This window comes from Argentina silus, assembly GCF_951799395.1.
Source record: "Argentina silus genome assembly, chromosome: 1".
Taxonomy (NCBI): domain Eukaryota; kingdom Metazoa; phylum Chordata; class Actinopteri; order Argentiniformes; family Argentinidae; genus Argentina; species Argentina silus.
The window spans coordinates 3,548,855-3,688,878 of NC_139655.1; the positions used below are offsets into that span (position 1 = coordinate 3,548,855).

Below are 140,024 nucleotides of genomic sequence, written 5' to 3' on the forward strand. Positions count from 1 at the left end.
AGTATGTGAATTGGACCCATCATCTGTGTCAAATGAAAAATCCACCTAATGTGTTCTGCAGCCACGCAGTGCTGTGTTTGGTTCGACCCTGAGCACCAGCAACAGAACACATTACATGTTTCTCCTGGCAGAAGAGGATCGGAGCTGTGGCAGTGACTCAGCCTCCTGCCTTCTGCCTGGCTCCAGACTGCTCCTCTTCCCAGAAAGACTAGAATAAAACAGTCATGTGCTGGCTTAATCTCTGGCCCGTCAGAAGTTAGAACCAAGGCAGCTGAGCTGTTCCAAACTGCTGGGGCCTGGGTTTGGATTCCAATCGCCTCAGATCTGAATGGATGGATAGCCCATGGCCATGATGACACATTGAAAGTGGTAGTGAAAACAGGAAATGAGTCATAGTTGTTGGTCGAAAAGTTGACCGATCAGGGAAAAGGATCATGATGTGCTAACCCTAACCAATCTTGGGTTAGGACAATTTATGATCATGATCAGCTTGGTCAACTCCTAATTGTTTGTTTCTTTGGTACCATACGGCTATCAATAGCATTTAATTCAGTAGGTACCAGAAAGTTCCCGTTGTTGCTATTTACCATATTAAATACCATATGCTATTTATAGTTTGATACATTAGATATGGAGACTAGATAACAGATGTAATAGTGTTATTGATTAGTTAAAATCCCCACAGATTCCATCTGACCCGATATAATATTAAAGCAGGTTTAATAGTGCTTAGACAAGCTTATACGTATGTTGAATGAGTAGTCCGGTAATAGCTGAGTGACCAAGGCCAGTGTGTGTGTGTATGTGTGTGTGTGTGTGTGTGTGTGTGTGTGTGTGTGTGTGTGTGTGTGTGTGTGCGTGCGTGCGTGCGTGCGTGCGTGCGTGCGTGCGTGTGTGTGTGTCTGTGTGTGGAGGGGGGCTTCCAGGCTATTCTGAGAAGAGCAGGTGGGTTCTGGCTGTTTATCCATTCACACAGGACAGGATACACTTTAGTATCTTAGTCATCCATGTCCTCCATCTCAGCTATTAACCTATCAGCAGACTCTCAATGTGACCTCCTAACTTCAATTACGCCATAGCAGCAGCTGTTTCTCCCCATGTCACCTCACTTGTGGTCCTCTGTGGCCCAGTTGGTAGAGCATGGCGCTAACAACGCTTAGGTTGTGGGTTCGATTCCCGCTGGGACCATATATACTGAAATGTATGCACTCACTGCAATGTAAGTCGCTTTGGATAAAAGCATCAGCTAAATGGCATATGTTATATATTATTATATGACCTCACTAAGGACATTGCTGGTCTGACAGACAAGCTAAGCATACAGAGTAACCATAACATAGAAGAAGCCAGCTAAAGGTGTGTTCATGGATGTCCTGTTCATCCATGGGAGGGTAATGTACATTTCCAAAATAACTACATTCTCTTTCTCCACACACCTCACACTGTTCTGTCTACAGATAACCATCCGTTGAAATGTTCCTGTTAATTACAGCGCGTTCCACTTGAACAAAGCCAAGCCTTTGTTGTGAGGAACAGGTTGAAGTGTGAATGTCCTTTCGTGAGAGCAGAGGCAGGAGATTATATCAATTCATGTGAAAGTCCTTCCAAACAGACTGGCCTCTATTGTGTGTGTCGAATAACTTTGGAGGACATACAGGTTTACAGGTTCGCCTTCGGTCCCTCGACACAAAAGATCTGAGGGTTCCATGCCAACTCTCTGTACCCATGAGCCTCTTTTCTACTGTGATTGGCCGGTTCTGCGCTGGCAGGTTTTTTGTGCTTTTTGCTTTGTGTTGGTTCCAGTGGGAACGGGCAAGAGGAGAGGAGGAGAACAAGTGTGTTTGTGAGGAGGAATGTCGATTGTTGAATTTCAGACTGCAGCGAGACAGACCGTACCTGAGACCTTTTCTTCACAGAGACCGGACAGAGGGTGAATCTTTAACCAAGAGGGGGGAACTACTATCCTGCTACAATGGCTAACCAATTTGTACATCAAAACTGACCAAATAACTCACCGCAGACAACGATACCGTACATCTTTGAGGGAAATACCCCATTGGTGTTTAGCCTGTTCTTCATATGCCTTGTGTCCTCTGTTCTGTCCACCACAGTACGTTCTACGACAGCACTAGTGTCATTCATGAGATTTCCCAACATCAAAACACACTCCAGCCGCTCTGGGCTAACAACATTTTAGTCAGTAAGTGTCTCCCCTCCTCCTCTATGGTCCAGTGTTTTCCCAAGGGAAACACAATGCCCTGGGGTTATTATTATGGGTAGCCCTGGGGTTGTTAAGGGAGACCAGCAGAGTGCCTTGGCGGTGGCCCAGCTGAAAGTGGATAGGCCTTTCCTGCGTTGCCTCCGCTGCTCTCTCCTCTCCTCTCCTCTCCTCTTGTTTCATCTCATCTTATCTCCAATCTCCTCTCCTCTTCTCACTCTCTATAACCCTCGCCTCTTCTCTGCCATCTCCTCCTCGTCTCTCCTCTCCCCTGTTCTCAGATCGCAGGCCTTGTGTGTGTGTGTGTGTTTGTGTGTTTGTGTGTGTGTGTGTGTGTGTGTGTGTGTGTTTGTGTGTGTGTGTGTGTGTGTGTGTGTAGGTGTGTGTGTGTGTGTGTGTGTGTGTGTGTGTGTGTGTGTGTGTGTGTGTGTGTGTGTGTGTGCGTAGGTGTGTAGGTGTGTGTGGTGTGTGTGTGGTGTGTGTGCTTCCTGTAGGTGATGAGATTGAGAAAGACAGACACATAGGAGTTCATTACAGGTCATTGGCTGGACCCCACAGTTTGTGCAATCACATGTGTCACCATGCATTGTGGCCCATTGTACAGTAGAAAGGTAATAGGATCCACTCTAATTCCTCCTGCCAACTCAGACAAAAGACTGCCAGTGAGAGATAAAGCCAAGATATATCTGTGGTCTTTTCCTCTAAAAACATTACCTCTGAAACACAGTCCGACAGGAGCACAAGTTAAGACTTGGCCTGGGCAGGTTCCAGCTATATTATTTAACATCATTAAACTAACGATAGACATCCGCTTAGCTGTAATGGCTCCAATAGTCATTACTGTCTATATTAAAGTGCAATAGACACTCCTGTGAAGTGACAACCCTATGAGGCTTAAACTCACACACATGCACATGCATACACACACACACATGCATACACACACACACGCGCACACACACACACTCCCCCAGGCCAACTGCGGAAGTTGAGGATTAGCAGTAAAATAGAGATAATGCTCCTCTCTTTCGCAATAAGTCTGTCATGAGAAAGCGCTGAACTGGGAAGTTGTGACCTGATGTAACTGACAGTCTGTAACATTTCCTCCTAAATGTCGGTAAACCAGTAGTTTCTGCCTTCTCTCTATTAACTAATCCCTCATTCAAACCTATGAAGGACACCAGACATCCAGCTTTCCCAGTCTCCCTCTCTCTCTGGCCTAGACCTGTCCAGGCAAAGCCTAAAGACCTAAAGACCGCTTCACCCTCACTACCCCCCCTATACTAACCCTAACCCCAACCCCGAGACCTCTTCTCCCCTGCTACCCCCTGTACAAGTTCTCTCCTGCTAATAAAATAAAAAAAAATTTAAATAATAATAATTAAAAAAAATTAGCCTACTGGCATTACGATTGTCGATGGCCCCTGGTGTGAGCATTGATTACTTTGTCTTATGACTGTTGGAAAGATGATTCTCTTACTTAAACAAATGCATTGTTGTAAGTCGCTTTGGATAATGGAGTCTGCTAAATGCCACAAATGTAAATGTAAAAAGCTGTGAGTGGCCAACACGCTGTTGTGTCCTCCTGGTCACCCAGCTGAGCTTGGCCTGAGCAGAAACACCTGCACTAAGAGGGCAGAAATAGCCTCGTTGTTCGTTAGTTTGTTTGTCTTTGTTTCATGTTTGTTCCCTGTTTATTTTTGTGTCCCTCATCTTATCTCTCATTCCAGACACTTCACTGCTTGCCCTTGTGTGTTTCCCGCCTGTGTGACCGTCTACCCCGCCCTGACTGGATTCACCTGTTCCTCATCATCATTCCCTGTGTGTTTACTCTGTGTGTTTCCCCCCTGTCTCGTTGCCAGTTCGTCTTTGTGCCTTAGTGTCAAAACGTCCCAGCGATTTGCCTAATGATTTCTTGTCTACCTGGTTTTTGATCTTTGTCAGTTCTTCCGAGTTTGTCTTTTGCCTATTTCCTGTTGGATTATCCGCCTCCTATTTGACTGACTACCCGTGTACCATGCCCTGCCTTGCCTACCCCCTTTTTGGATGTCTGCCTCCCTGCTAATTGTCTACCTGTGTACCAAACTCTTTTCTGGAATTAAAGGACTATTCTTTTGGATTAAGCTTTTGTCCCGAGTTGTGTGATTGAGTCCTCTGCCTTGGTCCACGGCCATTACACCTGGCCCAGGGCCCGATCCATGGAGAGGTGTCATATGTAACAAGATAAGGGGTATAAGAACAGGGGTCAAAGTTTAAACCCTCACACAAAGCCTGTGAGCCCGTGAACACATGATGTCATCGTTTCAGCACTGCTGGGGTAGCGTAGCCGCTAGGCAGGGTGTTTGCTGCAGTTTTCCCTTTCACAGCCTTGAGGGCTGTTGTCAATGGAAGGGGCACCAGGGGGTTTTCAAGAAGCTTTTCGACCGTCACTCACAGGGTGGTGGCCTCACACTGAACACACGGTAGCACATGGGCTAATGCTACATGCGAAGCAGATAGGGGCAGGCTACAGAAGTAAAATGGAGCTTGACCTGATGGTGTTTTTGTTTTGCAAGCGGTTAGCAGTGTCTTATAAGCCATCAAAGCATCAAGATTAAGAGTGTGTGTGTGTGTGTGTGTGTGTGTGTGTGTGTGTGTGTGTGTGTGTGTGTGTGTGTGTGTGTGTGTGTGTGTGTGTATGTGCGTGAAGGCATGTGGTAACCTATGGCACTGTGTTGTTGCTCTCTTGTGAAATACGGGACCTGGTCAGACCTTGAAGCGTGAGAAAACCACTCAAAAAAATCCAGCCTTCCTCTTCTTCTCTTCCTTCCTTCTTTGGAGAGAAACAAAGCCATGGTCTTTTCTCTTTGGACGAGAGGAACCTCTTCAGCCCTCCAGGAGAGGAGAGAGGAGCTAGGAGAGGCTGACTTCACTCACTGAAAGCCTGGATAGAGGATGTTTTTCCTCCCTGTATCCAGTGAGCGCCCATCCGTCTAATCACTTAATGGAGCTAATTACAACTATCCATCAACTACCACTAACATCAGTGATGTCCACCAAGCTCTGGACAGAGTCACATCCCGTCAGGCTGTCTCCCTGCTGTTATTCTGCTCATGTCTCGTGCAAGAGTATATCGGATGGCCGGTTCAGTTTACATACTGACATACTTGCAGACATAAACACAAACTCACGCACACACACACAAATATACACACACACAAAATATACACACACACACACACACACACACACACACACACACACACACACACACACAAACACACATATGTTCATGGGCCATGTGCTGGTCCACTGTCTCATGTAACCACATGTTGACAGTAAAACCACGTTATCTGAAATGTAACACTGTGTGTACACTTAGAAGACATAACAAACGGAGTAGCAAGCACTCTCTAATGTGGAAACTTTTCTGGTGTTATGTACAGTTAACATGTTTTTACAGGCAAGACAGCTCCACACAGTCTGACTATTAAAGCCAGAGGGCGGAACCCTTTCATTGATGGTTTATTTCATCTTGGATGTGAAAAGGATCGCTGTGATTCACAGGGTTAGTTGGGGGGTCTAGATGAACAGGAGGAGAGAGAGTTAACTCACAACCACCCTGGAGAGAGTGAGAATGCTCTCACTCTCTCCCTCTCCATCTCTCTCTTTCCTTCTCACTCTCCCTCGATCTCCTTTCGTTCTCTCAGCTCCCTGAAAGGCCTCGGCCCTCTGCATCTCCACAGTAACCCATGGTAACGGTGGGGGACAATCTTGCATATCCGCTCCTTCATTTGCATCACAAGCGGGTGGGGGGGGGGGGGGGGGGCCTGCCTACATGTGAACCTTCTAAAGCATGAACGCTTATGTAAAGATACAAAGAGCCCCCCCATCCGACCACCCTTCTACCCCTTCTTCCCCTTCTACCCCTTCAACCCTTCCATCCTTCCGCTCTCCAAGCACCCACTCAACACTGCTCTTTGTCTCTAGAAGGGAATAATTGATTGGAGAGACATGCTATTGAACTGGCTGGTGCTTCCAGAGTTTGATAAGGAAGACAGGGCTTCATAGGGACACCATGAACCGGCCTCCCCACTTAGGCCCTGTTGGCAGCATGTAGAGGAAGCACTAGCGAGACTCATTGAGATGCTTAGTTAAATGTGGCTGAAGGACATGGAGGTAGAATGTGGCTAATGCTAATGCTAATGCTAATGCTGTTCTCTCTCTTTTTGCGTGTGGTGCGTCTGTGTGGTCCTATATGTGGAGCACTAACGACGGTGACTGGGAATGCTGATTGGTTCATTACTCTACCGTTGTTGGATCCAAAGAAGCATGGCCACCCACACACACACACACACACACACACACACACACACACACACACACACACACACACACACACACACACACACACACACACACTATTTTCACTTATGGTCTGGAAGGTTGTGTTGGAAGTCAGTGGAGCACAGCTCATTACTGTGTAACGCCAGGCCTTCCCAAGACAATGAGAAATTAGTGGCATTCCTCCCATTCACTGGACTCAATGGACAAGAGCATCCTGAAAAGAGGCCTGTCACTCCAAAAATAGGTGTTTGTTCATCACTGTAAGGGTGTGGATACTGCTGAACTGTGTGTGTGTGTGTGTGTGTGTGTGTGTGTGTGTGTGTGTGTGTGTAACCTGTTTTTTTTTCATTCTATTCCTTTCTGTCTTTCTTTCTCTCTCTCTCTCTCTCTCAAACACACACACACACACACACACACACACACACACACATACACACACACACACGTACACACACAGACATTCAACATGGCCTTAACTGGGAGGCCAGAGAAACTTAATGACCAGTCACAGAAACCACAGACCCAGAAAAAGAAAAGAAAGAAAAGAAAGAGGAGTCACTCATTCATTACTACCATCCCTCCATTTCCCTCTCTTTGCCTGGTGCTCAGCCCTCCTGTGTAAGGAACACTTTCCAGAGGAATTTTCTTTGGCCTCCTCCTCAGCCTTTGGCCGGACTAGCGGGAACATCAAGGAAGAACGTTGGACACTGAGAACTTGGAATGTTTTTCTCCCTGTATTTCTACCTCTCCATTCCATCCTGTTTCTCCACTGTACCTCTCTATTTCAGCAAGAGTAAGGGGATGTAGGGGACTGTGCCTCTCTATTTCAGCAAGAGTAAGGGGATGGGGGGTAGGGAGGGAAGTCGAGGGGAGAGAGTGAGGTGGGGAAGTGGGGAAGGTAGGTTACACCCTGTTCTGAAGGTGACCCACTCCCCAAACACATGCAACGCACTGTACCTACTAGAGATGCACCGATCGGCATCGGCATCAGGCCGATGTTGGCCTAAAATGCCGGATCGGGAATCGGAGTTAGGGAACGCTATTTATATGCCATGACGCAAACTGTCATGAAAACATGCCAAAAAAACGGGCGTCGTCGACTGACGGCTGCACAGCTGATATAACAAACAAGTGCTGTGACAACAATAGCAACCATGACCAACCGTGTCTCGATCCAAATACATGTAGCTGCCTGCCACCTGTCTGTCTCCAGAGTCACGATACTTCCCAGGTATGGTTTTTATGGCCTAAAGGTAGCCGAAAAGGAATGAGTTGCTAGCTCCTTACAACCGCACCGACTGTGAACTCACTGGCTAGCTGGCTGTCTGTCTTGCATTACAGTTTAGCAAAAGCCAAGCTGACAAACTCATTAGCTGAACTGTGTTAGCTAGCTATGTTATTTGCTTAATGTCAGACAAAAAGTCTTAGTTTGGTCCGGGTGTGGAATGCAATAGCCAGATCGGTACTCCCTATCGCGATACTCAAAGTTCAGTACTTGGAATCGGTATCGGCAATAAAGCAAATGGTATGGGTGCATCCCACTCACATACATACCTGTTCATCCACTTACATTCCTGACCTAAGGCCCATTCCTCCCTGTTTTTTCTGAGTTGACACAGAGTTCTCCACAAGGTCACAAACAATTCAAGGTCCTGCCATCACTTGCTGGGTAGAGAGAGAGAGATAACGGGGCATGCTCAAAAACACCTGCAAGCGTTACCATGGTGATAACCAACCCCTGTCTCAAACAAGTACAACAACAGGATCAGGTTTACTGAACTCTCTTCAAATTAAATTGGTTTCATTTAACACCCTAACGCTACTCTACCCCCACAGAATGGTTCTCAATCAAATGGGGTTGTAACATCGAGCGAACACCTGTTTCCCCACAAATTCCTCAACAGTTTAAGACAGCACATGTACTATAAATCACAGGTTTGAGAGCCGATTAAGAGACCTGAGGCTGTGTTTGGCACAATGGGAGGATAAACTGTTTATAGAACTCCTTATCTCATTACATGCACATGATGAGGACTGCGGTTTTTGAGTTGGAGAAATGAGGAACACACAGGTGACTGTTTCCTGCAGTCACTATCGTCCGCCCTTCCTCTGGGGGATGGGCTTAATATGCAGTTACGCAAGGCTCATCTGCTCTGCTGCCACACATGAGGCTGGCCTGGGCCCTTGGCTTGGGGAATATGAGCTAACCAGAGGAGTGACAGAGAGAGAGAGAGAGAGAGAGAAAGAGAGAAAGGGGGGGGGGGGGGGGTGATTTATTGTCAGTCAAGAGTCAACTGGAGAAAACAACTCCACACTGTGGAACTGGACAGAAACCATTAGCATAGAGAGAGCTAAAATAGCAGGGAGACAAAATAACAACAAAGGAACGTGAGGGCAGGCCGGGCCCTCACTACGGGCCGCCCAGTCACTGCGGGCTCACTGTGGTCACCTTCTGCCTTAACCTTTGACCTCCGTGGGCTGTTCTAATTGGAGCAGGGGAGGCTTGGCTTGGCCCTGTAGAGAGCTGCTCTGAAATTAGTGGTCGAGCAGAGGGAGGAAACAGAGGAGATTCAGCGCTAGGGCTGACCTGTGGGAACTCGGGTAGTCCATGAATGCGGTGGACACACACTCACACGCACATTCACAGACGCACAAACACACACAGAGAGACAGACTCACACACACACACACACACACATTCAATAAAACAATATGACTTGTCTAGACGCACAATGTCATAGGTGTTCTTTTCTCAATACAATCAATTAGTTGAACCAGCCCAGGCTCAAAGGGACAGCTTGTTCCTCTCTCTAGGCCAACTTCGACCTGTCTCCCACGTCTCAGTTAGAGCATGTAGTTAAGCATGGTGATGATATGTGCCCTTTGTCACTTTGTCTACAATAGGCCTTTTCACCTTTGACCCACACCTGACCTGACCCTGGTGTTTAAGCTCATACAGATCCCCGAAGGTTATTTTGGGCTGTTTGGGTCAAATGCATATGTCATACACTATTCCGCTACACAGAGAGAAACATCACCTCACATTTATACAGACAGAACAGAGACAGGTGTTGGAGAGAGGAGTGCATTAGAACTAACTGAACCCGGATCAGCCCCCTCTATGAGCAACTGCCCCCTATAGCTAGCAGCTCTGACTGCTGAAGGACCCCTGTAGGATGATGTCATACTTGGCTTAGCCGTCCCTGACAGTGCCAGCTCTGTGTGTCCGGCATCCGCACCAGTGACCGCGCACTAAGGGGCTTCACCATTGGACAATCAGAGGGGAACAGACCAGCTCTGCCTCAATGGGGCAGCCCTGGGACTGACAGATTATTCAGTTAACTCTGTCATCGGTTGAAAAATCAGACAGCAATATTGAGCTTCCACTTTTTGCTGCAAATTGCAATAAGCATGATCACGGCACCAATTAGATAAACACGATCTGACCGTATTACATTACTGTACTACTACCGCAGAGCTAATCACGTGTATTAAAACGTACAGAGACACTAACATAGGAGAAAGTGACTTGGATTTGAACCCGGAGCTCTTGACCTTACAAGGCAGTAGTGATAGGAGCAGAGCAAAACACAGCGTGCCTGCACACAGCTTCGACACCAACGAATACTCACCTAAGGACACCATTACAACTCTGCTAACACACACGGGATACACAAACACACACACACACACACACACACACACAGACAGACAGACTCATCACAACTATCAAACTCATCACAGACACCACCGTGCACAGACCAAATGAAAACATTTACAACCCTGCTAACACACACAGGGTCCGTGCCTGAAGATGAGCATGGGAAACAGGCTTCTATCCAATAGTCCATCCAACTATTCCCTTAGCTTAGCTTTGCACCATGTGAAATGAGAACAGTGTGTCAACAGTGTTTTAGAGGCTAGCCAATAGCCCACCCCCTTGACCCTCTTGCATGAGAGGAATGTGAGGGGTTCGCCTCTGGACTCTGATTTAGGGATCACAGGCTGTGTGTGAGTGCACACAGAGTTCTCATAACACCACACATACACACAAACACACACACACACACACACACACACACACACACACTCACACACACATCTCAGGCGTGTTGGAGATGAGAGAGTTGTAACCAACTCTCAACATCATGTGCGCATGCTCTCTGGGTCACAGAATTAACTTAGTGTAGACTCACTTACACAAAAAAGAAACACAGGCTGGTGTCCATCACTCACACATAAACACACACAAATACAAGCAAATCAAACATCACACAAAAGGACCTTGCACACACACACACACACACACACACAGAGAACAAGAATAAACATGTAGAGGGACTTTAGGACATTCTACAAGGAACGGAAAAGGTTCAGACAAACAAAGCCTTAGTATGGTAAATGTTTCCGTACACACAAAACTAACAGCAGTTGTCTTTAGGCTTAGGAAAGGTGTAAGTGTACACTTCCATCTAAATCCCGTCAAGAGTCTCCTCCTGTAATTCAAAACCAGTAACTGACAGAACCCTGAAGCGTGTTTGACTAAAGGAGCACTGGTGTGAACTGCTGCTACAACTCATCACACAAACACAGCACAGTTCAACTATACTGTAGCAGCTATCAACAGCAGCCATTACATAACGCCAGCCCTCGCTGCTCACATAAGCCCCAACTCCTCTCCTTCCATGTCCTACTGTACCACTAAGCCCTTCTCCCTCTGAGATGATTGAACCCATGTTGGAGACTGCTCTCACCTGTGCCATGGTAAGGCTGTGACATCCTCTGTCAGGCTGGGGGACGGAGACGCTAGAGTAGGTGGCAGTCACGGGGGAGGTCGCTCTGGAATCCGAACACAAGTTGCCGTTAACTCCACCAGTTCCTCTCACAGAAGCCGAAACTAACCCAGAGAAACAGACAGACAGCAGCGCTACAGCCTGGGCTGTCTCTGGAGGCAGCCTGCCCAACCCCAGAGAAACACAAGAGGGAAAAAAAAAAGAGGGAGGAAGGGAGGGAACGATGGTGGAAGCGAAGCTGTCCAGCAATTAAGTGTCTGAGAAAGTAGGACCAGCTGGGTAGGTGGGTATGTGTGAGCATGTCTGTGTGTGTGTGTGTGTGTGTGTGTGTGTGTGTGTGGATGTGTGCCAGTGTGTATAACAGTGGGATGGTTGTGATATCCCTCTGGCTACGTTCTCATACAGCAAATTGGTCTAGGTTACACACGCACAGATACACACACACACACACACACACAGATACACACATACACTGTGAGTGTATGTTAGCAGAAGGCTAGCAGCAGGTGAATGGCTCACTAGAGAGCACTGAGGCTAGGTGTAAACATACACACTCAGCCTGTCTGCTAGGCAGCATATGGAAATATATGCCCTCATTAAGCTTAGCATAATAGATGGAAAAACACAGTTCCCTGATGATTTACACAGGCTCCGCCAATTTGGGAAGCAGGGAGGAAAGAGTCATCTCCAGTAAACAGGCTTTATAATGGTCTATTCTTTAAACTTTCAAGGTTGGTTGGCTCTGTACAACCATTGGCTTGATGTGGCTGACACAATGTTGTGCCCCTCAGAGCAGCTTAGACTCTGGCAAAACACTTAGAGCTTGACTTGATGCCATTCCCTAGAGAAGAACAGTGGGGGTACTTCTGGCATTGACAGAGACAGCCTGGCCAATACATCCTAGATGGACACTAACCCTAACCGATCTCCCTACACACACACACACACACAAACACACAAACACAAAAACACACCAACACAAAAACACACACACACACACACACACACACACACACACGCACACACAAAAACACTCCCTGCCCAGACAGGGGGTTATGCTGCCCTGCAGGGAACGTGTGAAAAGTGGCATTTTACTGTGCAGGAAAGGCAGCTCCTGGCACCCACAGCAACTGGCCACCCTTCAGATGACTCGAGCCTTTGAGGTGCCCCCCCCATTAATTCCGATTGCCAACACAAATGCAATGAATTCACCCATGTGAAACAACTACTGTTCAAGCAAAGATGTGTGGCGAACATTAGCCAAGAGATAAAAAGGCTAGTCAGCTCCTACAACGCCGGAGAAGTTTAGAAAGTGAGGGGTTGTCTAGCTGAGGTTACGACTACAAATGCTTTCTCAGCATTAATAGGAACTGAGAGTCAAAGCTAATTGGCTCAGTTAAAAAGAGTGACTTCTCTTGTCAAAAAGTGACGGTTGGTGGTAGGAGATGTTGGTTATTATAGCTGCGGTGTGGTTGTTTCAAAGCAGTGGAGATTATCATGGTGGAATTTAACCCCTTAGCATCCTTAGCTCTTCGCTGGGTCATGACAGTGTCAATTACACAGACTCAATGTCTGGGGCCATTTTTACCCAGAAGGCCCTTTGAAAGCATTGACCAGGGTTTGGTTTGTGTTGGCACGGTGATTCCACCTCCCTGGAAGACCACTAGCTGGCCACTGACGGATACGCTGAAGGATCTGGGGTTTTCAGGTTCATCTCTGGGTCATGGATACTGGAGCCGAATTCACCCCCTCTCACTGCTCCTGGAAGGAGACCCAGCTACAAAGGAAAGGGCGGGGGGATTTTCAGAGCTTATGGAGGCCAGCTCCATTGACTTCTCTTCTTGTGCCTTTGCGTTACGAAACAAGATTTGGCTTTTTCAGATCTCAATGAGGGGTTAAGCCCGTTCAACATTACTGCAAGATCGTAATATAAACCCCCTTCTCTTCTGTATTTACAGGGGGGTTATGTACTATAAACGCCTCTAAGTTTTAAACTACTGTGAAAATGGTAGGATCCAATAATACTGTGAGCATGTGGTTTTAACTATGCGGTGGCTATTTGAAGCCACGTGAGCGTTTGAACACTGCATTTAAAACGCATTAGGAGAGATCCAGCAGACATTACACAGGTAAAAAGAGAACACACACTCCCCCAGCAGCTGAACAGCTAAACAATCCTACAAAGCTGAGTGAGTTGTGACAGGTTTTGACATCTGCTGACAATATGTGAGATGAAATCTTTCAATTAAATGTTCTCTCTCTCTCTCTCAGATGAGGACTGTTGTTCTTGCAAAGCGAGAGAACGGTAAGAAAAAAACAAATTAGGAAACCTGTTATTTTCTTGTCAAAGCAGGTGGGTTGAGAATGAGATCTACTGTAGCATGAAAAGCATGATTCCTTCCTTCCATGTCGATTTGCACTGCACACACTTAATCTAGCACAAAGACATTTCATGACATAAGCTCAAGATAAGCAGACAAGCTCAAACCTGTCCTCATCCCATCCAAGATAGCTAGAGTCACTGGATAGAATCTATAAGTAGCCCAACCCTTCCCTTCCCACTTATTATTTATCACAATACACATGTGCATAACTCACCTTCTCAAAACATTCCCATCAAACAAAAGAATAAGAGATTGTATGAAGGATACGGACCTTATCACTTCAGTGTGCGTGTGTGTTTGTGTGCGTGTGTGCGTGTGTGTGTGTGTGTGTGTGTGTGTGTGTGTGTGTGTGTGTGCGTGTGTGTGTGTGTGCGTGTGCGTGTGCGTGTGTGCGTGTGCGTGTGTGTGGGTGTGGGTGTGCGTGTGTGTTTGTGTGCATGTGCGTGTGTGTGTGCGTGTGTGCATGTGCGTGTGTGTGGGTGTGGGTGTAGTTGGGGGTGTGGGTGTAGTTGGGGGTGTGGGTGTAGTTGGGGGTGTGGGTGTAGTTGGGGGTGTGGGTGTAGTTGGGGGTGTGGGTGTAGTTGGGGGTGGGTGTGGGTGTAGTTGGGGGTGTGGGTGTAGTTGGGGGTGTGGGTGTAGTTGGGGGTGGGTAAAGACAAGAAGAAGAGGTCTGCTCACCTGCTGAGGGCCAACAGGGTGGGATCGTAGTCTCTGAGGGGGAAAGGAGAACACACCATTAATAAACAAAGAGGTTTTGAGTGATGGTCTACGCACGTCCTGTCCGTACAGAAACTTGTACAGATATCTTGTATCAGCTTACCCCCCCCCCAAGTCCTATAATATACACACCATTTAGCTGACGCTTTTACCCAAAGCGACTTACATTGCAGTGACTGCATACATTTTTCAGTATATATGGTCCCAGCGGGAATCAAACCCACAACCTAAGCGCTGTTAGCACCATGCTCTACCAACTGAGCCACAGAGGTCCTAACCTTAATCATTAGTGGGGAAAACACAAAACTGATCCAACACCTGCGTCCAGGGGTGACTTCCCCCTACTCCCTGTTAGGCACTGTTAGGCCAGCTAATGTGTCCAAATCGCTGAGAGAATACATCAGGCTAACTCTGTTCTTTCAATTAGCACCTCTGACATTTCAGAAGCTTTGTTGCCTCATAAAATCCAGTTTATGACTGAACCCACAGACTGCACATAAACCCCATCTCACCTCAGAAGATATGCTACGGTAAACGTAGCATATGGTGTATTTACTGCCACTTTGATGCTCGGGGAAAAACTGCTCACATAAACCAGACTGACTGCAGTATCCTGTTCCTAACACAATTAAACAGCGATGCACTAGTTGGCTCTCTGTGCAACTCAGACATATACTGTAGGCTAAGCCCACAAAAAGATCGTCTGGGCCGCCTAATAAAGATTGTATCAGTCAATATACATGCGGAGTGGATAGCCATGAATGTCACTGGAATTTGATAGTATTTGGTACTTTGATAGTATGGAGCTGAGGTGAGAACTGGTTCTTTCCCCTGGTGGGCGCTTTATCAGAGGGTACCATAGCAGCTGCTACTGTATGTCAAACACTGTGTACCATCTGAAGTAGAGGGCTGAGAGTGGGGGGATTGGGGGGGGGGGGGGGGGGCTGGGTAGGGAGAATAGGAGGGGGGCAAGGGGAGGGCGGAAATGCTTTCCATAAGTACCTCATTATGACTCACAGACCTTTGGAGGTACACATCTACCTCCAACAGGAACAACCCTGAACCATCAAAGTTGACTGAGGCCTTCATTTCCTGACTGGTGGTGAATTCATAAAGCCTAAAGTTCAAGGGTCAAACAAATGAAACAAGATGCACCTGACTAGAAAGTGAATCCATTTGACTAAATCCTGTAATGTAGTGAGGGTTGTTTTTATGGCTACTGCTTGTCTGTTTGGTCACGTGGCTATAAGGTGCACACGTGTGTGTGTTCGTGATCAACCTTACCCTCACACAGACACACACACACACACACACACACACACACTCACTCACTCACTCACTCACTCACACACTCACACCCACACACACACACTCACTCACTCACTCACTCACTCACTCACTCACTCATACCCACACACACACACACACACTCACTCACACACCCACACACACACACACATACATACACACACACACACACACACACACACACACACACACACACACACACACACACACACACACACACACACACACACATACATACACACACAGACAAACAAAACACACACACAGCAGCAACCCGCCTGGAGTTCCTGGTCCAGTACCGTAAATGAGAGCAGCAGACTAGGTCACAAGTCTTTTGACCTTCGACCCCACCCCTCAGTCCAACACATTCCACCACCATCTGGACCTGACTATTCACCAGCCCAAAGGACTGCAGGGGGCAGGGGGACTAACTACTGTTACAACTACTAACTATGGCCCTATCCAGAGACTACCTCTAGACCCTACTACCCAGACACCTCCTTAATTTCCCCCACTGTCAAACACTGCAAGCCACCACTTCAAACTTCATTACTGTTCAAACTCCTAATAGACCATTTATTTTGATACTGCATAATACTGAATTAAGCAACATCATGAACACATGCACTATTACCATATCTCAAAACCATGATAATAAACATTGGAATTCAAAGAGTAAAGCGGTTCAGAGTGAATATGGGATTGGACTAGAGGCGTGCCTAAGTGTGTGTGATTTGACTGGCTGGGACAGGGTCTCTGCGGTAACTTCCCAGCCGCGTGGAATGGAGAGGGAGATGGAACCCTGGAGGGAGAGTCCTGAGACAAGACTTTGCTTGTCCTGACAGTCAGCATTGCGGAGGAGAATCTGGGGTGAGTCCACGGTGCAGTCTTCCCCCGGGGATCTGTGCTACAGTATAACATTAGTCCCCATTGCTGACACACCTTCCTCTTATTATCTGTGTTAATGGTTATGTCAAATTAATGTGCAGTAAATCTGTCCGAATGTTCTATTAACACTAAATACTGTACACTCATAGGCCCAATCATTGGACAGCGTGAACTTAGAACAAACAAGATCAAATCATATGCAGTCATAGAGCTTTTAGATACAGGCATTGAGTATTATTAAACATTATAATAAAGTAAAAAGGCATGTAAGGATGGGGGACAAGCCATGGAGTTACTTTTAGCTATCTGAGGAGGAAGCATATAGTGATGCAAATACGAAAAACCAGACAAACTAGATACGCACTGAGGCCACTCCCTGTGATCTTCACATGCCATTTCATTAGGACAAACAGAGGAAATACCTGGATGTTCCAGACCAAAATAACACCTGCCACACCTTTGTCCTGCTGATAAATATAGACAAATAGAAACGGAAAATTGTGTAAAATGGAAAACCTGGGGGACAGTAAAATGTCACACTGCATTTTGTTCAAATGGGAAAATGTGACTTTATTTGGATGAAATGAGTCAAGTGTAAGTTATGGAGAGTCGGTGAAGTCAGAGTTGAAAACAAGTGACCTCTAATCAACAGGCGCGAGGGTTAACCCTGTCCCCACGTGATAAGAATCGAATGTGGGTTTGCCAACAGTGAGTCTGTGTTTTCCAATATCTTTACCCATGGGTGATTCAGACTGTCGGCTTATAAGGCCCTACATACCCTGCTTGGCTCTGCAGCCATGACAACAGGCATCCTGTCTAAATAGGCTGTTAAGCTGGGGGGCTTGGCAGGCAGGGCTGACCAGGCCACAGAGACACTTTAGTCCGGCTTCACAGCTGTCTGGCATCCCATATAATCCAACAGTATTTCACGCCAACAAAAATAAGGTTCTACTTATGGGGCAACCCAAAGCAACATGTACAAAAGAAAACAAGAATGTCAGAACATTATCTCTCTCATGATCAACTGTGATGATCAACACTTTCTCCTCATATCAAAATGGTGAGGCAAGGCACCAAGCCCTGTTTAAATTCAGCATGTGAAAACTCTTACTAAACATTTGTCGCTCTTCCATGTTTGCCCTGGAGATGCTTAGTACTGGTTACAGTGGGTTAGCAGTGTTAAAGGTGACATGTTCCCAAGCATTCATAATTGAGGCCCACAACAACAGAATGCAGGAGGCTAGCAAAACCAGCCAACAAGAGTTTCTATAGCAACATATTGTATGAGTGTGAGTGAATAAATGTCACTTTAGAGAGAAAGAGAGTCGGACAGGCACACAATACAACATTGCTTGCGATGTTCTTAGATTTTAAGAGGAGATTTTACATCAACATTCTTCATGAGCACTGAAAAAAGTGTCCATTAGACTATTAATGGTGTTCTCACACATGACACGGGTAATCAAATATGTGAGCAAAAACATAAGTTGCTCATATTATGCCTGAGACTTGCGGAGGTTTAAGAAGACTAAAATGTTCAATTTAGTTGCTGAACACACTGTAGGTCTATAAGAAAATGTATTAAAAGGGGTAATACAATCATATGGTGCCATAACCATCTAGAAGTTTAGATTTGGATACATATGAATACATGGGTAAATCACAGTGTTTTGTGATGCATCAATAGACGCTGTTACCTTACTGTGAAAATCTTGTTTTATGGGGAAATATCTGGTTTAGAGACATATTACATATATTTAATAAATATGTAACTTATTCAAAAAGAGCACCTTACCTGGTACAACTTCAGCACGGCCCAGCAAATAACATACGCCGCTAAGGTGAACTTGGCTGTCATGTAGCGCTCCGGTAGACAGGTAAGATGCATCTGTACCTCGTCCAGTCCACTCGCGGCATTGCTCGCCTGGCTGGCCGCTGACGAGGCGCCGTTGTCCACAGCCGACCTGCTGCCAGCGTTTGCATTATTATTACTGTCCATTTTCTCTACCTACCGGTATATGAACTTATGAAGTCTACAGCTCTCTCGAAAACTCGGAGACAACATGATTACGGCTGGTATTCCAACGTTCTAGGAATGCGCACGTTGCCCCAACACATGTCAACATGTTGAGTAGGCTACTTGTGAAAGATCCTACTGTCACCAACTCTAAAAATGTTCGGCAAGTTATATCATATTTGTCTACTTTAATGCAATGTTCTAAATTCTTACGGAACAGACGAGGGCGCTCCGCGAATGTGAGACCGTTGGGCACTCCTCGCTACGTGGGAAACCACTTAACTGGTTGATACCCGTCAAAGACCTTCAGCCGCCTTTTACTTAGGCTGCAGACGTTCAGCTTTGACTACGGTATTTCGGAACAGAGAGGCGCTGTTGTAGAACTTTTAAAAAACTTTCTCTAACTAACAATTGAACACAATTTAAATGCAATTCACCATAAACTGCGCTGTAGCGAAGTTGTCAGTATCCGCGCTCAATTGTTACAGCGTTCAAAATTCAGTGCATGTGTTGTTTCCATCAGGGTTGGAATGGAACGGCACATGCCGAAGTATTTATTGCTTGTGTATTAATAGCAAGTTGGGTGACTTATTCAAAGTTCATACAGTATGACTTCGAACCTAGAATGACAGAGACATCTCTACAGATGATGTGGCCAATGTTAGTGTCATAGTGCCAGTGTTCCGTATGGATCCTCTTAGGTCTGATTGATTTTATCAGTATAAGGCACAATAACAGTCATATATAAATACATTACGTCGACACGTCAGTATACTTTTATAAGCCTCATCAGGATAGGCCTGTGGATGTTATTCAGGATGTTATTTGTACTTAGCCTAATGATGTTTTCAGCCAATTAGTAACATGCATCAGTATGTTTTCCATGTCTTTATCCAATGGGGATCCTCAGTCTATGGACAACCACATCTGTGTTTTTGAGGTTCACTTCCTGAGGAGGCCCTTCCAAGCCTGCTGACAAAAGACAGCTTCAATGGCTCAGTGTCTCAGTAGGTCCCCAGACTTAAAGAGAAGAACACACACACACACACACACACACACACACACACACACACACACACATCAGAGACATGGGAACACAGATGGGAAAACACTCACAGGAGAACACACACACACAAACACACACACACAAACAAACACAAACAGACTAACACTTTCTCTCTTCTATCAGTCGTGTAGTCCTATTCCCGACCCAACATATCTGACAGCCACATAGAGACAGTTTAGCATTATGTTTAGCTGAAAACCCCACTGAGAATTTACAGTATGAGGACAGATGCTGCGGTCTAAACACGCAAGAACTCCACATAGATACAGGCGGAAACAACACATCGTTCCCTCAACATAGCCCCCCCCCCTAGTGGGACAGTTACACAGCAACCGCTGCACAGAATAGCATCGCTGCAACGTGCACTCCTCTTTCTCTCTGATGCTCATCGCAAATAATGAGTGATACGATCATCACAGTCCCCTTTTGACCCAGTTGAATGTTTCTGTTGTGTTCAGGGATGCTCAGGGGGCGTCAGTGAAAACAGTTGTCACTCTGCACTACACTGTATCGTTTAGCTATGTTTTCTAAAACCACGAGAGGGAAGGTCTGACATTGATTTATTGTGTTCTAGCAGCACTTAAGATATTGATGTTGGTATGCTTTAAAGGTCAAACACGTACATTGAATGGTAATGAATAAAGCGTGAAGGGCCATGTAGAGGTCTTTCTACTAACAATATGTAAACTGTAAAGCAAGCTTACTGCCATCTAGTGGATAAGTACAGACATAAGAAAATAGGCCCATTTGTCACAATACATTCTGTTATGCCAAGTATCTTTCACTCATTGAAGTGCAAAACACACACATTCACACTCACACACGTTCATGAGTTCAATAGTGCTATGGTTAGGGTGATATAATGTGCAGTGTGTCCTGTTTGTGTTCTGTGTCTGTTGTGAGGACCAGATCTGTGACGGCTGTGAGAAGGTCAGGAAGAACAACCAGAGCAGCACACTGGCCCTGAATCTCAAATCAGCCCCTAGTCCCTAGTCCCTAGTCCCTAGCCCCTAGCCCCTAGTCCCTAGCCCCTAGCCCCTAGTCCCTAGTCCCTAGTCCCTATCCCCTAGCCCAAGGTCCAGTTCCAGTGCACAGAGCAGGGGCTGAGAAACAATGTACTATTCATCTAGTGTAGTACTTCCTCCTTGTTCATTTAGATCAGAAAGAAGACACAGAATAATACACAGAGACCTCAACATTATAACAAAAGAGGATATGAGGCCAAGCAAGAAGTCAGAGAAAGAGATGAGGTTGAGGTTTAGGTTTCTCTGAATTCTTGCTTGGCCTCGCTGAATTGCACTCCATTCAGTTACTCTCAGTCGAATGAAACAAATTGTGCAAGAGTGGAAAGTTCAGTAAAAATGGGAAATGTTGAGGCATGTTTTGATTAACAGTTGTTGAATATAAAAAAGCATGTAATAAAAGTACTTTTCACTTACATAAAATGTCATTGTTTACAAACATGTAATAAAACAAGCTTATATTTTCGGTTCTAAGGGCGTAAGACAGTTGAACTAAGCGCATGAGTTAATATGAAGTCATATTCTTCAAAAAACAATGTTAATATTAAAGTAAAGATGGCTGACTTTTACCCAATTTTACACATTTTTGGGTTAGGGTTAGGGTTAGTAAATTGTGGGCCCATAATACGTTTTGGGGAAGTATTTTGTGGGTGTCATGTGTCATAGGATATATAACTAAGTTGCAACATTTTATTTTGTCTGACCTTGGGTGTTCTCCTGTGGATAGCGTCTTGGTTGTAAAGTAAGTTTTGATCTTTTTCACTGTTTTATGTATTATATGTTCATGTTAACGCTGTTAAAGTAAATCAAGAATACATTTAATTTAACAAGATACTGCTGTTTAATGTTGAGTATCCCAGTCACCATAGTTCCTGTATTTCTGTAGCTAGTTAGGTTGGCTGGACTTCGTTAAAATCCCGTAGATCTCTTTATTATTAATAATAATAATAATAATAATAATAATAATAAGCTTTTATTTATATAGCACCTTTTATAGAAAAGAATGCAGCTCAAAGTGTTGTACAATACTGCGCAAAAGACATCGGCAAAGTGCTGTACAATACAGTGCAAGAGCAGATTAAAAAATCTAAAACAACTGTAACATAATTAATCAATACAATAAAAGCAGCATCACTCTAGTTGCATAGATATTTGATCAATACTATTAAATCAGCAGTTGGTAGAGCATGGTGCTAAGAGCGCTTAAGTTGTGGGTTTGGTTCCCGCTGTGAGCATATATACTGAAAAATGTATGCACTCACTGCAATGTACAGTAAGTCGCTTTGGATAAAAGCGTCAGCTAAATCGCACATATGATTTTATCGTTGAAGAATTTGGCTCCTCACATTTCGAAGCAGAGGCTTGTGAGAGAAAGTCAGTAGAAGGGGCAGGATTTAGCAGCTGGTTAATAGTTGAGTATTGTGTATAAAGCCTCGCTATGTGGGAAAACTCTTAACTGGTTGATACCCGTCAAAGACCTTCAGCCGCCTTTTACTTTGGCTGCAGACGTTCAGCTTTGACTACGGTATTTCGGAACAAAGAGGTGCTGTTGTAGAACTTTAAAAAAGCTTTCTCTAACTAACAATTGAACACAATTTAAATGCAATTCATCATGCGAAAACTGCGCTGTAGCGAAGTTGTCAGTATCCGCGCTCAATTGTTACAGCATCTTACCTAACCTCAAGGACATAAATTACCTAACCCGTTCTCAGAATTGGTTAACATCTCAAACTCTCCACCAAATTGGCAATTTAGGGTGTTAATTGAGGACCTCCTCGGTTGTGATTGTTTCTCCTAATATTGTGGTTTTACATAATGTATTGATTTCTGTATTGAACTGTGTTGTATTTTGCATGTGTTGTTTTGTTGTTGTGTAAATATTGTGGACAGGGTGCACCTGCAAAAGAAGCGTTGGTATCAGTGTGTTTCCCCAGTATAAATAAAGGTTAAATAAAATAGCAATAACTTTCATATGATTTTTGCAATATAGCTGGTAACCCACATTCCAATACAGTATATTGTAAATTTGTGAGTACTTTCTTCCTTACTTTCTTACTTACTGCGCGCGCGTGTGTGTGTGTGTGTGTGTGTGTGTGTGCGTGTGTGTTACAACTGTCAGAATCGGAATCTGTCTCTACTCAGATGAATTGCCCTAAGAATATGCTCCTCATTTCTTTCTTTCTGTCAGGTGAGTTTTCCATACTGCTCTCATCACATATGTACACGTATCTAATGACATTATCTACGGTATATGGTGCGTGCAATCTATTTTTCTACAGAGTGACAGGTCATTGTGGCCCACTGCATAATAGTAATGATATTAACACATTGTATTTGGGTAGCACTTTTCATTACAAAAACAAATCTAAAAGTGCTTAACAGCGGAGACAGATCCAACTTTTCAAACAAAGCAATTAAAATATGCAATATTGACAAACCCTCACGCTAATGTTGACGTTAATCATGAGGTTGACATTGCAGGTGCTTTTGCCGCTGATTTGACCGCCACGATGCCAAACATGATGAACGCACTGACAGGCTCCTGTGTGCAAATCCCTTGTGTTTTTAACACAAGTGTTGGTAATAGACTTACATTTGACAGTGCAAGACCTACCTCTGGAGTGTGGATTAAACAGAAACCACAATTTGGTAACAATCCCGAAAATGTGGTTTTCAATGGTAGTAAGACAGACTCTTACCAAATTGAGATAATTGGGAACCTGTCTCAGAAAAACTGCACTACGGTCATCTCAAATCTACGTTCAAATTATTCAAATCCATACTACTTCAGAATTGAGAATAGTCCATTCTCCGCAACATCCAGTGATAACCCAATTCAAATAAAAGTCGAAGGTAAGAGAACATTGAACTGTTTATCAATATTATTTACACTTCCTTGTATCAGATTACATGGGAAGAGGAAGGGGCGGGAGAGTGTTTCATATTTGTGTCTTGTATTTGTAGATTTGCCTTGCAAACCTGAGATTAATATCTCGGGTGAGATGACAGAGGGGATGCAGATCAATGTGACCTGCTCTGCTGCTGTCCCCTGTCCCAAACACCCCCCTCACCTGACATGGACTCTCCAAGGGACAGAGAACCAACTCCGTGAGAATCCAGACCAAACCAAAACAGTTCTGAGTACAGTCACCCTCATTCTGTCAGAGAGTAATCACAAGATGGCCATCAATTGCACTGCAGCCTACCCAGTGGAAAACGGGCAAAAACTGATAACTGAGCACAATACGCTTTATGTTTTATGTAAGACAACCAATATCAGTCACTGTCTAACGTAGAAAATCGTATCATTATATTCCATCAATGTTTATTTCATAGAATATCTAATCAGAAAGGTCCAATATATACCTGGTAATAACAAGAGCATTTAGTTTGCACTGTATCCAGATACATTCTAAGTGAGCCCCTGTACCCCAGTCTCTCCCAAGGGCACCGAAATGCAGGTTAGTGTGGCTGGTCCAGTGCCAGAGGGCAGCATTGTGACTCTGACCTGCAGCAGTAGAGCCAACCCTCCTATCAGCAACTTCACCTGGTTCAGGAGGAACAGGGAAGGTGAAGCAATAATGGTAGCATTAGGATGGAACTACACCCTCAATGTGACTGCCAGCAATGAAGGATGGTACCACTGCGATGCCAGGAACGAACGTGGTAATGGAATATCAAAGGAAGTTCTGATAAGTATCAAAGGTAAAAGCAGGGGAGCGTTCAACAAGCCAGATTCGCAACGTTTCAGATATACGTAGATGTAATATGTACTGGACATGATTCTATGATGAGGAAAGATTGTAAAACATGTCAAAGGAACTTGAAGTCCTGCCTCATTATTGACATGTAACAATACATTTTTAAGACAATGTGCAAAAGTATCCTTTGTCATTTTGTCCCAGATGACCATGGTATGTTCTGTATTTAAAGGAAAAGGGCCTGATCTCTCTTTGGTCCTCTGGGTTGTTGGAGGGACTCTGGGGATTCTGTTGCTGATAGGTGTCTTTGCATGGTAACAACTATTACTTAACTCAAAATGTACACAGTACTGTTTATTACTCTGTTTGTGCTTTTGTATGTTAATACCTTTTTTTGTGCAATCAGAAGATTTATTTGTATTATTGTTTTCTCAGGTGGAGAAAATCAAGGCTTCCGAAAGGATCTGAAGGGACGCAGACACAGGTGGGAATAGAACTCTTAATATGCTGTACATTCTGTTCCCTCATCCACTGCCTACTTTATTGACTGGAACCACATAAGATCTTCACATGTTAGAGTTACAAACTGAATAGTGTAACTCTAATTCTACAACTCGTCCTAAACAGTTCATTCAAAATACAAAGATGTGGAAATGACGGGTAAATTGAGGCTATACCACAAATGGTAAAGTTTAAGAGGAAGCTGACGATGATGAAACCAATACCACATCCGACGAATTAAGAACAACTGTGGGATGTAAAATGACTATGCATTTAAGAATAACACAACTGAACAAAACATATATCCTTTCCGTTCAGAATGTGTTTACTAACTTGCTAGAAGGAACTTAGCTATACAAGTCAGTTTAATAGGCAACACATTTGTTTTCCAAAGCATAGTTCCCCACAGCAGCTCTCTGTCTCTATGTTCCATAGAACCCAGCAGTTGGAGTGGAGCACGGTGACCAAGCTCTAGGTGCAGGTGAACCGGCAGCCAAGCCTGAGGAGATCCACTATGGTGAGATAGACTTCTCCAAAATGAGAGAGAAGGGAGTCTCGGCCGTGGACAGGGGACAGACACAGGAGAGCGAGTATGCAGCGGTGAATGTGAGGGAGGCACAGAGACCACCAGCCAACGCACAGAGACCACCAGCCAACGCACAGAGACCACCAGCCAACGCACAGAGACCACCAGCCAACGCACAGAGACCACCAGCCAACGCACAGAGACCACCAGCCAACGCACAGAGACCACCAGCCAACGACCTAGAGGGGCTTTACGCAAAAGTGAATCCCACGAGGAAAGAAAAAGTGGTTTCATGAAGTATGTGTGATTCCACATACTGTGTTATCTATCTACAGAATTATAAATGTGTGTCCTGTAAGAAGATTATTAATGACATTGGACATAAACCACAATTCAACTTTTAGGTTTATAATGTTAAGATGACTGCGTGCCTTATTTGCTGAGAGCACACGATTTCAGATGCATCTCTTTCATAGCTTCAACCAGGGTTCAACTTACATTTACATTTATGGCATTTAGCAGACGCCTTTATCCAAAGCGACTTACAACAATACATTTGTTTAAGTAAGTGAATCATCTATCCAACAGTCATCATAAGACAAAGTAATCAATGCTCACACCAGGGGCCATCGGCAGTCGTAATGCCAGTAGGCACATATATATATTTTTTTTTAATATATTTTATTAGCAGGAGAGAACTTGTACAGGGGGGTAGCAGGGGAGAAGAGGTCTCGGGGTTGGGGTTAGGGTTAGTATAGGGGGGGTAGTGAGGGTGAAGCGGTCTTTAGGAGGGACTGTTAAGATGTAGCTTGAAAAGATGGGTTTTCAATCTACGGCGGAAGATCGGAAGTGACTCTGCAGTCCTGACAGTAGTGGGAAGCTCATTCCACCAGCAGGGCGCCAGGACAGTGAAAAGCCGTGACCGAGTAGCGTGGCCACTGCATCCACGTAGAGGCGGCAGTGCCAGGCAATGGAGAAGTCTTGGAGAGGGCAGGCTTGTCAAGGTTTAGCTTTAGGTGGTGGAGAACAGGCTTTAGGCAGGATAGCCACTGAAAAAAACTCCTCATAGCACACTGACTAGAAACAAGATTAAACTGACTTGCTCAGGCTGGAGAACAGGCTTCACCACTCACTCAATCCCAAATGTATTCAACTGTATAGAGAAGCCACTTGATAGTTCAACTGAATGCTTAAGATCATGGAGAGTGAATGATAAGATGACAGAAGTGTGTTACGATGATAAAAATGTCTGTCCATTGTCCACTGGTCTTTTTCACTTCCTCTTTTGTAGTTCCCAGAATAATCCTATTGACCAAAGGACATGCCTTTGTTGAAGATGTGTATAGAATGTATAATGTGTATAGAATGTTGAGCATGAAGGGACAACACTGTGGCTGAAATTGAGGTTGTTTATTCATTGCACTGTAATAAAAATCTCATTTCCATTCAATGTATGTCTCTTATTGGTCCAACATCACATATTGCTTGTGTAAACATTATATCAAATCATTAATAAGTTTAATTAAACAAATACAAAAGTGGCATAATCATTTTACCCATGGACCTTCTTCTGTAATGAAATACAGGTAAAATGTTTTGGTTTCCCTGAGCCAATCAGATAGCACTTCCTCCTCATTTAACGAACCCCAACAGACAGCAATTCAATAAACCCATTGGCTAATGTGAAGCCAGCTGAGTATTGAAAAAAGCTGTTTTTATTCAGTTAGAATGTTTAAATGAATACAAATATTTAACCATATCAAGATGAGATGATTCCTTTGGGTGTAGCTTGTAAACATCCAGTGCCTTTACACTTTATTGCAAGATACTGTATCAGTAAGGCAATGCTATGTTATGTTGATTCTGCTCCATTACCAACTGTACTCTACTGACTGCTCTAATTTCTATCAGCAATGAATTGTGGCCAACCTGCAATGATGCAATCACATCATATCACAGTGTGTCTTCTTACAACCTTCGGTTTATCTACCAAGTTTCATCTCCAATGAGCTTGTCAGTCACTTAATCTTTCCCTGCGTCCCGTCCCACCTCCCCTCCCCCACCCCAACCCCAACCCTATCCACATGATATTGCAGCATCTGTAGTGTCCAATAGTTAGCTATTGTGATTTGTCGAGCTCTCCTCTACGGTTCTCAATCCCTGACTCTGTCCTCGAGGGCCCTCAGTTCTGCCTCCACCTGCTGGGGGAGGTCGGCCCCCACCTGCTGGGTAAAGTACGCCCGCAGCTCCTGGGTCTCTTTCTGCCAGAAGGCCTTGGGCAGGTCGAAGAGGGCCTCCATATCCACCTTGCCCCCCAGGCCCTGCAGGTCGATGGTGCCCTCCTGTGGCACCCAGCCCACCATGCTCTTCTTGGCGGCTTGGTCATCCCTCTCTCGGCTGCAGCGCTTAAAGATCCATTCCAGGACGCGGGCGTTCTCTCCAAAGCCGGGCCACAGGAAGGAGCCTGACTTGGTGTCCTTCCTGAACCAGTTGACATGGAAGATCTTGGGTAGCTGGGTGGGGCCCTTCCTGGTCTCCATGCTGAGCCAGTGGGACAGGTAGTCCCCGAAGTTGTAGCCGAAGAACGGACGCATGGCGAAGGGGTCGTTCATGATCGTCTTGCCTGGAGAAAGAAAACACATTTTATTCAAAAAAAGGTAATTATTTCATACATTAACTCAGAAGATAAGTAAGGACAACAATCCATTGTTTCCAGCTCACCAGAAAGCAGTTTTTAATACTCTGTCCTATTCTGTTGTATTTAATTGTATTTCATGGACAAGCTTCTTAAAATCAAGGAAATTAACCTTAGAAACAATATGTTTTTACTATTGTATGATGGGCTCCTTACTGAGGTTTATCAACCAGTACCTTTGTGTTCGGCTGCTGCTGTGGACTCAGACCTCATAGCAGCTCCCACGAACACTCCGTGACGCCAGTTAAAGCTCTCATACACCAGAGGGACTCCTAGGAAGCAGAGGGGTCAAGGGTCAGGTCACAATGAGGAACACATCGGACGCAAGAATTACAGAACACCTTGTTAATTCATTACACCCAATCCAACTGGTTCTTCCAGCTACATTAGCAGACTAACCTAATGATCATGACACATGATGACTTGATTATGATCATTGATATGATTATGACTCTTTGAGCGAAAATGTAAGAAAAATGCTTTAAAACAACATATCATTACTGTGATCACTTTAACGGTTGTAACACTACATGCACTGTTGACAAACTGGGTAAGAGTGTCTGCCTAAAAGGCAAAAGCAGTGGGCCAGCTGAGGGCACCCACCCTCTGGCCTCCTGCCCCCGAAGATGATGGCATCAATGGGTACCCCCTCTTCACTCTCCCATTGGGGGTCAATGATGGGGCACTGGGCAGCTGGGGTACAGAACCGGGAGTTGGGGTGAGCACACGCGGCAGAGTCTCCTGTGGAAAGGGGGATAATATTCAGCATGAGCTAAATAATAAAAAGCACCAAAAAAAGAAAGAGTTTAAAATAAATAAATTTAAAAAAAAAACAGTTTCATGGGTACAAAACTTAAAGCTCATTCATTCCCAAAGATATGAACAGAACAGGAACTTAGCTGCAGTATGCTATAAAACATAGTATTACGTTTGTTATGTAGTATTAATATAAAAGTGTCTCAGTGCAAAATTCTATCAAAAGAACAGCACCACTCCATGCCACCAGATGGCGTTATTGCAATTGACACTGTAGTCCATTTTACCTAGCTTCCAAGATTTGCCATGCCAGTCGGTCAGAGAGACGCCCGGGGCGGGGGCATCTAGGCCCTCCCACCACACACCTCCGTCACTGGTCTCCCCCACGTTGGTAAACACAGTGTTTTTGGCAATGGTTGCCATAGCGTGAGGGTTTGTCTTCACAGACGTGCCAGGGGCCACGCCAAAGAAGCCATTCTCTGGGTTGATGGCCCTGAGTTTACCTGAGGGTACAGAGGTGACATAGAAGTGACGTAGAGGTGACACACAGGTGTACGTACAGTATCAGTACTGGCGTATTACACCTTAACTGAAAATAAATCTCAGAGAAGAAACATAAAGTACAAGATGAACAGGGGTGTTATGGTTTAAATAGACCATACAAAATTGTCTGAACAACAAATGAATCCAGTGACTGTGAATGTGAATGCATGTTTAGGGCTGTAGAAAGTGGTTGGTCCAGTCAAAATCGTCAGTTCAACACAATTAAAAAAATGAAACGACCGCGAATCTTGAACCTTGAACCCATCTAATAACAAATGGTCATTTGAAACATAACACATCTAAAAGAAAATCACCACGCGTCTAATAACAAAGGTCCACATGGAATCTTGAAACAACACATCTATAACAAATGATCTAGTTGAATATTGAAAACACACACCTAAGTTACAAATGACTAACTTTAAAAGGCACCCTATGAAGGATTGCGCCCTCTTTTGACTGCAACGGGAATTGCAATGATAATTCAGAATAGTGTCTCCTCCTCTCTCCCTCCCCTTGCTCAATGCAAACTACTTCTAACTGAAACACTGAATCTGTCAATCATTTTGCCATCATTTTCATCCAGCGAATGTCTTCGTTACATGACCGTGAAACTATAGGTGATTAGTTAAATGGTGAGGCAGCGCATCTAGCCTGAAAATGTAGTTTTACGGCGAACTTAAGCCTATAGGGAAATAGCAGAATACGGCTACCCGTGCAGTGGGCTTAATTCTCTCTGTTCAGCTCCGTTCAAAAGGAGGAGGAGGACACATGCACAAATCTCACCACATAAATCTTCACTGGGCAGCAGAGAGGCTGTGAGAATGGACGTTTTTCTTTTGCCCAAGGACATTTCTCCCGCCCTGCCATGTTTCGACCAAACAAAATGTTGCCGACCAAGGGTCTAGTGACCAACCAATCGACTAGTCGACTATTCGGGGGCAGCCCAGGACATGTTACGGTTTAAGTTGAGCTACCGTGGCCTCACCCTGACTGTCGAACTTCATCCAGGCGATGTCGTCTCCCACACACTCCACCTTCCAGCCGGGCAGCGCAGGTTTCATCATGGCGAGGTTGGTTTTACCACAAGCGCTAGGGAACGCCGCCGCAACGTAGCGCTTCACTCCCTGAGGGTTAGTGATCCCCAGGATCTATAGAGAAGAAGAAGGGGAGGGGGAGAGAGGGAGAGGGAGAGGGAGAGGGGGGTCAAATGAGCAGTACATAACTGTCTCATAACAAACCTACAAAGCAAATTTGAGATCTCAGCACTAGAATTCAGCCCGATGCGCGCTTCCTGCTCTTCTGCACAGTAAAAGAGTACGCCCCTGCAGAATCCACCCCTGTTATGTTCTCACCAGCATGTGTTCGGCCAGCCAGCCCTCGTCCTTGGCGATCCGTGAGGCGATCCTCAGAGCGAAGCACTTCTTCCCCAGGAGGGAGTTACCGCCATAGCCACTACCAAAGGACAAGATCTGTCTGGTGTCAGGCAGGTGGGAGATCAGCACCTTCTCTGGGTTACAGGGCCAGGAGTTGACCAGGGGAGCTGGGGGGGAGAGAGGAGAGGAGGGGTGAGTTGACCAGGAGAGCTGGGGGGGGGGGGGGAGAGTTGACAATGCAGCTCTAGACTGAACTTCGTAGAATACAGCAAATCTAATCATCATTTTATGGGATAATATTGGGTCACAGGTTCACAATTTAACTTATTCTGAGCTCTCTGCCAAGCAAGGAGGAAAGAGGCGGCCGTGGTCTTACTGTGCATGCGTGCCTTAGTAACAAAACACTTTGCAGAGAGACGGTGAAAACATTACTCCATAGTTAATCTCTTGGATTTGTTATTTCGATTTGTTATTTCGCTGATGTACCTTTCAGGGGCAGGGGTCGGCCTACAGAGTGTTGACAGCGTACGAACTCTGCCCCCTCTGCCAGCTTGTCCATGACTGGGGTGCCCATGCGCGTCATGATGCCCATACTGGCCACCACGTAGGGCGAGTCCGTCACCTGAACGCCAATCTTGGACAGCGAGGAACCAACCGGGCCCATGCTGAAAGGGATAACATACATGGTCCGACCTGAGGGGAGATATGGAGGGGGGGGGGGGGGGGGGGGGCTGTTAATGCACATTCAGAGATTTATGTAATTCGTTTTCATGAGGATTTACAGCCATAATGGAAAAGACACAGGAGATTTTCTGTTATCGTACAAACAGATCTAAGGCAACCAGGCAAAAATTTACTTGCGTCTTACGAATGGTTAAATTAACGAATAAATACATAAATAACATAGTTGTGTTGTCCAGTATCTACCTGCCATGCAGCCAGGGAAGCGCTCCTCCCTCGCCTTCTGGAAGTCTCCTTCGCTCATCCAGCTGCCCAGCTGGCTCTTAGCCCCCGCACTGGGGATGGGGATGGTGTCTCTCTCCTGCTTGGTCACAATGACTGTCTTACTCTCCACCCGAGCCACGTCCTTTGGGTCTGTACGTGCCAACCAGCTTCCCACAGGAAACACAACGGACACCATTAGTTCTATTATACCTGTATGGCTGTGTCATAATGACCGAGACGGTCTCTTTTGGTTAGATCACCATTAGTTCAAATCAAATCAAATGTTATTTGTTATCTGTATCGCATACAGTTGTATTGCATACAGTTATATATAATAATAATATACGCCATTTAGCTGACGCTTTCATCCAAAGCGACTTACATTGCAGTGAGTGCATACATTTCAGTATATATGGTCCCAGCAGGAATCAAACCCACAACCTAAGCGTTGTCAGCGCCATGCTCTACGAACTGAGCCACAGAGGACCACAGTTTTAACTGACACAGTGAAATGCTTTGGGATCTTGCTCCACGCTCAACAACAGCAGTCAGCAACAATCAACAATTCAATAATAAGTAATAATAAAAAGTGACAAAAAGTTCTCTTACACCTTTATGACTGTGTGACGGTGACTGAGCTGGTGTCTTTCGGTTTCTATAGCGACTGTCAGTTGTACGACGTAGCATCCCCACTCACCAGTTGTCATATTTGGGCAGTCTCTTCACCATCCCCTCCTTCTCCAGACCAGCCAGGATGTTAGCGCTCTCCTCCGGTGTGCCCGTCACCACCTGCACCCTCGCAGGCTTACACTCCGCCACCGCCCCTCGCACGAACTCCGCCACCGCCGGGGGCAGGGACGGGAGGGAGGCCAGGGAGCGGACCCCCACGCATGCCCCCACGCCACCTCGTCTGAAGGGGGAGACAGAGGAGTAAGGTTAGGAGATCTGCAGGGATGAGGAGGAAAACACACAGGGAACTGCATCCATGATAATAGTATATCCTACAGACAGATAATATACTTATTTGCTCAACACCAAATTGTATTGCTTGTATGAAATTACCAAGTTTAAACAAGAAATGAAAAACAATAATGGTAACAGTCAAGATGATAACTGGTTCACTGGCTTACTCCAGCTAGCTTACTCTAGCTAGCCCAGGAATACTGATACCTAGTTTGTTGGGTGCAATAACCCCATCAATGGGCAGCTAAGAGACAGAACACATGCAGAGAAACATGCATTTATTACTAGGCTTGATGCAATGTGAGAACACCATCTCATTCCTGACTTTCAAGAAAAGAGGTAAGAGAAACATTTTAGTACACAATCAGCTGCTGGTTGTCAGGTGCTTTGTATGGTTATATGATTGATATGCCATTTAGCTGACGCTTTTATCCAAAGCGACTTATGTCGAGTGCACACATTTTTCAGTATATATCGTCCCAGTGGGAATCGAACCGGCAACCAAAGCGTTGTTAGCGCCACGCGCAACCAACTGAGCCACAGAGGAACACAAGGGTAAAGGGCAAAATGTTGATGCAATCCTGCCATTCCCCTCCCCCTAGTGAATAATTCACGATGTACGCCTATCCTACTAGTGTAGTGTTACTGAGTAATAGACTTCGGTTGTCTAATGACATTCACTGAATGACATTTACACTCAACAAATTACTAGGATTCTGTATATATTTCATTGCTATGTACAGTACCAGTCAAAAGTTTGGACACACTTTGCCAAGAGTGTGCAAAGCTGTCATCAAAGCAAAAGGTGGCTACTTTGAAGAATCTAAAATATAAAACATATTCTGGTTTGTTTAACACTTTTTTGTTTACTACATAATTCCATTTGTGTTCCTTCATAGTTTTAATGTATTCAATATTAATCTACAATGTAGAAAATAATACAAAAAATAAAGAAAAACCATTGAATGAGAAGGTGTGTCCAAACTTTTGACTGGTACTGTATGTGTTCATGAGCCGGAGTTCGTTACGGTAAACACACACACGTCCCCCATGCATTCATTCTATCTTATAGTTATAATATAGGCCATTTAGCTGACGCTTTTATCCAAAGCGACTTACAATGCAGTGAGTGCATGCATTTCAGTATATATGGTCCCAGCTAAGCGCTGTTAGCGCCATGCTCTACCAACTGAGCCACAGAGGACTAATACCCCTCATCTGCTGTGTGGTGTGGATGTTTAATCCATGTTTAATGTGTTTAATCCATCATGATGAAAGGCTCTTTTTAGGCCTCTTCTTCTTGGGACTCCATTATATAAATGAGAACCATTGAAGCTTTTCTGAGATGCAGATTGTAGCCTAGGGCAGCGTAACCTGAGACCTAGGCTCACAGCACTTTATAATGTAGGGGGACATGCAGGGGGGCTCTCTTTTGTTTGTTAAAAGCACAGTGTTCACAAACAAGAGAAGTCAGAGCTTAGTTACACGAGCTGTTTCAACACAAAGCTCTCTGACTACCTGACTGGACCAGATCTGATGGTGGTTTCACTCAAAAGGACTGTGTGGCACAATGCATTACGCTCATCCACGTACGGCCGGCCAGTGACCAACCGTTAAACCAACATCATCTTCCTTTCTGGTTTGTGCCCTCAAGGTCAACATTAGATGCAGTATAATGTGAATCACACTAAAGTCTACTGACTAGTTAGACTAGGAATCCAAATCATCCTTTCCCACTTCTGAGGCTAAATTAAAGGCACCCCCTGATAAAAAGTGCTGGCACGCAGTCCCAATTGGCAGCACAGTGAGTGCAATTACACTTCACGTGCACAAAACACCGCCCAAGAGAGGGTTGAAAGGGCATATACTGTATAAGGACCCCTGAGAAGCATCTGTTGATGGGATAAGGGCATACTGCCAAGACCAATGCTTGCCCAATTTCAGAGCTCAGAGGGAACACGTATTGTTTAACTAGCCCACTGATTAACTATTTCTATGATGAGGAACCATCTTAAATCTCAGTAAACCACAGATCCTTCCGTCCTCTTGTGATGATTTAGTCAACTATTGTAATAATAAGCTGAACACAACCGTTGCTATAGCAACAGCCAAACTTAAGAAGATTAAATCTAAACAGAAACCACCATGGAGAACTGGGGATATTATTAACTTAAAGAAATATTTTTTAGAAAAGCTGCATGTCCATTATGACATTTTTAAAGAACACCTCACTATCTTCAATAAAGCAATTAGAAATGCAAGACAAGTTCATTTCTCAAAGCTGATTTCTAAAAATCATTATAATCCCAGAATGCTTTTCTTCCTCATAAATCCAGCTCCAAAACATCACTCTTTAATCACTTCAACATAAAAATATGAAGAGTGTACAGCATTTTTCAGAGACAAGATAACAAAAATCAGGTTGGATCTAAACCATGTTATACTGAATGTGCGTGAGCCCCTGTCTTTGGACACTTTCCCTCTGCCTAAGACTGCTATGAATGATTTTGCTGCTTTTGATAAAGAAATGCTCAGGAACGAAGTAATGCAATTAAAATCCTCCACCTGCTCACTTGACCCCATCACCACCACCTTTTTAAGACTGTGTTTAAAGTCTTGAGGACGAAGTGCTAGTGCTACTCCTTGCTGACTGGTATTTTCCGCCTGGCACTGAAAACTGATATTGTGAAACCTGTCCTAAAGAAAAGTAACCTGGATCCTTCAGTGCTAAACAATTTCAGGCCAATTTCAAACCCTTCTTTTTCAAGTAAAATTCTTGAGAAATTAGTACAGCTGTATATTTGAGAAGTTTCAAGGGCTGCTTTTGATATAGTCTATCATGAGATCCTTATTAACAGACTACAGAAGCGTGTTGGCCTCTCTGGCTCAGTTTTAGATTGGTTTAGGACTTATCTGTCGAGCAGAGACTATTTTATCTCCATTGGTGACCACTCCTTGGCTAACACTAGCATAACATGTGGGGTTCCTCAAGGCTCCATTATGGGACCTGTGTTGTTCAGTCTCTATATGCTGCCACTGGGAAATATCATCAGAGAACAAAGGATTAATTTTCATAGCGATACGATTATACACAACTGTACATCTCTATCACCCAATTACATCAGCCCTATTGATAAACTGGTTCAATGCATTGATCATATCAACTTGTGGATGTCACATAATTTCTTGCAATTGAACAAACATAAGACAGAGGTTTTAATTATCGGAGCAAAGGTCCAGAGAGAGATACTGTGCACTAACTTAAAATCCCTGGCACAAAACGCCAAACACCTAGCAAAGAATCTTGGCGTGCTTCTGGACCCTGATTTGAATTTTGAATCTCACATCAGTATTCTCACTAAAACTGTCTTTTATCACCTTAGAAATATTGCTGAAGTGCAACCGTTTCTCTCCCAGACAGATACTGAGAGACTTATACATGCTTTTATCACTAGCAGGCTTGATTACTGCAATGCTCTCCTTTCTGGTCTACCTAAGAAAGCTAGAAATAAGCTACAGATCATTCAGAATGCAGCAGCACGTGTACTAACCAAGACCAGGCGGAGAGCACATGTCTCACCTGTCCTAAAGTCCCTTCATTGGTTGCCTGTCAGTTTTAGGATAGATTATAAGATCATTTTATTGGTGTTCAAATCACTCAATGGACTAGCGCATGAATACTTGTCAGACATGCTTTTAATATATGCTCCCTCAAGGAGCTTATATTAGAGGAGCTGAGGGCGTCACAATTTGTAAACACATTTAAAAGAAATCTTAAGACACACCCTTTTATCTTATCATTTTCTTAATCCATCTTGTTTTAATCTACCCTCTTCTACTGTGCTGCACTGGTCTCTCTGTTCTACCATGTCTCGTATTTCCTATACTATCATTTCCTTATATTACGGTTTATTTTCACTGTATTGTTGTATTTCCTTATATTAAAGTTTATTTTCACTGTATTGTTGTATTTTCATTGTATTGTTGTATTTTCAATGTATTGTTAAGGACCTTGTATTGCACAATTTTGCACAAAAGGTGCTATATAAATAAAGTTTGATTTGATTTGTATCTGTATCGCTGACATTTGTGTTTACAGTCAACTAAACATGTGTTGAGAAACTTTGAACGCAGGATAAGCACAGATAAGCAGAACACACACTGCAGGAGTCGAATGAGAGCAGGAGGAAAGAATAGAGGGAGGGAGGGAGGGAGTGAGACCTTTTACCCACAATCTATTGGACACTGGGAAGGGGAAGAGAGCTGGCAGAAAAGAATGCACAAGGAGAGAGTTCTCCCTGTCGATCCTTTCCGCTCAATCGATGCTGTGTTCACTTCATCATACCAGTCTATTGAGTACATATACAATCATGCTATTGATTATCTTAAATATGCACGTGTTGTTCCTTATTTCCAAAATGTAATTAGATAGACAGAGGTCAAAAGCAAAGGCTTCCCTCAGCCCATTTCACCTTTGACCCCTAATAGCCAACCTCTCTGACCCCCCCTTCCTTTCTTTCCCCCAGTGCTTCTCAACGTCCCCCTGTCAACCCAACACCAATTCTCCTCCACACTCCATAGTTGTACTCCATGCCACACCTTGATATTTAACACACCTTGAAACACTGTTTTCTTGACACACTGTTTTCTTTGGGCCGATTAATACCAATAAATCATCGCTTGAATGCCACAGCCTATGAGTATTGTTGCATGGCCACAATTTACTAATCTATCTAATGATAATGCACCATGTCACAAAGCAAAAGTCGCCTCAAACTGGTTTCATGAACATGACAATGAGTTCAGTGTTCTTCAGTGGCCTTCCCAGTCACCGGATCTGAATCCAATAGAACACATTTGGGATGAACAGGAGATTCACAGCTTGAAAGTGCACCTGAAAAACCTGCAGGAATTGCATGATGCAATCATGTCATCATGAACCAGAATCTCAAAGGAATGTGTCCAACATCTTGTGGAATCAATGCCACGAAGAATTGAGCCTGTTTTGAGAGCCAAGGGAGTATAGTGTTCCTAATAAAGTACTTTGTGAGTGTATTTAACATTGTGTGCACTCTGCAGTTCTCAGGGTGTAGTGGGCCTATCTGGATTTCACACTGAAGGGCACCCAGAGACATTTCTTAGATTTTTTTCTAGTGATTTTGAAACAAGTAATATAATCCAGAGAAACAATTCACTCACTCAGGGAGAGAGAGAGAGAGAGGGAGAGAGGCATGACAACAGAGATAACCCTGAGAATGTAAGATTCCCTCTCCCCCCCCCCCCCCCTGCCCACAAGTCCCCCCTCTCTCTCTAACTTCCAGCTAAGCTTTGCAGCCTACCATTTCCCCAGAACTAAGAATACACACCTCCGAAACAGCAGGCCAATCCACATGCACCACACGTAGGCACTCCCCCAAAATTGAACAAGTTAATAGTTCCATAGGGAATAGCCAATTGAGCAGGAACAGGGCAAGAAGTAATGCATGTAGCAGCACACATGTACATACTGTACACATGCAATGGCAAAGACATTGAAATGCCACATCTATACATAAAGACAGATCTATATTCTGACAGGCATACACATATTCTGACAGAGCGCGCACACACTGCAATCCCAGAATCATAATGCACTATGATATTAACACAGACCAATTACAAATGCATGAACAAGAAAACACAACGCTTGCAAGGCTGCTCACATTCACTTTTCACTCTCTGAGCGATGTCACCAAACAGCCTAGAAAAAGAGTGGTGAGGAAGAAGAGGAATACAGAATGACAACAGTTCAAATCTGAGACACCTCTAGCTATCAGTTTCTCTCCTGTGTTTTGACACGGGCTATCACTTGTAACGGTGGTTTAAAATGAGTACCCCATTGTAATGTTGTGTCTTAGAGTGAAACAACACATCTACAATTCTGGTTGGTCAGGTTTTTGACAATGTGGGCACCAGCAGCCATGCAGTCAGGAACAAACAAAGTAGCTCATTTCATAGCTTTCCAGCGTCCTCATAGAACTTTCCATTTCAGTCTACACTACTATAGCATAATTGGCAGTAGCATGAAGTGGTTACAATGCATCTTCTTACAATGTATTTTCGATACTCAAGGATGTTTATTCGGTAAGTCATCATAAAATGATATCATAAGAGCCATGTTTAGCTAGGATTACTGCCAACAAGCCATATCTCCAGTGGGATTGCAAAAGCAACAGTTAAGAAGTAAGCCATAGATTGCTCATTTAGTTTTCACATCGTGACAATTCAGTGTACACCCTCGCTCGTCGACATCCTACAATTTACACTACAATTTATTTAAAAATGTGTTGCAAAAGACATCATTTTCTAAAAGTTGCAAGGCTGACTGAACAGTTCAAATAGACACCGAGCACACTGTGTACTGTCATACTGCCGCACACTGTCCGTACTGTGTCCTGGTCAAATAGGAAATACTAGACACTGTTAATGTGGGGTTCATTTGAAATATCAGAGATACTTACCTTCTGACAAGTCCCAGCAAAAGGTACGACATCTTTGGTAGAAATTCTAAAACTGGTTAATATAATATAAAACTAAAAATATATTGAATATCTGAGGAAGGGTACAGCCGTGCGCCCTTAGTACCAATCACAATTCATATCTGATTGCCTCTGAAGAACAACTCCCGATGATGCGGTGAGCGAGAGTACACAATTTAGAGAGAACCTTGCACTTTACACCACGTGTCATTTATCTATCAGTGGCAGACACCTTGATCCAGGTTCAGCGCTTCACTATCAAAGCATGCGCGATATTGCTAAACATAAAAACTTTTACGCAACAGATTATACGGAAGGATATTAGCCGACTATCTCTTTAGTCATAGATTAATCCAACTATATGGATAGCCTAATGTTACGACGCTAATATTAAATCTTCGTTGATTTGGTTTAGACTATAAAATAGTACTGTCTGGAAAACATGTTTTGATCGGCGATGTCTCTCAGGGTAATAGAAGTGCTCTCTCAACAAAACACGGTAGAGAGTTCAAACAAAGTACAATAGAGCATTTCATGAATATAAATGCTACGTCCTCCCTGCCCGGGTACCTCCTGCTCACAGCCCTCGAGACAACTAGCCTACACTACAGTACGGAACCACCGCCGCCTCCACCGGCTGATGCAAGTCCTGAAGTTCCTGTATCAGCGAAGAGCTACTTTGGAACAACTAGAGACGTAACCAGAGATTTGTACTGGTGCTTTGAACCTGCTTTGAACATCTAATACCACGTCTGTAGAGATTAGTTAGTAGGTAGTCAGTCATTGGGATGTAGGCCTGTGTGCTTGCTAAAAAGACCAATGCAGAGTCAGCAGAATGTAAAACACAAAGTCACTGAAAAAATAGTACAGCGGAAGGATATCTGATGATGACAGTTGACTAAATCTAAAGTTTAGTCAACTGGCCCAATCGCAGTTGTCTTTCAAACTTTAGGTTAGAAATGTGTTATAGCTTTACCTAGGCTTATGACAAATTAACTGTTGATATTCATGGTCACATTTTTGAATAGATCATTTAATAATCGATTAATCGATTTACATCGATCTACATTGTCTTGAAAACCTTCATAAAAATGTATAATGTGGAGGCCTGGTGAATGACAATTGAAAGGAGTAAACTGGGGTAACCAGTTCCATTCTTCTTTAACATAATAAAAACATAGTCTGAGCCTGGTCAGAGCCTGTTAATTGTGAATTTCCTGTCAGTGTTTCCAAGTGAAGGAGAGAAGGAGAGAGAGGAAAAGAAAAGGGAAGACTTATAGGGAGGGGTAAGCAGTGTGGACATGAAAGAGGACATTAGAGAGAGATATGGATAGTACGGTATAGCCGCGGAGGTCATGGACGAGAGCAAGAAAGATAATTCCATAGTGCAGAGTCAGCAGCCATAGTCTGCAGATATGTGGAGAACAGCACACACACACATTATGAATTATTGCAAACATTCCCCGCCTAAACACGAAGTACATTCCTCGGGTACCAAAGAGAACGTTCAGAAATCCTGCTGCTGGTAACATGTGCGTACAGTGACCTCATCAGACTGAGGCTTTGTTGAAATCTTGTTGGATTCTTACATGAGAGTTCCTGAGCATGGCCTGAAGATGCTTATCAGAGGGGGTAGCAGGGGCTTGATAGTGGATCGAATACCACAGCAAGAATTAAAGACTCAACCCTGCTGCTCTAACCCTGCAAAGAAAGAGGAATGTCAGTAGTTTATTTTGTCTGCATGCCTTAAATCAGGTCACAGTACTGGGGCAGAAACCAATTACACTAATGACATCTTCACACATATTCAAGAACAAAAGGCAGACAAACCATTTCTGCGTTTGGAGTCTTTATATTAGATCAGGGGTTCCCAACTTTTTCACCCGGAGCCCCACGGTAGAGAGTGCAAACACAGTACAATAGAGCATTTCATGAATATAAATGCTACGTCCTCCCTGGCTGGGTGCCTCCTGCTCACAGCCCTCGAGACAACTAGCCTACACTAAACAACGCAACCACCGCCGCCTCCACCGGCTGATGCAAGTCCTGAAGTTCCTGTATCAGCGAAGAGCTACTTTGGAACAACTAGAGACGTAACCAGAGATTTGTACTGGTGCTTTGAACCTGCTTTGAACATCTAACACCACGTCTGTAGAGATTAGTTAGTAGGTAGTCAGTCATTGAGGTGTAGGCCTGTGTGCTTGCTAAAAAGTGGATCGAATACTACAGCAAGAAGTAAAGACTCAACCCTGTTGCCCTAATCCTGCAAAGAAAGAGGAATGTCAGTCGTTCATTTTGTCTGCATGCCTTAAATCAGGTCACAGTACAGGGACATAAACCAATGATACAAATGTCATCTTCACACATATTCAAGAACAAAAAGCAGACAAAGCATTTCTGCATTTGGAGTCTTTACATTAGATCAGGGGTTCCCAACCTTTTCACCCGGAGCCCCCCATTTCACACCTAAAATCTTATCATCAAGAAATGACGTACAAATCTGAAGATTGACTTGGCCAGTTTAGAACTTTCCACTTTTTGGCCCTGAAGAACTCACTAGTTCCTATGGCAGTGTGTTTGGGGTCATTGTCTTACTGTATGATGAAGTGCCATACAATGAATTTGGAAGCATTTGCTTGTACTCAAGCAGACATGATGTTTCTGTACACTTCAGAATACGTTAACCAGTCCTAGTGGCAGCTATACAAGCCCAAACCAAAACACCCCCTCCACCATGTTTCACAGATGATGTGGTATGCTGTAAATATTGGGCAGATCCTTTTTTCTCCAAACTTTCCATTTGCAATCACTCTGGTACATGGTAATATTCATCTTATCTCTCCACAATACCTTTTTCCAGACTTCTGTAGGCTTTTTAGGTACTTTTTTTAGCAAACTGTAATCTGTCTATCCTTTTTGAGGATAACTAGTGGTTTGCACCTTGCAGTGAAGCCTGTGTAGTTTGGCTGGTGATGTATTCTGTGGACTTCATGCCTACTTCCTGGAGAGTGTTCCTGGTCTATGGGACAGTTGTTTTGGGGGGTTTTGTACCATGAAACAGGGGGACTATATATAAAAAGTGTTGACATTTCTAAATGTCATTTCAAATTACCTCAAATAAAAGCAGAGAATCTCTACTTTAATCGCATAGGAATTGTTTGATTTCAAATCCAAACTCTTGGAGTATAGAGCCAAAAGAAGAAAAAATGCTTCACTGTCCCATTACTTACATAGGGCACTTTATATAGGAAAAAGTTTGTCTTTGTTAAATATATATTTTATGTATTAGGCTCAAATCTACTAAGGCCTCAAATCTACTTCTCGTCCCCCTTGTTTGTCTGTCTGTCTGTCTGTCTGTGTGTGTGTGTGTGTGTTGTCTCTCTCTCTCTCTCTCTCTCTCTCTCTCTTTGTCTCTCTCTCTCTCTCTTTGTCTCTCTGTTCTCCTTCCCTCTCTTAGAGAAGACCTTTGGTCCATGTGTTTCGCAACCAGGCAGAAAGGGAAAACAAGTTTTAATCACTCACTCAATCACATCAATCAATAATTAATGGCCTTGAAAACACTTCAGTCTGACGTTTGCCCTTTGGATTAAATGCCTCACAAACATGAAACTGCAGTGGGTTATTTTCTCGATTGACGGTTCAGCCCATGCTATACATTAGAGGGCATAATTCAGGGTTTTGCTGCACGTCATTTAAATTGATTTTAAAAAATTACCCACTAAGATTAGATTGTGTCATTGCAATACAGTATGATTAAAAAAGATAGTACCTCCTGGCTATATTGCCCTGTAAGATAAGTAGCTGATAATGGCCTTGTCAGAGGTCTAGGACAGGAAGGGAGTCATAATTACAGTTTACCTTATGTAACCCTAATTCTAATAAGAGGAGCCTAAAGTATCATAAGTGGTCATTCAGAAGGAATGGGGATTCAGCTTCTATTCTCGCTAGTAGCAAGCACGTGGGCTATGTTTGCATACTGTTAAATTGCATCATTCCTTCGTCCTCTTCCTTTGTTGTGTTTTGTTTTCCTTCCTTGGAATGATTACAGGTCTGACGTGACCTGATTGGCACAATCGATGCTGTGAGCAGTTTGCTTTGACTACTCCAATCACATTCGCTCAGTGATGTCTTCAAGGGAGGGAGGGAGGAAGGAGGGATTAGTGTTTAAAGTATTCAACAACAGGGCTAGAGGGCAGTGAGGGCCGAAGTCTCCGCTCCCCTGGTATGACGCGCCTTTACCAGAAGTAAGAATGTATACAGGAGATGCTCCATCTAGGCGTTGTGCTATCAAGGATTTCACTTAAATACAAAGATTTGACTGTTCGAAACTTCCCTGGTGTTATTCATGACTTATCAATCTTACAGGAAAGCAACAAAGGACATTATGTTTTCGTAAAAATGAGGTACAAGACTGTGTACAAAAATAGCACTATACGAACTACATATTCCAAGACCAAACACTTGCGCACAGGAGACGTCATCACTGAACCTGATGTGCTACTTTTTATAACGTGAAATAATATGATCCAGGTCTGCAATAACAATACAACTGTATTATTATAAATATTACAAATTAATTACGTGTGCAACACCAGCAAGTATTATTCGTAATTCTATGACCGTTGAAAATGCCATCTCAATTTCAGTCGCTAGTCGTCGCTGTTTCACACCTATCGGTCGACATACTTTTATCAGTCGATCCAGAAAACATGAAAGAATGAGAGATGTCTGTGTCCTGGGCCTTCACTCCTGTGCGGCTAGATGTATGCAGCTGATTGGTAAATAAATGCAGCTGATCACAACGTCATATTTTGGCGATGATTAAGCATGTTGGAGAGAGGGTCATGATAAAAAAGCGTGTAGTGCATGCGGATACTCAGCACCGGAGCTACGCGGCCTCAAGGGAAATGTAGTTCACTAGAATTCTTCGCCGGTAACCCTAACCCCTAACTTTTTTTGTTGCAACAAAAAAGACATGTTATTGGCCCGGGAGCGTGATTTTAACCACTCCCTTATAATACAGGTTGGAAATCCAGCTGATGAGGAACAGAGAGGACAGCTATGCACTGTTCTGGTACCAACAATAAAAGGAGTGACTCTCTATAGCGGTGATTCTGGGTACCTCTGTATTCTAAAATCTCTGACTGAGTTCTCTGCTTGACCAAGCATGGTGGAAGTTGCTCAGCTCATCAAATGCACAGGCTTCGTTTACAATGGGTGATTCTATAGCCCCTTTCATCATTCTTGATGTATTTGTTTATGACTGGAACCACAGTATCTCCAGCGAGGCTATCTTACTAAGCAATTCATAATGCAAGCATGTGGCACATTGTATCGCCAGTGTGCCGCAAACATTCCCTGAACGTAGTCAGAATAGTGTTGCAATACTAGAGATTCTGTAGACGTTCTACAACACATCTCAGTGTGGCAATGCCACGTGGCCTTGAGTAATGATTGTTGCTTCGTGAGGGTTGCGGTCTGGGGTGTTGATGTGAGGGCCAGGGTTAGCCTTGTCTTAGGTGATAACGGCTCAAGGAGGTGACCCAATGTTTAAGGCATGACAGAGTAGGCAGAACATCTCTGAAAATGAACTTGCACGCAGTGAATACGCACTAGCAGTTAAACCCACCAACTGGAGCCATATGTCAAAAGACCTCTTCACCTCTCTGTACAAGTTTCTCTCCTGTTAATAATAATTTTAAAAATCCTTCATCTAGCATTGTAACTGCCTATGACCCCTGGTCTGAGCATTGATTACTTTATCTTATGATGACTGATGGATAGATGATTAACTTACTTAAACAAATGTATTTGTTGTAAGTCGCTTTGGATAAAGGCGTCTGCTAAATGCCATAAATGTAAATGTAAATGTGAATGAAAACAAAGCAAAAGGTGCGCGCCCTGTTGGTCTAATGCAAATTCACATTTTTATGTTATTTTTTAACCTCGTTGAGACCAGGCTTTCCTGAGGACAACGTGAGGAGATATGGCTACGTGAGACTATGTTAGTTTTGAATGCTGCGTAGTCATAACAACACGGAACTCATACGCCCCGGGGTAGACAAATACTGTTCGTCCCTATCTGACTGCCTGACTGGCTGCCTTAGGCTACTGATTGACTTTGGGGAGAAGTTGATAGTGATCAGTGAGACAATAGTCAAATCAGCAATGGTTCATCTTCTTTAGGTGACTGCACCGTGTCATGCCTGATACTCACGAGTGGACAAACAGAAACATCTTGTGGAAATTGAATATTTCACTGAATCAAATTGGAAATTAAATGTATTTCTTTGCCCAAACTATACTATGCTGTTATGAAACATCATAGGCTCCTCTCTGGAAAACATTGCGGTGCAGAGACCAACATGCGTCCTAGAGTCAGTATTACATATGGGTTGTCAATCCTATACTAAATAGTCTCATCATATATATTGGGGGCTGATAACATTGCCGGGCAATGAGGCCAAACCTTCTCTTAAGGCAATATTTAATTTACTTACTGTATATTCTAAAAGGAATAATTAACATGACATATATTTCCAAATATGTATGTTAATCTTTAAATACATACGTTTTAGGTGTGATTAAACAAATCAAAACAAAACTGCATGGCAACTTTATTGTAAATATTGTAACTACAAGTAATTATTCGAAAGCTACGCTTTTAAATACGTTTGTAATCATTGCAAGTAACATTAATATTTATAACACATCATCGTGCACAACACAATTTATGGTCAGGTTATTTTATAGGTTACTCTGGTTTACAAACTACAAATCCCACAATTCTACGTGATGGGCGTAACCTGTTGTAAAAGTGAAATGAAATTTTCCTTTCATTTTCGTCTTTAGTGCTGACTAACAGTGAGTTTTCCGCGTTGTGCTGTTAAATAGATTTAGGGAAATTACACTTACTTTAAGATATTTGCACGGCATTTTTTTTGATAAGCATACTCTATAAAAGTTACACTTTTGCCCACTAATAATACAATTCTCCATCCATTCTCATTAGTAGACACGATGACTTCCTTGGAAATCAACCCCGTGGCGAAGAAACAGGTAGGAATAATAATTTTCAACCGTTTAGTTTGTCAAGGTTATGACAGAGTCATTCCGTAGCAAATAGCGTATATCTCCAGCTCAGCAATCCTGATTTTCAAGGTGTTGACTTAAAATAGGGCCATGTGACATAACAACACTTACAACAGGGCCATATGAGGTCGCTTACAGCAGGTGAACTCGACCCTGCTATATCACGGTCAGGCGGAAAGTCTGTCAAAATATGACAATGGCGTTGGTTTTGTTGTGACTGGAGCCAGAGACTCAATTGAGATCCAGTTTCAGAACTTTATCTAACTTGTGGTTTCTATTTCCAAGATCGATGACTTCTGCATGCAGCTCACCAAAGAGGTAGGCCTACTTGAGTAATGAGCTGATACGGAATGCTGATTATCTGTCATACAGAATGCTGTGTGTGTGTGTGTGTGTGTGTGTGTGTGTGTGTGTGTGTGTGTGTGTGTGTGTGTGTATCAATCTATCTATTTATCTATCTATCTATCTATAGGCAGAGTCTCTGGTCACAACATTCTTCCCTCAGAAGATTGCAGAGATGGAGACACTCTTACAGGTAAGGACAGATTGAAGTAGGGCCTGCACACTCAAATACTCCATGTACAGGCCTACCTTTATTGTCTTCACAACCTTTCGATCCAATGTTTGTCAGTTCAATTTCCCACAGTGCAACCCACCCATACTGACATACAATGCCTGAATAAAGCAATCCATACAGATGTGAGGCCATTGAGACCACAAGCAAATCTGTCAATCTCACTCCAAATGAATTTGCCCGGGAGGCATATTTCAGTATGAAAAACAGGTGAACAATAGAGAAACATTGTTCCTCTTCTCATATCCACTAAAACGGTCCTCAGACCTCTCTCGGCATTGATGACCTGGCATCCCTGAGAGCGACCCTGGACATCCCCATGCCAGACCCGGCTAAAGAAGAGGCAAAAAGAAAGAAGAAAGAGGAGGTACATTTTAATGGTTGTCCTCTGTGGCTCAGTTGGTAGAGCACAGCGCTAACAATGCTTAGGTTGTGGGTTCAATTCCTGCTGGGACCATATATACTGAAATGTATGCACTCACTGCAATGTAATATATATATATATTTTTTTTTTAATTGTACCCACTTATTATTTAATTTATTATTAGTTTATTTATTTAATCTTAAACCCTTTGGATTATACAGACCCTGTAATAATTAAGTATAGGTTGCCAAAGGTAAGTTTGACCATAAACATGCACACATCAATATCAAGTCCTCTATATATCGACAACACGACAAGTCCTACAGAGTGTCACCTTACCTGACTCACCTCCAACTCCTCTTTCTTTTTGCAGGAAGAGGCAAAGGAGGGGAAGAAAGATAAGGACAGTGACAAAGAAGATGAGGATGCGGGTGAGGAAGACACGATATCACACATTGGTGGAGGAGGAAACAACTGTTTGTTTGTCCAGAGATATTTGAGGAATTCAATTATACGGCTGTAATTTTAGAATAACCTACATTTGCATTTTATGTAACTGTTACGGTGATGTCACCCTCATTTGGTTGCAGTTCATTGTAGTGGACTCAAGGGGGGGTGCCATGGTTAAGAAGTAGAGCAGGATTGGGGGTTTCCAGCTCTGGGTCGAAGTTGCCCTAATGCACAGGTCTAGGGTCAGCTTTCCCTCCCCTGTTCCTTATCCTACCATTTAGAGGGAAAACATTTGACTGAATCTAGATCAGTGCCAACTTTACAACTTAAAGTTGATGACAGTAGTGTTGTTTCCCACAAGGTCCCCCCTGTGGTCCGATCGCCTGTAATGAGAGGGTGGAGAGTCTTCTGAAGCAGATCAAGCCTCACATCCAGACGCTCAAGGAGAAACTCAACACGGTCAGTTCACCCTTTAGTCTCTCAGTCTCAGGCCTTTTGGGATACTCCTACAATGAATCCATGCTTCCTCTCTATCTTGAAATAATCACTGAATGAAGGATACATTTTCAAAGTATTTGAACTAGGCCCAGTGTGGGCTATACTATCATCTAACACTCAAGATTCACCATCTCTTTAACCAGTTGAAGGTTTAATGAAATGTCTACATATTATGTTCATTACCTTCTTCTGACAGGTGTCGATGTGGGTGCAGCTTCAGATTCCAAAAATTGAAGATGGGAACAATTTTGGAGTGGCTGTGCAGGTCAGACATTGATAAGATATGATGCAAATCAAAAGGATAGTTCACTATTTTTGGACTTGTACCTGTTTTTACAGTTACTGGCATTGACCTGGATTAGGACTATCCAGATAATTTTTACATGCATATCTTTGTCATTTACCAAGTACAACTGCCTCTGGCGAGACTTAGCTCACTGTAATTTAAGTTTACGGGGCAAGTAGACAACTGGAAAAGCATTTTAAAGTTAAAAAAAATCTCAACCATCCCTTAAAGTGTTGAAGTTGGTATATTTGTTATTTAGCAAGTGTTCATGTTCTTCATAAATGTTGTTTTTCCACAGGAAAAGGTGTTTGAACTGTTGACGAGCACTCGCACCAAGATCGAGGGGTTCCAGACACAGATCTCAAAGTAAGAGACTAAGACCATTGGGCCCAATCAGTTACCGTAGCTTATGACTTATACATGTGATTCATTATTTACTCATTATGTTGTTTTCTGTTGTCAGGTACTACAGTGAAAGAGGGGATGCTGTGGCCAAGGCCTCCAAACAGCCACATGTGGTCAGTGTGTGTGTGTGTGTGTGTGTGTGTGTGTGTCTGCGCGCGTGTGTGCTTGCTTGCTAACTCTGCTGTGTATCTGTACCACTCTAGGGAGACTACAGACAGCTGGTGCATGAATTGGATGTGTACCAATACTGTGAGCTGCGCATCGTGGTTCTGGAGATCCGCAACACTTATGTAAGTAACACTTACGCCACGTGTCATTCCTCTGTCTCCTTTTGTACATGTTCAAATCAAATGTTATTTGTCACGTATGTGTCAGTTGTAACTGACACAGTGAAATGCTTTTTGGGATCTTGCTCCACGCTCAACAACAGCAGTCAGCAACAATCAACAATTCATTAATAAGTAATAAAAAAGCAAATTTGAGCAGAGAGCCGATCCGATCGCAGCCATCTCTGGCGCCATCTTGGATAATATAATATAATACAGTACCAGTCAAAGGTTTGGACACAAACTTGCCAAGAGTGTGTAAAGTTGTCATCAAAGCAAAAGGTGGCTACTTTGAAGAATCTAAAATATTAAACATATTCTGGTTTTTTTAACACTTTTTTTTGTTTACTACATAATTCCATATGTGTTCCTTCATAGTTTTGATGTCTTCAGTATTAATCTACAATGTAGAAAATAATAAAAATAAAGAAAAACCATTGAATGAGAAGGTGTGTCCAAACCTTTGACTGGTACTGTATGTGTTCATGAGCCGGAGTTAGTTACGGTAAACACACACACGTCCCCCATGCATTTATTCTATCTTATAGTTATAATATAGGCCGTTTAGCTGACGCTTTTATCCAAAGCGACTTACATGGCAGCGAGCGCATACATTTTTCAGTATATACGGTCCCAGCGTGAAACAAACCCACAATCTAAGCGTTGTTAGCGCCGTGCTCTACCAACTGAGCCACAGAGGATATAGGTCAACAACCCCCCCCAGTGCACTAGATAGTGACGTAGACCCTGTTTGTAAATACTTCCTTACTGCCTCCCTCTCTTGGTGTAATCATTGACCTGACGTGGGCTGGACTGATGAAAGCATAGTGGATTGTGAATGAGATAACAAAACACTGTTAAGGAGAGAACAGAAGATAACTAACAGACTAAAGCCCCTCTCTCATACAAAGCCTCCCCTCCCCGTCACTCACTGTTACCGTAATTTCCGTCCCTGTTTCCTCCTTGCGTTTGATGTCTGTAGTGAGTGATGGAGGTGGAGGTGACCATGAAAGGGTTGCGGGCAGTGATGTCATTACTGTCCTGTGTCTGTGTCCTCCTCCCCCAGGCCGTGTTGTTTGACATTATCAAAAAGAACTATGACAAGATCAAGAAGCCCAGAGGAGACTGCAAGGCCCTCATCTACTGAGACCGACCTGTGGCTGCATCTCTATAGTCTAACATGGCCTCCTCTCCTCATCGTCTCCTTCTGCCCATGGGTTAGATGAAAGTAATAGGGCGACTGGGAATTTGCTTTTCCCTGTCCAGTTCTTTCAGATCAGTGTGGATGAAGGAAAGAAGGAGGAGTGGTCGTCACTACTTAGACTATGTGGTTGCAACATGTTTCTGCACCCATGTTTCCCACACATTTAAGATACAAATCATCGTGTCACATTCGCACAGTGCATTTAAAAAAAACCCGCACAGATGTTCAAGTACTCTGTGTAACACATACATTTTTCTCAGATTACAGAATAAGGCAGTGATATTGACATTGTGAGTTCATTTTGTTTAACGTCATGGTGAAATAAATGTTCTTGTTGTTGTAATCAATAAAAACATTAAACAAATATGTAAGTGTGAAAGAAAAATCTGATTCAAAAGAGAATTCAACTGATTTTCTTAGAAGACGCATAATGTTCTTGAGAAGTTAAAGGCTGCACTCAATTCTCTGGAAATGTCAAACGTTGCTCTTTCTTCCTGTTCTTTGGGGTGGTGTGGTGAGGTAGGACTCATCTATGCAGAGACAGAGGCCCTTTCTCAATTGCTATAAACTCGATTCCTTGCGTCCTCTCCTCCGTCCTCCACTCACTTCTTCTCAAAAAGCATTGGAGGAGAATATCTAACGAGAGGAACCTAGATCTTCTCCCCCAGTGCGTTTTGAGTAGGAAGCGAGAGGATGACAATTGAGAAAGGCCCAGAGCCATTCCTAAAGCGTTGTTAGACACACAGCTGGAGAGAGAGACTATTCTGGCTGTCTCTCATTGATGTTGAGCAGGTGTCCCTCTGCAGGTCAGCCAAGGCAGCACCATCTAGGCCACAGGTGATACCAGCCCTGATTCAAACCACTCCAGCTCAGACAGCCTAAAGCACCCCCTAGCAGCTGGGAGGGGAAGTGCGGGAAGTGGGCCAGCAGACAGAGGAGCAGGAACAGCCACAGACCCAGCAGAGAGACACAGAGGAGGAAAAGTAGGCGCAGTGGAGTCCCCAAGGGGTACTGTCCCAGTGACCCCCCAAGGGCCAGGTGGGGGGTGTACACAGCCATCTCCTCAGCTAGGTGCAGGCAGCAGAGGCAAAGGAGGAGGGTGTCCTCAGAGACCTCACACCCACGCCACAGAAGGCCCGCTTTCAGACAGGAGGCCTTGCTCTCCCCCTGGTGGAGCAGAAGCAGGGGCTGTCCCAGTTCGCTGGGCCCCTGAGGCAGACCCCCATCCAGGCGGGCAGGAAGAGGCTCGTAGCAGCTCCCGGCTGCGTTCTCCAGCAGGGTCAGGAGACGGCGGGAGCCCCACCACAGAGCTCCGACAACTGCCATCCGAGAGAGGTGGAGTAGGGAGAGAGAGATGGAGCGTCGAATGGAGAAGGATAGGAGGAATGCAAAGGAGCCTGAGAAGATGCAGGTCCAGCCCCAGCCTGAATGCAGGAACATCCTGGGAGAGAATCAACAGCAGATGTACAGGAAATGTTAAGTACCACAGAGATGTAGGCTTGAGCACTGGCTAGAATAGAATCAATTTGGAGAGATAAACAATACATTTCAATACAGTCACTCTGATTCACTCAATAAGGTGTAAAGATGCTCTGACAAAGGATTGACAAGATAAACTGATATGTTTTGTTAATTACAGCATATACGTACTAATGTTTTGAAATAAACTATTATCTACTTTTTTTCATACTTTGATTCATGCCCAATCAATCCACATCATAGCAACGTTTCTTATGTCACAGCTTGGACCCAGAGTGCTAGTTCTAGGAGGGCTGTAGTCTTTCCTTTGTTCCTCACCTCCTCTCTCCTTGCATTTCTTTTCAAGAAAGCATCGGAGGACATTATCAAGAAGGAAGCAAGGAAGGAGAGGATGCGAGGAATAGAGGACAGACTGTTGGGACCCACCCGAAACCTTTCACATCACCTGTATATATAGTGGTTCCTGTTTGCAAAGATGCTGTACTTGGACACCCAGAGGTTTAAGGCGGGCCCGAACAGAACCATGCATGACAGCACCAGATGGAAATGGCGGCTGAATGTGGCACTACCAATGAATCCAGCAGCAAGGTCCGTCACGACCACCAGGGCGGAATTCAGGAGCGCAATGATCAGCCTCCCTGGTTGGCTCAGCTCCTCGGCCACTTTGTGTAATTTCTTGACGTTGGTTAATTCGGTTCGTCCATTTGGTTCGGTCTCAGTCTTCATGTCCATATTTCTTTCTTTCTGTTTTTCTTCAGACTCACATCTTTCGTTTCCTCTCCCAGTAGTCAGAGAGTACCCTGTCATGGAGTGTGTGTTTTTATCTGTTACTCCAGTGCTCTCTGTGTCCCTTTCCCTTGTCCTTGTCAGACAGTATTTATATCATAGGTTATACATACGGTCCAGTCTTGCTCCTCCTTCTTTAACCCCGCCCACCTGACTCCAGTAGGACACTTAAATTATTAAATGGTTGTGGTTTATTGTAATGGTATAAAGTGTTACAAAAAATATTGTACTTTCAGCTTTACTTTTTCTACTTTCTCGAGGTCTAGAGAAGCACTATAGCCTAAATTAAATGTATCATTTAGTATTGTAACATTGAAACTGTGATCAAGGTGAAATAATGTCAAATAAATAACCTAGAAAACCACAAACTACTAATATTTTCCTTTCGTATTACAGTACAAGCCAAACAGCGTTTTCATGTCACAAATGAACACATAAAAAGTTAATTCTTGAAAAAGGATCCTTGTCTCCTTATTTGGTCACGTCCTCTCTACTGGTCCCTCCATCATATTCATAGACTGTCGATGCCAAAAGCTTATTTCAGTCAATCATTGCTGTCGGTTTCTGTTTTCGACCAGCAACACTTGCCTCCCTGACTGGTTCTCTAGCTGTCTATTACTGCACTTAACATTCCCTTCCATGCTGCTCTGGGTACTGTACCCCTCCACTTAACATCTGCCTTCATTCATTCGTCCAGATACGAGCCCCTGATGTTTTATCAGGCAGGCACATAGGGTGAGGCCTACAGGCTATTCTCTACTCCCCAGATGGTTATAGCTCCCATCTTCTATCTGGGTTATTTGTTCACTTGTTCTCTCCCCTCCCTCCCTCCCTCCCAACCTCGCTCGCTCACTCTCTAGAGGGGCTGAGGAATCTGTCTCTAAATTTAGAGCACTAACAGCATTCCTACCAGTAACAGCATCCCCATCCCCCCGCCCATGCAACCCTACTTTCAGTTGTTAGTGGGCTATCCCTTCGTCTTCTATCCCTGATATCAACCTCAGATTTATACAAGTCATTGATAGAGATTGCAGGACACTTGTGGCTCCTTGAGTTGTTACAGTATTCTAATTCTAGTGAGGTAGAGTGCACTCCATAAGTTTTGGAAAGAGGAAGCAGTTTGTCTTCTTTTAGCTCTATACTCCCAACAGTTTGTATTTTAAATCAAAACAATTAGTATGGGGTCAAAGTAGAGATTCTCAGCTTTAAGTCAATGGTATTGAATCATAATTCAATCATATAATGTCCAAATAAAGTACTCATGTTTAGTATTTGGTCAACAATCCTTTGCATGCAATAACTGCCTGAAGTCTGCGACCCATTGACTCCACCAGACACTGAGTATATTCTCTGGTGATACTCTGCCAGGCCTGTACTGCAGCCATCTTCAGTTGTTTGTTTTGATTGTCTTTTTGCCTAAAATCGAATTTATAATTATTAATTAATTAATATATTTCTTGGCCATTAAAAACTCCCTAGTTGCTATCACAGTATGTTTTGGGTCACTGTCTTACTGTATAATGAAGTACCATCCAATGAATTTGGAGGCATTTGCTTGTACTCGAGCTGACAGGATGTTTCTGTACACTTCAGAATACATTCTGTTGCTGCTGTTAGTAGTAACATCATAAATTAAGACAAGCTAGCTTGTTCTTAGGCAGCCATTCATGTCCAAACCACCGCCCCCCCCTCCGCCATGTTTTACAGATGAGGTGGTGTGCTGTGAATCTTGAGCAGATCCTTTTTTCTCCAAACGTTCCTCTTGCAATCACTCTGGCACATGATGATATTCGTCTTATCTGTCTACCAGACCGTTTTCCTCTGCAAGCTTTTTAGCAAACTGTAACCTGACCATCCTTTTTGAAGACAACTAGTGTTTTGCACCTTGCGGTGAAGCCTCGGTAGTTTGGCTGGTGACACATTCACGCCTACCTCCTTGAAGTGTTCCTGATCTGTGGGACAGTTGTTTTGGGGGTTTTCTTAGTTATGATGAGCATTCTTCGGTCATCCACTCTAGAAGTCTTCGTTGGCCTACCAGCCAACGTTTTACCCATTTCATCTGTCACCCAGTCTGAAGCAGGATACAAAGCGTTACCATCTTATTTGGTTTGATAGTTTGTCACACCTAACGTGATCACTCACCATCACAGGATGTTGTGAAAAACAGTTCCAAACGGTTAGCCTGATTAGCATGTCTCCTAACAGCCCTCATCTTATATTCCGCCCTTTGATGCTCTTTTCACTTAATTGAAATAGCATCACAACAATTGAAAGTTCTTCAGTTTTAGTGAATATACCATTCTGCTTAAGGTTGTCTCCCTCTTGCTAGGGAAATGTTACTTGTCTCTTAATTAGTATTCTTTCTTTACCCTGGAGTCAATTCCTTTTGCTCCAAGAGCCTGCACATTTAAAATAAGAATTGGGCAAAAAAACAAAAACAAAACATTCACGAAGTATTAACAAAGATAGCGATAATAGTGATAACAATTTGATTCAAGGAAATGTGGAATTAATTGTGTTGCAACAAGGTTTCCTTGCTAATTCTGTCCAAATCCAAAACCTTGTATTGTCTCTTTCTGTTAGTAATCCATGATTGTTCTGGCCATCTTGGAGTCCTTCATGCGTAATGCTCCAGATGCTTCCCCCTGAACTTCATGTTTTGCAACAGAACAATGTTCAGTCTCCAAATACCGACCTCCAGAAAATATGTATACAAGTCATTCCAAGTTTAAGGCTGTGGATTCTCATTCAGAGGTTCCATTTTGTGCAACAGTAATGTTCATGTGATATCTCCTTAGAAAATCCGGCTTCAAGACACCATCTGAGAAAATATGAAATCTGATGTGTCCACACATTGTCCAATGTCTTTATAAACAGTGTCCATTGTTTTTAATGAGGCTAGATGTTCCTCGGTTGTCTAACTTGTCTTTAGGGTGATTCCATCGGTCCATCTGATTCTGCATTTTATTTAAACATTTCCTGGAGTACATGGACGGTCATTGACAGCAGTAGTAGGCAATTTCATGTGAAGTCTACTAATCATGTTAACCCAGTCTATCCCCAAGGTGTTCCTATCACACAATCATCAATTTGCAGGTAACACTATTTTAAAAATGTATATGGCTGTGATCTGTTGATGCTAAAAGTATTACCATGTCAGTTTGCAAGGTGTTCCTAACACACAATCATCAATTTCAAATTCATACTAAACCAAATGTCCTACTATGTCACTGTTGCCATGTCTGTCTTGCAGGTAACAGGCCGCTTGGTTCATTTGGGGTATCGTAACCTCTATGCTTCCTTGATGCTCTCCTACCAAAGTGGGTACATTGTGTATCCCCAAAAGCAGCTGCAGGGTAGCTTGTAGTTGCCATTAAGTTTCTGACAGTAGTGTTGTAGACTTTGGTCATTGTTATCACTGTGTGTGTGTACGGGGTGTTAGAATCTATGTGTAGTGCAAGGGCTTGTCGTGTGTTAGCATCGCTCTGTGCAATCAGTGCTGACTTGAAAAGGGGGTCTTGCTGAGTTAATCCAACAACGCCTCCGCATGAATTTGTCTAGTGTTTTACCCATTTGACCTATAACCCAACAGTCTAAAACATCCACCACAGGATGTTGTGAAAAACAGTTCTAAATGGTTGGCCTGATTAGCATGCCTCCTGACAGTCTACAACTTATACCGTCATATGTAATTAATGAATGGCGGTGACATTTATGACTTGACGAGCCACAAGTTACAGAACCACAATTGAAGTACTGTGATTCACATCAGACAACGTGACGTTATATCTTGGTATTCCCCCCCATCTTATACCTGCTAACCGATTGGCAAAAGTTTAATGCAAAAGACTTCAATTGTTACATTCAAGTAAATGTTTTATTGTTATTGTAAAACAATTTACTGAGAGTGGAACCAAGGACATTGATATAAACGCACACTCAGAAACAAACACACACACACACACACACACATATGCATTCACACACACACACACACACACACATTCCCAAACCCCTTCACCGTGTCTCAGCACAGACACAAGCACACATTCAAACTTTTGAACTGGAAAATGTTTAAATTGGACTACAAAATAAGTTCTTTTCACCCCTGGACATTAATACCATTAAAATATCATACATTATAAAGAATTATCATTATCAACATAATCCTTTGCTTATTTCCCCCATTATTTCTAACATTGGGATACTCTACTTACACATCATTTGGTGATGCTTTTATTCAAAGCAATGACAACATACTCTGGGGTAAAAGGCAATGCAATCATGTCTGGAGGCTCTTCGAGCAAGCGCTTAGCGTTGAGCTTTAACTGGTTTTGCGAACACAGCTCCAGGCCAAATTCAATGGTTTAGCCTTAACGACAGACCTCATACTTTAACGGAGGTGCATCAAGAGAGACAAAAAAAGACATTGTCCTTCACAGTCTCGCGTCAGCTATGCCCTTTTCTGCAGATGTGTGTATACAAGTTTAAAATTGCTTCCTTGTTAAAACAGGTAATTAAGAAAGGAAGGCCTTATCCAGAAATAACCCCTGGCCCCTTCTCCCTAGATATGTGTATATCTGGAAGGATCGGACAGGTAGAAGCAAGATAATTATAGCACCACCTTCTCCTAGTTGGAATTTCACCATCTTGAGCTACAAAAGTGACTAGGGAGTAAGGTGGAGCGGTTGTTTCTGGATTGGTCTGTAGAATCGGGAGATTAACACTTCACAATCACATTATATTGATCATCCAGCATCGAATAGATGAGATGTAACGTCCCGTGAGCCTCTTCTCTCGCTCCGCGCGGTCCTGCCCGTCCCCGCGGTGGCGTCACACTCCTCCTGACAGCACTTCCTGTAACCCTCTCCCATGGCCCCCCGGCCTCCAGCCCTCAGTCCCTCTCCCTCTCCCGCTCCTCGTCCAGTGGATGGGTCTGCCTGTGCTCCCACACTCGCACTGCTCCGTCCCACTTGAGAGAGCAAGGCAGAGAGGCAGAGAGACGGAGGAACAGGCATCAGTGTCACAGTAAAAATGATCAGGAGTCACAGATCAGGAGTCACACAATGTGACACTGAGTGTGACTAGGGCCTGGATAATGTCTTGACTTGTTTATTAAGAAGTAATTCCATCCCCCAGCAGCATGAGGTCAATAGTGCCACCTAAAGTCATGTATTGATATCCTAACCAGCTGAAGGCCTGGACTGTTTGTGCAGTCTGCTTTAAGTGGGACAAATCTATGACTTCTGCTGAAAAACATGATCTGAATGCTGGTGCACCCGGGTTAATCATCGATAGCTTGCTGAGACTGTGGAGACGGCTGCAGTGGTGCCTTCTAAGGATTGAATTACAAGTGAATGATGTCACACGTCAGATGGTCAAGAAATTCCTCCTGCCCTAAGTATGAACACAAGCACCGTTAGGCAAGTACTTCAGTGTTTCACCAAAATCAATTTACACACTTGTTTAAATTTCCCTCTCAGAAATATGGAGAAGAAAACCTAAATATACAGATATGAAAGCGGTATGATAATACGGACAGTCAGTTTGAAGACAGATGGAGACACTTTGGAGAGAGCGAGCCACTTACAGAGCTGCTGACAACTTTGTCCTGGTATGGATGCCAGCTGACGTCCCTCACACACGCGTCATGGTCAGACAGTCTTGACACCACACTGCCCGTCAGCACATCATAGACTGGAGACAGACACAGAGCCAGTTCAACACTGCTTTCAACTCTCTCACGCACGCACGCACACCTCTACATCTGTCAGAGAGAGAGAGAGAGAGAGAGACAGACAGAGAGAGAGAGACAGAGGCAGACAGAGAGAGAGAGTGACAGAGAGAGAGAGAGAGAAAGAGAGAGAGTGACAGAGAGAGAGACTCACTGATGATTTTCCCTGTGGAACAGCCAGTGTATATGAACCTCTGGCCAGTGCTGAACTCGGGGGAGAAGCGACAGCGAATTAGTGTGTGCAGAACCCCGTGACCCCTGTAGGTCATGACCGAGGTGTCACCCGTTAGCTTGTGTCTCTTCAAGGCTGTGAGGACAGACAGCAGGGAGAGGACAGGTGAGACAACAACATCTGCCATTCACAGAGTAAAGTACAGCCAGAGCAAATAGTCAGACTTTACTATCCAATACAGGCGCTTAGGAACACAGTGACTGGACTGGAATGAGGAGCAACTGTTTTTAAAATCATAAAAAAAAAAAAAAAAATACAGGTACAGATGGAACAGTATCTCCACGGGTTCTAAAAAAAACAATCCAGCTCATAAAACATCACACAGTGGGTTCTCAACCTCCCCTTTTACCCCACCTATCCCCTAAGCCGTCCCCTCACCTACACCTTACCCTCTGCTCCCTCACCTCTCTGGGGGACCTGCTGCCAGCGGTAGTCCCAGTTCTGCTGTGTAACAGCCAGACGGGAGGCGGCCAGGCCCTCCTTGGGGGAGAACTTTCTCACGTCCCACAGCTTAATGGACTGGTCCTTGGAGTTACTGATCAGATAGCGTGCATCACCCTGCGAGACAGACAGACAGACAGACAGACGACCAGGTTAGGCTATTAGGTGTACACCGCCATGTTTGTGGTGACGCGATCGTGTCTGTAGGTGTCTATGAACGGGTTGGGTTGGTTTCTATGTTACCTTGCTGTGTATGAAGGTGATGCCGTCTCTGTGTCCAGCCAGCTGTCCGACCGGCTGTGGTCTGTCCTCCCGGAGGGTCCGTCTGTCCCACACTTTGCAGAGTGCGTCATCGCTGCCCGAGAACAGCAGCTGGGAAGAGCTGTCAGCAAACGCCACTGCGTTCACGTCGTCCTCGTGAGCGTCGATCTGAGGTCAGAACAGTGAGACAGGTTGTGACACGGCCAGAGGGGTTCCAAGAGAAGAGAGAAGAAGAGGCCACCTTCTGCTTTGTATTCTCTGGTAGAAGATACAGGTGGCGGTGTCGAGCTTTCAGTGCTGACCACTGAGGGAAACCGGGGTGTGAGCCAATGTCACTGCCACCAGCAACTACTGTATGTCTCACGGACATACATACAGACAGACATAGGCAGGCAGGCAGGCACACAAACACAGGCACAAACACAACCACAGGCACTCACCTTCAGTGTTCGCTTGTTCTGTTCACGATCAAAGACATAGAGGCAGCCATCATTTGCTCTGGGGACGAACAAGAATGATAGGAGAATAAGACTCGACCCTCAAAACCAACGCAGGATAGAGACGTTTTTTTTACATTTTATTTCTTTTTAAATTAAGGTGACTCACCCCCCAAGGATCTCCTTCCCGTCTGTAGACGTAGCCAGAGAAAAGACACAAAACCTCCTCTCATCTGGACTAAAAGAGAGAACAGAAACACCACCGGATGAACATTAACCTGCCAGAAAAACTATGGTAACTATCTATGATATCTATTGTAGAATCCCTCCTGAAGACCTCTTCACCCCCCTACCCCCCTGTACAAGTTCCTCTCCTGTTAATAAAAAAAAATCCTTCTTCTAGCATTGTGACTGCCTATGGCCCCTGGTCTGAGCATTGATTACTTTATCTTATGATGACTGATGGATCGATGATTCACTCACTTAGACAAATGCATTTGTTGTAAGTCGCTTTGGATAAAGGCGTCTGCTAAATGCCATAAATGTAAATGTAGAAATATAGGTCACTAACAAGATTTATATAAAAAAAAAAAGAAAAAAAAAGAATACATAAAATTGCAGGTAAAAATGATTGATTACCTGATTCGTAATGCCATAAGTACTACAGTATGAAGGAAACACTAACTTGAGGTCCAGGGCGGTGTGGGTTTCACTGTCTCCATCTACACTGCACACATGGACTAGAGGGATACAAGAAGAGCACAAATGAGACCAATCACACAACCGGAAATACTGTAGATGCAAGATTACAGGTACAGGTATGCCGGACAGTGATTAAGCCTAGTTCTGGATTAAATCACACTTTCAGTGGGAGATTTCCATTGAACATGCATTTCAATCTAGGAGTTTAACCTGTGATTAATCTGTATCCTCATAACTGGCAGCTCCTATTGTTCTTCAATATTCAATAATAAAACAAGAAAGAGAGAGTTTGGCTTCTACGTTTCAACATTCACATTTAACAGTATTTTTTCCCCTGTTCCTCACCTCATATAAATCTAAACACCTTCCTCGCACCTCTATATGCTCAAAATAAACTACTCGACACTTCTTGATCGTTAGCAGGGTGAAAACAACAGCACTGCTCAAGTTTGAATGATATCTTCTTACTATAGTCAGACCAGCTGGAATAGAGCACAGAGTTTGATTCAGGTGTGAAGCAGACATCCAGCACACTCCAGCCCACGTCCCTGGCCTTCACAGTCCTCTTCAGGTTAAAGCGCCCCCTACTGGTGTCATACAGGCGAATGTTCTGGTCTGAGAGAGACAGGAAGGCAGCAAACTTAGAGAAGACATTTGATAGCATCCTTTCACTAACCAAAGACCATAAGTCTATGGTACAACATATACATAACTGTATATGCACTGTAAATGTTACTGCATGAGAAACTCATTCACTGATAAGGCGTACATCTTGGACCAACACATACATTTAACTCATTTAGTGCCGAGGGTGAATAAAGTTGTCCAAATTGTCAACATTCCAGAGTGCCAAGGGTGACTTTATTCACCAAAAATGCATAAATGATGATGCTTCATTTTGTAGCCAATCAATTCATTCTCGGTAAATGTATTCTAGGTAAAATGTGTTGCTAGGTAAATACCACATAAAACAGCTTGCACTCTAGGTGGTGAGTGTTCCCAGAATTTTTTGGCAGTTGGTGAGTTAATGGTTTTCTGTAATGTCTGTTCAGTTTTAAGCAAGGTCTTTACCTTGGCAGGCGGAGAGGAACATGTTGCCATCATCACGGTAGACACCACAGAAAGCTTTCTGCTGGTATGTATCCTTGTGTGCCACATGGTTGGGAAGGAAACTGTGGAGAAATGCATCAAGTGGCAGCATATCATGCAACAACCAGTTACAATGGACAGTTATCTGTCAATAACCAAAAGATCAAAGGCTTCACAAGTTAAATCTTCAACTTTCAGCCACTGAATTAATGAATTGTAGCTATAGTGTTGATGTGGATGGGTGCAGTTATGGACATACTCACTGTGAACGTATGCGACTGCACTCTCCATGGGAAAAACTGGAGCCTCGACACCGGCCTTGTTCCCTCTGAGAGAATAACATATTACACTAACACTCGAGAAAATATACACTGTTGTAATATCCACTGTTGCATGGCGAGACATAATGAAAGTAGACACAGTCATGTTCAGTAGGCACAAAAAAACAGGAGACACAGTGTTGTGGCCATTTAAAAGGGAGGGGATAACACTTGAATTCACCCCATAGGCAAACATTTTAATTTCCTGTTGTAAAATGTTTCAGTCATCATGACTCAGTATAGTGCTGCTGCCCCCCCCCCCCCCCACCCACCCCCACCCACCCACCCTCACCTCTGTCAGCATGTGTGTGAAGCTATGTCTGCCTTTCAGGCTAGAGGAAGCGGTGGCCAACAGGATCTGAGTTCGGATCTCACTTCGGTCCACATCCTGCGTGTCTGGCTGGGAGTCCACTGACAAAGACACAACCAGTGGGTGTCAGCAGGACAAGCAGGCAGCATTGGTGGCAGTAAAACATGTATTGACTCCCTTGTTTGTTTACCATGCTGTTAAGCAGCTTCAGATATGTACATGACTAGAGAAAAAATAAATAATTTCTGTCACTTTTCCATCTTCACACGGAGTGAGAAATATCATTTCGGTCCCGAGTGAACACACTCAAAGTCAATGGCATCCAGGGCTGCTCAGTGGTGTAGCACACTAATTCGCATACCATATCATCCCAAGGTTCCTGGCTCGATTCCGACCCTCAACATATTTTGCATATCATCCCTCCTCTCTCTCACCCATCCTTCGTGTCAGTCTCTACTGTCTCTATCCCAATAAAGCAGAAATGCCCTAATATATATAAACCACATTAAATAATCAATGGCATCCAGTTCAGATTGATTACCAGGGGGATTGTAGCGGTCTCCTAGGCGACCTTCCCAGGCGCCGTCGCTGTCCTCGTCAGAGTCCGAGTATGACTGGACGAGCTGCAATCCTGTCGCCCCGCTCCCATGGACCAGCCTTACCTGGCCCCTCCAGGTACACAACAGGGGGAGAGAAAACCACACCTGTGCTCAGTGACAAAAAACATCATGGGCTGCACAACCACAGGGAAGCTGGTGCTGCTGATCAGCTTTTACACTGCTTCATTGGGAGCAACATGTGGATGGCAAGAAAATCCTTTTCCCCTGATGCTGGGAAGCAGTTATATTTAGAGATATATTCCTGCATCCTTTTGAGTCTTATAATGGTGATAATAGGTGTAAATACAAACAACAAAATTAGAAAAGTTATTTATAAAGCACTTATAATTGTATAATCTCATAAAAAGTGCATAAGCAGCAAAGCCTTCATCACAGAGCAGAGCACTACTTTTGGTACACTGTACAGGCAGTGACCAGTCCGTCCTCCAGTCCCAACTTACCTCCTCAATAAGTAAGCCAGAACTTGAGCTAAATCAACGTCCTCCTCTGCTGCCGACTGTCTGTCCCCTTGCCTCTCAGCCGTTCTGCGGCCTCTGCTGCTGCTGCCGCCGCTGCTGTTGCTGCTGCTGCTGCTGCTGTTGCTCTGGTTACTTTCTTGTTCAGACTGGTCTGGGTTGGCGCTAGAGCCCCGACCGCCGGACATCCCAGAACTGGACTGAGAGCCCATAGACCGAGAGCCTACAGAGAAAGAATGATGCAGTCTTATCAACTCTGGTCCTCAGGCTTTCCCCCAACCTGCAATTGTTTTGTTCTAGCCCAGCAACAGCACACCTGAATCAATGAATCCAGGGCTTGATGATATTGTTATTGTTGAATCAGGCGTGCTGTTATAGGTTCAGGGCAAAAGAAGTGCAGCTTGGAAGACCCACTGACTGAATCCGTTTCAAGACACACATAAGAGACGCACACTAAAATGTGTTTGAAATAATCCAAATATGTCTTGGTAACAGTGACCTGACCACTGGCATTAATATTGGGAGAAACAAAACAAATATAATATAAATAATCTCCACACAGAGGTTTTGGCCAAGCAGACACAATTAGTTAGACTGAAACACAGGCAGCAGGATCGTCTTGACACACATTAGCGAGTATAATCATTGGCACGGTAGCACACTGATGGGAAGAAATTGACAAAGATAGTTGCGAAAGCAAAAACGTCGTCAATTCCTTAGCTAGCTCTAAATGCAATAGGTGGTCAAAGTTACATAACGCAATCCAGATATTGTTAGTTGGCTAACGTAACGCGCGTTAGCTAGATAAAATTACCCCGTTTTGAGTATTGAACGGTCTTGACAGTCCTTTTGTGCCGTTATTTCCCGCTGTAGGCGTAAGCTTAATGAGTTGCCATTAAGTTTCAAAAACGGTTTCTTTTTTAATGGTGACACGTTGACAGCCGATGTTTTGCAGATATCATCAAACCGAAGTAGCTGGCTAGCTAAGTCCCGTGATGCGCCATGTTGTTTACAACTCTTCAGACAACCCCTGCGCGAGCCCCTGCCCCTTTGCTGTCACGTGATCCACTACGCTAAGCAACCCTCTTTGTTGCTGCGTTTTGCATCGTAACTTACTGAACTGAACGACTCAAAAGCAAAGCAAATATGTTATTTTATAATACTCATAATGATTACTTATATAGATGAGTGCATAACATAAATCCAGATTTAGCTGTAGGCTGCTGGACAGCTGACTGGTTCACTGGATTGTACAAATAAGGCATTCTCCATCTGAGGCAATTTCAAAGGCTATTAATAATTAATAATATTTATAATATGATAATTATCCACTGCTCAAATTATATTTAAAAAGGAAATCACTGTTATGTTGCTCTCATGGAATGTCATTGACATGGACTTGGTTCAGATAACCCTGACCCTTGAAAATGTGGCAAATTAATGTCAGAATGTCACCTTTTATTTAAGGTTTCTTTTTTTCACAAAGCATACTCGCATAGAAGTTGGGGAATTATTTAAGTCTCCATAAAACATGAAACTATGTTTTAGACAAAGTCAATAGAAAATCAACCCCTCTGTAAATAGAGTTGTGAGGCCCAAAGAACCATCCTATAAATAGTGCCTGTCATTTCATTGCACACTAACACAAAAATGATAGATGAATCAATTAGAATGCATAATTACTATGCAAAATTACACTGATTAGACAGCAGGCATAAAAACTCAATGTATCTTATGAGAGCAGAAACAAACTGGAATCATGGATGTTTTTTTTCTTTGTTTATTACTTCCGTCTCAGACTGTCATTTTAGAGATACAGTAATTAATATATGTATATATATGTATATATGCCATTTAGCTGACGCTTTATCCAAAGCGACTTACATTGCAGTGAGTGCATACATTTCAGTATATATGGTCCCAGCAGGAATCAAACCCACGACCTAAGCGTTGTCAGCGCCATGCTCTACGAACTGAGCCACAGAGGACCACAGTTGTAACTGACACAGTGAAATGCTTTGGGATCTTGCTCCACGCTCAACAACAGCAGTCAGCAACAACCAACAATTCAATAATAAGTAATAATAAAAAGTGACAAAAAGTTTACTCTTACACCTTTATGACTGTGTGACGGTGACAGGACCACATATGATGATACATATGACAAACAAAGACATATTAGAATATACAGCATTACTATAATTACCGAACTATATCAGATACTATAATCTCTTACAATATATGTACACTTAGTAATTTTTCATAGTGTTCTGGGCAATATCTTTCTAAATAGACATTCATTTTTCCTTTAACTCTTTGATCTCCAGCCAGACCTGAAGGGAGAGAGGGAGAGTAAAACATTAAACAAAGATAAAATAATTATCCTAGTATAATAGTATATATTATAGTTCAATTCAGCAAATATGCCTGGAAGAACCGATCATTACCATGACAATTCTGAAGTGTACAGAAACATCTTGTCTGCTCAGGTACAAGCAAATGTCTCCAACTTCATTTGATGGTGTTTCATCATACATGTTATAGCAACTAGGGAGTTTTTCAGGACCAAAAAGTGTAAAGTTCTGGACTGGCCAAGTCAATCAGAAGATTAAAATCCAATTTAATATGCATTTCATTTCCTGATGATAACCCTGACCCTTAGGCAAACATACTTTATATAGAGAAAACAAACAACAACTGAAGATGGCTGCAGTACAGGCCTGGCAGAGCATCACCAGTGTCTGGTGGGGTCAGTGGGTCGCAGACTTCAGGCAGTTATTGCATGAGCACTTAATTTGGACATTTGACACATCTGTCCTATCACTTTTGGGTACCCTGAAACAGGGGGACTATGCATTCAAAGTGTAATTTCTGAATAGTGAAACCAATATGTACACAAACACCATCAAATAAAATCTGAGAGGCTCTCATTAACCTCATAGTAATGGTTTGATTTCACATCCAAGTGAAGAGCCAAAAGAAGAAAAAATGCTTCACTGTCCCATTACCTACGCAGGGCACTTTAACTGACAACCCCATACGCACCAAGATTCTGGGCAGTCTTGTCAATCGTCTTTAAGGCAGCCTGAACGTCCTCTCCCTCTGGCACGAGAACTTCTATTTCCCCAACACAATAGCCAAAGTCAGCCTGGTCAAGATCCACACGTACTCCTTCCCCCTCTAAAGTGAATGACTGCCGCACCGTTGTGAACTCTGCAAAGCAAACAAGATTCCATTCCATCAGCCAAGAGTCCTCGTCCTCTGAGGGGCCTTGCTCTGTGTCTTCAGTTTTGGGTCTCTCTTGATAGACCACTGGGGGGTGCATCTGTCTGCCACAGCCTCCTGCCTCAACCATCTCTGGATCCCCAAGGGTCTCCTTCATAACCTCTCTCACTTTCAGTTGAATTTCAGGTAGGTTTGTTATCTCCTTATAGCGAGAACACAGTCCTGGCTCCTGAGGTCCAGGGTTGCTGTCCTCTGCTTTGGTGACTGTGGGACATTTGAGTTCCCAGAATCCCTGCCGACGACGCAGCCAGACATCTCTCAAGGTAAGGTGGAAGTCTGGGGAGTCAAAATACCGGTCTTGAAATTGGGACTGACCAATACACACCGCTGGTGAGAGAAAGAGTTTAAAAAAAGACGGAGGGGTCAGTCAATGTCAAATCAACAAGCCATGACACGCACCATCGCAGATTGTTCTGAAGTGGTTTCTGTAGTTAGAAACAGATAAGATAAGTATTGTTTTAGATTCCTCATGTCTTAATCATAATTGTGTTTCATTGCTAAAAGATACTTTGTGTTTTTTATTATAAATCCCAATTAACAAACCCCCTAAAGCAAATCACTATAATTAGTGCATACCATCTGTTTAGAATTATACTTTACATAAATCAATATATCATTGATTTAAATCCAGTTTTTGTACACAAAAGTGAGGGCGCTTTAGGCATTTAGGACTATGAACAAACCTCCTATTTCCTTCAGTTTTTTCTGAATGTCAGCATCACAGACAAATTTCCTCTCCACTTCCACACTCATTGTATTCTGAAATGACAGAAATTGATCAACAATTAGTGAAATAGGCTTATTTGGAAGATGAACCATTCACATTGCTTTAGCTTTACTTCTACTTGTTTTACAGTATATTATGCTGCACAGTGCTAAATATCAACCTGAACCTCTCTGAAAGTAAATAAAGATTTAGTGCAGGAGCGACTCTGTCATGGTCCCATCACTATACATCTCACAAAAATGCGCACACAGTTCAGTCCTCACCTCTCAAGACAGAAATTGTCATCCATAAAAAACGTGTAAAATAGGTTCGAAATACTAATGTGGATTCGACCAACTAAATCCAATAGACTTGGATCCTACGTAAGTATTTTAGACAGGCGCAGTATTGGACACCTGATGCAATACGTACATCGTGCGTTTCCAAGCATCATAGCCCGTCATGAAAACGCAGGTCCCCATGGTCCAAGAGGATGCAAACCTATGGTGCATGTTGCTTCATAAATATTGATTAGTATTTAATGTTGACCGTTAACTGTAATGCACTATACCTATGTGTTAACTGAACTTCATAACGACTTGGTGAACATAACGGAACAAATGCGGTATTGAGGGTACCAGGTAGGCTAGCTAGTGATGATTGAACAAGGCTACCTGCAAATTATGCTTTAAAGAGACAGCAACAAAACATTATGCTCTATCAAATATGACAAACTGTAATTCGAATATGTACATGTCGTTATGTCTTCATTTGTCTGGATTTATAAGTACATTATCGATCATGTTCGGCGCTGTACGTTCATGCTGCTGCTGGCCCCTGCAACCTCCAAGTTAAAGTAGGCGAAATTTGTAGTTAAATCAGAGTCCTATAAGGCTACAGAGGAAGTTAGAGGTAGGCCTGCTGTTCCAAATCAGTTTTGTACATGGGTCTTGGGGGGGGGGTCAGTGCTCCAACTCACATTCGTGACATGAACTAGATCATTCATCGAGACAAATCGTTTTTTTAATAATCTTTATAGCTGTTACATAAGGGAGCTGTAGGTGTATTTGACGACGAATGTCTGCGTCCCCGATGAATGTCAGCAATCAGCCTTGGGGGGAGCTGTCGTGTGTTTACTAGGGGAAGAGGGAAAGATAGAGAGGGCGAATGCGAATGAGGAGGGAGGGAGAGGACGAGCGAACGAGGGAGGGCGAGCGAGAGAAAACTTTTCAGTTTTAAAGAGCGAGAGGAAGCGTGCGCTGGAGCGGCGACCATGCAGGTAAATGCATTAGCTAATTGCTCTGAACTTAATTAAACGATATCGGCGACGGCTTAATTGTGCGGTTGTGTTTTGAAGAGTGGTGTGCAGTTGATAGTTTCGAGAGACCGATATATTATGTGATGCATCAAACAGTTCTATTCACAGAATTCGATCATTAAATTCCAAACTTCTCAGATCGTCTCCTTTTTCCTCACCCTACCACCCCCTTCGCCGTTCGCAGTGTGTAAGTAGTGGTTTAAGTAGCCTCGCCTTTAATTCTTTCGTCAATTACTGCACGAAGCGATGGAAAAAGGTAGTATATATGTTCATGAATAGTGCTTAAGTATGTATAATAATCAAATAGATCATTAAAATGCATTCTTGGGTTTAGTGAAATGGTGAAGGAGGAGGGGACGCGAGGTTTTTTACACATCTGTTAAGGGAATCCATATTCATTAATTAAATAGCTTAGTCCGTGTAGGCCTCAATTTGCGCTGTTGAGCAGGCGGCGGGTGGTGTAATACTAGACGCCCGATTGGCAGCCCACAATCAGTCGGGTAAGGAAAGCACTCGAGGCCGAGGTTTTGGATTAGATTCCTAAGCCTAGCAACTCGATCTATTTGTAGTAGTGGAACGCTAAGCTTATGTATGTGTGCTTGCATGATGTACACCTGGTCCAAGTTTTATTTGTTAGTCTAGACTAGTTGAAGGAAGATTTGAAGAGTGTGAGAAGGGATAAGTTATCTTGCGGCTAGCGGGCTACATGCCACGACTGTTATTTGGTCCTTTTGTTTTGTAATGTTAATGAATAACTTGGCATAGATACGGTAGGCTAAATGCTTTAATTTTAGTCTCCATCTTGTCTATCACCTTTATAATTGCAACGGGAAGCAGAATAGCGTGTTTGCCTCGTATAATGCATTTCATAATAGTCAGCAACAACTGTAATGCGACGTTGATAGGTAAGATATGCTAACTAGCCTGCTAGCTAATTGATTCATGGTTGGCGTAGTTAATTAGCTGTTCATTAATTAGCTAAATGATCAAGAGCAATGATCACGTTTGTCATTATTCCTGTGACGTTAAGGCTGAGATCATGTGCAATTCTGTGGTGTCTAGTATTACAACAAAAACAGAAAACAACCTTAAAACGATTTTTTTCTGGGCACGGCTAGCTAATTGATACTAGGACGCAGGGTAGTTGCAGTGTTGGTATGACGTTGATGCTTTTTCTTGCTCTACAATATAGTATCGGTATGTTTTTGATTGTAATTGTATCAATCATGTAAATACTATGGTAAGGGCCATTAGTAATGTTTACAAAATAACCATGAACATGTCTGTCGAGTTATCCTATTAATTGAAGAAGTGCAATGAATTGTCCCGCGGTGGGTTGTTGACTTGTAGTATCGGCTAGTTTTTGCATGTTTCGACACAATCAGGCTCGTCAAGATTAATTAATTACTGACCATGAATTACATGTATGACCCTAGAATAGTCCCTGAAGTTGGCACACTTTTTGCTTGTCAAGGTCAATAATCAGGCCATCCCATTTGATTCAAGTGGTTCATATTTTTTGGAGCATGTGTCATGACATTTCAATCACTTATTGTAAATTATTAATATGGATGTCAGAAATAAAAGGTTAAATGTTTGTATTGCAGTCTCTTAATTTGTAGTCAGACAATTTATGGATTTAACTTCCCAAATGATTTAGCCTATTTGAGATGCGGTATAAGATGTGCCTTGTTGGGGGGGGGGGGGGAGTTCACACAGACCACAGAGATACACTGTCTTTGTCTCTTCATCTTCCGACCACTTAAACTAATTTTCATCCAATAGGAGGAGTCTGGAGAGACAGTGTGCAGTGACAGCAACGTGGTGGCTGCATGGTTGTGCCCCCTGTGCCAACAAGGGCAACCAGACAGAGCGTCCCTCTCTCTACACCTGACTGACAGGCACAGCGTGCTTCCTACCTGCGTGGACAAATTGCTGGACATTGTAAGTAGTGTTGCCTGGATGGATTTATTGAAGTCAATACAGCGTGCCCGTATGTTTTGCAGGTTGCTACCCTTTTACTCCATATGAGTGGTAGGCTATGCACCATTACTTGAATGATGCGTCTGTTATAAATGTGGTGGTGTGATTTTATGTTGATGGATTATTCTTGGAAAATATCAAATTAGTCATACAGAGTAGGTTCATAGATTATTATTATTTTGTATAAGTTATTTATCCTTGGGGCGAAGTAGACGCTTGCTAGCTGAGTGAAATAACAGTGCATTCAATGATTCACACCCCAATTTGTACCATGATGCTCCCTTGTTGTACTGCAGTCGACTCCTGTGTCAGCAGAAGAGTATTATGCTGAAGTTTCCTTTACACATTTTTCAAACTGAATTAATGACATTTTCATCTCTTTATACATTATCAGGCTATCCCTAAACAGTGGGCTAGTGAAGAGGATAGGGACACAGATGTTCAGAACGACACAGGTGAGTTTGTCCTCAGCTTTACAGCAGTGTGATGTTATCTTCTATTCTGCACTGTGGATTAATTTGTCAGTATTGTGTTGTTAGCCTGCCTCCAGATCTGTATGTGGTTTAGCCAAGTCCCATGACTGTCGTTGTCATGCTATACAGATCCGTAGCCAGGCTACTGTGGTATTACGCAAGGATTAATCTTTGTTATTCTATAGCTGTATCTGTCAATCAATGTTTTCTTTGTTCCAGCGACTAACACTGGATCAGTTAACTCAATGGCCATCTCTCTTTTGTCTTAATCAGATGCCGCATCTTTACAACTAAAGCATATAGAGGCCTCCGATTCCCCATCAGAAGTATGTCAGCATGATGAGAGCGTTGAACTGCCCCAACAATCTGGAGACAAAGTCAAGGAGATGGATGAGGAACAAGAGGGAATAAAAGAACAGGAGGGAGATGGAGTTTACCTGCAGTCGGATCAGGAAGGAAGCGGAAAAACTGAAACGCCTGACAATAGTGAAAAAAACACAAGTAATAATGGTGTAGTGGCTGAGAGTGATGACAGTCGACCGTTCAAGTGTAACGCCTGCATTGAGGCATTCCCAACCAGGACTGCATTGAGTGTTCACTACAACTCTGTATCCCACATGCAAAGGATGAGAACGGGATCCTCAAAACAGGGTGGAGAAAGTGAAACCCCCACTCCCTCAGTCCCTGTGCTGTCCCGGCCATACCTTTCCAACAAGCCCTACCAGTGTGCTGTGTGTCGGGTCTCCTATAATCACGCCATCACCCTGGAGAGTCATATGAAATCTGTTTTGCACCAGACCCGCAGCAGAAATGCTGGAAACGCAGCCAATAGCACAGCTAGAAGTACAGGGAGTGGCAGCAGCAACATGGCTCCAAATGTGGTGGTTACTTCCTCTGGAGGTGGGGCCACCATCAGCAACTGTGCCACCCCATGTAGCCTGGCGTCAGTGACAACCAAAGACGGAGAACTGATTCAAACCCCGGCGCTGGCTCCCTCACTGCTCACTTCCCCTGTGGCCTCTGCCCAGGCAGTCTCTGCCTTTCTCACCTTGCTAACATCCAGCCCCAACTCTCTCTCGCACTCCCTCCTCCCCACCCTGTTTGCAACTGGAGCATCTCCTGGTGTGGCAACACCTCGGCTGATCCCTCAACCACAGATGCTCATGCCCTTGATCCTGAATGGGCTGCAAACACAGAGCCAGAGCCCAACTCTAGAGTCCCCTAGTCAGCTCCTGACACAGTCTGTACCCCTACTAGGCCTCAGTGCTGCCCAGCAGGCTCTCCTGGTCCAAAGACTCAGTAGCTTACAGAACCAGTGGCCTGCCGTCGGACTCGCAGCAACCATACAGACCAACTCGCAAGACACGAAGGACGACGTTAAGAGTGAAGTGGTGAAAGAAGAGACTGAGGAGAAGGGCCTAGTAAAGGGAGAGGGTGAGAATTTGACAATGCCAGTCGGGAATGGAAAACAAGAGATTAAAGAGGAGCAAGAAAGTAAGGGTTATGCACAGGAGTTAAAAACAGAGAGCGAAAAGAACAGGGATGGGGATTGTAGGAAAAATGGCGACAATGAAATGGCAGATAGAGAGGGGTGCACAACTGATGGAAGGAATCCTGTAGATCAGAGAGAGGCAGAAGAAGAAGGTGGAGACTTTGACAAAGTGGCTCAACCAAATCTAACCAACTCCCCAATAGCCACAGACAAGAGCATCGCTTGTGACTACCGCTCGCCCTCTGTATCTCTTCACAGCAACTCAAGCCTCAGTCCCGTCAATTTACACCTCACCCTTAGCCCTGATTCTACCCCTCAGAAACCAAGTCCATTTAAATGCGCCTTAGATTCCCCGGACCAAATTCGTCCACGTCCCAACTTGCGGGGGAGGCACCGTTCCACAGGCTCCCTGATTCTGACAGAGTTCCAGTCCCAGGTTCTGTGGGCATTCCTGGAGTCACGTAGCGAGGCTGATGCAGCTAGTCCCCCACGTGAGGACTGTGAGGCGCTGGGCAGGGAGGTGGGGCTCGCCGAGGGAGAGGTGCGTAGGTGGCTGGGCGATGCTCACAATGCCAAAGAGAGGCAGAAAGCCAGGGGGGCAGCACTCATGCGCAGCATTGCAGGATATGGTCGAAATGTTTGGGGTCTGGAAAACGACAACAACAATGACGACGATGATGAGGAGGAAAGTGCTCTTACTATAGTTGAGGGCGAGGACAACGCTGAGGCCTCTGGCAGTCAGGCTATGGATTTATCAAGTAGTGGGGGAAGGAGGAGAGAGAGAGACTTGGGGAGGGAGAGCATAGGGGATCCTTGTCTGACCTCTGACTCAGACAATGAAGAATCATACACCTCTGTCATCGTGTCTGATGAGGACAGCCAGAGTGGCTCAGTGAGGGAGGGGCCAGGCAGCCCGACTAGAGAGGAAGTTCAGGGAGAGCTAGCAGGAGACAAGGGCACAGGTGGAGGTAAGGTGCTGCGCTCCACCACTGTGTTCCTCTCAGATGCGGAGGATGAGGAGGAGGAGGGTGGAGCCCAGAGAGCGAAGAGGAAAAAGAGGAAGAGGGAGCTGGAGAGGGAAGAGGTGGAAGCCAAGAAGGAGAGACAGGACCCTGATATGGATTTAGAACTAGAGGCCCAAGCTGATCCCCCTGGCCCCCTTCCCCTCTCCATTGACCACCTGGGGCATCCAAGTGGCATTTTACACTCACTCCCTCTGTCGTTGTCCCTTGCTCCATTCTCTACTCAGTTCCTCAGCCCCTATGTTCTCTCCCTCCCTCCCTCAGTGGTTGGGATGGGAGTAGCCGAGGGAGATGGAGGCAAAGTACCCGCCTTTCCAAATCCCCCCACCATCACTCGGTTCTCCGACCCTCTCCTCACGCCACCCATCTCCTCTCACACACACATCTCTCGCTTTCTGTCCAACGGTGGAGAGTGTGAGTCTGCTTTAGATCTCAGCATTGGAAAGAACCGGAGCTCAACATCTGCCTCCTCCACCTCTGCCACGAAGGACAAGACTTCAGTCCAGAAAGGTCGTCTGCTGGATGGGCTGGGTCTGAGGCCCACAGCCGGAGGGCTCATCGTGGTCCAGGTCAAACCTGATTCTGCCAGTGCCACTCCTACTTCCAACAGCGGTGGCTATGTCAATTGCAATAACATGGCTAAGGCCAGCACTGTTTACATGCGGGCAGCAGAGAGATTGAACGCCACTCTCATGGAGAGGGAGAGAGAGAGAGCAAAGGAGAAGGAGAGACAGAAGGAAAAAGAGGAGAGGGAGAAGGCACAGAAGAGGCCTAGCATAAGAGGGAAACGGTACAGGGACATGAGGCGTTCCAGAACCATAATCCAGGCAGAGCAGCTAGACGTGCTTTATGGTTGCTATTTCAAAGACGCCAATCCTGGAAAACATGAATTTGAACAGATATCAGAGTGGGTCCATCTCCCAAAGAAAGTGGTGCAGATCTGGTTTCAGAACATGAGGGCAAGGGAACGCAAGGGGGAGGTCCGCTTCATCAGTGATGGCACTCTGGCTGCGGTTGGCAAACCTCTCATCAAGTTCACCTGGCCCCTGTCCAAACCCATCTTCTCCAGCACCCCCAAATCAAACACCAACACCACCAACTCCAACAGCCTCACCACAGCCTCTACAGCAGCTACTTCAGCAAGGCTGCTCCCAAAGACCGAAAAAGAGCAGGTGAAGGAGAAGGAAACCGTCAAAATCCCAAACCCAGTTCCCAACAGGCCTAAGGAGGTAGCCTCCTGTACTGTCTCCTCCAGCAGCAGTACGTCTGCCTCTGCAGTGCCAAAGACCAAACTGGAGACGACTAACAACGTCACAATGGTTAAAATCGCTCCCAAAATCACGGCTCCAGTCCTCCCGGTCACCCCCAAGGAGACGCTCCCTACCCCGCCTCGCCCACCCCAGAAACGTAAGCACGAAGAGGTGAGCAGGGAAGCAGCTTACACAGATGAGGAAGAGGATGATCGTAACGAAGAGAGATTCGTGCCAGGAATCATCAACCGCATGGTACCAAAACTCTCCCCGACACCGATCACCAAGTGTCCAGCCGCGGTGTCCCAAAAACAAAATGGGCTCAACTACTGGTCCCCAAAAGGGCCCTTCAAGATCAACACGCTCTCTAGAGAACAGTTGGGTCTATCCACCACACCCCGTACCATCACCCCCGCCCCCACCCCTACCATCACTCCCGCCGCCGCCACCACCACAACCACCACCACCACGGCAAGCCCAGCCTCTGCTGGCTTGGTCAACACCACCACCGTATCCATGGCCAAGTCTGCCCCGACGGAGGCCAGCTTCCTGAACCACTCCACTAGCCGCAGGCCCCGCACACACCTGTCCTGCCTGCAGCTGTCCATCTTGCAGTCCTGCTATGAGACCTGCGCTCACCCCAATGCGCTGGAGTGCGAGGCCATAGGAACGGAGTTGGGGCTGCCACTCAAAGTGGTGCAGATATGGTTCCAGAACACACGCGCCAAGGAGAAGCGCTGGAGACTTCAGCAGGAAAAACTGGTAGGCTAACATTTGGCTGTAAGCACAGTATTCATTGATAAGAGAATATTGTGAATATAACGTTTGCTCTTTGTGTAACTGCATTTACTTTTTAATAGTTACTTGGTGTATATTTGTTAGGTCATTTGTGTTTTAATATCTATCTGCCGCTCGCTCTCCTCTTGTAGTCTCCTTCGTCATCGGAGCCCTCCAAGAAGGTTGACGTGAGCTCGGGCAGCTACCTGCAGTACAACGCTCTCCGAGCCAACCGTCCCATCCTGCCCAAGCCGGTCCAGCTGACGGTCCTGGAGCCGTCTGTCCCCCCAGCTGCGGGCCAGCCGGCTGGCCGGGAGACACTGAGGGGCAGGTGTGAAGCCTGCAACGTGGGCTTTGAGTCCCGCGCGGCAGCCAGAGCCCATGTCTTCTCCCCTCGGCATCTAGCCACTCTGAGAACCACTAACTTTGGCCAACCGGCAACACTCGCCAACAATGGATCTGGTACTGGTTCTGGTGTGGAGGCCATTGAGTCTTCCCCTCCTCCAGCAAGCAGCACCAGCTAAAGTCACAGATCGGTGCTGGTAGTGGTACAGACTTGGGTCCCATTGGGATCCTTAGATTTTGATAAACACAAATTGGGAACTAATCCTCAAGCTAATATTTTTGTTTCTGCGTGGAAAAGGCCCCTTGCACCTGCTATCCTTGTTCTCTCTCATTGGATATCATTTGGAGAAAACTTTCTGCTGAGATCATTTGGACACACTGACTATTGCCACAATGCTTCACACTTCATTGAAAATTATCAGACGAGTGATGAACATTGACTTGGCCTGCGTTTGTCACCCTCCTTATTCCTCCGCCTCATCCTTGTCTTAAACCACCCTAGTCCAGCTTTGATATCGCTCTTACAATGCTTGTGTATTGTCCCCTGAAGATTGTGCTTATGCAAAATAATTAGGCCATAATCTTGACTGGGCTAGGTTCTTATCCTCAAAAGTGCTCCAGGAAAGTAGGGTTTTGATAGTGGACTGGGCACTTGTGTTTGAGACGGGGTCTAATATCACATGTGTTTCCTACTGTTTACTCCACCTATAGTTCTTTTTATTTGTCCAATCACCTCCTATGAAATTGGGACTGATTCACTGTAAGTGGATAGATTGGGACAGCAGACACAAGTTGAATTGTTCGAATATTGACAGCACAACAGTTTTTATTGGCTCTGAAATTGGTGGTGCTGTATGACCTTTTTGTGGGGATACAGGTTGATTTTGGTCAGCTAGGTGAGGTGGTGTATTATGCCATTGTACTTGGTATCTGAAGGTACGTTTAATTGGTTGTGACTAGAATTGGGCTGCCTATATTAACTGGTGTTTCCCCTCCTATAACCACATTCACTCTGTTCACGTGACAATCCTCAACAGATGGGAAACGGAGAGATTGAGGAAGACGCTCATTTTACAGCACTTTGATGCGTTTTACATTGTAGAAATGTTTTGTAAGCATTCTTATGCAGTCTGTCTTTCTAAATGATCAAAGACATTTGTTGCATGTTGGATGTCAACATGTCACATGTATTAAATCAAGGTGTTGACTTTTTTTGCTACTTGCAGTCTGTTCAAAAGGACTTGCATTGGCTTATTAAATGCCAAACAAAACACTGATCAGACTTTACTGCTGTGCAAGGAGAGTCTGTTAGTCCTGCTAATAGTGCTCAGCCATTTCCAACTCTTGATTCAATGATGAGGACATTCTTTTTTCATTTTTGGAGCAGGGAAATTATATTTCCGCTCGTATCCTTTTTGTTGTTGTCAATGAATATGTACACAAACACGTCATTGCAAGCAGAAACCCGCCCGCCCCCCCCCCCCCCTCCCCCAAGTGCTATTTCCTGTACCCCTCAGTACACAGCAAATTCCTGATTAGGTCAAACCAAACAGACTGATGAGGATAAGAGAACAGGGTTTGAATATTTTTTTTTTGTTTAATTTTAATCTCTTTTTTTTTTTGTGTCTTAAAACATATGTGGCTGCGAGCTAATACTGGTTATGTACGTACTGCATAGAAATCATGCAACAAGTCTGGAAACCAAGAGAGAGGAGGCAGATGAGTGTTCTTCAGTTGCCTCTGTAACTGTGGATACTTCAGTAAGCAATTGGGAAATGGTTGACCAGAGTAAACAAAGAAGGTGCTGTTTTGAAGGACACGTAACATACTAAAGATGTTTTTCCTTCAGTTTTAAGTTGTATATTATTGTTATTAATAATGTTACTATTAATAGTTTTAACAAAATGCAAAACTAAAAAAATAAACTTTTTTAAAAGAAATATATTAAGAATAACTGATATTCCAAAGTTATCCTTCCTTTGCTTTCTGTCATTTAAAAAACCAAAAAGCAATCTTGAGGTCGACAGAGAGCAGGAGAGATGTTCTTAATGCAAACTGTAAAGGAACCCGTGGCTTGACACCTACTTGAGCCAGTCCACTATTTTTGCCACCAGCTACAGATGAACGCATTTCAGCTATGACAACGTGGGGCATTTGAGTTGACTCAAAGACTAAATGGTTTTTAAAATGTCCTTCATAATTACTAATAATTTTGTAATGGTTTCAGACTGTAGCTTGTGTCTTAAACTATAAGGACTGGGTTGCAGTTGCTGTGCTTCAAGACTGGGATCACACGGTGTTGCACTGTCCAAGCTAGATAGGTTTTACGGAGATCTGCTTTTTATTCTAATCATTTGTCATTGTCACTTGATTATCACTATTGTTATTATAACTGTACTACTTCTCCTATTGTTATCATTACTCTCATCACTGTTTTGATTATTATTGATTCATAACGGTTTTAATGACGTCTCTTTACTCAAAAAGAGATGGTATTGGTATGACTATTGAACATTAACGGTGGCAGTGGTGTTATGAATTGTTAGAATATTGATTAAGCTTTTTTTTTTTTTTTTCCTCACTTGTACTTTCATTTTGGATCTCTATTCTGTTTTCTTTGGTATACAGAAAATAAATAAAATCAATTGAACAACAAAAATCGGTCTGAGTAATTGCTATTATGGACAGGTTGATTGCTTCTCAATTAGATAATTACTACTCTTTTTTCATATATATATATTTCCCCAGCCAAGACTCAATTCACGTCTAACGCCATCTGTCAATTGAAGCAAATGTGGAATGTGTTGAATGGGTTGTTATCGGTAAAGAAAGGTCATCAAAAAAATAAGTCTGATCAACCGGATTTACAGGAGGTGAACTGAAGCATCTACCAAATGGAATTTGTGTCACACCAGCCATGGGGGAGTGTCCAAGCTGACTGACAGAAATCTAATCGAATTCGAGGTAGAATTGTGAAGCGGAAGCTGAAATGTCCTCCCAGAAACCCAATGGGCGCTTCCTAAACACAAAGGAGGTTTGCCGAGAATCCTCCTCGACTAATAATATTACGAGTTTACGCCCGCAGTGAGACGTAACCCCGCCTCTAGCTTCCATTTCTGAACTGAGGGACACGGTGCTCGCGGAGAGAAACCTCGCTTTTATATATATTTCTCATGTAAACAAGCTATTGGTTGTGTATTTGTGATTAGCGACGCTCAACCGAGATAGCCTGGTATTCCATAGGTCTAGTCTACGTGGAACCCGGTTTAAATAGTGGCTAAAAATCGAAGCTGGCCTTTTATCTCTCGTTTTAACTTTCCTGAGCGGCGTTTTCCGCCGTTTTTTTTCTTTCGCCCCACTCACTCTACCCCCTGTGTGAGTAGGGGCCTGTAACGTTGGTTTAGCCACGAGGCGCGTCGGAGCAGCGGGAATTGGGCGATGGCGGAGTTCGGTAACGGACTGACGGATGAATCCCTGTTGGACTCAGACCCTGGACATCCAGAGCTGGAAGACCCGGGTGTTGGGGATGAGGAACCGGGTTTAGAAGAGGGAGAATCCGCTATTGAGGACCCGGTAAGTGAAGGGCATCATTTATTCCCCAAAACGTGACTTCAGAGTTTGGACAGTACATTTAGTTAGTAAGATATTAAATGACTTATTATAATAATAATAATTAGCTTTATTATAATATCACATGCTATGGTAAATTAGTGTCACTGTTATCGCCCGGTCGATAACCGCCATTGTGGCTCACGCAGTGCAGTATAAATGGGTGGTGACATGCGTGGTTCTGGCGGCCATATTGGCGCAGCGGCGATGGTAGTTTCTCTGCGCTAGAGCTGTCGACCTAGTGGGGGAAAAAAATCTTCATCGCGAAAATGTGAGACGGAGATGTAGGAGACAGGGGCGAGGGTAGGACAGGCCGCCATTAGCCGCCGCAGTGCGAGTCTATCCGCAGACACGGCGAGAGCTCACGGTAAACACGCCTCCTTTATTTTCTGGAATATCATACACTGACAGAGCTGCTGGAATTTAAGGGCTGATGCGCATACAGAACATGATTATGAATATAAAATAGTAGTTGTAGAAGCTTTTAAATGTGTTGCCAGCTACCGGTCAGTCAGCTTCACGATGAACAAGCTCCGTAAATCATAAATATTGTTAAATATCTAGCTAGCATGTATGCGGCAGTTGCTTTTAACGTTAGCTAGTTACATTGAGCTCTGGCAATTGGCTGGCCATTAGGTTTGATAATGATGGGGATGGAGATGACGAGAGCTTACTAACGATAATATGCATCTGGCAAATCCATCCTCGACATCAGCAATGGTTATTCTACATTATTGTAATTAGGGACATCCATCTTTGTAACGAGTAATCTTAAATATAAAAAAAAAATAGGATTGTCAATAATCTCACGAATTAAAGCGACTGTGTAGCCATGGTGTACATCAACACAAATGTAAACGTGCACGTGTGGGTTGTGGCATGGAATGTGTTTAAGATAAGTTGTGTGCGCACAAGATTGGGGGTGCGGTATTTCAGGGCAGGGCTAGCATCCTTGGATATTTGCAGAAAGGGGAGAGGGATTGGGAGGAACGACAACACACTAAATATGCGACAAAACACAGCCACGCATCTGTAATGTCACCGTTTAGGGTCATGTGCAGACCTTGCCATGAATTTAAATGTGTTTTCCCTCTTGAAGAGACCATCTTGAATTGGTGTGTATAGCTTGTTGGTGTGATCCGTTAGGACACTGTGTGACATTCATCCACCCTCTAGACCTGGACTGCGTGAATGGAGTGGCATGGCTTTGTATGTCAGTATAAGCCAGGGATGGAACTGGAGCGACCCTCGCTGCGCTGCAATGCAGCACTGTCAGGACTGTTGCCATCCACAAGGCATTCACCTAATACGGCATCCCATCCCACCCAGCAGCATCCCATCCCACATCCCACAGCATCCCATCCCACCCAGCAGCACTTTGTAATGTGCCACTGTCTTATTGTCCATGACTGGGGCAGGAGGGGGGTGGGGGGGGGGTTCTTGCTGAACGGGCAGTCTGAAATGAATGGTGACTAAATGGACTAGTCTGCTGTAAAGACCCCCAGCCCAGTGGTCATGTGCGAGGCTGTTCCACTCATCTGCCAGTGCAGGAGCCGGGTCAGTTCAGGCTACAGGATTTCAAGTGGACTGCTGTGTCATGGTTCCTATCCAGCATGGATGGATGAATAGGATGAATTTATTCATTTATGTTTTACTGTCAGTGTGTGTGGTGACCCTGCTAACTGTGGCGTGTGTGTGTGTGTGTTGCTTATTGCAGGAGCTGGAGGCGATCAAAGCTCGGGTGCGAGAGATGGAGGAGGAAGCGGAGAAGCTGAAGGAGTTACAGAACGAGGTGGAAAAACAGATGAACCTGAGCCCTCCACCAGGTGTGTGTGTGTGTGTGTGTGTGTATGTGTGTGTGTGGAGGCTGAGAGAGATGTAGGAAAAACAGATGAACCTGAGCCCTCCACCAGGTGTGTGTGTGTGTGTGTGTGTGTGGGGGGGGGTAGCAGGGTAAATGGGGAGGATATGGTTGGCTTTAGGAAGAAAGAACGAATGATTGTTTGAAGAGAATCAACATTTCTAATTCTCGTGGATGTAATGTTCTGTCCTCTGTAGCTGGTCCCGTGATCATGTCCATTGAGGAGAAGATGGAGGCTGACCAGAGATCAATTTACGTTGGAAACGTAAGGCTTCACCTCTGCCTCTCATTCTTTTTTCTTTCTTTTTTTTTTAGATATATTTTTAGGGCATTTCTGCTTTTATTAGGATAGAGATAGTCGAGATTGACAGGAAGGATGGGTGAGAGAGAGGAGAGATGACATGCAAGATAGGTCGATGGTCGGAATCGAACCTTGCGATGATATGGTATGTGCCTTAGTGTGCTACGCCACTGAACGCCCCCCTCTCATTCTCTTGGTTGTCGTTTTGTTTAATTTATTTAAGGTGTGGAATTCGCACCTTTTAGGCCTATCTTTTTACATTGTACACAGGGTTCTCCCCGCAGCTCTGCCACAATGATGAAACTAATATTTAGTAATGACAGAGCAACTGTCTTTGAATGCCAAGCGAAAGCTTGGGGCCCTTAGTGGCGTAGCACACTAATGTGCTTACCACGTAATCGGAAGGTTCCTGGTTCGATTCCGACCCTCGACCTATCTTGCATGTCATCCCTCCTCTCTCTCTCCCATCCTTCCTGTCAATCTCTACTCTAGTCTCTATCGCAATAAAGCAGAAATGCCCTAAAAAAACATATTTAAAAAACATATATATATTTTTTTAAAGCGAAAGTGTTATGTCTCTCTGCGTTTTAGCTGTATTTTGATGTGAGTGAAATGCGAGTCGGTCGGTTTTGATCATGCAATCCAGAGCCACCCTGTTCAGAACTCCTGGGGCGAACCCTGATACATTATATCCTGGATGCAAATTGTGTGTGTCTGTGTCTCACCATTGTGTGGTCTGTGTGCAGGTGGATTATGGTGCCACGGCAGAGGAGCTGGAGGCTCACTTCCACGGTTGTGGCTCCGTCAACAGAGTCACCATCCTGTGTGACAAGTTCACAGGGCATCCCAAAGGGTGATTATTACTACTATTATTATTATTATTATTATTACTTGGCTGAGGCCAAGTTAGAAAGATACATTTCAAAGAATAATCAATCGTCCCTTCCTTAAAACAATTGGATTGGTGAAAGCAATGCAGCGGAAAGCTTGCTTTGACCAGTTAAATTACGTTAGGTTAGGAATGGCTTCAAGGCGGAATAGGTGTGTGCATGTTTACTTTCTATGAATAAAGCTGACATGATTCCTTATGGTGAATGCCAGAGAGGCGTGTCACAATACATTTATCTTTAGGTGTTCCAGAAAGTTGTGCCCTACTGAACACAGCCCTACTGAACACAGCCCTGGGCCGGTAGATATCAAGCCTCTCAAGAGCAGGAAACAGCTCAGAAGAGCTCAAATTCAGAGAGTGACGCACATTTGGTCCTACTTTTCCGCATGCAAATAGAAACAAGTTATCAAGAAGAAGAAAAAAGTTGTCATAACTCTGCTAGTATTTCGGAGTCCTCAAAAGGCCTGTGTCTCCTTGTCGTGACTAACACAGGGTCCATCAGCCTAACATTACCAGTGCAATAACTCCCAACATTAATTAATTACAGCACCACACATCATCAGAAGATTGTATTGATTTCCCCACCACTCAATGTCAAACTATCCGCAAACGATCTGCCTTCATGCATGTCGGTAACCATGAGGAAAAAACATAATGGGGTATTGTGATATTGTTTTAATATTTAATTCAACAGTATAAAGGTTCTCTGCTTCCTGAGGTCTGCTCTCTAATAGTCAATTAACACTCACTATGTTTCTGCTGCTGCTGCAGGTTTGCCTATATCGAGTTTTCAGACAAGGAGTCTGTGAGGACGGCCATGGCTTTGGACGAGTCCCTGTTCAGAGGGAGGCAGATTAAGGTGAGGACAGATGGAGAGGACTCGCCCTCAGTGAGAGGGTTACTTCCAAAAAAGACATTGAAACAAATAAGCGTTGGTCCCTAATAAACACTGGTTAAAAATAAATAGTTTACCAGTATGTACGCAACGTGTACCTTACCGGTATGTATTCTTCAATCTGACGTCTCTTTTACGGCAGATCTGTATGGAAACAATAATAAATTACCATATCTATCAAAGATTAATCAGATTTGTAACTGATTTATTGTAGGCTAATCACGTTGGTGGATATATATATATATATATATATATATATATACACATACATACATACATATACAGTACCAGCCAAAAGTTTGGACACACCTTGCCAAGAGTGTGCAAAGCTGTCATCAAAGCAAAAGGTGGCTACTTTGAAGAATCTAAAATATAAAAAATATTCTGGTTTGTTTAACACTTTTTGTTTACTACATAATTCCATATGTGCTCCTTCATAGTTTTGATGTCTTCAATATTAATCTACAATGTAGAAAATAATAAAAAATAAAGAAAAACCATTGAATGAGAAGGTGTGTCCAAACTTTTGACTGGTACTGTGTATAACTAGCACTGTTATTCAGCTGTGATAATCACATTGGTGGATATTTATATATATCAATATGATATATCCAGCTATGTTATATCCCGGGCTTGAGCAGTTGGGCAAAAGCAGTGTGTGCCAAATAGAATAACCGCTGGTCTCCAGCAATAGCCTGTCTCCAATACTTGCCAGATGTGCACTGTGGTTAAAGGAAATGAACACCTGAGCTACTAAATGAAGTTTGAATTTTTACGTTTATGGCATTTAGCAGACGCCTTTATCCAAAGCGACTTACAACAAATACATTTGTTTAAGTAAGTCAATCATCGATCCATCATTCGTCATAAGATAAAGTAATCAATGCTCAGACCAGGGGCCATAGGCAGTCACAATGCTAGAAGAAGGAGTTTTTTTTACCCAAAGACCAGAGTTGAGAAACAATGCCCTAATCAGACAGGGTTCACAAGGATCAATTCCATTTCACCTTCTGTGTTTTATCTAATCTGTGGCTTGTCTCTCCCCACCACCCCACACACACACACGCACACACACAGGTGGGCGCGAAGAGAACAAACAGGCCAGGCATCAGCACCACAGACCGCGGGTTCCCCCGGGCCCGCTTCCGCTCACGGGGAGGGAACTTCTCGTCGTCACGCGCACGCTACTACAGTGGCTACACACCACCCAGAGGCAGAGGACGGGCCTTCAGGTGAGCCAGCCGGGACACCCACACCCTGAGACTGAGAGACAGCCCAACCGGCCGTTACCTGACAGGGGAGGGAGGGCAGGGGAGGGGAGGGGAGGGTGAGGATATTTGAGAGAGGGAGGGAGGGAGGGAGGGGAAGAGAGGGTATGCAAGTAGACCAGAGAGAGGGGGAGACTGAGTGAAGCAGTGGGTTTTAGGGGGAAAGGAATGAGTGAACAGTGAGTAATGTAATGGGAAGGTAGACGGAGGATGAAATTGGTGTGGAGGAGGGGAGGAAGAAAGGGTTTCCCTGAATCCTAAATCGAGCCCAAATTCCTACCTTTATGCATTTGTGTAGATCTATAGGATTGGAGAGTTGTAAGTTAACATGGCATAAGTGCCACCTCCTTCAGAGGGCAAACTGTAGCTACCACCATATTGCTTATGGGGGACTACTGGCCGGTTTGGGATTGGAGGATGATTTCAACATCTTCGAAGCCCATTTTACTCACTCGTTCTTTTGGGGGTGAATATGTATCCGGAGACTAGTGCAGCAGGAGGAAAGGGCCCTATTTGAATACCTGCACCCATCTGCCCTTCCTTCCTTCCTCCATTGATGTAATCAAACTAACACTTTTGGATGGGTGGAAGCACGGGCTCTTCCTAATTCAAGGAAGGAAGGGAGGTTGCATTTTTAGGGGCAGTTCCCAGACAGATCAAACCTAGGCTTTAATCAGTTAAGGTGAGAGCTAGGCGGGGTTAGACAAGGTCAGTCGGGTGTCGTTAGGTGGAGCCTGTTGCATGTTTGAGATGTACGCCGATAGGATACAGAGGTCAGAGGACTCGGAAGGTGAGTCAGGTGGGGGTTGTACCAGGGCAGGTTATTTCAGGGGTCAGGTGGGCTTGTTGCATGCATGGTACCACCCTTCAACCGTTTCAGTGGAGGCAGCCAAACTCTTTGTGCACGGCAGTGCGGTCTGCCCAGGCTGTACATGCATGAGTGGCAGGCTCTTTGTACGAGTTGGAGCGCTACATGTGTTTGTGTGTGTACACACACACACACTGCTCACAGGGGGTGTGTCTCCCCTCACTGCGGCAGGGTCATCAGTGACCCTTAAAAGGTGACAGGCAAAAGGGGCTCTGAGATCATGGTGTTTTTTTTGTGTTTTTTTTGTCCAGTGATTTTGTTTTATTTGTTGTTTTGCAATTCATTTGAGTCATTGAGAGTCTTGATGTTTTGGTTCAGAGGTGTGTAGATTCATACGTACATTCCTGGGTTAATTTTGGTTTTGGAGTTTGTTTATTGTTCTATAGTTTAGTCTAGTAGATGTTGGGGCACTGAACCTATCAGTTGCTTGTTTTAATGTTGGAAGGTGTATTAAGCATTTTCATCTTGTGTTCCATCTCATCGTGTGTGTGTGTGTGTGTGTGTGTGTAGGTTAGTTCCCCTGGTGCATCAGTAGTTCCAGAGCTTTGTTTTGCCTGTGACCTTTTAAAAGCCCCTCCCTGGTCTCTATCCATCTGTATTTGTTTTCAATCTGTACAAAAGCCTGCCCCCTATGTACGTAAAACCTGGAGTGGATCAAAGCGCAGTGCACTGGGAGTCTGGTGTGTCTCCCTGGAGTGTGTGTCCTGCTGTGTCTCTCAGTGTGAGGTGAGAGGGGGGTTCCTGTGATGAGTCATAGAGTGAGCGACACGGTGGAGCTCTGTGTGGGCGGGCCCCACGATGCAGCTCTGTGTGGGCGGGCCCCACGGTGGAGCTCTGTGTGGGTGGGCCCCACGGTGGAGCTCTGTGAGGGGCCCCCCCCTCCATGTAATGTTTTATAAGTGTTGCTGAGAGAAAGGGAGGGACTATAGAACACATACTCAGCATCTTCACCCCTGTCACACATGCACCGAGAGATTTTGACCAATGCACTAGCCTTTTCAACTCACCTAGATTGACGTTATTGTAATTGGTAATTTTTTTTAGTGTTTTATCACCTCTGAGGGGGGCCTCTGATAAAACAGTCTATCAATTGAAAAATTCTCGTAGAGGATCAAGAGAAAGTAGTAAGGGCCTGATTTCTGAGGTGTTTGCCCCTGCTATTTTCAAGAGGTAATAAAACATGGGATTTCGAACAAAGGTTAGACCAAGAGAATTAGATCTTATGTAATATGCATAGAATTGGTTTTGTCTCACATTGGCATGAAACCTATTTAAAAAAACAAAACAAAAAAAAAACACGTATTCCCTTGGGAGGAGTCGTCTCAAATGACAAAGGTGCCAGCGTTTAGTCGGCTAAATCTGGCCTTCAGTGTAAACGTAACAGACAGAAGAAGAATGAATCTCACATCCTGTGAGTTAAAAGGATTCCCATAGCTGTCAGAATCTCTCTCCAGTTCTTTTGTCTCCTCACTCACACCACTCCTATGCACACATGCACAGAGATTAGCTGATAGCCTCGTTACAGTTTGGCCACTGTTGGGGCGGGGGGGGGGGGGGGGAGCTAAAACAGGTTTGCTCCAACGACAGGATGGCAGCCTGCCTGACTTCTGGGTGATAATTATTGACGTTTGGGCAGTTCATACTGAAATTCGAATTAAATTTGAAATATTGGAAGGGCCAAAATGGTCAGCTTTGTGCTCTACCTTGTTGCGCGGACAACAAACCGAGTGTAAGCTCATTTAACACAAACGCAGAGTTCCAAATGAACCACCCCCTTTTGAGATCCTACCCCGTTTCCCCCTGGGCGCTTCTGTAGATCTGAAAGGACCACTGGATAGACATGGGAACTATGGCTTACATTCCACTTAGCTAATAAGAAGCAAAGATGAAGCGATTACTAAACTCGTCCGATCTGTTCAGATCTACAGGAATGTCTGGGGGGGGGGGGGGGGGGGGGGGGGGGGGGGGGGTTCTAGGAGGCAAATTAGAATTCACCCACAGATGCCCTAGGCACTCGGTCACACCCATAGCCTTCACTTCCAGAATGGAGGGTTCATTCCTGCAGCCTGATTTTGACTTCAGTATCTAACCACTGGTTTCAGCGCTGGTGTGTCCCCTGTGTTTGTGGCCACTGGGTGTTTGTGTGGGTGTTTGTGTGGGTGTTTTGTGTGGGTGTGGCAAAAGTATTGTGGTGTGGTTTTTTTTTAGCGTGTGTGTGGAGAGAGGGGGCAAAATTGTGCAGTCCAGTCCTCCCAGGTTGTGTCAGGAAAGATACTGGGTCAGTCAAGTCTGCTGTGTGTGTACTCACTCCTGGTTCTGCTGGGGGTATTTGTGGGGTGATGTCTCTTCCAACAGCGACCTCAGGAGCCACTCTCACAGAGAGAAAGAGAGAGAGAAAGAGGGAGAGAGTGCCTTCACTATCCCCCCACACCCAGACACTACTATAATACCTGTTTAATCTGAGAATCAGACACATTTTACTGTTGGCCAAGCAGCTTTCTTTCTGCACTGTAGTCCATTCTTATTCATTCTTATTTAAATTGTGGTAACGCAACACGTAGAAGACACAAGGCACAATACCGTTAAGATGGTATACATGTCTTTCTAGGAATTTGTGTATACCTAAACATTCTCTATGCGTAAATTATTTCTTCCCCAGTTTACTTCCAAGGATTGAGATCTCACCACAGGCCCCCTTTCTACCTGCAAGCACACGCACACACATACTACACCCATAATTGGTGTCCGTCGTCTTAAGCCAAACAAAAAAAACTCACCCTCTTTTTCTCTCTCTTTTCCAGGGGCCGAGGGCGAACAACATCGTGGTATTCCCCTTACTAATACCCCCCAACCCCCCTTACTATCATCCCCCCCTGTCCCCATACCAAAAAAAGAATGAAAAGTCCCCCAATAAAGGAAGAGAAACCAGAAGAGAGAAAAAAAAAAAAAAAGACAAAAAAAAAAAAAAAAAGACAAAAAAAAACTTCTCCTGGACAGACTGACTGGCCGCAGTGTGCGATTGTGTGTGAGCGTGCGTGTGCGAAGGTGGTACGTCACCCTGGTAAGGTATAAGATGGCTGTGTATGGGGGGGGGGGGGGGGGGGGAGAATTGGTGGCATTTCTTTTTTGAGAAGATGATGTTATCTCAGGCTGCAGACGTGTGTCCTTTTGTCTGGCTGTGAGCCCTCACACCCACAACACAGCCCCCCCCCCCCCCTCCCCCCTTGCTTGCAATTTTTGAAATTTAACAAAAGCAAACATCAACAAGAAAGGAAATCTGTTTTGTTGTTTTTTTAATGTACCTTCCTTACATATGTGAACCTTTCAATAGCAAGAATGTTGTACTTTTTTTTTAAAAAGTTTGTGGTTGGTATTGGAGTATCATATTCCCTTGTCTCTGTTCTCTGACCGGTTGCCACCCACTTCAACCCAACCTCCTCCTCCCCTTAACTCTCATCACCTTTGTTACCATCTTCCCTTGCTGGTATTCATCCCATGCGCTCCTGTGTTCAGTATTTTTCCTCTCTGGTCATTCTGACAGTGGCTGCAGTTCAGTATTGTGTTCAAAGTTTTTTTTTTTTCTTCTATTTTTTCAATTGTACCCCCCCCCCCCCTTTTTTTTTTTAGCCCATAGCGTTCACTTGCAAGAAGGCATGGCCAGAAGCTTTGCCAACGTTTCCATTTTTCTTCTTCTTCTGTTTGTGGGCCTCAAACTTTTGTCTCCTCCTTTTCGCCCCTTTTGCCTCTCTGTGCTGCTCCCTCCATTCACCCCTTCACCATCTCTCTATGTCCCTCTTTTTTGTTTTCTTCCTCTCTATCTTCTCTCTCTCCCCCTCTCCTCTCTCTGTATATTAGACCACTTCTTGTCGTTTCAGGTTTCAGGACCAGTGGAGGCTGACTACCCCTCCTCCCGTGGCTGCGGCGCCCCCCAATGTCTCAGCAGCGTCTCTCTCTCTCTCTGCACCCGCTATGCACACTCACCCCATCCTGTCTGTGTGGGGGGGCGGGGGAGGGGGTCAGGGTGACCACAGACCTACCGCGGGTGGCATTTACTACAACAAACGTTGAGCTTACTTACTCACACACAGACATAGAGACACAGACATGCGCGCGCGCGCACACACACACACACAACACTTCAGACACTACACAACCAACCCACCACACATAATTTATATACAGAACTAAAGCCAAGATTGCAGAGCTGCTGTGTGAGAGTGAGAAAGGAAGGACCAGAGAAGGGGTGGGGAGGGGTTCTAGTGCCCCAGCCCGGTCTCTGACGGTGCGCAGTGCAGTCACGGCTTGTCTGGGAGACTACAAGGGGGGCTACTGGCATTGGTTAACTTAATAACGGAGCGGGGCGGAGCATTTATTTTAGGGGGGGTAAGGGGTGGGTTTGTGTGGAGAGGTTTGGTTTTTTTGGGAAATTGGGGGGTGGGGGGCGGGGGGCTGAGGAGAGAGAGTGGGTTTGATCAAAAAAAAAAAAAAAGTTTGCTTTTTTTATTTTTTATTTTTAACCCATGAGTCTGTAATTAGAAACAAATAAAATAAAGACATTGTGTAAAAATGACATTTGTATGTGCTAGTCTGTTCTGATTTTTTTGAGGCAGTGATTTATGGTCCCCCTCTGTACCTCTAGCAAACTGGTTATTTTAGACAGCAATAATTGTTCATTGTTTAGGGGCCCATTTGAGTCATATTATGACTTGCCTTGAGACTTTCCCTAGTTCGGAAAGCCTTGGGGAAATCCTTTGCAGAAAGTAGCTACAAAGAGGTGGAAACCTGTTAGAAATGAATGGCGCCTCAGGACACGTCAATCCAAAACCTTGCTTGGACGGAGCTCCAAAATAAATAACTGAATTAGTTTTTCCTTCAGGTTTTCTTCAATGTTGCAAGCTAGCATAGGCGCCAACTCTCCGCAAAATAGTTCTACCCGGTCGGAAAAGAGGACTCGCATAACAACCAGCCACCATCCTATGGGCACGTGGGGGAGGGTTCTTGGAATGTAACATCCAGTGAAATTGCGAGCACATTCTCCTGTCGCTCTGTCCAGATTATACAAGCCAGACTGGATAATCAAAAATGCTCCGGACCTCCGAAGGAGGCGTAAGAACAACTTGATTTGGATGTATGGCTACGCAAAACTATAATATGATGAAATTTGCGTTGTGCAGGTTGGTTTTCAATTGTAAACAAAGATGGAAAAATCGCTGACGTTGTACCATCTTTTCCTGTATTGCTGTTACTGCTCTATAAATATAAATAAAATGCATTGAAGAAGTAGGTACCCAGTAGGTAGTTGCAACAACAACACATTGTTTTACTGTAAAAAAAAATAAAATAAATACATGACTTACCTTACTGACGACCTATTCATATCATTTGTCATTGGACTGATTGTCAGTTTAACTTTAGTCTCATTCAAGCCTTCGTGTTGTCCTCAAAAAGCATTGGAGAATATCCTCTGTAGACAGTTGTGTTCACTGTTTTGCAAAAGGTGCTCAACATTTTGTGTCAAAGCAATGAGAAATTTAAATTGGGGGACCTTTTCCATTTGGAAGAAAAGAAACAATCTTTGCCAGATATACATTTATTTCCATATAGATGTGATGTTCCGTCTGGGATCTCATGAGTATGCATAGACAATGTATGCCTGTCCCCAGTCTCCACACCACACTGATTAGGTAACAGCAAACGCATTGCATCTAGTAAACAGACCAACATCACATGATGCAAATATTTGTAAGTCACCCACATTTCAGAAATGCAGTTTTAAGGCAGAACAAGATCAGCACAAGTGTTTAATGGGATATACATGTGGTAAAAGCAATAGCTTCCAAAAGCATACAATTATCAAGCCGTATACACAATATTCCAATCATCCACAGTAAAAATGAATGTGATCCCAGTTGCTGCTCCAGTAGGTCATCACATTTAACAACGCCATTCTCCATCCAGCCTCCTGTGGTCTCAGGGGTCCATTCTTCAATCCTATCTGTGTTTCTTGAATGCTGCAGAGGACGTTGGTGATTACAGACACGTCGTAACAATAAAGATTGCCATGTACTGCAGTTGTCATTTCAAATATGAATTGGTTCTCAATGGTCCTCTGTGGCAGTGTCAGCTAAATGGCATATATTATATTAAATAGACAACATTTTGTTTTGTATATACACCATTTAGCTGACACTTTTATCCAAAGCGACTTACATTGCAGTGAGTGCATACATTTTTCAGTATATATGGTCCCAGTGGGAATCAAACCCACAACCTTAGCGTTGTTAACCATAGCATTTTGTAAATTTTTGACACTTAGCAGACGCTTGACACTGACACTTGTTTCTGGACGGGTCTAATAGACTCACCTCTCCTTTTAGTTTTCTTCTTCATCAGTTTCTTCTTCTTCTTTGGTCGATTATCCACATCCTGAGGGATGAAACGGCAAAGGTCAGAACTATCCACTAGAACATAAATCTCCACTCTGCCTAATATTGACCATTGCATGTTATCAGGCAGTGACTGGGAGCAGACCTGGGTCAAACGCATATGGTCAAATCTATATTTGTTTATTAAGTATAATTATTGTATTAGTATTTGAGGTGTGCTTGATTAAGATTGAAGTTAAAAATGTTTAACTACTCTTGTTGATTTCACTGCACCATGCAAAGTAAATCAAGTGTGACATATTTGACCTATGTCTGGCTGGTAAAGAGGTGAGATGCAGCGTACTGCTCACCTGTGCTTCGCCACCCGTCAGGGCTGTGATGTCACTGAACCGAGTGATGCCGCTCAGTTGACCCGACATTCCCAGCATGCCTCTCTTCTTGGCACTCCTCTCCTTCCGGGGCACTGCCAGACGCACCATCATGGACTCCTCAAAGTTTTTCCTGAAGAAGAGAAGAGACATTCAGGAGGTGTTGTTGCTGTCATATATTGTACTACGTCTACGGTTGCACAGAGAAAATATCATGTTACAAACAGATTAACCACAGTGCGAAACTAAAAATACACATTTTGAACATTAAAACAATACAACAAACAATGGTGAAAAAGTAACTCGGATGTCCAACTGTGGAATGAACTGATCATATTGTATGTAACTGTCTTTGTCCTGTGCTTTTGTGTACATGATGCAGCAAATAAAGTGTCTACTTTTCTCTCTAGGCACCTCTGTAGATAGTATTGGATAGATAGATAGATAGATAGAAGCAATATGCTAATTGCTCCACTTTTTTAGCTGGTTGGGACTTTCACCATATTTCTAACACCTATCTAATCCTCATATCTTACAACATACATATCTCGGCGGTAGGGAGTGAGGGCCGGGGGTAAATTTGAAATTCAGCTGAGTTCAGATGGTGACCCCTTTGCTGTCCCTGTTGGTGAGTGCACAACTGCACACTTCAGGGGAAAGGGGAGAGAATCGGGCACAGCATCTGTGTCTGATCTGATGTGATAATAATCCTGACCTGTGCAGCTCTTCCCGGCTCTCCCGATCCGTCTGGAAGTCCCGGCGTTCCCTGATCTCCTCCGGGGCGTCACTGTACTGCTGCCGGAGTTCCTGGATCACAGAACTGCGCAGGGCTGCACGGCGCTGCCTGTCTGCCAGCTCCTTTTTCTTATCCGCCTCCGTCATGTCTCCCTCTGTAGGACGGGGAGCGGGGGACAAAAATGCATCAATATCATCGCATTCGTTGAACTTTTCATACACCACTTGCAGCTCAAAATGGATACAGAGACAATAATGATTAAAAACACAAAAGCATATTGCAACAGTGTACAATTACTTTAAAACAGAACTACCATGGTTTTCTATGACTATCATAGAACTGGAGTGAGGTAACAGGACAGCTGTAATGATGACATTACCGTAGTGCATAGGGGCGATCCTGGGAGGTACATATTTCTTGCCACTAGAGGGCTCTTTTTTATCAGAGTCTGCCTTCTTTCCGTCATCCTCATCATCAGAGTCCTCAGATTCACTGAGCTATGGAACATAACAAAATATTACACCAGAACAATAGCCATCTTGTCAAATGTAATATGGATTGTGCACACAGAGACAGGACCCTAGACCTTACTTTGCTTTGCAGATTCTCTGGATTGGGACGGAACTGCAGTGGGTCATTTTCAGCTGTAACAGATCAAATGAAAACTCTTTAGTACACACAAACACACTTTGATTTGAATTAAAGTCTGCTACATTTGCACAGGATTGCATCTCACCTAAGCTTCCGGTCACTGCAGTACGCACCAATTTATCAATTTGGTACCTCAGCTTTTGGTCCAAAGGACGCATCTTCTCCAAGACCTGTTAGAAGAGTATTACATATTACAATCCACTTCCTTTTCAGGCCTTTATCCCAGGTCCTAGCCAAAGAAATACTGGAGTTCTGTCATAGCTTTCTCAGTGTTTGTAGTCATCTTTAGCCCTGAGTGGGCCAGCCTAGATTTGGCCCCAAATTCAAGATTGCGGCCAAAGTGTCATAATATTATTATTAGAGCATTCTATTCTACACTATTATTCTAACATGTTCCCACTTGTCTAGACATCTGTGTGTCAGGTGCCCCATAATACAGTTATTAAACAATTGATAATAGTCATAATCATCAGTCAATAGTTTTCACTCTTAGGCTGCCACATCCAAGGTGGGCCACCAGCTGAATTTAGCATGGTTAAAGAGGATAAATCCACAGAGTAAACTTTGTGAAAAAAAAATCTTTTGAAAAATAATTCTCATTTATCATCATGATCTTACTGTTCTAACGGTGACCAATCTGTGTAGGGCGCCATTTTCCTTCAAACTACCACCCTCTGATTTGACGCTAATCAGGTGAGTGACATCTTGCAGGTAAAACAACAGAAGCTGATATCGCAGGTCCAGAAATGACAAGCCCTGGAAGAGAGTGGGATACAATTACATTACACAGTAGAAGCATACACAACAGTATTGGAAGTTTTATAGTCCATAGAAATGCTTGCAATATCTCTATACTCTAGTGAACCTTCCATACCTTTGAAGTTTGGAATGCTCCATCTTGGACCCTCTTTAGCAGATCTCGAACATGACTTGTAACTCCAGCCACCTAGGATAGAACATAGCCATAGAAGATTAATTATATTTCTATGGCCAGGACACCCGTCTCCCGTTTTGCGTATAGAGCACACTTCTGACAAAACAGAATTAAGTTTTTCCTTCAGGTTTTCTTCAATGTTGCAAGCTAGCATCTCGCAACAACTACGGGAGACTATCAACGATATAAGACTAGCAATGATATCGGACTCCATAGGTTGTTAGACAGTACTCACTCGGACGTTAATTGTATCTCCTGTACGTCAGAGTATTACAAAATTAATGGAGATGTGAGAACTGGTAATAGGGCAAATAACCCTAAATACAATCATCAACCAGATTACACTGTTTAAATCTGAGCATAGATAGTCTAGAGAGTAGCCTCATGTTGCCGTAGTTGTATTGGTTGAGAAGCTGAGTAGAGAATATATATTTCAAACCTGTTCAGTGAGACTGTTCAATTGGCGCACTGCATTGGGACCATCAATATCAATCAAATCCTGAAAGAAAATTGCAATAACAATAAAATGTATAGCTACTTTTACTAGCTAAAAAATAGCTCACATGCAACACACATGATAGCTATCTGACAGCAGTAGCCAGAAAAACTGTAATAATAAATAGCAGGGGGACACCTATAAGAGAATATTATGTTCCTTGGAACGTCATATTGCATCTGTGAATAACAAATAAGCATAACTTTATATGACATGAAAACACATCAAAAACAAAACTCACGTTTTCACTGAAGGTAGCCGCCATTTTGCAAGTACGGAAGCAGTGAAGGGACAAATACAGTTTTCGTGCGTTTTCTCGTGTCAAAAGCATTGCGATTCTGGAAAATGTATAATACACACAATAAACAATACTTGGCAATATATGGCTATTTGAAGTATATTAAAGTATATTATATCCAGAAATACCAAGTCCAGAACCCAATGTTTTAAAAATAAAAATATAAAAATGACGATTTTGTGTCATGTAAAAAAGGGTAAGAGAGTAAATGAGAAAGAGAGAGAGAGAGAGAGAACGAATTAAAGGAAGAGAGAGAGAGAGAGAGAAAATGAGAAAGAGAGAGAGAGAGAACGAATTAAAGGAAGAGAGAGAGAGAGAGAGAAAATGAGAAAGAGAGAGAGAGAGAACGAATTAAAGGAAGAGAGAGGGAGTTAGAGAGAGACAGAGAGAGTTAGAGAGAGAGAGAGAGAAAGAGAGAGAGAGAGAGAGAAAGAGAGAGAGAGAGAGAGGGGGGGGGGTAGAGGAAGTGATGGTGTGGTGATGAGAGAGGAGTACCTGTCTCTTTAGACCATTTGAGAACAGCCACATTGAGAGAGGAACTCAGAAAAATACAAGAGATTACAGAGAACGCAGGTTCAGGGGTAAGTCAATATTCTTTAGGAAAAGTTTTGATGTTTCCTGTTATTTGCAGCAGTTCCTTCAGTGTTTTATAGCATAACAACAATTTTACCATTATTATTAAGCACTGAAAGTGATGTAATTCATTAACATTCTGTGTGTCTAAACCCCAACAGATGTCCGAATCTCAGCAGCCTTCCGTGATTCAGGGGTACAATCCTTCTGCCTCTGTACCGTTCTCCTCCTTTAATCACACCTGCTCTCCCTCTACAACCACGCTGGCGCAGAACCCTAGTACCTCAAATCCAGCCCTCATTACCAATAGCATGCCTCAGATGGACGGGGTTCTGTACAGCCAGCCTCTGGGGGCTCAGGGCCAGGGCCAGGGCCAGGGCCAGGGCCAGGGATTGCTCAGGACTGGCAGTGACAGAGTGGCGGAGCAGATGATGGGATTGTCGTACCTGTCGTACGGACCCTCCCATAGCACACCAACCACAGAGACTTTAGGCCAACACAATCACATAGTGCAGCAGGTATGTGAGCTGTAAACTGTCTAGTGTATCCAAATGGAATTTTCACCATAGCCTACTGCTTATAGCACGCAGAGGATTGATTTGGAATTCAGCAATATGTTATGCTCTATTTGTGCACAGACCTATGATCTACATGTGGTCCTCTGTGGCTCAGTTGGGAGAACATGGTGCTGACAATGCTTAGGTTGTGGGTTTGGTTCCTGCTGTGACCATGTATACTAAAAAATGTATGCACTCACTGCAATGTAAGTCGCTTTGGATAAAAGCTTCAGCTAAATGGCATATACAGTGCATTCGGAAAGTATGAAGTGCATTCAGACCCCTTAACTTTTCCCACATTTTGTTATGTTACAGCCTTATTCTAAAATGGATTCAATTAATTTTTTTCCCTCAATCTACATACAATACCCCATAATGACAAAGCCAAAACAGGTTTTTTAGAAATGTTTGCTAATTTATTAAAAATTAAAAAATGAAATATCACATTTACATAAGTATTTAGACCCTTAACTCAGTACTTTGTTGAAGCACCTTTGGCAGTGATTACAGCCTCAAGTCTTCTTGTGTATGACGCTAAAAGCTTGGCACACCTGTATTTGGGGAGTTTCTCCCATTCTTCTCTGCAGATCCTCTCAAGCTCTGTCAGGTTGGATGGCGAGCATCAGTGCACAGCTATTTTCAGGTCTCTCCAGAGATGTTTGATCAGGTTGAAGTCCGGGCTCTGGCTGGGCCACTCAAGGACATTCAGAGACTTGTCCCGAAGCCACTCCTGCGTTGTCTTGTCTGTGTGCTTAGGGTCGTTTTCCTGTTGGAAGGTGAACCTCAGAATCAGAATTCTTTTATTTGGCCAAGTATATTTGCACATACAGGAAATTGACTTGACGAGGTTGGTGCATGGACATAAAAAACAAATAGCCCCAGTCTGAGGCCCAGTCCCTAAAACTGAAAAACATCCCCACAGCATGATGCTACCACCACCATCCTGTCTTGTCTGTGTGCTTAGGGTCGTTTTCCTGTTGGAAGGTGAACCTCAGAATCAGAATTCTTTTATTTGGCCAAGTATATTTGCACATACAGGAAATTGACTTGACGAGGTTGGTGCATGGACATAAAAAACAAATAGCCCCAGTCTGAGGCCCAGTCCCTAAAACTGAAAAACATCCCCACAGCATGATGCTACCACCACCATGCTTCACGGTAGGGATGATATTGGCCAACTGATGAGCGGTGCCTGGTTTCCTCTAGACGTGATGCTCGGCATTCAGGACAAAGAGTTCAATCTTGGTTTCATCAGACCAGAGAATCTTGTTTCTCATGGTCGGAGTCCTTTAGGTGCCTTTTGGCAAACTCATGTGCTTTTTTACTGAGGAGTGGCTTCCATCTGGCGACTCTACTATAAAGGCCTGATTGGTGGAGTGCTGCAGAGATGGTTTTCCTTCTGGAAGGTTCTCCCATCTCCGCAGAGGAACTTTGGCGCTCTGTCAGAGTGACCATTGGGTTCTTGGTCACCTCCTCTGACATGCACTGTCAACTGTGGGACCTTATATAGACAGGTGTGTGCCATTCCAAATCATGCCCAATCAATTGAATTTACCACAGGTGGACTCCAATCAAGTTGTAGAAACATCTCAAGGATGATCAATGGAAACAGGATGCACCTGAGCTCAATTTTGAGTGTCATAGCAAAGGGTCTGAATACTTATGTAAATGTGATATTTCATTATTTTATTTTTTTTATAAATTAGCAAACATTTCTAGAAACCTGTTTTGGCTTTGTCATTATGGTGTATTGTGTGTAGATTAATGAGGGGGAAAAAATGAATTGAATCCATTTTAGAATAAGGCTGTAACATAACATAAAATGTGGAAAAACTTAAGGGGTCTGAGTACTTTCCGAATGCACTGTATTATTACATTACCACAGTGTTTGTCTTTCTCCCCTACATCCCACCTACTGTCCCTGTTCTCCAGGGGTTTTCTCCATTCCTCCTGCCCCCTCCCCCTGGCCCCCTGCGTAACTCCATGCAGAAGAGAGGCCTCAGCAAGGACAGCACAGAGTACCGTCTGAGACGGGAGAGAAACAACATCGCTGTGAGGAAGAGCCGGGACAAGGCCAGGCGGCGCATCCAGTTCACACACCAAAGGGCCCTGCAGCTTCAGGAGGAGAACCACAGGCTGCAGGTCCTGATAGGGCAACTCACACAGGAACTGGACACTCTCAAGCACATCTTATCACAGCGCCACCTACGGCCCATGAGTGAGAACGCCGCCAGCTGCTGAGTAGAAAGTGAGCAACTAAGCCTAGCCAAGTATGAAAGCAACTTTTTTTTTTTTTTTTAAATAGATGTGAAGTATAGTTGAGGTATATTCTTCTTTTGTGTTAATATGGTACATTTACAATCATGATTGTAAAAAGCAGCTTGGTTCTTTCTTGGGTTACTCCCTCGAACAAGTTGTGCCCAACTTGTGGGTTTCTGTCAAGTCAACAAATAGGAGTTTTAAGTGATTTAAAATTCCTGTATTGTCTTTAATGAGATGAAAGATTTAAGAACACTACCTACCTGGTATTTTCTTAGAAATTACATGGCAAGAGATGTTGCTCAACCTGATTACCCAATATCCTATGGTTTGTATGGGCTTCAATGAGATGTATTAGCCACAAAATACAATTTAACTGTTGTGTGCCAATTTACTAGGATTTTGTAGTAGTACCAGTAATACCACTGATTAAAGAGGAATGTAAATGTGTTGTGAAAGAAAGCTTTACTAAATGGATTAATATGGAATGATACTGTTCATCAATTAACATTTCTTGAATAAAATACATTTTCTATGGATCAGTCTCAACCACTTGTCTTTTGTATTCGATTTTCAGGTACTAATAATATGGACCAATAATAGATCTAGAAGAAACAAACATTTGAAATGATCAAAAGTTTGTAGTGAATACAATACATCAATTGTCTGTATTTAGTTGTAGCTGATAGAATGTACATTAGCCCACTCTCCTTACTGCTTTACGTCTAACATGTCTCATGTTATGACTCAACGAGTCAGAATGAGATGTGCCTAATAATTTCCTACTATTTGGTCTCTTCAGCGCAGTATTAACACTCACTGTCTGCCAATGCCGTTACAAACAGACACCGTGACTTAGGGGTTTCATGGAGAATAAGCAGAGCCGTCTATGTAAGCTGGGTAAGATTTCAACATATCATGGAACAGAGACAAGAGATTAGCATCAGAGAACTCGAGCCTTACTGTGGCGACGATTACAAATGGATAGGAAACAAGGGGCCACAGGCCTCCACTTGAGCTACACATTGAACACAGTGTGTCTATGTATTTACAGTGTATGACAACAATGCAAATAAAAATGGGTGAGTGGCTTTGTGGGATGGACACTATTCTTCACCCAGATGAAGGTCTGTTGACTGGAACATTGAGATTTTTTTTACATATAAATGTGAAGTAGCATGACATCCAGTATGTTCATGTTGTTTTCCTTTTCTATGGACACTATTCTGGAAAGGGTCACGGTTAGTATTTGACTATGTGAGAAAGAGTTAGGAGTGACCTGTGTGAGTGTCTCCTATGTTTGCGTTTGTGAAGGAGAGAGTGAGAAAGTGAAAGAAAGATGGCTGGATAGTTATGACTGTGTGCTAGAAGTTATGTTCTTATGGCTGCAAAGTTCACATGTCTGCAGATGTTGAAATGACCATCGATGCCTCTGTGGGGCAATCTGTGGTCCCAGGACTGCAACGTCTCCACAGAATGATGAAAGAAAAACAGTATTTCACCTCATCCCAAGTTACTCAACGCCTAGTATGTTTGAAAGAGATATACTATGCTCTGAACTGCACAATAAATGGAGGGGGTATTTTGCAACAGGGAAAATTACAGAGAAAATAGGATTTTAAAGCACTTGTTCTGTTATGGTGGCTTAATTAACATTAAACAACTTCCTCTTATAAAGCCTCTTATACAAACTTTTACTTTTATTTTACAAGAAACATCCACTTACTGATATAAATACTTTTTGATTTAACAATCAAGCAAGACTCTCCTTGGTTAGTACATTATATATATATATATATATATATATATATATATATATATATATATATATATATATATATATATATATATAGATAGATAGATAGATAGAGAGAGAGAGAGAGAGAAAGAGAGAAAGAGAGAGAGAGAGAGAGAGAGAATATATAATATATATTATATATCAAAGACATTAAACCATTACTATTGAATTTTGAAACTGAAGCATTGCTAAATAAGCACACTGTTGCAAACAATCCACTGCCCCACCATTCACTGAAAGTGTTATCAAGGAATGAATCAATGAATCAATGAACCAACAACTCCAAATCATTTTGCTTAGTGTCAAGTATTAATTTGGTATTCAGAAAATTACAAATGTTATGGGTGAGCAAAAAAAGACACAATTCACTCAATTCAGCCTATAGGAGGTGAAAAAAAATAAAGTCTTCATTAGCATTACATTCTGGAATGTTTAACTTGTCATGGCTCTGTTGTTATAAATTATTATGAATGAAAATTCATAAATTAAGATTGTGGCTTTTTTATGTTTTCAGTATTGTCGTCTGGCCAAAATATGTTGGTAGCTTTATTAAAAAGACACTTTTCTCACAGTGCTTTACAACAAGAATAATACAAACAATACAAACAATGAATACAATATAAACAATATTAACTAACACCCAACAGTAGACCCACAAAAATAAAGCCAAGAAAAAGGGAAACGTGGCAAGTGGCAAGAAAAACTCCCTGGTAGGAAGAAACCTTGAGAGGAACCAGGTTCCACAGGCTGAACAGTGAACTCATTTGGAATGTGATGCAAAAGTTAATGTCTGCCTAGTAAGCTACATAGAGAAGGGCAGCATCCCGAGTATCAACAGCAGAATTATTATCTTATACTTTCCTTTCCATCCCCATTTGATAATGGATGCATTTGTTAATTTGTAGGTTTGTTTGTTTTCGTATTTGCTTTTGAGTTGCTTTGTAAATGTTTAGGTCTCCGTGACCTCCATTTGGAGGGAGTGATTACATTGCATGTGTGACCCTATTAATCAAATACAGATACACTAACGCTGCCAATGGTCAAGAGTCTGCCAATGGTCAAGGGCAGACTGGCTTACATGAGGAAATAAAACCACTACCCTGGTTGGGCAGCATGGCAAAAAAGGTAACATAGTCCAATGATCATACAACATAACAATTACAACAATAACAATTCAGGTAAACACAACACCAGATACAGCATTATAGGCTCACCAATGAACTTGTTTTTATTTTTTCACTCTCAACCTTGAGAATAATCTATGATGTACTGTGTGTCCCCACCATGCGGCAGAAGGCTCAACATGCTGTATTAGAGGGGGACGTCTCCTCCACGATTCCATCCGATTTCTCACGAGTTCGCAGCTCGCTTTTACCGAGGGTTCAATGCAGTTTCCATCCTTTGTCCCAGAGAGGAGGGATCGGTCGATTCACCAATTGCCGTCCCCGTCCCCTTTAAGTTGGTGTCGGAAATAATAATTTATTTAATTATTGTGTTTAATGTCGGCGGACATTAACTTGGCTATAGTCAACCTTTTACACGCAATGATAGCAACCAGCGACGAGCATCAACCATTATGCCAATACAGCTAATACGGATTGCTCCAAAGTAGGCTACGGCTATGTAGAAACCCCGTGTTGTCCCCAAGGTGGTATGACATCAGTTGCCAGCACTTCATAAGCTTCAACTCTTCTGTGGGACAGAATGTCACCCGAGGATGGAATAACAGACAAAGCATAGAGGCAGACTGAAGGGAATGCGGTGAAAATCCAACTCAATTCGGAACACTGCTCCCTCTATCCCTCTGTCCCCTGCAATGTTTTGGATTTACCAAAACGGAGGTTTGAAAGTGACAGCCGGCAATTCTTTAATATAGGGGAATTCAGGACGAGTACAATCATCTGGAAAAAAAGGGGTAAGTTTCTAACACTATGTTCATGACAAGCAGCCCGAGAATATATTTTTTCGAGAGTGAGACGTTTCGCTGTCTGCCGTGGCAGGTGTGCGCGCGCAGGACACCCATAAGACACCAGTCAGTGTCATTTAATTACGTTGTTACAATGTTACGTGTTGCAATTGTTTTATTCAGTGGTTTGTGTGTAACCTAAATATGTATGGACTGGCTTTTCCTTTCAATGCAGTACTTTCCCTGTCGGAATAAGCCTCTTATGTAACCGCTGGAGTTCTTTTGACAGTGCTTCCTGGCCTTGTAGAACATAACAACGTAGGCTGGAGTACCATGTGCACGTATAGCTAATGGATGAAGTACAGTGTGTCCAAATTCCTTTCTTGGTATAGACCGCGATGCACAGTTGTGGGCAACTGTACTAAAGTAGGCAGTTCTCTACACGTGTATCATATCAGTGACAGAGATGAACTTTCACTGTTTGACTCAGCAATAGTAGGCCTAGCTGTAATACAGCAATTGCAATACACTTCATTTGCTGATCTGTCAGCTGTACTTTGAAAGGGAATTGTAATTGAATAAATATGTCATTTCAGTGTTAAATTGATATCTAAAGCTATGTCCAATAAGAGTTTTGTTCAAGTCTGTGTGAATGAGAAGAAATGAAGAGATCCTTTGCCTGAATAACTGATGATGTTTTCTCCTCATACTTTCAGATGCACTATTGATAGCTGTTGTGTATTTGGGATATAATCAAATGCAGTTAATATAAGTGTTAGTCAAACCATAACCATATATATTTGTTTCATTCCTTAGATATTTACCACATCTCCCACTCCTTCTGAGGAGTGACCACAACCTCTCTGGCCCTCAGCCATGACATCACCAGACTCTCCCCTCCCCTCCCCTTCTCCCTGCCCCCCGCCCCCTCCCTCTCTCCCCTCCTCTCCCACCCCCTCCTCTCCCGCCCCCTCCTCCTCCCTCCCGCCTCCCCCCTTGCTGCCTCCCACCGGAGAGGTGATGGTCCTGGCTCTGGGGAGAAAGAAGCAGAGGATGCTCATCTGTCTCTCCATTCTGCCCAATCTCTTCCTGGCCTTCCTCCTCTCCTCTGACCCCCTACTCACCCTCTCTTCGCCCCACCACTGCCGCCTTCCGGGACCCTCGCCTGCCCCCCAGGTCCTCAACTCCTCCCTGCCCTGGGAGAAGGGTGACAGAGTGGGCGACAGTGGGGGGCTGTCCCAGTGTAAGCAGTATGTGAATGGGACCCAGTCTGGGGTGGTGGACTGTGAAGCAGGCTGGGACTACAACGTCACAGAGGGACTGAGGAATAATATTGTGACTGAGGTACCTCAAGGAACTTTGTCCATCTCATTGTGTTCATGATTACCTGGCATTTCCCGGGCTCTTAAAATACAAGTGTGGGCTAGCAGAACAGGTATATGCATATGTCAGCAGATTGTAATGAGAAGTTAACGCTACACTCACATTGTGAGAAAGATGTTATTCCATAAACAGATATTTGATGAGTATGTCTTTAGAAATCACTATACTGCAGTGTCAGCAAACATACCCCAATGCTTTGGAGAGAGAACCAACCAACTCTCAGTCTTTCATTCGGCTGTTAATGATTTAAACCGTTCCATTGAGCCCCATGTCTCATCATGCCCAATGTCTCCAGCTAGTAGGACTCTTGTTTCTACCCCACCCAGTTTTTTTTCTAAGACAGGGTGCTTCTCTTCCTCGGCCCTCTGTGGGCTCTCTGTTTATTTTTAAATCTGTGGCTGGTGACGTGGGGCTGTGGCACACCCAGTCCTACCGCGTCATGTTATGTCGGCCTTAGGCTCTCTGTGGTTTGCTGAACATACACTCGTCTCAAGCTCTCAGTGGAAAAGACACACTCCCCAACACGCTTCCATGTGCTTGTGGACATTAGGGGTGTCGTTCATTCTACACTAGTTTACATTCTCGGATAGGTGGCTGGATTTAGCGTGTTGCCTAAGTCGTGATCCACCACTAAACCGCCACTATGCTGGTTCAGCAGCTTCTCGTGGAAGCCTTGACCGGTCCCCACCACTAAATCAATAAGGCTTGATGAAGCGTTGGACTGCTGAACTAAACATCACCATGCAACTCCCTTTTAAATGTATTTGGTGGTCGACATGTGGATGAGGAACATATCTGTTCTCCCCTGACAAGAACAGGTTTTAGTTGGCTCTGAGAGGTGGAAAAGAATTCAGCCGAGGCATCATGATGCATGTAGGAGAAAACCGGTTCAGGGACTTGTTTTATAACTTGTTTATGTGCAGGTTTGGCATTTTTGTCTCTTGTCCCGAAAACGAACAATTACATAAGGCGTCATTAGCAACAGCTTCCTGACTGTGCTCAGAATTGATGCTATCTTTGTAGATCATTATGACCATATGATTCAAACGAAGCAAACTGCACCAACAGTAGTAGTCCAGCTGTAGAAATCAAGTACTGTTAAACACTCAAGAGAAATAACGTTTTGACTATAACGTTTTGACATTTGACTATACTTTGGAAGAATATATATATATTTTTTTTTTTCTATAGTATTTTGAACAATACATGGGTGGAATGAATATACAGTGCATTAACAGATATTCCTCCATGTCTATCTCTCCCTGTTCTCCTGTTGATCCTCCCCTCCACGCCTTGCTAGTGGGATCTGGTGTGTGGTCAGTACTGGCTGGTCCCAGTGGAGGAGGTCTGCTTCATACTGGGGGTTCTGACAGGCTGCCTGGGCCTGGGCTACGCTGCTGACAGGTGAGAGAGAGGCGGAGAGATATACAGGCTGTGGTCTCTTTCTCTACCCTCTGAAGTGTCCTCTCTTTCGCTCCTCCTCAAGCTTTTAAACGATTGGTGTTGCTTATGGTGAACATGAAGTCCCTAAAGCCCATTCTTAAACCAGTCCATTACTTTTAAATGCATGTGGGGGAGTGGATGAGTGCACCCTTCGTGGATGGCCACAGCCACACACTAGAATTGGACCTCAGCCACACACTAGGAATGGCTGCAGCCACACACTAGATGAGAAAGAAACTGGGGGTGGGATGGAGGATATGGTAATAATTGGTTATAATTAGCCTATACGTTTGTTAAGAATAGTGAAAGAATTAATGTAGCTTTTGGGTACACAAAGATTAAGACGACTCCTTGACAAAGTGGGACTTTTATCCAGACAACTGACATCTAGTAATGCAGATTAAGTCTGCTTGTTTACAAGAAAGAACATTATCTTAAATTGTCCCGGTTCTTTAATAGTTTGAAAAGGCACCTCAATCAAGTCTTTTTTGTTAAAGTCTGGGTTTATAAAAGACTTTATTTTTGGACCAAGTTTATCTGTGTATTTGAAACCAGACACTAATGTTTAGCAGGGCCATGAGTTGACATGCCAAAACAGAGCTCTGAATCTTTTCTAATCTTGTTTTTTTCCCCTTAGACTGGGCAGGTTGAAGACTCTGCTGACTTCTCTGACCCTCTCTGTGGTTTTTGGCGTGCTGGTGTGCGTCTCCCCCTCCCCCGCTGTCTTCATCGCCATGCGCTTCTGCCTGGCTGCTGCTAGTGCTGGCGTCTACCTCGCGCTTTACATATCACGTGAGTAACAGACAATGACGTAGACAAGGAAACAAGACGCATTTACATTTTTACATTTTTGACATTCAGCAGATGCTTTTATCCAAGGTGACTCACGACAAGTACATTTCTTGTCTGAAGTAAGTGAGTCATCTGTACATCAGTCATCATAAGAAAAACATCTATGCTAGGACCAGGTGCTCTCGGCAGTCACAATGCTAGAGGAAGGAAGGATTACTTTTTTTGTATTACAGTAGAGGAAGAGGAACTGTACAGAAGGGTGGTGGGGGGTGAAGAGGTCTTTAAGAGGGACAGTCAAGATTTAGCCTGACGGGATGGGTCTTCAGTCTACGGCAGAAGATGGGTAGTGACACACAGGGTGTCATTGCATTGATGTCATTAAACACTAGTGCCGGATAAAGCACTGATATTAGCGTTAAAGTTCCGGGGTTTGGCCGAGTGGGTTTACCCGCCACAACTAGCACGAACCTGAATATCAGCCAGGGACTGGGGTTCGACCCCCTGTCTCACCCTTTCTGTCCTGTTGTCCCTGCTTGTATACCGCTCTCTGACTTCTACCTTCTAAAGAATACAGGCTACAATACTGTAAAATATGAAAGGAGAGTGGAACTCCCGAACACAGACATTAACATCACAAAACTATTTTTCTGAGTTAACAGTAAACAAGAGCAAACCTGTGCGCACTAATGGCAGCGTTGTTTTTGTCATGTTTGTGTCGTATCTCAGGTCTTGAACTCTGTGACCCCTCATTACGACTGCTAGTCACCATGGTGGCGGGCCTGACTACAGTTGCTGGGGAGCTGTTGTTGCTTGGTGTAGCTCTAGGTTGCCAGTCCTGGAGGGGCTTACTGGGAGCTGGGGCAGCTCCGCTCTCTCTGTTCCTCAGCTATGGGTGAGTGTGTGTGTGTGTGTGTGTGTGTACCTGTGTGTACCTGTGTGTGTGTGTGTGTGTGTGTGTGTGTGTGTGTGTGTGTACCTGTGTGTACCTGTGTGTGTGTGTGTGTGTGTGTGTGTGTGTGTGTGTGTGTGTGTGTGTGTGTGTGTGTACCTGTGTGTACCTGTGTGTGTGTGTGCCTATGTGTGTGTGTGTGTGTGTGTGTGTGTGTGTGTGTGTGTGTGTGTGTGTGTGTGTACCTGTGTGTGCCTGTGTGTGTGTGTTTATGTGTGTAGTATGTGTGTTGTGTATAATAGGGGCACCATAGAAGAGAAAGGGGATTGGAGAAAAGAATGGGACAACTTTCCAGTCATTTAATTAAATCTGGGATTGGTACATCAATTTATGTGCTTTTAAAAGAATTACACATATCCATTGATTCTTGAAGAATATAATTGATAAATACCTCAGGGGCTTAGTTCAACTGTCTTAACCCATCAGAACCCAAAATCTAAACATGTTTTACTCCATTGTTTGTAAACAATGTAATTGTAAACAAACACTGTATAGCTTAAAAAATGGATACAACTATATATTTTTTTTTATCTCATGGATGGTCAGTCCTTGCATCCAAAGCTCCATCTATTAATTTGATAGTGGTTAAATGTCACCAGCCCCATCCCTCAGCTGTTTACCAACAGAAGTAAATGCTTTGTTTGTTTGAGTCCCAGATTGCCCCTTTTAAAGAGCTGAATGAAAACTGACTTGCTATAAGCACCATAGGATTGTATTGATTTCAATCCCCCTGCCACATTTAGCCATTAGCACAAGTCAGATCGTATTAGCACTGGTCTGTTCTGCAAGGTGCAGTCTTTTGTTACAGGGTTACAATTGATTGCAAATCCCAAGTTTAACAGAGCAAAATAAATTAGACCTTATCTGTTTTTGGCGAGGTCTTTGAAAAAGGCTACTGTTACAGAACAGCTATTTAGAAAGAACACGTGAAATTGTATCTTTTTCTCCCGCTGACACCTGCAGTATTCCGGGGTTATTTCCTGAGTCTCCCCGTTGGCTCCTTCTCTCAGAGAGGTCTGCTGACCTGAACTCCTTCAGTGAACGGAGAGATAGAGAGAGGGACGATGACAGCTTCACAGGTTTGTGCAGAAGTCTACTTGCTGATAAGATGAAATATGATTCTCATATCTCGGTGAACATATCATGTGAAGTTTTCCGATGCTTGGTTTTGCTTCTTCTGTATGTTTGCTGACACTGCAGTATAGTGATTTCTAAAGACATACTCATCAAATATCTGTTTATGGAATAACATCTTTCTCACAATGTGAGTGTAGCGTTCTTTATTATTTATTTATTTTTTTTTTTTTTTTTTTTTTTTTTTACATCTGCTGATGTACTCTACCTCCTGTGGTGTTGTGACATGGTGTTGTGTTGTGGTGGTCACTGCAGAGCTGGAGTCTGAGCCGCCCCCCTCCACCCGCCCTCACCTGTCCTTTCCAGAGCTCATCCACAGCAGGAACATCTGGAAGAACATGTTTGTGCTCGGCTTCACCTCGTAAGTCACTTCCCAGGGTTCTAGGGGGTTGGGGTCAATTGAATGCAATTTTGGCCCATGTACCTTGTGGTCATCCGTTTTCAGAGCCGGAAATCTGAAAAAATGGCAAACCACTCGTATTCCGTGCTTCGTTTTCGGAAAACACAATTGTTCGGGAATCAAATAACAGCTGTAGAAATGTTTGGAACATCATTATCATAAGGCTTTAAATAACAACAAAATAGCCTGATGAGAATAAGCGTATCTATGATGTTCATGACACACCCCTCAAATGTGAGTTTCTCCGCCCCAAAAACATGCAGTTGACACAAAGGACCTTACTGGGCAGACATTAGAATACACGCTGGAGTTTCCGCACGCACATTTGGCGCGTAACGTATCTGGGAAGTACCCGTCAGAGCAGTAATTTAACCTGCTGCACCAGAAAGTGAAGAGTTGCGTGCGTGGATGCAGAGTAAGTAGCCTATCCATCAGAACTATCCATCAGAACTATCCATCAGAACACAATTGGCCTGCCAACGCCTTATATGCCATGAGAATAGAGTCCTCTGGTCCTCTGTGGCTCAGTTGGTAGAGCATGGCGCTAACAACGCTTAAATGTACTGAAATGTATACTGAAATGTATGCACTCACTGCAATGTAAGTCGCTTTGGATAAAAGCGTCAGCTAAATGGCGTATATAATAGAGAGGGAGATGCACTCGCATCATCAGGCATTAGTTTCTCCGGTTTTGTCACCCAAAGCTTCGCTTCACCTCGTTACTACACCTTGTATTGTTTTGATTTTATGAATTTTCTATTCATGAATTGAATTTCAGTCAGCTTTACGTATTTAGATAATTGAATTACGTATTGAGAGAATTGAATTTTTGTTAGTTAGTATTTACCACTGGTATTTACTGGACGCGTTGGTCACCACACTGTAGTCACACTTGACATACTTGGACAGAGACCAAGTGTAGAGACTAATTACATGGAATTCAAATTCTTCTGTGTTGTAACAGGTAATTATATAATTCTAATTATACCTGTTAATGATTTTCTCTCTCCTCTCTTATACCACCGCTTTCTCTCTCTCTTTCTCTCTCTCTCTCTCTCTCTCTCTCTCTCTCTCTTTCTCTCTCTCTTTCTCTCTCTCTCTCTCTCTCTCTCTTTCTCTCTCTCTTTCTCTCTCTCTCTCTCTCTCTCTCTCTCTCTCTCTCTTTCTCTCTTTTTCTCTCTCTCTCTCTCTCTCTCTCTCTCTCTCTTTCTCTCTCTCTTTCTCTCTCTCTTCCTCAGGTTTATTTCTCATGGCATTAGTCACTGTTACAGCTCATTCCGGGGTGATGTCAGAGGCACCGCGCCCAGCTTCTATTGGACGTATCTGTTGTCTGTCTGTGCGGGAGGAGGTGCCTGGCTGCTGTTATGGGCAACGGTGGATAGGTGCGGACGCCGTGGTATCCTGCTCCTTGCCATGACGATGACGGGACTGGCGTCCTTGATCCTCCTGGGACTCATGGAGTGTAAGTTGGTGCTAGAGCCAGGGTCAGATTACTACCCTAACAACAACCATTAGGTGATGAAAACACATCGGTAACACTTTACATTAGCTGTTACATTACACACATTATTAAATTTACATTTACATTTATGGCATTTAGCAGACGCCTTTATCCAAAGCGACTTACAACAAATACATTTGTTTAAGTAAGTGAATCATCTATCCAATAGTCATCATAAGACAAAGTAATCAATGCTCACACCAGGGGCCATAGGCAGCCGTAATGCCAGAAGGCATTTGATTTATTTATGTATTTATGTATTTTTATTTTTTATTTTTATTATTTATTAACAGGAGAGAACTTCACGTGGGGGTGAAGAGGTCTCAAGGGTTGGGGTTAGGGTTAGTACAGGGGGGGACGTGGGGGTGAAGAGGTCTCAAGGGTTGGGGTTAGGGTTAGTACAGGGGGGGACGTGGGGGTGAAGAGGTCTCAAGGGTTGGGGTTAGGGTTAGTACAGGGGGGGACGTGGGGGTGAAGGGACAATCTCGGATTCAAACGACAACAAAGCGGTCACTTTTTTGGATGAACAATTGAGGGATGGGGCAGGAGAAATGTTCATATGCTACTCTCATATTCATAGACGGCGCTATGGATGCAAGGGCTGAACATTCATTTCATAGAAATTATCGTTTTCACCATGTTTTGAAGCTATATGTGTTTGTTTACGATTACATTGTTTACAAACAATGTAGTAAAACAAGCTTATATTTGTGATGGGGTAAGACAGTTGAACTAAGCTCTGGAGGCATTTATATTCTTTAAGAATCAATGGCTATATTATCATCATAATATCATTAATTTAAGTAAAACAATGTAAATACCAATCCTAGATTGCCTTTAATGGTTCATAAATTATTTATAAACAAATATCAATAATTTATAAACAAGTTATAAATTATTTATAAACCCTTTATATAGGGCGTCGTAATGTGAAGTGTTGCCAGTCTAGCTTACCTGACCCTGTATCAGTGGTTAAGGATGGGCAGACTTTTTAAAATCTTAAATTGGTCATGTTACTTGATGCTTACCTTACCTTGATAACATTAAAAGAAAATCAAAGTTTACAGTGGGATGCATGCATGACATGATGTTTTCATAATGTTTTGTCATGGTCTCAATAGGTAGTGCAGGTTGAACTGATTCTCTTTCCATTAGAGTATGTCTCCCCCTTGTGGCTGAAAGACGTGTATGACAAGTCAGTTTATGTAGGACACTGCAGAGGCAATAAAGTCAAAGCAGTGTCTCAGTGTGAGCTGTCATCAAGGGTCTGGGGAGCTGTGGTATGTATGGGCTGACTCTCTTCTCCCCCCAGATCTGAGCGAGGCAGCCATCACTGTGTTCTCTGTGCTGGGCCTCTTCTCCTCCCAGGCTGCTGCCTCTCTCTGTATCCTCTTCACTGCAGAGATCATGCCCACCATCATCAGGTAAGGACCTGCAGATCATCACACATCCAATCACAGTTCCTCACCAAAGCTTTTTCCTCATATTAGGGATGGTATTATTCCACACATAAGCCTGAATAGGCATATACTCTCTACTAGACCTTGATTTAAGGCTCGTTATCAGCCTGAAAAGGCAAATGAGATATTTACTAGATGTTATGTATCATAATAGTATAATATAGTGGCCTCTATTCATATTAACCACTGCCCAGACATGGTCTTTCATCTTGTGAGAGCATTAAAGTAGTGTTGCAGTGTTCTGAGGGTCCTCTGACCTTTCCTCCCCCAGGGGCAGTGGCGTGGGGATGGTGTTGGCTTTGGGCTGCGTGGGCCGTCTAAGCTCCCCCCTCATGGACCTGCGGAACCACTATGGCTACTTCCTCCACCACGTGGTGTACTCCTCCCTGGCCCTGTTGGCTGTGCTCTCCATTCTGCTGCTGCCCGAGAGCAAGAGGAAACCCCTGCCCCAGACACTGGCCGACGGGGAGCAGTACCGGCGCCCCCCGCTGGGCCGGAGGAGAAGAGATAACGTGCCCCTGCTGGCCACACCAAACCCAGAGACCTAGCCTCCAAACACTCCCACATGCACATCGCCCACCCTCCCAACCACCACCACCCTGCCCTCGCCCCCGTCTCATCACCATGTCCATGCAGCAGAGAGGGGGACGGAGGGAGAGAGTAAGGGAGGGAAGGAGAGGAAAAGGGTGAAGGTCGGCTAAAGCTGGCAAGCGCAGAGACAGTGAAGGGAGGTGGTTGACGCGACCACACACGTTGCTCTTCCCAAAATATTATGATCTACTCATTCCTAACACTAACATGTAAGTCATTCTTACATTGCTGCACTCCCCCCCCCCCCCCCGCCCCACCCCCATCAGTCCCTATGTGTCTGAAATGCCAGCGGCTTACTGCTCATGTTCCAGACCACCTCCATCAGACTATTGATTAGTGTATGATCCCGCAGAACATGACGAGGCAGACGCCCAAAGGTGTTTCACACAGTTCGCAGAGGCAAAAGCAGGGGTGGCACGGGGCCCGTCATGTAAACAACATAGACTTAGTTTCTTTAACTTCATGGGTGCTGGGTTATCTGTTAGAGAACAGCGGTTGTTTTGTTAGACAGAGCTGAAGTCTGGGGGGGGGGGGACTTGTTATTGTGCTGGAGTGTGGAACAAAGCCAAGATGAAATATGACTTGTGTTGACTGGGGAGAACTGGACTGATTGGTTTGAGGTTTGTTTTTGTTTGTTTTAGTAACTTGGGTGGGGTAGTTTGGGGGAAACTTTGTAAACATGCAATGATTCAATTAGAATAATACTGTATTTCTTGATTGCATTAGTGCCCTCAAACTCAATGGTGCTTATAATCAGAAGTATAGAAAATAGTACAAATTGACTCACCATTGTCATTGTAAGTCCCTTAAACTACTTGGATGTGACGAAATAATATATTACTGTATGAATTACTTTTCTAAATCTGGCCTGGAGCCAGCACGGTGTATGTGTTATGGTGTGAGGCTTCAGACCTCGTTTACTGTACTAGAGGCACTTTGGAAGACATAGGAACAGGTTAGAATGAACCAGAGCTTAAGAGCTTAGAACCTGGGGCCCATTCAATTGGTTTGAATTCCGTACTAGTACTGTATAGCAGATAGAAGTGTACGACATAGAATTGACTCCTTCCTTGGTCTATATGTAACACATATCTCTGTAATGCTCTGCACGTTTTGGATCATTGGATGAGCCCCTGTTTTCCTGCATTTCCCCAAGAACTTAACACATTATTGTGATCAGTTTTGCTCTTTGAGAATGGATGGGTGCTCACTCTGTCCTGACCTGTAGTGATGATGAATTGCATAGCAAACATCCTTTCGCCAGGATTTGGTATGCATTCCAACATACAGGTGTGAAGTGATACCTTGACCTTTTCAAATAACTCTGAGAGGGGTCCTATGAATGAGTTAGAAGTGGCAGGGACTCAGCTGGGTTTGAAGAGGGAGAGGATCAAAGGGGACGGGGGATAGGGAAAGAGCCACCCACCTCTGACACCTCCTGACAGTCTTTGGTAGTTTCTTTACAATGCACATAACATTGACGATAATAATGACTATGAATAACTTGAAATAGTAATAAGATGTTTGACAACACTGATTGCTGAAGTTTATCTAGTAAGTGATGACAGTGATGTAATTATGTTAATAACTGGCTAACCTGATTTAATTGAAAATAAACTGTTAGGAAAACAATGTGTGGGTCTTTTCTTTATATTGATGAATGAAAAGGCATAACATCAGTCATTTGCCATCACTTAATATTTTTTTGCTGGGAGTTGGCAGTATTTGTTTATGATAAATGACGTGAACAAAGGATGTATTGACTGTGTGTGTGTCAGTTATCTTAGAACATTTTTGACACAAAAACTCTTCATCCCATCTTTACAAATGAAATATACTTTTCCCCTGCATTCTTTAGATGAGCCCATTAAGAGCCCGTTATTACGCCCAGCAATAGCCCATTATGTCTCTAACACCGCATCCTAATTGCATGCAGCACACGGAAGCATCGAGGTGAAAAGCAAATCTCTCAAACTATAATCAGTTTCGGCGTCCTAATCAGCCGCTCTTAATCAGCCGCTTCCGTCAAAAGGCTCTGTGTGCGTCTAGGCCCTAGAGCATGACTCTAGGCTGTCAAGAGCATTAACTGTCTATTTCAGAGGCACGCAAAGCAATAGCCCATTATGTCTCTTAACACCGCGTCTGTTTTATTAAACGCTCGTGTGTGTAGTTCCTTCCGCAGTGGTTTGTTTTGGTGCGGTCTTGCTGTGCCACCTGATGGATCATATCAGGACTGCCTCCATAGCGCGCAGCATCTTGACACACGCAACATACAGAATATATTAGGATGAGGTGTCATAAATGTACCATTTGCATTAATCCAATAACATACAGAACTTCACATGATAACTTATTGAATTAAGCCCATAAAGTCGAAGTAATTACCTTGAATATTATTACCATTTGTTTTGGTAAAAATCTAATAAACACCAGCCACAGCCAACAGTGAGTCACTAGTACCATAATTAGGATAGATCTTCCAATCTTCTCCACTGGTAAAAGGAACAGGGCATGTTTCTCTGTTAGTCTCCACTGTGAGTGTCACAGGTCTTGTACCATTACTTGCTAATTGCCAACATGTTGCTTGAACTTCACACCCTTTACAAAGCACCGAAGTGTCCATGTGTCTCTGTTTCTTTATGGGCATTAGACCTAGAGAAGACACCTGCCCCTCTTCATGGTTCATACAGTAAATTAAATTCGCTAAGTGTGTCATGAAAGCTGTCCTCCTCCATCAAGAGAAAGGCACTCAGCAGGAATTTGACAGGGTTGTCTTTGTAGTCATGGACAAAGGAAAGGAGACCGTGCCATGTCAGCTCAGACGTGGTGATGCCAAATGATAGTGATGTTTTGATTATGAGGTCTTGCCTAAAAAGTGTCAAAAGAACTGGGGATTCCACAAATTATTTTTGAACCATTATAACGAAACCGATCAAGACAATAAAACCAAAATCTTGAGAAAGAGACTTTATTGTTTGAATATTATTGACAGGTAATTCACACACTTGTTTGCTGAAATTAAAAAGGCACTTGTTATGTTGGTATACAAACAAATATCATAACTCAAAAAGTAACTTCAGGGTAGACATGGCTGATTAGGACACACAAACTGGTTATAGTGGGATAGATCTGTTTTTCATTCTAAATGATTGTTGTAAGTGTTATTGCCACAGTTTCTGCATGCATCATGTATATCTCAAACCATAAAACTAGAAATACAGAATATGTTGTTCTTGAAGACACATTTTTAATTTCATGTTAAATCACTATATAATCATACTACTCTGTATAATAATTAAGATTAGTATTAGAAATTATAAGATTAGAAACTGGAATTTTAATCTATAGCAATCTAGCAGCAGCAATTTCTAGCATTGTGACTGCCAATATCCCCTGGTCCCAATATCCCCTGCTCCCATAGATTACGTTTTCGTATGATGACTGATGGATAGATGATTCACTTAGATAAAGGCGTCTGCTAAATGCCATAAATGTAAATGTAAATGTAAGCAAAGCACAACATCAATTAATATTTACTGGATTTCATGATCTACCTGTTTTCTTGTCTTCTTTCTATCTTTTTTTTATTTTATTTTTGTAATTTTTTTTTATCAACCCTCCTGTCCTCTCTTCACAGAAAGGACACGACATCTTTTCCTCTGTCTCTCCAGCAGCAGAGTCCCAGACTTGGTGCCAGCCGCCTCTCATTAAGTCACCTTCACGTTCCCCTGCAGTGTGTGAAGGCAGAACGTAACTCAAAATCCTAATAATCCCCTGCGGTATGACAGACAGCAGCACAGACAGCAGCACAGACTTTGAGGTGCTAAAAGATAATGCGGGAAATCTATGCTTTATTCATGCCTGTGTTGAGAGCGTGAGCTTAGCGAAGTGAACAACATAAGCCGTGACTTATTGCAAACATTATTAACAAACTAATTCGTAAAGACTCGTAAATGTACCCACCTGTGGATCAATGTTTAGGAACATTGGGAGCGACATCAAACAGAAATTAGCTGAGATGAGAGATGAAAGAAGAGAACTGACCCTGTTGTTGTTCTTTCACCAGCGCTCTGCTAAATGGTTGGATAAGTGTCAAGGCACGGTTGTGCCAGTCGGGGTGACAGTGAGGCGGTTGTTGATATAAGGAGGTGTTTATTCTGGACATCTGAGAACGGGGTCTGTTCAAAGGGGCTCTAAGCTGCTCACTGGTGTGGACATTTTAGACAGCATGACATATTTCTTAATCTATATAGAGAAAGTCATACATACATAAAAAAAAATAAAAAAAAAGCCATTTTTAGCTGACGCTTTTATCCAAAGCAACTTACATTGCAGTGAGTGCATACATTTTTCAGTATATATGATCCCAGTGGCAATCGAACCCACAACCTAAGCATTGTTGGCGCCATGCTCTACCAATTGAGCCACAGAGGATACAGTGCCTATAGAAAGTCATCATACCCCTTTGAAATAGTTACTATATTTGTCGTAGAGCCTGAAATCAAAACCCATTAAAAAAAAACGTATGTACAAATTTAGCCATACAACATCAAACTAATGAAAAAAAAGGTGACAGTTCAGAAAATTTATAAAAAATGAAAAACAAGAATAACAGGGTTGGAAAAGTCATCAGTACCCTGATTTAATACTTTATAGAGCTACCTTTTGCTGCAATTACAGCCATCAATCTGTTTGGATATGTCTCTACTAGCTTTGCACACCTAGAGTGGAGAATATTTGCCCATTCTTCCTTGCAGAATTGTTCAAGTTCAGTCAAATTCTGTGGTGAGCGGCGATGGACTGCTCTCTTCAAGTCCATCCACAGATTTTCTATTGGATTTAAGTCAGGGCTCTGACTTGGCCACTCAAGGACATTCACCTTTTTATCCTTAAGCCACTGCGTTGTTCTTTTGGAGGTATGTTTAGGATCGTTGTCGTGTTGGAAGGTGAATGACCTGCCCATCTTCAGCTGTTCTAGCAGAGGGACGCAGGTTGTCCTCAAGAATTTGGGTGTACTTGGCAGCATCCATTTTCCCTTCAATCCTGACCAATTGCCCAGTCCCCGCTGAAGAGAAACATCCCCACAACATAATGCTGCCACCACCATGCTTCAAAGTAGGTATGGTGTGTTTTGGGTGGTCTGCTGTGTTTGGTTTTCGCCAAACATAGCGCTTGGAGTTCAGTCCAAAAAGTTCAATCTTAGTCTCGTTTTACCATAAAACCTTTTTCCACATGGCAACAGAATCTTCCAGGTGTGTTTTTGCATAGCACAAACGAGACTGATTGTGGCACTTTTTCAGAAAAGGCTTCTTTCTTGCTACCCTGCCATACAGGCCAGCTTTGTGTAAAGCTTGTGAGATTGTTGTCACATGCACAGACAGACCAGTCCCAGCCATAAAGACTTGTAAGTCCTTCAAAGTTGCCTTTGGCCTCTTTGCCTTTGCCTTTGGCCTCTGGTAGCTTCTCTGATCAATATCCTCCTGGCTCGGTCATCTAGTTTGGACGGACAGCCTGATCTAGGCAAGGTGTTGGTGGTGCCATACGCTTTCCACTTCTTAATGATGCTCTGAACGGTACTCAGAGGGATAGCTAAAGCCTTCGATTGATTGGTTGCACCTGAGCAAGTTTACAATGGTATACTCTAAGGGGATGATCACTTAACCAAACCAGGTATTTCACTAATTAAGTTTTAATAATTGTACAGAATTTTAACATTTTTTATTTTCACTTTGATGATGAGGGTTATAATGTGTACATACAGCTCAAAAAAGTTCGATTTGATTTATTTAAATTTCCAGGGTGTAATGTGACAAAAGGTAAAGATTTCACAGGGTATGATGACATTCTATAGGCACTGTACATAGGTCACAGGGTGTTTAACATGGCCCTGATAGAAGCTAAGAGGGCCCAAAGCATCATCTTACATTCAAGACACTATTTCAAATGGTGTTGACAAGTCTAATTATTACAGCTATCTTAACCATTGACTTGCATCTTGAACTTTTGACTTGCTATTGTTGCCTCCTGGCCTAACAATTAGTACCCCCATGCTCCCCCCTCAGCTACACTCACCAGCTGGGTCTCATGTTGTGGACGGTTCTCAAATTGTGCTGCTTTTTCCTGGCCGTGACAAGCATAGATTTCAGTACACTTTAATAAAGAATACTGTAGTAATTACGAAATAATTACTAAAGCGAATGTAACTTGTCTGACATCAGGTGTAAGGAATGTAAGGAATTCCCGCTGGGATCATATATACTGAAAAATGTATGCACTCAAAGCAATGTAAGTCACTTTGGATAAAAGCGTCAGCTAAATGGCATGTATATTATATTGAATATTAATTGATGCTTATCAGATGTACAGTAATAACCTTGGAGAGTAAAAGTGACCTTGCTGTTGAGTCAATAAAACATGAGAATTGGGACCTTTAATAAGGTAAAAAAAAAAAATATATAGTGTACATTACTCTGTCTCCCCTACTTTATGTCTTATACTGAAAAAGGTAAAAAGGTAAAAAGGTAAAAAGGTAAAAAGGTAAAGGCAATCCTTGTCCTCTGTACTGACTTCAGTTTATGGATGTAAGATAATTTAAATCAAGAAAATGAAATCGGTCTAAAGAGGGAATTGAAGTGGAGGAATATTTAAATGGGAATTGTATTTTTTGAATTGACTTAAAATAGAAATATTGAGAAAATGAACTAATTCTGAATTTGGTGGATCCGGCATTTAATTGGTGGAATTTCCTGAGAAAGGGAATCATATTGGATTGAAGTGGAACTGACTCCAACCCTGGTCACCAGAGTAAATATAGTGGGCAAATTGGCCCCGTAACTTAGGTCATATATATTTCTCAGTGCTTTAATTTACGTGCTCTGCGTCATTTGCCACTGTCTAGCCTAGATCTCAATGTACCTCACAAGCTGTCCACCTCAATCAGAGAAAGGCACTCGGCAGGAATTTCACAGGGTTATCTTTGTACTCAAGGACAATGGGAAGGAAACAATGTGTTGTAAATGAGACAGAGCTAAGGTTACACCTCGCTAGCCAGCCAGTAAGAGAGGAGAAAGGTGAACTTGAGACACAATGCATGAGACACAATGCATGAGACACAATGCAAGTGTATGTGGGCTGAGAGACAGCAATAGCATTATACATGAAATGGCAAATATAATAATTAAATAATAATAATAATAATAATAATAATACATATATAATTAAATTATAATAAAAATGTTAATGTATAATGATTTGTTAGACCTTCATGAGGCATTTCAACCACTTCAAATCCTCCATCCTTCAACCCCTAATTTCTAGCTTTCATTGATACAATAGCAATAGGGGACACTTCTAAACTCTCAGTGAGGCTTCTGTGGCTATTTTATTCTAGCGATATGACACTACAAGGTTTACACAGATTATGATTGAATGGAAAATATGTGTTTGGGAGGAGGGAAGCAGGTGGAAAAAGGGGGAAAATTGGGCTGGCAGTTGGAGGGTTACTATATAGCTGCCATTTTGCCCTTGAGCAAGGCACTTAACACCTACACTGATCAAGTGTGTGGCTGATGCTGTGCTGCTCCAGCTCTACCATGATGTGATACATGTGTGTCTTTACAGACTGGATGCAGTAGCCTATGTGTCTCAGGTTGGGCACTGTGACAGCAAAATCTAGTACTTTCCGTTGAAAAATGGACCAATAAAGATGTATTGTAATTAATTGGAGCTTTGTCGAGTGCTACAACACAAAATAGTGGAGATTGCATTATAGTTTGTTTTAGTGTGGTAAAAGTCAGGGGCCATGTAGTAAAATCCCCGGATTTCCCTATATGATATTTGCACCCTATGACGTTGAAGTAACACTGTAAAATGTTGAAAGGTATGATGACAGCAGTTTGAAACGTGCGCCTTTAATTATAGCTCATTTTCCTTGGGTGTGGTTGGTGTGGTATTGGCTCCTTGCACGAGGATCAGATTTTAACACACTATTATGACGACCAAGCACAACTCAATCAAATAAACCAATTCTATAATTTGTTTATGTTTTACAATCTTCGCGTTTTAGACAACACTAGCAACACACACATTGACAGCTCCTGGCTGGGTTACAAATAACAGCAGAGACCAAATGAAACTTGCCGTTTAGAATGTTGTAGTAAAACGCAGCAAGACTGTTCGGTATACGGCAGTAAGAAAACGACAGTAGCCTAGCATTGTCTTACAACAGGTAGCGCGACTCCGTCAACCCTACGTATAAAAAATGTCCGTTCTAAATGGTGAAAACCTACTTTAACCTCATAGTTATATCAATGATTATTTGATTTCAAATCCAAAGTAGATTATAGAGCGGTAAACCCAGGCTGGCTTACTGGGTGGTGACTGGGACGCCTTCTGGTGGTGTGGGGGCCGTGTCGGCCTGGGCAGCTGCACCTACCCACCCGATGCAGGAATGCCACAGGGTTGGCATTGGTCCAGTGGCTAGTGTTTGCTATTGTGGTCGATTCCATGCTCTGGCACGGGCTACACGGATCGGGGCCGGTGGTGGTTGCCCCGGGTGTTATCTGGGTCTGGCTGCGGAGGGGGGGGTCGGCCTGAGTGGCTGGTGTTGGCTCCCCTGATGCAGGTGTGCCACCGACTTGGTACCTGTTGGGGGGGCGGCAGCTGCTGCCTGGGTCGATTTTGGGTCCTTCTTCCCCTTCAGACTCTGACAAGGTCTACATTTACATTTACATTTATGGCATTTAGCAGACGCCTTTATGCAAAGTGACTTACAACAAATACATTTGTCAAAGTAAGTGAATCATCTATCCATCAGTCATCATAAGAAAAAGTAATCTATTCTAGGACCAGGGGCTATTGGCAGTCACAATGCTAGAAGAAGGAAGTATAACTTTTTTTTTTTTGTAATTTATTTACAGTAGAGGAACTTGTACAGGGGGGTAGTGGGGATGAAGAGGTCTTTAGGAGGGACAGGTAAGATGTAGCCTGAAGAGATGGGTCTTCAACCTACGGCGGAAGATAGGTAGTGACTCAGCAGTCATGACAGCAGTGGGAAGCACAGTGAGCACAATGAGACGTGTTTGACACAGACGTGTTAGGCACTTTTATTCTGCCAAAAAGGGAAAATGTCCGGTTACCCTGGCAGTTTGTCACTGGCAAAGTTAGAAAAATCCGAAGTGCCACGAAAACATTGGGGAACACTGACTGCAGATTAAGTGCCTACAACGTCTCAAGCTATTTAGTTGGGCACTTCTCACCCTCAGAGTCAGACATGAAAGACTTGAATTGGATGAGTTAGTTCGAAAAGTTTACGTCCAGGTCTGATGGATATGCAGTGGAGAGTGCATTTACCTTTTACACTATGACATCACTGTTAGACACCTGATCTGACATAAACAGAACTCCAAAGAGACTGGTCAAACGCTTATAAGTGTCCAAGTGATGTTCAAGGCATGCCACTAGCTTATCAATGACCACATAAAATGTTTATATTTTGAACTCCCCTCAAGTGTCACACCTGGCTCTGAGCTCTCATCTGCAAATGTTTTGCGTTTCCTCTTTCGCTGAAGATCATGCTTATATGACTGAGAGACACCTGTCACATTTAAGGCTTTCAAAAGCCTAAAACTGGTCTCGCTGTCCCGCCACAAAATCCCTCAATGAAGACAAAAGCTGTGCTGCTACAGAGATGTCAATGTCACTTTTCTGTAGGTGCATGCTTGTAGCATGGAACTGGTCAAGTATGACGTCCCAGAAATGTGCCATGAACACCATCTCTAAGGTATCCAATTTAGCACATAGTCCAGCGGCCTCAATTCAAGTATCTCTTTTCTCATTATCATCATTGCACATACCACCGAAGGCCTCTCTAATGTGGGTGTCATTTCTCCACAGTGCCTTGGTTGACTCTGCCCGTGCACTCCACCGAGTACTGGACAGCGATTTTAATGTCAGTCTGACATTCGTCTTCCAAAGGACATTCCCCCATCTGTGTGTGGAGCAACCCTAACCCTAACCCTAACCCTAACCCTAACCCTAACCCAGTGACTGCAACATGTTAAAAAACTTGTTAGCTACTGCCGTCTAAGATGTTAACACCAACTAAGTTAAGTGAATGCGCTGCGCAAGGCACATACTCTATCAGAGGTTTTTTTTGCTTCAGGTGGGCCTGAGGCCATTGTATTTTCCTATAATAATAATAATAATAATGCATTTTATTTGGAGGCGCCTTTCAGGTCACCCAAGGTCACCTTACAGAAGAGAAGTAAAAGCAAAAGCATGACATCAATCATTAAAAACAAAACAAACAACACATTTAGATAAAAACAAGTGCAGAGTGTCCAATTTATAGAAAGTATGCCAGTTTGAACAGGTGGGTTTTGAGTTGGGACTTGAATGTTGTGATGGAGTCGGACTGTCTTATGTGTGGGGGGAGAGAATTCCAGAGCTTGGGTGCTGAGCAGCTGAAGGCTCGGGCACCCATGGTGCTGAAGCATGACGTGGGGATGGTTAGCAGTCCAGCAGAGGTTGAGCGAAGGGAGCGGGAGGGAGTGTATTCATGGAGGAGGTCACGGAGGTAAGTGGGGGCTAGATTGTGGAGGGATTTGTAGGTGAGGAGAAGGTTTTTGTACTGGATGCGGTAATGTACCGGGAGCCAGTGAAGTTGGATGAGGACAGGGGTGATGTGGTCAGATGATTTAGTGCGGGTGATGATCCGGGCGGCCGAGTGTATGACTGACCTCTACAGTTTGAGAGGTCCAACCCAAGGCCCTCCACCATCAAAGTCACACAGTCTGCTAAACTTTTACCAGTGTGGCTCTCAATTGGCTCAAAGCCCAGGAAATGAATGGGGTTTTTCTTAATCTTTAAGTATGGTTTGGGTATATGCGTTAGTGTATGAAAAAATATAGCTTTTGGCATATTTTTTCACAAAACCGCTAGCTAATAAGGTCTCAATGAGGTTTTTATTCCCACTGCCTTCCATGTTTTGAACTAATAGTAGTTTTGAACTAATAGTTAGTTAGTTAGTTAGTTAGTTAGTTAGTTAGTTAGTTAGCTAGCTAGCTAGTAGCTTTGATTTAAGCATCATGACTATGGCATGCTTGTTTTAACATTTATTCAACCCACTGTAGCTAGCTACCCTTTTATCTTATACTCCTTTCACACAGATGACCTGCGAACAAATGCTACCTCACTAACTAGTTCGACAGCGTTAGAGTTTTAGGCCAATAGCTAGTGAACTAGCTGGCTTTTTAGTGCAGCTAATTTGGTTGTAAGGGCAGCTAGCTAGGGAAAATGGGCAGCTAGCTAAAATAAAGGGATAGCTAGTTACGGTAAGTCAAATAACGAACGGCTTGCCATAATATGATGCCCTTCAAACTGTCCTGTTATGCAGAATGAACTGACTTGTTGGTGAATATTGTACGAGAGAGACTCTCGTTTTAAGCATGCACTGTATGTACCAAGGGGCCCAGGTGTTATGCTCGATGTATGCACCGAGGGGCATGGGGACCCTAGTGGTCAGCTCACGCTTTAAGCACAGAGGGGCCTCACATTGTAAGCGCTGTGGGGCCTGGGGGCTCTAGTGTTCAGTTCATGCTTGAAGCACAGAGGGGCCCAGGGACCCTCACACTGTAGGTGCCGAGGGGCCCAGGGGCCCTAGTGGTCAGCTCACTCTTTAAACACCAAGGGGCCTGGGGGCCCTCACACTGTAAGCGCCGAGGGGTCTGGGGGGGGCAGTAGTGGTGAGCTCACATTTTAAACACCAAGGGGCCTGGGGGCCCTCACATTGTAAGCACTAAGGGGTCTGGGAGGGCCTAGTGGTTAGCTCACGCTATAAGCACCCAGGGGCCGAGTGGTCAGCTCGCGCTGTGCGCATTGAGGGCCCTGGCGTTCAACTTCCTTCAGAAGTCTAGGACTGCGCGCGGCCTGAGGCTTGGAGGCCCCCTGGCAGTCCGAGGCCCCGGGGCACTGGCACCACTGGCCCGGTCCATCATCCAGTCTTGGCCATGTGTGGCCTAAATGTATTCCTTTATGTGGACTGAGACAGTTGTATACAGGCAGCAGCTGCCATGACAGGTCCTTCATAAAATGAGATGGTGCGGTCCGGACCTTGAGGTGTGTGAAAGGGCCTCAGTCAGTAGAAGGAATCCAATAACAATTTCACAGGTTTATCTTTGTCCTCAAGGATACAGGATGTCACGTCAACAAGATGGGGTGTAAGGTTATGCTTACAATAGCTGTTACTCTCGGCGACAATTACTAGCAGAGTGACCTTGTCTTGGAGAACAAAGGAGGACAGCTGCAACTCATCTTGAGTTCACACCCCATGTCATTCCCTCATTCCTTCATGTCGCCTCATCAAATCCAAAGCAATGGCAACGCAAGATACTATTTTCTTGATTTTCACTCCATTTCTAGAACTACCATTGGCATTGCTAGCTGTAATTCCATTGCTCAAACACACACATGGTTGACATTTCTTAAATATGTATGGTCATTGAGTGAAGGAGGGGCTAGAAAGGACTAAGACCCCTGACATTTTCTTTTGGCAATGAGGAGACCCTCCAAATTAGGAGTTATGATAAAGGGGCATGCCCTCAAAGTCATTATTATTACATAGTTATTTTCTCTCCTCCTCTTCTCTCATTGACTGCCCATTGTAGCAACACACCTTATAGGTCTATGTAGTCCACACCTCTAAATACATATATTTTTTAATGATCAGACCAATTTATTTGGAGGTATCCATATAGGGCGCACCAACCCCCTTTATAAAGAGGGATGCAGGCATGGAGAGAGACAAGCCGCCAGACCATCTGAAGGTAAGGACATAGAGGTAGTCTGCTGAGGTTGGACTAAGTAAAACCCTTACATTGATCTTGGCTGATTTGTACTTTTGTAATATTCTGTCAAAAGCATAGTTGATCAGTCTTAATATCAGTATTTGCCTTTGTGTCATTCTCAGAAGTGAGACACTTTCGACCAAAGTCATCCAGAGGGTGAACAACATAAGGTAAGATGTACAGAGATCTTCTGCACTAATGATGTACAATATTAAATCACAGTGTAGTCTCAACTATAGGTCGAAAGACTAACCAAATCAATTGTGATTTTATTCGTAATTAATTTTGCAACAGATTCACATCTGAACAAAGCTATATGGTTTGGCCCTGACTGTGGGTGTAGTTGATTAGCCCAGACAGGTATTTGTTACATATGTTGCTTCCTTAGGCAGTGAGTAGTGATATTTTGGGCCCCATAGGGCCCCAATTAATTCTGAAAATATGTCCAAAACACCTTGAAGGCACTCCAGTGACTCACACTATGACAGAATCCCCCTCTGAAGACCTCGTCTCCATTAGTTTTCTTGAAAGTCATTGTGTTGCACTGTAATACACTTTAGCATATTTCTGTTGCCATGGTAACAAAAAACAAAACAAAAAGTAGATTAAAGTGTAGTTAAGCGGCTTAAGTGAATATAATGCAGACAAAGTCTTTACAGGGGGATTCTATCATAATATGAGTTGGTTTGGAGTGTTTGCAATGTGTTTTGGACATATTTCCAGACTTAATAGGGTCCAACATATGGGGCCCAAAATATGACAGTATCGAAGGTATGACTCGGTATCCCCCATCAAATATAGTATGAAATGTAGTATGTAGAAGGTAGTGGGTAGTGATTGCAATCTTTCTAGCTTGAGATCAACATCAATAATATTTTAATTAATAATCAGGACATCAAGTTAGAATCATTGCAATAATACTGTATAGGCCACAACTCACAATAGCAGCATCAGTAGAAAGACAGTCATATACAGTGAAAATCTTAAGTTTAGTAAGTTAAATTTGCTTATACAGTAGCAACCAGAGACTGGAGGCCCTTTTAATTAAATCCCTGACTGGATTTCTGTGAGGATAACAAAATAACATATTGAGTAGCAAAAATGGCCATTTGGATTAATCAATAAAACAATGATCAAATTGCAAAAACGTTGTAGACGTATTCTAAGAACAGTCACTGGTTTTGATTGACTAAAGCCCTGCATAAAAAACAAGCATATTATTCACAATTTTCAATAATATCAACTGATAGTAGGAATGCAATGTTTTCAATAGAACTGCTTATGTGGTGTATATATGGGTTTACAAGTATTTGTTTTTGTTATGCATGTACTTTATGTACATATATGTAGCCAAAAACATATTTACTTCCCTCTTCCTCACTACAGAGTTCAGGATGGGGGACGCGTTAATGGCAGAGTTTGGTGGAGCAGCTCCTTTTCTGCGCAAGTCAGACAAGGAGCGTCTTGAGGCCCAGACTCGTGCCTTTGACATGAAGAAGGAGTGCTTTGTACCTGACCCTGAGGTTGAGTACGTCAAGGCCCAAGTAACCAGTAGAGATGGGGACAAAGTCACCGTCGACACAGAGTTTGGAAAGGTAAATACAATTATGTTCTAAATTGAGTTATATGTCTTGTCATGTAGCTATCAAACGATCAAACTACTATCAAAATCATTTTCACAAGGAGGAGCCAGTAAATACCACTATACTTTGAAAAAGAAACAAAGTATATTCTATATGTCAATGTCATTTACTCTTCTTTCAGACTGTTACTGTGAAGGATGTTGATGTTCACCCCCGGAACCCGCCCAAGTTTGATAAAATTGAGGACATGGCGATGTTCACCTTCCTGCACGAGCCCGCTGTGCTGTTTAACCTCAAAGAGCGTTATGCAGCCTGGATGATCTACGTGAGTAATGATCAATCCACTGTACATGCTGTATCTCCATTAATCTACAGTTATACAAATGAACAAAAATGAATATGTCTCTCTTCTATTACAGACTTACTCAGGGCTGTTCTGTGTCACTGTCAACCCCTACAAGTGGCTGCCAGTGTACGATCAATCTGTTGTCAATGCCTACAGAGGCAAGAAGAGGAGTGAAGCTCCTCCTCACATCTTCTCCATCTCTGACAATGCCTATCAGTACATGTTGTCAGGTACAATGCAACTTTTAATATGCTTTCTTATATTTGAAGAACAATGAAAATGAAAATAACAGTTATTGACACTTGCGTTTCTTTCAACAGACAGGGAAAATCAGTCTGTCCTGATCACGTAAGTGCATCAAGCTGTAATCCACAACAGGCAATTTCTTTTTGCATCAATACATTGAGATATTCACAGACATTACCATTTGTGTTTTCATTTCAAGTGGAGAATCCGGTGCTGGAAAGACTGTGAACACCAAGAGAGTCATCCAGTACTTTGCCAGCATTGCAGCTGTGGGTGGAAAGAAGAGTGCAGCAGAAGAGAAAAAGGTAAGACACAGATGTTTATTGCAAGTCTGGAATTGGAACTTTTGTTGGAAGTTGAAGCTTTTGGTGAACTTAAACATTTGAAACATATCATTTATTAGCAGTAGGACTATGCTTTTCTTCATGTGATATCTGCATTGCGCTTGTGTTCTAATGGGTTCATATTATTGATTATTATGCAATATACTGTATAGTTAAAATTCAAGCCACAATTTGGGGTAAATCAGTTGCAAAAGAAATGTACTCAGTGCACCCTTAAAGTTCCAATATGTAACATTCAAGCTTTATAAAAGTTTCCTTATGGAATTATCAGTTCCATTATTACTACTCAAGCCATTAGTCCTCTGTGACTCAGTTGGTAGAGCATGGCGCTAACAATGCTTAGGTTGTGGGTTTGATTCGATTTCTGGTACCATATATATACACACACTGAAAAATGTATGCACTCACTTATCCAAGTTGCTTTGGATAAAAAAAACGTCAGCTAAATGGTATATATTATGAGCAAGCTATGACCCATATGTCAGAGCAAAAGGGTGTTTCACAGATCAACAGTCGTTACAGGGCAGACATCCCTTATGTTTAATGCTTAAACAGACAAACATCCATCGTACGGTTAATGCTCACATCACTAAATGCCTAAAGGATTAGTATTATCAACATTACTAGCACATACTAGCATTTAGTATTACAGATATTGATTGAACCATTACAGGTTGTAATGACTACTTTTAATCAGTAGCCATCAGGGAATGAGATCCCCAGAAATAAATATTTAATTTACGAACGCTGTTTTGGTCCCGAAAAGCACTTTCTAAAATGGAATGCTCATATAATAATTTTTCATCACCATTGTACTGGTACTCATTCCTAAAGTGTGTATGTTGGCTTCTAGGGAACCCTGGAGGATCAAATCATCCAGGCCAACCCTGCCCTGGAGGCTTTTGGTAATGCCAAGACCATCAGAAATGACAACTCCTCCAGATTTGTAAGTTTTCTCTAATGAATAACATGTGAATGTCATGAATAACTTAATAACATGTAAATGTCATACTGGCATATACTTATCCTCTGTACTTATTACAACTTTTTTGATAAAACGCAGGGTAAATTCATCCGAATCCATTTTGGAGTCAGTGGGAAACTTTCATCCGCTGACATTGAGACTTGTAAGTAAATAGTCAATTAGTCAATAGTCAAGTTATTTTTTTTGGTGAGGTTTTATTATTTTTTTCCAAGGGTGATAACAAGGGGGATGTATTTGTATAAAGTTATTGTCCAGGTAAAGCAAATATTCTAGTTGCAAATTCATGTAACTAGTATTGGTGTAAAAATATAATGTATATATACAGTAAAACACACACACACACACACACACACACACACACACACACACACACACATTGCGTTGTGTTTATGCCGTTGTCTCATGACCTATCTAGTGAAAATTAATTTGCCAGATTAGGATCAGGATGTACTCTAAGTGATCTTTGACAGAAGATAATTTAACACCATGTTCTTTTGTATGCTGAATAGACCTTCTTGAGAAGTCGCGTGTCACTTATCAACTGAAGGCTGAGAGAGACTACCACATCTTCTACCAGATCCTGTCCCAAAAGAAACCAGAACTGCTAGGTGAGTATTAAAACAGTAAGCTTCTGTATGCACTTCATACACTGCATCCCTTTTTCCAAACCTAAAGTCTGTGGACTGTCACAGCAACAATAGAACCACTGGTGGATAACAAATACAATTGTGCTGTTCAAACATTTACAGAGATGCTGCTCATCACCAACAACCCCTACGACTATGCCTTCATCTCTCAAGGAGAGACAACTGTACAGTCCATTGATGATGCTGATGAGCTAATGGCTACTGATGTAAGTGCAATGTTTTCTCTAATTAGTTTGAACTGAAGTTTGAAAATTGAACTTTACAATAAAAAATGTCCTTTAATTCTGTATTAGGACGCCTTTGATGTGCTGGGCTTCACTCAAGAGGAGAAGAACGGAATTTACAAGCTAACTGGTGCCATCATGCACTACGGCAACATGAAGTTCAAGCAGAAACAGAGGGAGGAGCAGGCAGAGTCTGATGGGACTGAAGGTCAGTGTTTAGGATTTTAAAACCTAGTCACAAAATGTTGCGATCTCAGAAATCAGAAGCTGATAAAATGTGCAGCTTCCAAATGAGTGCCTTACTCTGTCTTTCCAGATGTTGACAAAGTTGCATATCTGATGGGCCTGAACTCCGCTGATCTGATCAAAGGTCTGTGCCACCCAAGGGTCAAAGTAGGGAATGAGTGGGTCACCAAAGGTCAGAGTGTCCAGCAGGTAAGTCTAAGATTGTAGTTTTAATATTTTGGTAAATTAGTCAACCCTTCATGGTAATACTTGATGCTTTGTGTAAAGCCTAATATGTTTATAGCAATATTCAATACATTTCCCTAGGTCTATTACTCTATTGGTGCATTGTCAAAGTCAGTGTACGAGAAGATGTTCTTGTGGATGGTTATTCGAATCAACCTTACTCTGGACACCAAAAATGCTCGTCAGCACTATATTGGTGTGCTGGACATTGCTGGATTTGAGATCTTTGATGTAAGTATTTGATCCCAAGTAAAGGATGAATTGGGATAATTTAAAAAATGTTTTATCTAAGTTAAATAACCTACAAAGATTAACATCTAATTTATTTTAAGAGGAAAATAACTATGAATTTATCTTTCAGTTCAACACCTTTGAGCAGCTGTGCATCAACTTCACTAATGAGAAGCTGCAGCAGTTCTTCAACCACCACATGTTTGTGCTGGAGCAGGAAGAGTACAAGAAAGAGGGCATTGTGTGGGAGTTCATTGACTTTGGTATGGACTTGGCGGCCTGCATTGAGCTCATTGAAAAGGTTAGTCTGTTCAGTCTTGCAACTGTTTACTGTGGTTATGTCCTATTATTTCTTGCTATTTAAATAAAACGTGTTGCTTTTATGTAACTCTACTTCCCATAAACTAACTTTGTTCATCCCTCTGAATAGCCCATGGGTATCATGTCCATCCTCGAAGAGGAGTGCATGTTCCCAAAGGCCAGTGATGCTACATTCAAAGCTAAGCTGTATGACAACCACCTGGGCAAAAATCCCAACTTCCTGAAGCCCAGGGTGATAAAAGGTAGACCAGAGGCCCATTTCTCCCTGGTCCACTACGCTGGCACTGTTGATTACAACATTGGTAACTGGCTGGTGAAGAACAAGGATCCGCTGAACGAGACTGTGGTCGGACTCTTCCAGAAGTCAAACCTTAAGTTCCTGGCCAACCTCTTTGTTGGCTATGCTGGTGCAGAAGGAGGTATGTTTATCAATAATATCATTTTGTTTTGCAAACACTTCACAAATTAAAAAAAACAATGAAAATAAAATAACAATTGACATAAGTAATAGTAATGATATATTTTTCACCTTGTAGGCCAGGAGGAAAAATCAGGAGGAAAGAAGAAAAAGGGCTCTTCCTTCCAGACGGTGTCTGCACTGCACAGGGTAATGGTTGAGATACTTTAGTATGAGTATGTATTTTATAAACCATTTAATAATCTGTTAATGCAATATGCAAACTACACACTAAAATAGATTGTAAAATGTTCCATTCACAGGAGAACCTAAATAAACTCATGACAAACTTGAGGTCTACTCACCCCCACTTTGTGCGTTGCCTCATCCCCAATGAGACCAAGACTCCTGGGGCCATGGAGAATCCTCTGGTCATGCACCAGCTGCGCTGTAACGGTGTGCTAGAAGGTATCAGGATCTGCAGAAAGGGCTTCCCCAACAGGATCCAATATGGTGACTTTAAACAAAGGTGAGATTCAGATTATGTATTTCCTCTCTATAACATTTTGTACTGTTTGTCGATGTATTCTATATTTGCGCTCCAATATTTTTCTCACTTCTTAACTGAATTTTATACTTGAATTCAGATACCGCATCCTCAATCCAAATGCTATCCCAGAGGGACAGTTTGTTGACAACAAGAAGGGAGCAGAAAAACTGCTGGGCTCTCTGGACATTGACCACACTCAGTATAGATTAGGACACACTAAGGTAAGTTCTATAAAGATATTCAAATATAGGCAAATAAGCACTGTCTAAGGACACAGAATCTATTCTAGAATTTGTCTATCTTTACCAGGTGTTCTTCAAGGCTGGTCTCTTGGGAACCCTTGAAGAGATGAGAGATGACCGTCTCGCTCTCATCATCACTGGACTCCAGGCTCGGTCACGTGGTCTACTTGCCAGAATTGAGTTCCAGAAAATTGTTGAGCGCAGGTAAGAATAACAATGAACTGAACTGTTGTTCAAAATGTAGCTATATTTATAAAAATTCACAGATTCCCTAACTTAAAACTGATTGTTATTGTTTCCAGGGATGCCTTACTTGTGATCCAATGGAATGTGCGTGCCTTCATGGGCGTCAAGAATTGGCCCTGGATGAAGATGTACTTCAAGATCAAACCTCTGCTAGTGTCAGCAGAGACTGAGAAAGAGATGGCCAATATGAAGGAAGAATTCCTGAAGCTAAAAGAAGCTTATGCTAAATCTGAAGCGCGCAAGAAGGAGCTGGAAGAGAAGATGGTGTCTCTTCTCCAAGAGAAGAATGACTTGCAAATCCAAGTCCAAACTGTGAGTTACAGTTCTGACAAAAAACACTGACATTGAATGAATAGTTCCTCCAAATGACAAATGCATCACATTAGTACTGACAGAGTGTGTGATTTCATAAATGATTAAAATAACAGGTGCATCTTAAAATACCTTTAGTGTGTGAATGTTTTGCCACAAAAAAATACATTAAAATCATTTTGTCTAAGATGCAATACTTTGATCCTTTTATAGGAACAAGATAGTCTTGGTGATGCTGAAGAAAGATGTGAGGGACTGATCAAGAGTAAGATCCAGCTTGAGGCCAAATCCAAAGAGCTGACAGAGAGACTGGAGGATGAAGAGGAGATGAATGCAGAACTTACTGCTAAGAAGAGGAAGTTGGAGGATGAGTGCTCAGAACTCAAGAAAGACATTGATGATCTGGAGCTTACCCTGGCCAAAGTGGAGAAGGAGAAGCATGCCACTGAGAACAAGGTAAAGGTTTCTCTTCATTATTGTGTCATAATACACAATACTGTGTTTGAATAAATTAATGGATTTATTAGACAATTCAAAAATACATATTGCCAAAACATTAAGGCAGTGGAAGTACATACATTAAAAAATCACCAAAGATCACATAATTAAGTAATGGATTAATTGCAGTCCTTAAACTGCACAACTAATAGTGTGCTGACCTCTCTAATTACTCAGGTTAAAAACCTGACTGAGGAGATGGCAGCTCTGGATGAAATCATTGCCAAGTTGACCAAGGAGAAGAAAGCTCTGCAGGAGGCACACCAGCAAACACTGGATGACCTGCAAAGTGAGGAAGACAAAGTCAATACACTCACTAAGGCTAAAGCCAAACTGGAACAACAGGTTGATGATGTGAGTATCCAAAATACTGATTTTAAACACAATCCTAAAGTCAGACAGACACTGTGCAACCTTTTTGTGAATTGGATGTAAATATTATTGTTCAACATTCACTTTTTCAGCTTGAGGGGTCTTTGGAGCAAGAGAAGAAGGTGAGGATGGACCTTGAGAGAGCCAAGAGGAAGCTGGAGGGAGACTTGAAGTTAACCCAGGAGAGCCTAATGGATCTGGAAAATGACAAGCAGCAGCTGGAGGAGAGAATGAAGAAGTAAGATCAAGAAAATAAATACTTGCAAACGAATTGCTTTCAAAGTAAACACTTGCTGAACATGAATGTTTGACTTAACAGGAAGGACTTTGAAATGGCCCAACTCACCAGCAAAATTGAGGATGAGCAGGCCATGGCAAGCCAGCTTCAGAAGAAACTGAAGGAGCTGCAGGTATTTCGATAGAATTGTTTAAAAGAACTTTTACTGTTACCCTTGATACATTCTGTTATTACTAACAAACATATATGTTAGGCCCGCATTGAGGAGCTAGAAGAAGAATTGGAGGCTGAGAGAGCTGCCCGTGCCAAAGTGGAGAAACAGAGGGCAGACTTGTCCAGAGAGCTGGAAGAGATCAGTGAGAGGCTGGAAGAGGCTGGTGGAGCCACTGCTTCCCAGATTGAGATGAACAAGAAGAGGGAGGCAGAATTCCAGAAGGTGCGCAGAGACCTTGAAGAGGCAACTCTGCAGCATGAGGCTACAGCTGCCACTCTAAGGAAGAAGAATGCAGATAGTGTAGCTGACCTGGGAGAGCAGATTGACAACCTTCAGAGAGTAAAGCAGAAGCTGGAGAAGGAGAAGAGTGAATTCAGGCTGGAGCTGGACGATGTGGTCTCCAATATGGAGCAGATTGTCAAGACAAAAGTAAGTCGTGAAATACACAATTTGATGCGTTTTCTGTTGTGTCATCAAGATCTTACACTACAAATGGACAAATTACACTGAACTGTTCTTTATTTATCATAATAGATATTATTTCCACGTCATGTGCTGTGTTTCTCTTTTTCAGACTAACTTGGAGAAAATGTGTCGCACTCTGGAGGACCAGATGACTGAATACAGGACAAAAGCTGAAGAAGGACAGCGTTCTATAAATGATTTCACCATGCACAAAGCAAAGCTTCAAACTGAGAATGGTATGATATTGTGAACATTTCACAAGTCACGATGACCATTAACATGAACAGCTATTTACAATTAGAGGCTTATAAAATGTGTTTGCTTAACACCAGGCGAGCTTGCCAGACAGCTGGAAGAGAAGGACTCTCTGGTCTCTCAACTGACCAGAGGAAAACAGTCCAACACTCAGCAGATTGAGGACCTCAAGAGACAACTGGAGGAGGAAGTCAAGGTACTTAAAAAAATAGTCAGGTTTCCTTAACTCACTAACTGCCAAAGAATTCCGGAACACTCACCTAGAGCGCCACATGTTTTATATGGTATTTACCTAGCAACAATACTTTGATTGGCTACAAAAGGAAGCATCATCATTTATGCATTTTTGGTGAATAAAGTCACCCTTGGCACTCTAGAATGTTGGCCATTTGGGTGACTTTATTCACCCTCGGGCACTAAATGAGTTAATCCTGTGACATTCTCCTTACAGTGCCAGTATGGATTGTCTTTTTATTTTATTTGTAGGCAAAGAATGCACTTGCCCATGCAGTGCAGTCTGCTCGCCATGACTCAGATCTGCTGAGGGAGCAGTATGAGGAGGAGCAGGAGGCCAAGGCTGAGCTGCAGCGCAGCATGTCCAAGGCTAACTCTGAGGTGGCTCAGTGGAGAACCAAGTATGAAACTGATGCCATCCAGAGGACTGAGGAGCTTGAGGAGGCCAAGTAAGGACATGTTTTTGTTGTGTGAACATTGTTCAACCTTGACTGAAAAAGATAATGAATATATAGTCCTCTCTTGCTTAGATAGAGCATGGCGTTAGCAATGCTAAGGTTGTGGGTTCGATTCCTGCTGGGAACATATACTGTATTCAAAGAAATGTATGCAAATGTACTATAAGTTGCTTTGGAAAGAAGCTTCAGCTGTATGGCATATATTATTTATTATTATAAAAAATAATAATAATAAAAATAATAATAAATGTTTTTTATAATCTTTGTAATCCAGGAAGAAGCTGGCTCAGCGTCTGCAGGATGCAGAGGAAGCTGTGGAAGCTGTTAATGCTAAATGTTCCTCCCTGGAGAAAACTAAACACAGGCTCCAGAATGAGATTGAAGATCTCATGGTGGATGTGGAGAGATCCAATGCTGCTGCTGCTGCACTGGACAAGAAGCAAAGGAACTTTGACAAGGTAATGAAACAAGGATAGCGAAACATAAGGAACAGAGAGCCTTTTGTTGTCTTCATTATAAGATGTGAAATACATAGACATGCTCAATTTCTGGTACCTATCATATTCTCTAGGTCCTGGCTGAATGGAAGCAGAAGTTTGAGGAGTCCCAGACTGAGCTGGAGAGCTCCCAGAAGGAGGCCAGATCTCTCAGCACTGAGCTCTTCAAACTCAAGAACTCTTATGAGGAGTCTCTGGATCATCTGGAGACCATGAAGAGGGAGAACAAGAACCTCCAAGGTCTGGGCATTGATATCATTAATACACAACATAATTCAATGGATTATTAAACATTAGATAGGTTGCAGACACTCGTAACACAAGCATATTTGTTTCCAATAGAGGAAATTTCTGACCTGACTGAGCAACTTGGTGAGGGAGGAAAGAGCATCCATGAGCTTGAGAAGATCCGTAAACAGCTGGAGCAGGAGAAGGCTGAGATACAGTCAGCTCTGGAGGAAGCAGAGGTAACACCGGCAAATATTCAGTGATAGGACCAGACATATATTTCCATGTTTCGCATACCATTGGTTGTGTTCTCGCAGGGTTCCCTGGAGCATGAGGAGGGCAAGATCATGAGAGCTCAGCTGGAGTTCAACCAGGTTAAAGCTGATATTGAGCGAAAACTTGTAGAGAAGGATGAGGAGATGGAGACGAATAAGAGGAACCAGCAGAGAGCGGTGGATACCTTGCAAACCTCCCTGGAGTCAGAGACTCGCAGCAGGAATGAGGCTCTCAGACTGAAGAAGAAGATGGAGGGAGATCTCAATGAGATGGAAATTCAACTCAGCCAGGCCAACAGGCAGGCATCAGAGGCCCAGAAGCAGCTCAAGGGTCTTCATGCTCATCTGAAGGTTAAACATCTTTAAATTGAACAAATTGCCTGTACTTCAGCACACATTTTTTTAATTTAAAGAATAGAAATAAAGCCAAAATATGATGAGAATCCTGGTGAACCATCTATTTTTTATTACAGGATTCTCAACTGCAGCTGGATGATGCTCTTCGTGGCGGTGATGATCTGAAGGAGAACATTGCCATGGTGGAGAGACGTAACAATCTGATGCAGGCTGAACTAGATGAGCTGAGGTCCCTGGTGGAGCAGACTGAGAGAGGTCGCAAACTGGCTGAACAGGAGCTGCTGGATGTCAGTGAGAGAGTTCAGCTACTGCACTCTCAGGTAACACACTGACAGACAAACTCATTTTGTGTTCTTCTCAAATGTATGCTACTTGATTAATGTAGGTATGATAGTTAACTTATCCCTTACTAAACATTTGTAGAATACAAGCCTGCTGAACCAGAAGAAGAAGCTGGAGGGTGACACATCCCAGCTTCAGGGTGAAGTGGAGGAGGCTGTGCAAGAGTGCAGAAATGCTGAGGAGAAGGCCAAGAAGGCCATTACTGATGCTGCCATGATGGCAGAGGAGCTGAAGAAAGAGCAAGACACCAGTGCTCACCTGGAGCGCATGAAGAAGAACATGGAGCAGACCATCAAGGACCTGCAGCACCGTCTGGATGAAGCAGAGCAAATCGCCATGAAAGGTGGCAAGAAGCAGGTCCAGAAGCTGGAGTCCAGGGTGGGTCTGAGGCTAAGCAACCTTAAATTTTGTCATCTCAAATAAAGCTGGTATTTCTAACTTCTAATATGTAACCATATTATCACTTTCTAGGTGAGAGATCTAGAGACTGAGGTGGAAATGGAGCAGAAGAAGAGCAGTGATTCTGTGAAAGGAGTCCGAAAATATGAGAGGCGCATCAAGGAACTCACCTACCAGGTATATTCAATACATTAAAGTCTACCTTTAATTTGACAATACATTATCAGCTTGATCAGAATCAAAGTGTCTAACTCTCTTTCCTTCCTTTTGGGTCCAGACTGAGGAGGACCGTAAGAATTTGAGCCGTCTGCAGGACCTGGTGGACAAACTGCAGCTGAAAGTCAAATCCTTCAAGAGAACTTCAGAGGAGGCGGTAAGTAGGAAGCTCCAGTCAATAAAACTGAAAAACAAACATTTTTGGTTTGTTGTTTTAGTTTGTCAGAGACTTAAAGCATGTTATTAATGTTATAATATGTTATTACCATTGGTTATATGCATGTTATAATACTTTTCCTAGGAGGAACAGTCCAATTCAAATCTGGGCAAGCTCCGCAAGCTGCAGCATGAGCTGGATGAGGCAGAGGAGAGGGCCGACATTTCTGAGTCCCAGGTCAACAAGCTGAGAGCCAAGACTCGTGATGGTGGTACCAAGGTCAGTGATGTGATGTTGCTGTTTCAATCTATACTATTAAAATAAGTTGCAGACCTCCTCATGTTGGGCCAAATACCTAACTTGAGATCTGCATACGTAAGTGTTCGGTGCAAATCTCTCATTGAACTCAATGCATGATTTACGGGTAAAGTCAGAGTTACCTGGGTATATCTCAAGTCAGAATTCAACCAATAATGTATGGGAAATACCATTATTTTGAACAGCTTAATACACACCTCTATAGACATAGTATCAATCAATCTGTATGCACAATTTATTAATTTAATATTATTGTTTATGCTCTAACATGTAAAAGACAGGCAAAAAAACAAAGGACTTTTGGACCAGGAAAATAAGGCATGAGATTGATTTACTCTTGGACGTACTGTAGTTAAAGGGACACTTCACCCATTTTTAACATCGTATTCATTATCCCCAGGATCATACCAGTGTCTACATATGTGGAAACAGAGATTTCCTATGTTCTATGGTCATAAGGATAACAGAAAAGGTCCTAAGGAAATTACCCCCTATGATGTCATTAGGGCTAAAAAAATATATAGAATTCATTGATTTTTTTGTGGGATTTTTTATTTATTTTTTTACTACAGAACATAGAAAATCGCTGTGTTCACATACAATACTATGTAGCCACTGGTACGGTTCACTTGGTATGGAGTCTTATAAGCCTATATGGGCAGGGCAACATAGGAAGGTGCAATGACACTCCAAAGTAAAAAAAACAAACAAACAAACAAACATAGTAAACTTCTAATATCTTAATTATCCTACTCCGTCTGCTCTGTCACAGAAAGGACACGATGAAGAGTAAAGCCATGGGACGTCATGACAGCGACAAGGTACAGTGAGCATTTAATGATTCTACAAACCCCACGTGATGCATAACAAATTACTCAACTTCAAATAGCTCTGAGGTTTTTCTATGTTGGCCAGTAGTCATAATATTATTAACATTTTAAAATACCTTAAATGCAGAATTAATGCATTGTCTTATCTGAAAAATAATAAGGTTCTTGGATTCAATGTGCTCAACAGTATTGCATTGTGGGTACACCACAAAAAGGTATTAGTTGTTACTTACTGTGTGTTGGCAAGCAGCACTGTGTTTGAAATAGTAAGAAACAAATGAAAACAAAAGAAACATATGAACAATGAAGCATTGATTGAATTATTTGATTGGACATCAAACCTCCTTTATGATGTTAGTTTACCGGTATTCCATGCTAAATATATACATAGCATGTTAAGTTATCACATAATACTTTAGTAATTATACAAGGACTGTTCCTTGTATAATAACAACAACTGTTACACTTCATTACAATGCTTCATTACAAATTGATGAAATGTTGTTAGGGTAATGTTGGTACAATGTTGATGAAATGTTGTTAGGGTAATGTTGGTACAATGTTGATGAAATGTTAGGGTAATGTTGGTACAATGTTGATGAAATGTTGTTAGGGTAATGTTGGTACAATGTTGCTGCAGAGGTAAAGAGTGTCTGAGTGTAAGTCTTACCTTTTCGTACATAATCTAATGGCTTTGATACCTTAATATAGAGATGCCCCATTGTTTGGTTTGGACTGCATTAAACATAAATCATAATCTCATAATCTTTATCCATCTTCTCTGTCACAGAAAGGGCATGATGAAGAGTGAAGCTCTCAGATGGACCTTTCTGGAAATCTCTTATTGTAGTGATGTAGTTGTTCCTCTATTCTCCATGTATTGAGCAGAATAAAGTAAATCAAATTGCACCTCAGTGTTTTGCTTATTGTAATATATTACGTGTATGCCACATATGTTTTGTGTTTGGTACAGAGTTGGTTCCTGGGTTGAGGTTTACCATCATGCTGAATATTTGTGTAATTGATACATCAAGGTTATCATGTAAGTAGACTAATACATTTCACATACAGTCGTATCACTCCAGCTTTGAATGAAATGTGAGAAATGACCATATCTCTCATAATTTCGGCCATTCGTATTTTCTGACCATGTGACCGCAGGCTGGGCCACAGTTATAGACAAAAGATCAAGAGAAGGAATGACAGATGTAGGTGTAGCCACATTTTTCCATTTCAGCCTCTGAAAAACACTGTGTTCAGTCAGGGCTTGATTGATCAACACTCTCTATGGGTGTAGATTACAGTCTAGATTGCAGTCTATAGTACACTTAGTGCACATTGTGTTGAAATCCATTGGAGTCATCGCAATCTAAAAAACAAATGACAAGATGCATAC

At 43.2% G+C, this 140,024-nt stretch overlaps 13 protein-coding genes across 20 annotated transcripts in view; 7 read left to right on the forward strand and 6 right to left on the reverse strand.

Annotated features, from left to right (window-relative positions):
- The window catches only part of arhgef4 (Rho guanine nucleotide exchange factor (GEF) 4), an 87,292-nt gene extending 68,353 nt beyond the window's left edge, over positions 1 to 18,939 (reverse strand). Inside the window, exons 1-2 of the mRNA XM_083677467.1 lie at positions 18,430 to 18,939; positions 14,400 to 14,432 (exon numbers count right to left, since the gene is read on the reverse strand). Of these exons, the coding sequence (XP_083533593.1) occupies positions 14,400 to 14,432; positions 18,430 to 18,633 (237 nt within the window). The 5' untranslated portion in view covers positions 18,634 to 18,939. The remainder of the gene's footprint in view (positions 1 to 14,399; positions 14,433 to 18,429) is intronic.
- Positions 18,940 to 22,887: 3,948 nt separating this feature from the next.
- LOC310812662 (sialic acid-binding Ig-like lectin 13) lies at positions 22,888 to 26,744 on the forward strand. The gene is made up of 7 exons (XM_083681311.1): positions 22,888 to 22,927; positions 23,221 to 23,592; positions 23,704 to 24,000; positions 24,175 to 24,444; positions 24,673 to 24,754; positions 24,876 to 24,924; positions 25,377 to 26,744. Exons 1-7 carry the CDS (start codon positions 22,900 to 22,902, stop codon positions 25,761 to 25,763), a joined length of 1,485 nt encoding a protein of 494 aa, XP_083537437.1. The 5' UTR covers positions 22,888 to 22,899; the 3' UTR covers positions 25,764 to 26,744.
- Positions 26,745 to 26,862: 118 nt separating this feature from the next.
- pck2 (phosphoenolpyruvate carboxykinase 2 (mitochondrial)) lies at positions 26,863 to 39,870 on the reverse strand. The gene is made up of 10 exons (XM_083681299.1): positions 39,246 to 39,870; positions 32,480 to 32,692; positions 31,765 to 31,949; positions 31,324 to 31,530; positions 30,817 to 31,004; positions 30,450 to 30,612; positions 29,206 to 29,421; positions 28,766 to 28,903; positions 28,339 to 28,434; positions 26,863 to 28,090 (listed from the first exon to the last, which is right to left on the reverse strand). The coding sequence occupies exons 1-10, from the start codon at positions 39,275 to 39,277 to the stop codon at positions 27,621 to 27,623; spliced, it is 1,908 nt and encodes a 635-aa protein (XP_083537425.1). The 5' UTR covers positions 39,278 to 39,870; the 3' UTR covers positions 26,863 to 27,620.
- A 6,189-nt stretch (positions 39,871 to 46,059) lies between these two features.
- psme1 (proteasome activator subunit 1) lies at positions 46,060 to 50,826 on the forward strand. Of its 2 annotated transcripts, none has more exons than XM_083679310.1 (12): positions 46,060 to 46,127; positions 46,276 to 46,322; positions 46,641 to 46,673; positions 46,828 to 46,890; positions 47,195 to 47,296; positions 47,667 to 47,724; positions 48,105 to 48,202; positions 48,438 to 48,506; positions 48,826 to 48,893; positions 48,991 to 49,045; positions 49,136 to 49,222; positions 50,325 to 50,826. In XM_083679310.1, the coding sequence occupies exons 2-12, from the start codon at positions 46,284 to 46,286 to the stop codon at positions 50,403 to 50,405; spliced, it is 753 nt and encodes a 250-aa protein (XP_083535436.1). In that variant the 5' UTR covers positions 46,060 to 46,127; positions 46,276 to 46,283; the 3' UTR covers positions 50,406 to 50,826. The 2 variants fall into 2 exon arrangements, with proteins under 2 accessions (XP_083535436.1, XP_083535437.1); XM_083679311.1 differs by having other exon boundaries at positions 46,095 to 46,127; positions 46,279 to 46,322.
- Positions 50,827 to 50,924: 98 nt separating this feature from the next.
- fitm1 (fat storage inducing transmembrane protein 1) lies at positions 50,925 to 53,002 on the reverse strand. The gene is given in 3 exon segments (XM_083679329.1): positions 50,925 to 51,269; positions 51,273 to 51,903; positions 52,387 to 53,002. Coding segments are annotated over 3 exon segments (1,041 nt in total). The 5' UTR covers positions 52,749 to 53,002; the 3' UTR covers positions 50,925 to 51,221.
- Positions 53,003 to 56,591: 3,589 nt separating this feature from the next.
- On the reverse strand, positions 56,592 to 64,337 carry dcaf11 (ddb1 and cul4 associated factor 11). 2 transcript variants are annotated; one of them, XM_083683721.1, is made up of 15 exons: positions 64,143 to 64,337; positions 63,314 to 63,551; positions 62,795 to 62,922; positions 62,236 to 62,354; positions 61,887 to 61,951; positions 61,606 to 61,706; positions 61,003 to 61,149; positions 60,518 to 60,572; positions 60,002 to 60,070; positions 59,836 to 59,893; positions 59,378 to 59,563; positions 59,098 to 59,251; positions 58,616 to 58,768; positions 58,318 to 58,424; positions 56,592 to 57,699 (listed from the first exon to the last, which is right to left on the reverse strand). In XM_083683721.1, exons 2-15 carry the CDS (start codon positions 63,538 to 63,540, stop codon positions 57,622 to 57,624), a joined length of 1,647 nt encoding a protein of 548 aa, XP_083539847.1. In that variant the 5' UTR covers positions 63,541 to 63,551; positions 64,143 to 64,337; the 3' UTR covers positions 56,592 to 57,621. The 2 variants fall into 2 exon arrangements, with proteins under 2 accessions (XP_083539847.1, XP_083539846.1); XM_083683720.1 differs by having other exon boundaries at positions 59,083 to 59,251.
- An 808-nt stretch (positions 64,338 to 65,145) lies between these two features.
- On the reverse strand, positions 65,146 to 67,691 carry thtpa (thiamine triphosphatase). Its single transcript, XM_083668333.1, has 4 exons — positions 67,604 to 67,691; positions 67,297 to 67,372; positions 66,374 to 66,940; positions 65,146 to 65,661 (listed from the first exon to the last, which is right to left on the reverse strand). The coding sequence occupies exons 2-4, from the start codon at positions 67,364 to 67,366 to the stop codon at positions 65,561 to 65,563; spliced, it is 738 nt and encodes a 245-aa protein (XP_083524459.1). The 5' UTR covers positions 67,367 to 67,372; positions 67,604 to 67,691; the 3' UTR covers positions 65,146 to 65,560.
- An 878-nt stretch (positions 67,692 to 68,569) lies between these two features.
- zfhx2 (zinc finger homeobox 2) lies at positions 68,570 to 78,624 on the forward strand. The gene is made up of 5 exons (XM_083683753.1): positions 68,570 to 68,598; positions 70,423 to 70,581; positions 71,015 to 71,075; positions 71,367 to 75,619; positions 75,787 to 78,624. The coding sequence occupies exons 1-5, from the start codon at positions 68,593 to 68,595 to the stop codon at positions 76,156 to 76,158; spliced, it is 4,851 nt and encodes a 1,616-aa protein (XP_083539879.1). The 5' UTR covers positions 68,570 to 68,592; the 3' UTR covers positions 76,159 to 78,624.
- Positions 78,625 to 79,096: 472 nt separating this feature from the next.
- pabpn1 (poly(A) binding protein, nuclear 1) lies at positions 79,097 to 90,033 on the forward strand. Of its 4 annotated transcripts, XR_014554523.1 has the most exons (8): positions 79,097 to 79,552; positions 81,306 to 81,414; positions 81,647 to 81,714; positions 82,497 to 82,603; positions 83,411 to 83,498; positions 84,612 to 84,766; positions 88,472 to 88,731; positions 89,546 to 89,660. XR_014554523.1 is itself a non-coding variant. In XM_083681175.1 (7 exons), the coding sequence occupies exons 1-7, from the start codon at positions 79,418 to 79,420 to the stop codon at positions 89,736 to 89,738; spliced, it is 855 nt and encodes a 284-aa protein (XP_083537301.1). In that variant the 5' UTR covers positions 79,097 to 79,417; the 3' UTR covers positions 89,739 to 90,033. The 4 variants fall into 4 exon arrangements, 3 of the variants coding, with proteins under 3 accessions (XP_083537301.1, XP_083537302.1, XP_083537303.1); XM_083681175.1 differs by lacking the exon at positions 88,472 to 88,731 and having other exon boundaries at positions 89,546 to 90,033; XM_083681176.1 differs by having other exon boundaries at positions 88,472 to 89,689.
- A 1,220-nt stretch (positions 90,034 to 91,253) lies between these two features.
- On the reverse strand, positions 91,254 to 95,551 carry ngdn (neuroguidin, EIF4E binding protein). Of its 2 annotated transcripts, none has more exons than XM_083673377.1 (11): positions 95,483 to 95,551; positions 95,185 to 95,244; positions 94,686 to 94,757; positions 94,430 to 94,567; positions 93,897 to 93,981; positions 93,747 to 93,804; positions 93,540 to 93,652; positions 93,140 to 93,314; positions 92,407 to 92,557; positions 92,036 to 92,096; positions 91,254 to 91,681 (listed from the first exon to the last, which is right to left on the reverse strand). In XM_083673377.1, the coding sequence occupies exons 1-11, from the start codon at positions 95,504 to 95,506 to the stop codon at positions 91,662 to 91,664; spliced, it is 957 nt and encodes a 318-aa protein (XP_083529503.1). In that variant the 5' UTR covers positions 95,507 to 95,551; the 3' UTR covers positions 91,254 to 91,661. The 2 variants fall into 2 exon arrangements, with proteins under 2 accessions (XP_083529503.1, XP_083529502.1); XM_083673376.1 differs by having other exon boundaries at positions 93,540 to 93,657; positions 93,752 to 93,804; positions 95,483 to 95,550.
- Positions 95,552 to 96,394: 843 nt separating this feature from the next.
- Positions 96,395 to 99,348, forward strand: cebp1 (CCAAT/enhancer binding protein (C/EBP) 1). Its single transcript, XM_083697488.1, has 2 exons — positions 96,395 to 96,630; positions 98,602 to 99,348. Exons 1-2 carry the CDS (start codon positions 96,424 to 96,426, stop codon positions 98,908 to 98,910), a joined length of 516 nt encoding a protein of 171 aa, XP_083553614.1. The 5' UTR covers positions 96,395 to 96,423; the 3' UTR covers positions 98,911 to 99,348.
- A 2,639-nt stretch (positions 99,349 to 101,987) lies between these two features.
- slc22a17 (solute carrier family 22 member 17) lies at positions 101,988 to 113,911 on the forward strand. The gene is made up of 10 exons (XM_083672382.1): positions 101,988 to 102,641; positions 103,449 to 103,976; positions 105,316 to 105,419; positions 106,096 to 106,250; positions 106,977 to 107,142; positions 108,163 to 108,278; positions 108,589 to 108,694; positions 109,972 to 110,195; positions 111,547 to 111,658; positions 111,966 to 113,911. Exons 2-10 carry the CDS (start codon positions 103,509 to 103,511, stop codon positions 112,240 to 112,242), a joined length of 1,728 nt encoding a protein of 575 aa, XP_083528508.1. The 5' UTR covers positions 101,988 to 102,641; positions 103,449 to 103,508; the 3' UTR covers positions 112,243 to 113,911.
- A 12,613-nt stretch (positions 113,912 to 126,524) lies between these two features.
- On the forward strand, positions 126,525 to 138,591 carry LOC310805604 (myosin-7-like; the record flags this gene model as incomplete). 2 transcript variants are annotated; one of them, XM_083671360.1, is made up of 37 exons in its annotated part: positions 126,525 to 126,725; positions 126,895 to 127,038; positions 127,133 to 127,289; positions 127,380 to 127,407; positions 127,505 to 127,610; positions 128,503 to 128,595; positions 128,713 to 128,776; positions 129,144 to 129,242; positions 129,384 to 129,487; positions 129,575 to 129,713; positions 129,822 to 129,940; positions 130,058 to 130,207; positions 130,338 to 130,508; positions 130,638 to 130,947; positions 131,065 to 131,135; positions 131,249 to 131,454; positions 131,573 to 131,696; positions 131,785 to 131,921; positions 132,020 to 132,275; positions 132,489 to 132,731; positions 132,951 to 133,127; positions 133,238 to 133,383; positions 133,465 to 133,555; positions 133,637 to 134,026; positions 134,172 to 134,298; positions 134,395 to 134,513; positions 134,804 to 135,000; positions 135,284 to 135,467; positions 135,581 to 135,746; positions 135,849 to 135,973; positions 136,052 to 136,360; positions 136,483 to 136,686; positions 136,790 to 137,086; positions 137,180 to 137,284; positions 137,385 to 137,480; positions 137,625 to 137,759; positions 138,571 to 138,591. In XM_083671360.1, 37 exons carry the CDS (start codon positions 126,525 to 126,527, stop codon positions 138,589 to 138,591), a joined length of 5,811 nt encoding a protein of 1,936 aa, XP_083527486.1. The 2 variants fall into 2 exon arrangements, with proteins under 2 accessions (XP_083527486.1, XP_083527487.1); XM_083671361.1 differs by having other exon boundaries at positions 131,083 to 131,135.
- Between the last annotated feature and the right edge of the window lie 1,433 nt (positions 138,592 to 140,024).

Bases quoted from the DNA above. Each gene is read 5' to 3' on its own strand.
- slc22a17 (XM_083672382.1), top strand. From the start codon at position 103,509: ATGACATCACCAGACTCTCCCCTCCCCTCCCCTTCTCCCTGCCCCCCG. The intron at 107,143-108,162 runs GTGAGTGTGTGT...TGACACCTGCAG, and splicing joins TCTCTGTTCCTCAGCTATGG to TATTCCGGGGTTATTTCCTG. The intron at 108,695-109,971 runs GTAAGTCACTTC...TCTCTTCCTCAG, and splicing joins TTTGTGCTCGGCTTCACCTC to GTTTATTTCTCATGGCATTA.
- cebp1 (XM_083697488.1), top strand. From the start codon at position 96,424: ATGCCTCAGATGGACGGGGTTCTGTACAGCCAGCCTCTGGGGGCTCAG. The intron at 96,631-98,601 runs GTATGTGAGCTG...CCTGTTCTCCAG, and splicing joins ACAATCACATAGTGCAGCAG to GGGTTTTCTCCATTCCTCCT.
- zfhx2 (XM_083683753.1), top strand. The intron at 71,076-71,366 runs GTGAGTTTGTCC...TGTCTTAATCAG, and splicing joins AGATGTTCAGAACGACACAG to ATGCCGCATCTTTACAACTA. The intron at 75,620-75,786 runs GTAGGCTAACAT...CTCCTCTTGTAG, and splicing joins GACTTCAGCAGGAAAAACTG to TCTCCTTCGTCATCGGAGCC.
- thtpa (XM_083668333.1), bottom strand. From the start codon at position 67,366: ATGAGTGTGGAAGTGGAGAGGAAATTTGTCTGTGATGCTGACATTCAG. The intron at 66,941-67,296 runs GTTTGTTCATAG...TTCTCTCACCAG, and splicing joins AAAACTGAAGGAAATAGGAG to CGGTGTGTATTGGTCAGTCC. The intron at 65,662-66,373 runs GTGCGTATGGGG...CTCTCCCTTCAG, and splicing joins CAAGACTGCCCAGAATCTTG to GTCTGGCTGGAGATCAAAGA.
- ngdn (XM_083673377.1), bottom strand. From the start codon at position 95,506: ATGGCGGCTACCTTCAGTGAAAAC. The intron at 94,758-95,184 runs GTTTGAAATATA...GTTCTATCCTAG, and splicing joins TGAACAGTCTCACTGAACAG to GTGGCTGGAGTTACAAGTCA. The intron at 93,315-93,539 runs GTAATGTCATCA...CCCGTCCTACAG, and splicing joins GATCGCCCCTATGCACTACG to AGGGAGACATGACGGAGGCG.
- pabpn1 (XM_083681175.1), top strand. From the start codon at position 79,418: ATGGCGGAGTTCGGTAACGGACTGACGGATGAATCCCTGTTGGACTCA. The intron at 79,553-81,305 runs GTAAGTGAAGGG...TGCTTATTGCAG, and splicing joins AATCCGCTATTGAGGACCCG to GAGCTGGAGGCGATCAAAGC. The intron at 84,767-89,545 runs GTGAGCCAGCCG...TTGTCGTTTCAG, and splicing joins GGCAGAGGACGGGCCTTCAG to GTTTCAGGACCAGTGGAGGC.
- pck2 (XM_083681299.1), bottom strand. From the start codon at position 39,277: ATGTCGTACCTTTTGCTGGGACTTGTCAGAAG. The intron at 31,005-31,323 runs GTACATCAGCGA...TCTCCCCCCCAG, and splicing joins CCGACCCCTGCCCCTGAAAG to CTCCCCTGGTCAACTCCTGG. The intron at 28,435-28,765 runs GTGGGTGCCCTC...TCTGCTTCCTAG, and splicing joins CGGGGGCAGGAGGCCAGAGG to GAGTCCCTCTGGTGTATGAG.
- LOC310812662 (XM_083681311.1), top strand. From the start codon at position 22,900: ATGCTCCTCATTTCTTTCTTTCTGTCAG. The intron at 23,593-23,703 runs GTAAGAGAACAT...TTGTATTTGTAG, and splicing joins AATTCAAATAAAAGTCGAAG to ATTTGCCTTGCAAACCTGAG. The intron at 24,755-24,875 runs GTAACAACTATT...TTGTTTTCTCAG, and splicing joins CTGATAGGTGTCTTTGCATG to GTGGAGAAAATCAAGGCTTC.
- psme1 (XM_083679310.1), top strand. From the start codon at position 46,284: ATGACTTCCTTGGAAATCAACCCCGTGGCGAAGAAACAG. The intron at 46,674-46,827 runs GTAGGCCTACTT...ATCTATCTATAG, and splicing joins GCATGCAGCTCACCAAAGAG to GCAGAGTCTCTGGTCACAAC. The intron at 48,894-48,990 runs GTAAGAGACTAA...TTCTGTTGTCAG, and splicing joins TTCCAGACACAGATCTCAAA to GTACTACAGTGAAAGAGGGG.
- dcaf11 (XM_083683720.1), bottom strand. From the start codon at position 63,540: ATGGGCTCTCAGTCCAGTTCTGGGATGTCCGGCGGTCGGGGCTCTAGC. The intron at 59,564-59,835 runs GTGAGTGCCTGT...TTCTGACCTCAG, and splicing joins AGAACAAGCGAACACTGAAG to ATCGACGCTCACGAGGACGA. The intron at 58,425-58,615 runs GTGAGTCTCTCT...GTCTGTCTCCAG, and splicing joins TTCCACAGGGAAAATCATCA to TCTATGATGTGCTGACGGGC.